At 41.6% G+C, this 144179-nt stretch overlaps 2 protein-coding genes, 1 long non-coding RNA gene and 1 pseudogene across 9 annotated transcripts; 2 read left to right on the top strand and 2 right to left on the bottom strand.

Annotated features, from left to right (window-relative positions):
- Nucleotides 1-19614: 19614 nt before the first annotated feature.
- RPP21 (ribonuclease P subunit p21) lies at nt 19615-48500 on the bottom strand. Of its 3 annotated transcripts, none has more exons than XM_037046884.1 (5): nt 48104-48500; nt 47931-48031; nt 47758-47840; nt 46878-47003; nt 19615-19697 (listed from the first exon to the last, which is right to left on the bottom strand). In XM_037046884.1, the coding sequence occupies exons 1-5, from the start codon at nt 48158-48160 to the stop codon at nt 19684-19686; spliced, it is 381 nt and encodes a 126-aa protein (XP_036902779.1). In that variant the 5' UTR covers nt 48161-48500; the 3' UTR covers nt 19615-19683. The 3 variants fall into 3 exon arrangements, with proteins under 3 accessions (XP_036902779.1, XP_036902778.1, XP_036902777.1); XM_037046883.1 differs by lacking the exon at nt 19615-19697 and adding an exon at nt 46599-46732 and having other exon boundaries at nt 47931-48007; nt 48104-48499; XM_037046882.1 differs by lacking the exon at nt 19615-19697 and adding an exon at nt 46599-46732 and having other exon boundaries at nt 48104-48496.
- LOC118987627 (NADH-ubiquinone oxidoreductase 75 kDa subunit, mitochondrial-like) lies at nt 37073-39465 on the top strand (annotated as a pseudogene).
- Nucleotides 48501-49313: 813 nt separating the features above from the next.
- Nucleotides 49314-63563, bottom strand: TRIM39 (tripartite motif containing 39). Of its 5 annotated transcripts, XM_037046879.1 has the most exons (8): nt 62924-63084; nt 62486-62569; nt 60280-60739; nt 58655-58750; nt 53882-54112; nt 52665-52687; nt 52018-52133; nt 49314-51302 (listed from the first exon to the last, which is right to left on the bottom strand). In XM_037046879.1, the coding sequence occupies exons 3-8, from the start codon at nt 60730-60732 to the stop codon at nt 50755-50757; spliced, it is 1467 nt and encodes a 488-aa protein (XP_036902774.1). In that variant the 5' UTR covers nt 60733-60739; nt 62486-62569; nt 62924-63084; the 3' UTR covers nt 49314-50754. The 5 variants fall into 5 exon arrangements, with proteins under 5 accessions (XP_036902774.1, XP_036902775.1, XP_036902771.1 ...); XM_037046880.1 differs by lacking the exons at nt 62486-62569; nt 62924-63084 and adding an exon at nt 63112-63563; XM_037046876.1 differs by lacking the exon at nt 62486-62569.
- On the top strand, nt 63047-64178 carry LOC118987630 (uncharacterized). The gene is made up of 2 exons (XR_005066613.1): nt 63047-63129; nt 63559-64178. It is a non-coding gene; the product is annotated as an uncharacterized LOC118987630 (long non-coding RNA).
- The last annotated feature ends 80001 nt before the right edge of the window (nt 64179-144179 follow it).

Below are 144179 nucleotides of genomic sequence, written 5' to 3' on the forward strand. Positions count from 1 at the left end.
AGTAAGCTGAGAATCTTATGGGACTCTCCTGTAGGTAACTAACTGCTTTTCCTTTACTGCTTTTATGATTCTTTCTTTATCTTTCATCTTGGTATTTTAATTATGATTTGCCTCAGAGTGGTCCTTTTTTGCATCCATCTTGTTTGGGACTCTTGTGATTCCTGCACTTGCATGTCTATTTCCTTCACCAAATTAGGAATGTTTTCTTTCATTATTTTCTCAAACAGATTTCCGATTCTTTCTCTCTCTCTTCTCCTTCTGGTACCCCTATGATGCACATGTTGGATCTATTCAAGTTGTCCCAGAGGCTGTTTACACTATCCTTGTTTTTTTTTTCCCCTTGTTCTCATTGCTTGTATTTTGGTTCTTTATGTTTCAAATCATTGTTTTTGTTGCAGCTTCATTCACTGTACTACTGTTTCCCTGTAAATTGTTCCTTATTTCAATTATGTATGCTTTTTTTCTGACTGGATCTTTCTCATGTTGTTGAGGTCCACACTAAGTTCATCATTCTTATAACCAGTGTTTTGAACTCTGCATCTGATTAATTACTTATCTCCCTTTTGTTTAGTTCTTTTTTCTGGAGATTTGATCTACTCTCCTCATTTTGGTAGCCTCTCTGTGTTTATTTCTATGTATTAGGTTGAGCTACTATGACTCCCTGTTTTGGTAGGGTGGCCTGATATAATAGGTGTCCTAGGGTTTATTGGCAGAAGGCTCCCCTATCATCCCAGCTGGGTACTTGATTTGTGCTCTTCATTGGGCTGAGTACACCCTCTTCTTGTAGTTCAGACTTGGTTCCTGTTGGCAGATCAGTGGGAGGGATTCCAATAGGCCAGTCAGCTCCAAAGACTGGCTGTGACCACTGACCACTGACCACCAACCTCCACTCTCTGTGGAGGATCAACTGTGTAGGGGCAGGGTGATGGTGTTCCAATGTTGTCTGATGAAACACCACTGGGTGTGCTGGCCTGGGATTTCCCAGGTTGTTCAGGCCAAGGTCATCCCCCACCTGTGTTTTGCCTGGAGTATAGACCCTGCCTGAGGTAAAAAGCAATCTGAGATGGCTGCTACTTGTGCTGATATTGAAGATATCCAGGTGATGCCAAGCTGTGAACCTAGGTTGACTGCTGCTAATCTGTGCTGGGGTCACTTACCAAGAGTTATAGGGACTAGGGGCTCTCTTAGGCCAGCTGTTTTTAAAAAATATTTTATTTATTTATTTTTAGAGAGAGGGGAAGAGAGGGAGAAAGAGAGGGAGAGAAACATCAATGTCCAGTTGCCTTTCACATACCCCCACTGGGGACCAGGCATGTGTCCTTACTGGGAATGAAACCATTCCATTCATACAGGGTGAATTCCAGTAAGTACAGGGTGGTTTATTAAGCACTATCTACAAAAAACATGGTGACTTCTTTTGGGATTTTTTAAAAATTTAATTCTTGTTCAAGTACAGTTTTCTGTCTTATATGGAGTTCCTTCTTTCTTTTTGCTGCATAGTATTTCATTGTGTAAATGTACCATAGGTTTTTTTAATCCACTCATTTAGATGTAGAATTAGGTTGTTAATTTGAGACTTTTCTATCTTCTTTAGGTAGATATGTATTGCTATGAACTTCCTTTTCAGGAATGCCTTCACTGTGTCCTATAATTTTGGGGTTGTTGTGTGTTCATTTTAATTTATTTCCAGATACTGTTAGATTTCTTCCTTGATCTCATTGTTAACCCATTCATCATTTAACAACATGTTAATCAGTCTCCATGCATTTGAATGTTTTTGAGTCTTTTCCTTGAGGTTGGTTTCTAATTACAGGGCATTGTGATCCAAGAAGATGCTTGATATGAATCCAATTTTTTTTCAATTTGCTGAGGCTTGTTTTGTTTCCTAAAATATGGCCTATCTTTGAAAATAATCCATGCGTGGTTGAAAAGAATATATATATTGCTTCTTTGCAGTGAAATGCTCTGTAAATATCAATTAAGTCCAATTGATCTAGAGTGTCATTCAATGCCATAATATACTTTCTTTTCTTGTCTGAACAACTTATCCATTGTTGACAGTGGCATGTAACAATCCCATATGATGAATGTATTGCTGTTGATCTCTTTATTAGAGTTCTCCAAGCCCTGGCTGGTGTAGCTCAGTGGATTGAGCTCGGGCCTGCGAACCAAACAACTGTGGTTCGATTCCCAGTCAGGGCACATGCCTGGGTTGCAGGCCGGTTCTCAGCAGGGGATGTGCAAGACACAACCACACATTGATGTTTCTCTTCCTCTCTCTCCTCCTCCCCCTCTCTAAAAATGAATAAATAAAATCTTAAAAAAATAAAGTTCTCCAAGATTTTATTTACATATTTAGGTGCTTTATGTTGGGTTTATATACGTAAACGAGTTGTATATCCTGTTGTTGGACTATTCCCTTAAGTATTATGCAATGATCTTTTTTGTCTCTTGTTATGGCCTTTGTTTTGTAGTCTATTTTGCCTGATGTAAGTATTGCTACTCCAGTGTTTTTTTCTTCATGTCCATTTGCTTGGAATATTATTTTCCATTCCTTCACTTTAAGCTTATGTAGATCTTTTGTTCTGAGGTGGGTCTGTCATAGACAGAGTATATACAGGTCATGTTTTCTTATCCATTCAGCTACTCTGTCTTTTGATTGGAGCATTTAATTCATTTTCATTTACGGTTATTATTGATAGTTATTTATTTATTACCCCTTTCCTTTGTTCCTGTGCAGTCCATTTAGTATCTCTTCCCATGCTGGTTTGGTGATATAGTTTTAGGCTTTTTTTTTTTTAACGTGGCTCCTTATTTAGTATTTCATTTTAACTGAGAGACTTGATGGATAGAACAGTTTTGGTTGCAGGCCTTTTCTCTACATTGCTTGAAATATTTCATGCCCTTTTCTTCTGGCTTATAGTGTTTAGTTGAGTAATCAACTGATAGACTTATTGGAGCTCCCTTGTATATTATTAGCTACTTTTCTCTTGCTGCTTTTCTTATTCTCTTTTTGTCTTTAAATTTTTCCATTTTAACTTTCATGTGTTTTGGAGTGGACCTCTTTGGTTTGTTGGTTTGTTTGTTTGTTTATAGAGAGAAGGGAAGGGAAGGAGAAAGAGAGGGAGAGAAACATCACTGTGTGGTTACCTCTCATGCACCCACTACTGGGGACCTGTCCTGCAACCCAGGCATGTGCCCTGAATGGGAATCGAAGTGGTGACCCTTTGGATTGCAGACCCATGCTCAATCCACTGAGCTACACCAGCCAGGGCTGGTCTGTGCTTCCATGACTTGCATGACTTTTCTTCTCACCAAGTTAGGGAAGTTTTGTTATTCCTTTTTCAAACAGGTACTCTGTTACTTCTTTTTTTCCTCTTCAGGTATCCCTATGATGTAACAAATATTGTTACATTTTATGTTGTTCTGCAGCTCTCTTAAATTCTTTTCATAATTCTTGAGTCTTTTTGTTTGTTAGTTTTCTTGCTCTGACTGTGTGTTTTTTTCTACCATGCCTTGTAGCTCACTGACTTGATCTTCTGCTTTATCTAGTCTCATTTTAATTCCTTCTTGTGTATTCTTCACTTCAGATATTGTATTTTAATTTCCTGCTGGGTCTTATTCACAGTTTCTATGTTGTTTTTCATGCTGATGTAGTTCCCACTAAGTACCTTGTAGCTCCCATTAAGTTCCTTGTAGTTCTCAGTGACTTCCTTGAGCATCCTTATAACCATTATTTTGACCTCTATGTCTGATACATTGTTTGCCTCAATTTCATTTATCACTCTTTCTTGGGTATCCTTTTGGATTGGGCTTTGTTTCTTTGTCTCCCCTTTTTAGGTTACTGTTTGTTTTTTCATAGTAGATTGATGTGATTTGACTCCTTGTCTTTGTGGGGTGGCCTTCTGTGGTAGGAGACCTGTGGGACTCAGTGGGCAGTCTACCTGATCTCCTAAGCTGGATGCCCTAGGGATGTCCTTTATGACATTTTTTTGGTGAGCTGTCTTGTTTTAATTGGACTTTGGTTGTTGTTGGCTTGTTGATTGGTGGGTTCTCCCCTCCATCTGGCTAAGTGAGAGTCACACTACCCACCATGTCTTGTATGCTGCTGTACAGGTGCCATAAGAACAAAATAAATCAACCCAGGAAACAAAACCCACACCAGAAAAATACACTCCAACCACAACCAAAATATCAACAACAAATGAGCAAATATTAATAAAGTTGGAAAGAGAATAATAATCTTACAGTAAAGAAAAAACAAATATGAGATGACTAATGGAAATAAAAGTGATTTTGAGAGGGTAGCAGGAGGAGAAATAATAACAGTAGGAAATAGAAACAAGGTGAAGAAATATAGAAAATAATATGTATAATGTAAATGAAAAGGGAAGACAAGAAGACAAAATAGATTAAGAAATAGGAAGAATATAATATGAAGTTTAAAAATAAAAAATAGTGAAAAAATAAGGACACAATTGAAGAAAAACAACCACCACAGTGATATCAACAACACATGAGCAAAAATTAATAAAGGTGGAAAGAGCATACGAATATTATAAGAAGAAAAGTAGAAATAAACAAGATTATGAGATGTCTAAAGGAAAGAAAAATGATTTTGAGAGGATAAAGGAAGAATAATTAGTAAGCATAATGAATAAAAATCAGGCTAAGAGAGAAATATAAAATGAAAATAATATAGGGCAGGAAGAAGGCAACATGGAGTAGTAAAGGGTATTTGAAATACAAAAATAGTTTAACATCTAAGAATAAAATTGAAGAAAAGCAGGAACAACCCCAATATCAGAGACAAACAAACAAAGATTAATAAAGGTTGAGAGAGAATAGGGATATTACATGAAAGGGAAAAAGAATGTGAGATGAATAATGGAAAGGAAAAAAGTTTTGAGAGACTGGAGGGAGGAGAAAAAGTAATAGTGAGGAACAGAAACAAGTCATAGAAAGGGAGAAAATACCTACTCATCTATTGATGGAGACTTGCGTTGCTTCCATATTTTGAAAATTTTTATTTATTTTTAATTTTTAATTTAATTTATTTCTAATTTTCAATATATTTTATTGATTATGCTGTTATAATTTTCCCAATTTTTTTACTCTTTGTTCCCCTCTGCTCAGTAGTTCCCTTCAATACATTACTCCCCCTCCCCTTAGTTAATGTCCATAGGTCATCCATGTAAGTTCTTTGGCTTTTCCATTTCCCATACTATTCTTAACCTACCGCTGTCTATTTTGTTCCTACTAGTTATGCTTCTTTTTATTTATTTATTTATCTATTTATTTAATATATTTTATTGATTATACCATTACAGTTGTTCTATTCCCCCCGTTCATTCCCCTCCACCCTGTACACTCCTCCCCCACCCTTCCCCCCTTTAGTTTATGACCATGTGTCTCAAGTTCTTTAGATTCTATATTTCCCCTACTATTCTTGCCCTCCCCCTTATCTATTTTTTACCTACCATCTACGCTACTTATTTTCTGTATCTTCTACCCCTTCTCCTCCTCCCACTCCCTTGTTGCTAACCCTCCATGTGTTCTTTATTTCTATGGTTCCGCTCCTGATCTAGCTGTCCTCTTGGTTTGCTTTTGTTTTAGGTGTGGTTGTTAGTAACTGTGAGTTTGCTGTCCTTTCACTGTTCATATTTTTCATCTTCTTTTTCTTAGATAAGTCCCTTTAACATTTCATACAATAAGGGCTTGGTGATGATGAACTCCTTGAATTTGATCTTATCTCACAAGCACTTTATCTGCCCTTCCATTCTAAATGAAAGCTTTGCTGGATAGAGCAGTCTTGGATGTAGGTCTTTGGATTTCATGAGTTGGAATACTTCCTTCTAGCTCCTTCTTGCCTGTAAGGTCTCTTTTGAGAAATCCGCTGAAAGTCTGATGGGAACGCCTTTGTAAGTAACTGTCCCCTTATCTCTTGCTGCTTCTAGGATTCTCTCCTTCATTTTAATCTTGGCTAATGTGATTATGATGTGCCTTGGTGTGTTCCTTCTTGGGTCCAACTTCCTTGGGACTCTCTGAGCTTCCTGGATTTCCTGGAAGTCTATTTCCTTTGCCAGACTGGGGAAGTTCTCCTTTATTATTTGTTCCAATAAGTTTTCCACTCGTGGCTGTTTCTTTTCCCCTTCTGGTACCCCTATAATTTGGATGTTGGAATGTTTAAAGATGTCCTGGAGGTTCCTAAGCCTCTCCTCATTTTTTTGAATTCTTGTAACTTCACTTTTTCCTGTTTGGTCATTTCTTCCTTCTGGTCCACCCCCTTGATTTGAGTCCCTGTTTCCTTTCCATCACTATTGGTTTCCTGTGCATTTCCCTTCATTTCAATTAGTTTAGCCTTCATATGTTCCTCTAATTTGTGGCTAAAATCAACCATTTCTGTGAGCATCCTGATCACCAGTGTCTTGACTTGTGCATCTGAGAGGTTCGCTATTTCCTGGTCACTCAGAGTTATTGGCTCTGGGGCTTTGAGTTCTGCTTGAGCCATATTTTTGACTGTTCATGCCTATTATGTATGAGGAGCAGAGCCCTATGTGTTCACCAGGGCCAGGCCACTCAGACGCTGGGTTGTGATGCTGTATGTGGGGGCAGGGCCAAAGGAAAGTAATGGCAGGCTCCCTGTGCTACCTCCCACTGCCACTGAGGGCGGAGCAGTCTGTCCCACTGCGTGCGAATGTGTGACTGCTGCTGGGCTCACCTCCTGGGGCCTGCATGGTCCGTCTCACTGTTCACTCCTTTGTTGGTCTATCTGCGCGGGAATGTGGGACCACAGCCAGCCTGCCGCCCTGAGCCCTCACTGGGTCAGCCCAAAGCGGAGCTGCCTGGGTGCCTGGGATCGGGGGATCTTTCATGCCATCCCCGCTCTCCTGCTGGCTCTGCCCCTCTTACCAGTCCGGTTGAACGATTCGTTGTTGTCAGACTTCCGTATAGTTAAATTTTCTGTTCTTTGGCTGCATCTTTGTTCTCCAAACCTTTGTTGTATTCAAACTTGGTTGTGGGAGAAGGCACAGTGTTTCCACCTATGCCTCCATCTTGGCGGAAGTCTCAGCCCTACCAGTTATGCTTCTTGATCCCAGCACCATTTTCCCCTTTCTCCTCCTTCCTCTTGTAGCTGTTAATCCCCCAAATGATCCCCATGCATATGATTCTGTTCTTGTTCTGGTTGTTTGCTTTGTTTTTATTCACATTTTTTAGATTCAGTTGTTGATAGTTGTGTTTGTTGTCATTTTAATACCCATAGTTTAGATCTTCTTCCTTTTCTTGAATGTATTTTTTAAAAAAATTAATTGTTGTTCAAGTACAGTTTTCTGTCTTTTACCCCCCATCCCAGCCCACCCCCCCTTAATGTCTTTTTAACATTTCCTGTAATAATGTCTTTTAAAATATATTTTATTTTTTAAATATATTTTATTAATTATGCTATTACAGTTGTCTCATTCCCCTCCTTCATTCGCCTCCACCGTGCACACCTCTCCCCCCATTCCTTCCTTTAGTTCATGTCCATGTATCACAAGTTCTTTAGCTTCTATATTTCCCATACTATTCTTACCCTCCCCACTGTCTATTTTCTACCTACCATCTATGCTACTTACTATACAACTATCAACTATCCAACTATACTTATTCTCTGTATCTTCTCCCACTTTCTCCTCCTCCCACTCCCCTGTTGCTAACCCTCCATGTGATCTCCATTTCTATGGTTCTGCCCCTGATCTAGTTGTCCTCTTGGTTTGATTTTGTTTTAGGTGTGGTTGTTAATAATTGTGAGTTTGCTGTCCTTTCACTATTTCTATTTTTATCTTCTTTTTCTTAGATAAGTCTCTTTAACATTTCATATAATAAGGGCTTCCTGAGAATGAACTCCTTGAACTTGACCTTACCTGAGAAGTGCTTTATCTGCCCTTCCATTCTAAATGAAAGCTTTGCTGGATAGAGCAATCCTGGATGTAGGTCTTTGGATTTCATGACTTGGAATACTTCTTTCCAGCCTCTTCTTGCTTGTGAGGTCTCTTTTGAGAAATCAGCTGACAGTCTGATGGGAAGTCCTTTGTAGGTGACTGTCCCCTTATCTCTTGCTGCTTCTAGGATTCTCTCCTTCATTTTAATCTTGGCTAATGTCATGATGATGTGCCTTGGTGTGTTCCTTCTTGGGTCCAACTTCTTTGGGACTCTGAGCTTCCTGGATTTCCTGGAAGTCTGTTTCCTTTGCCAGACTGGGGAAGCTCTCCTTTATTATTTGTTCAAATAAGTTTTCCACTCGTGGCTGTTTCTTTCCCCCTTCTGGTATCCCTATAATTGAGATGTTGTAATGTTTAAAGATGTCTTAGAGGTTCCTAATCCTCTCCTCATTTTTTTGAATTCTTGTTTCTTCATTCTTTTCTGGTTGGATGTTTCTTTCTTCCTTCTGGTCCACAGCGTTGATTTGAGCCTCAGTTTTTTCTGTACATGTTCCTTTATTTCACTTAGCATAGCCTTTATTTTTTCAAATTTGTGACCAAATTCAACCAATTCTATGAGCATCTTGATTACCAGTGCTTTGAACAGTGTATCTGATAGGTTGGCCTTCTCTTTGACACTTAGTTGTATTTTTTCTGAAGCTTTGATTTGTTCCTTCAGTTGGGCCATATTTTTTTTTGTCTCAACGCACCTGTTACGTAGTAAGGGACAGAGCCCTAGGTGTTCACCAAGGTGGGGTAACCCATGTCACTGTGCTGTGATGCTGTATGTGGAGAAGGGGTCAGAAAGGGAACATTGGCACTTACTCTGCTCTCTGCTGGATTTCAATCACTTTGCTCGCTACCCACAAGCAAAATGGGCCCTTCTGGTGCTGGTTCCTGTGTGGGTGGGCTTGTGTACATTCTAGGACCCTGTGGGTCTTTCCAATGAATTCTCCTGTGAGGCTGGGAGTTTCTCCTGCTGCCTCCACCCCGACAGGTATTTTTAATCTGTGGTTTGAGGCTTTATTTCCCCACACTGGAGCCATGGGTTGCACAGTATATTTAGCTCCCCAATTGTTCCTTCTGGTTTATCCTCATGCAAATGTGGGGCTCCCTGCTCTACCAGCTACCACATCTCTGGGTCCCCCAACCACCACCTTGCCCACTCCAGTCCTCTAGCCACCGCCTTGCTGTGAGTCCTTTCCACCAAGCTGCCTGTCTCCACCCCTCCTACTGGTCTGGATGAATGTCTTCTTTAACTCAGTAATGTTGGACTTCTCTACAGTTTGATTTCTGTTAGTTCTGGTTGTTTTTTGTTTTTATTTATTTTTTAAATTTTATTTATTTATTTTTTAGATTTTATTTATCTTTAGAAGGGAAGGGAAAGAGAGAGGTAGAGAAATATCAATGTATGGTTGCTTCTCGTGTGTCCCCTGCTGGGAACTGGTCTGCAACCCAGGCATGTGCCCTGACTGGGAATCGAACCTCAGTCCTTTGGTTCGCAGGCCTGTGCTCAATCCACTGAGCTAAACCAGCCAGAGCCGTTTTTTGTTTTTAAATTGTTGTCCTTCTTTTGGTTGTGTGAGGAGGCACAGTGTGTCTACCTATGCCACCATCTTGGCTGGAAGTCTGATTGATTGCTTATTTTTTGCTTCCTTATGTTCTAAATCATTGATTTGATTCTGAGCTTCATGCACTCTACTGCTGTGTTGTTTCCCTGTAAATGGTTCTTTATTTCAATTAGTGAGTACTTTATTTCTGACCAGATTTCTTTTTTGCTGCTGAGATCCTTGCTAAGTTCCTTGAGTATTATAACGAAGTGTTTTGAACTCTGCATCTTTTAAATTGCTTATCTCTGTTTTGTTAAGCTCCTTTTCTGGAGTTTTGACCTGTTCTTTCATTTGGGCCATGTTTCTTTGTCTCCTCATTTTGACAGTCTCCCTGTGTTTGTTTCTATATATTAGGTAGAGTTGCTTTGACTCATGGTAGTGTGGCCAATTGTAGTATATATCCTGTAGGATCCAGTGGCACAACCTTCCCTATAACCCAAGCTGGGTATTTGAGGTGTGCCCTTTGTATGGGCTGAGTACACCCTCTTCTTGTAGTTGAGGCTTGGTTGCTGTTGGCAAATCAATGGGAAGAATTTACCTAGGCCAATTAGCTGCATGGATTGGCTGTGACCACTTACCACCAACCTTTGCCCTCTATGGAGGATCAGCTGTGGAGGGGCAGAGTAGTGGTGCTCTGAAGTAAACCAGCTATCTACTGGCTGTGCTGGTTCTGGAGTTCCCTGGGTGATGCAGGCCAAGGTCAGCCCCCATTTCTGTGTTCTGTCTGGGGTCACCCTCAGTGAGCTATAAAGCAATCTGAGATGGCTGCTACTTGTGCTGGGCTTGGAGATTCCCAGGTAAAACTAAGGTGTGTAATTAATCTTGCTGTTGCTAGTGCCCAGCCTGGAGCTCACTGAGCTCCCTAGACCAACCATTTATATGGAAGAGCAGCGTGGGTCAGCCTGTAAGTTGGATGGGGTAAAGTTTTTGGGAATCTCCCAGGTGGGCCAAACAGTGTTATTAGCCAGGTTGATGGAATCTCAAATACATTACTAACCTGCCAGCCCAATGGTTCTGCAAGTGGAGGGCTCAGAAAAAGGTCTCTGCTTATCTTGATGCCAGATAATTCAGCCTCTCCCAGTATGTCATTGGTGGGTGCTCTTCAACCTGCCACCCCAACACTAGAGCTCAGAGGAAGTGAGTCTGTGTAGCTGAGTTTATGTTTGGGTTAAGAGGAACTGCCTGGGGTTCCAGAAGTTTCTTCCACTGACTCAATCCCTGCTGATTTTTGTAGCCAGAAGTTGTGAGGATTTTATGTTTCTGGAACAAGAACCCTGGGCTGGGGTGGGGTGGGGGCATGGCAATGATGTGGGGCTGGAACTCCTCGTTCCTGAGCTATATCTGTTGAATTTTTATCCTCCACATGTGGGTGAGAGACCAGCACATTCTGCATTGCATCCCTCCTACCAGTTTGATGGATGCATTTTTTATTCCATAGTTGTTATACTTCCATTACCTTGATTTCTGATGTTCTGAGTGATAGTTGTTCTGTATTTTAGTTGTAATTTTGATGTAGTTGTGTGAAGAGATAAGCCATGTCTGCCTACTCTGCCATCTGAACTGGAATCCTGCTTCCATATCTTAGTGATTGTAAATAACACTGCAATGAACATAGGGGTGCTTATGTTCTTTCACATTAGTGTCCTTTAGATATATTCCCAGAAGTGGGGTTGCTGAGTCAAAAGGCAGATTTATTTTTAATTTTCTGAGATAGCGTCATACTGCTTTCCACAGTGGCTGCACCAGTTTGCATTCCCACAAACAATGCAATAGGGTTCCCCTTTCTTTACATCTTTGCCAGCAGTTGTTTTTGATTTATTGTTAGTCATTCTGACAGGTGTGAGATGGCATCTCATTGTGGTTTTAATTTGCATTTCTCTGATGATTAGTGATATTGAGCATCTTTTCATATGTCTATTGGTAATCTGTATGTCCTCTTTGAAGAACCTTCAGGTCTTTTGCCCTTTTTTAAATTGGGTTATTTGTTTTCTCAGTGTTGAGTTTTGTAAGTACATTATAAATTTGGGATATTAACCCCTTATCAGATGTATTGGTGAATATGTTCTCCCATTCTGTGGGTTGTCTTTTTATTTTGTTGCTGATTTCCTTTGCTGTGCAAAAAATTTTTAGTTGACTGCAACTATGGCATATTTACACAATAAAATTCTACTCATCTACAAAAAAGAAGAAAATTTTACCCTTTGTATAGGTGTGGATGGACCTGGATAATATTATGTTAAGTGAAATAAGCCAGTCAGGGAAAGACAATTACTATATGATTTCACTAATTTGTAGACTCTAATGAACAAACTGAACTAACAAGCAAAACAAACACAGACTCATAGATGGAGAGCAGATGACAGCTAGATGGGAGGGAGGTTAGGAGTAGAGGGTTTGAGCAAAAATGAAAAAGGACTCATGGACATGAACAACAATGTGGTGATAGTATAAGGGGAGTAAATTGTAATGGAAAAATACAATAAAGATTAAGTCACAAAAAATAAACAGAAAAAATAAAATTTAAAACAAAAATAAGAATGGTAGTGGGAAGATGGTGGCAAGGTAGATGGGAGCTGAACCCACTTGCTTGTGAATACATCTGGGACACCTAACTGATCTTCTGAGGAACAGAGTAAATAGTAATAAAACCAAAGGCCAACAGAATTCCTGCTGATATGAAGTTTGGATGCCAAAGGTTGCAGAGGACATTTAAAACTGGAAGGTAAAGAGATTTTGTAGGCTGAGGGGAGGGTCCCTGAGCCCTGCACCAGAGAGCACAACTGCTGCAGCAACAAAGGAGTGCTGGATCAGTGATTGTGACTTTGCAGCTCCCTCTCCTTCCAGAGCAATGAGTTCCAGACTCCTGCAGGAGGAACCTGGACTCTTAATGTTGCTGCGGGGATAGAGATACAGTAAGAGATACACATCCAGAAGTGTACCCTGGCTGGGACTGTGGTCCCTGGCATGATTTCTCTTTCTCCAGAGAAACTGGAGAGCCCGATGAAACCTGGACATGAAAGAAGCAATGGGCTGTGACCCAGATAGTCTCTTGACTGGTCAAAGAGTTACTCTGTGTGGAAAGCCAGGTGCTTGTTTGGAATGGCCTGCTGCAAACAAGGGTAAGTTGCTCAACAAAGGATCTCAGCCACTGTGCAAGGCTTCTCACCTACAACTGCTTGGCCAGTGAAGAGGGAGGAGTGGAGGCATGATTTGTTCTCACTCAAGGAACCTTATGGATTGATCAAAAGAGGGCACCATGGAGACAGAGAGGTAGCAGTGCCCAGAGAGACCTAATTCAATAGGGGAACTAAAATGCCCAGAAGGGACTTTGTTCAGGTCCAGGCCAACAAGGAGGGAAGAGGAGGGATGTGATTTGCTCCCACTGTGCATCTCATGAACTAATCAGAGTGTTGCATAAGGAGGTGTATTATAGGCACTGGCTTGGCACATGTGCACAGATTGGATAGTGTGGACCACACAGCACTCTGAGGGTATGGGCTGGAAACTGGGCACCAGTGAATGTTGTAGCCCAGACTGAGCCCACATGCTGAACAACAGGAAAGGAAAAAAACAGAACCCAGACCCCTGCTGCCTGCAGCATCTAGAAAAACCAGCAAAACCTGCTTGACATGATTAAAGTCAGCAGGAGGATTTTTTTTTTTCAAGTGTAAGACAAAAAGACCTGGAGCTCAGACAAGATCAAAAACAGATCCAGAAAAAGTCAAAAGGATAACACCAGCAACTGAGACAGATTTCACTTTGCAATCCTTTAGAACTTGTATTTTATTTTAATAATTTATTTATTTAGATACTGTTATTTCCATTTAGTTTTTTTGTTTTGTTTGTTTGATTTCATTGTTTGATTGGTTTTCTTTATTCTCCCTCTCATATTGCATTTTAATTTTTCTCCTTTCACTTTACTTATATTCCAATAACACACTATTCTTATTCTTTTACTTTTTATTCTTATTATATATTTCTAATTATATTATTGTTATTCCAAATAACACATAGCACCCTTCCCTTCTCTTAATCCATTTCACCATCTCCCTGAGCTTTATTACTGTTGTGGTTAACTTTATTCTCTCAAAGAGTACACCAAGTTTCTAACCTTTACTCTCACTATATCTCACCATCTAACCTCACATAAGTGCCCTGCTTTCTAAAGTCAGCTCACATTCTTTTTCTCTTCTAATAAGAGTCTTATCTCTTTTTCACTTTATATAAAAAATGGATAGTTGGGTGAAATATCACAGTTGTACTTCTCCAAAGGACCTGTTATGTGTTTTCTACTTGATAGTACCTTAAATCCTCTCCCACTGTCTTACTCCATTTCACCTTTGCCCTGACCCTGATCACATAGAAGACAATGTAGGAATTTTGAATACCAGGAAACCAACTGTGTGTGTGTGGGAGGACCCACCAACAAAGGAGTCACCAACAGATAAAGCCCAAGTACAACAAGACAGCCCACAGAAATGGAAGAAAGGGCAACCCTAGAGCATCCAGACTAGGACATCAGAGAGACTGCACCACTGAGTCTTATAGAACTCCTACCAGAGATGTTCACACTCTGGTGAACAGCAAAAGACAGCAAAGTGGAGCATCAGGAATTGCAGAAAGAAACAAAAAGAGTCAACTAAAATGGGGACACAAAGAAAGAACCCACAATCAAAAGGAATGGAAGCCTCCCCAGTAAAAGAGCTAAACAAAATGGAAGCAAACAAATTATCAGATATAGAATTGAAAAGAATGGTGATAAAAATGTTCAAGAAACTCACAGACTACTACAAGGAACTGAGTGAGAACAACAACAGTATGAAAAAGGAAATAGAAATGATAAACAAGAACTAGGAAGAAATGAAGAATACAATACCTGAAATAAAAACTACACTAGAAGAAATCACAAGCAGGATAGATAAAGCAAAGGACTGAGATAGTGAGCTGGAAAACAAGGTAGAAAAAAATACCCAGGTAGGTCAGCTGCACAAAAATAGACTAAAAAAATATGAAGATAGCTCAAGGGAACTGCAAGACAACATGACACACAGCAACGTTTGAACCATAGGAATACCAGAAGAAGAAAAGGAGTAAGGGATAGAAACCCTGTTTGAAAAAATAATAACAGAAAACTTCCAAAATGTGGAGAGGGGAAACGCCACTCAAGGTCAGGAAGCACAGAGGGTCCCAATCAAGATGAATCCAAAGAGGCCCACTCCAAGACACATCATAATTAAAATGGCAAAACTCCAAGACAAAGACAGAATCTTAAAGGCAGCAAGGGTGAAACAGAAAGTAACATACAAGGGAACTCCAATAAAGCTAGCAGCTGACTTCTCAATGGAAACAGTACAAGACAGAATGGAATGAAAAGAAATATTTCAATTAATGAAAGCAAAGGCCTGCAACCAAGACTACTCACCCCAAAAAGCTCTAATTAAAATGGAAGGTGAAATAGGAGTTTCCTAGACAAAAGAAGGATGAAAGAATATACCTCTTCCAAACCATCACTGTAAGATATGCTAAAGAAATTGTTTTTCTTTTTTCATTTTCAGTTGTCCCAATTTCCACCTCTCTGTCCCCCCTCTGCCCTGTACCCCCCAAATGTCCAGCATCCCCCACCTTAGTTCATGTCCATATAAATATATATGAGTGTTATGGGTTGTACATATGTTATTTGTGTTCCCTGTTTTCCATACCATTTTTATCTCTCCCCATCTATTTTACACTTACCAACTATGCTTCTTCATTCCTGTACCTTTTCTCCCCATTCCTCCCTTCCCACTTCCCACTGAATTCCCTCCATGTGATGTCCATTTCTCTGATTCTGTTCCTGTTCTAGTTGTTTGCTTAGTTTTTGTTTTGATTGTTTCCCTTTTAAGTTCATTTGTTGATAGTTGTGAGTTTGTTGTCATTTTACTGTTCACATCTGTGGGTAGTGCTGCCTACAAGAGACCCACCTCAGAACAAAAGACCTACACAGACTGAAAGTAAAGGGTTGGAAAAAAATATTCCAAGCAAGTGAACAGGAAAAAAAGCTGGGGTAGCAATACTCATATTAGATAAAATAGACTTTAAAAGAAGGGTAAAAAAGGGATTGAGCATGGGCCTGTGAACCAGACAATCATGGTTTGATTCCCAGTCAGGGCACATTGCTGGGTTGCAGGCCAGTTCCCAGCAGGGGCCAGTTCCCAGCAGGCGGATGCACAAGAAGCAACCATACATTGATGTTTCTCTTCCTCTCTCCTTCCCTTCCCCTCTAAAGATAAATAAATAAAATATTAAAAAAAGAAGGGTAAAAAAAAAAGAGACCCAGAAAGACACTTCATAATACTCAAGGGAAGAATCCATCAAGAAGACATAGATATTATTAATATATATGCACCCAATATAGGAGCACCCAAATAGATAAGGAAAATCTTGGAGGACTCCAAGAAATATACTGACAGCAGCACAATTATAGAAGATTTTAGCATGCTACTGACAAAAATGAATAGATCTTCCAAACACAATATCAATAATGATATTGTAGCATTGAACAATGTCCTAGATCAAATAACTTAACTGATTATGTGTGTGTGTGTGTGTGTATACTTTTATCCCAAAGAAGCAAAATACACATTCATTTCAAGTGCACATAAAACATTTTGAAAGATAGGCCACACGATAGGACAAAAACAAGCCTTGACAAATTAAGAAAATTGAAATCATATCTAGCATTTTCCTCTGATCACAAGGGACTGAAATGAGAAAACAACCTCAGTGGAAAAACTAAAAAACACTCAAATCCATGGAGATTGAATAGCATGCTATTAAACAATGAATGGGTTAAGAATGAGTTCAAGAAAGAAATAAAAAAATTCTGGAAATAAATGAAAATGAACTCACAACAATCCAAAACTTATAAGACACAGTGAAGGCAGTTCTGAGAAGGAAATTCATAGTGATACAGGCCTACATAAAAAAGATAGAAACACTGAAAATAAATGACCTAACCCTATACCTACAAGAACTGGAGGGACTACAACAAACAAAGCCTAGAGCAAGTAGGAGGAAGAAAATAACCAAGATCAGAGCAAAATTAAATGACATAGAGATTAAAAGCACACTTCTAAGGATCAATAAATCCAGGAGCTGGTGCTTTGAAAAGATAAACAAAATTGACAAGCCTTTAAGCAGGCTCATGAAGAAAAGAAGAGAGGGGATCCAAATAAATAACATCAGAAATGGAAGAGGAGAGACTACAACTGATACCACAGAGATACAAAAGATGGTGAGAAATTACTATGAAAAACTATATGCCAAGAAATTTGAAAACCTGGATGAAATGGAAAAATTTCTAGGAAAATATAGTCTTCCAAAACTGAACGAAGAAACAGAAAGCCTGAACAGACCAATAACAGCTAGTGAAATTGAAGCAGTAGTCAAAAAAAACTCCCAGCATACAAAAGCCCGGGACTGGATGGCTTCAGAGGAGAATTTTACAAAGCATTTAAGGAATAGCTAGCCCCTATATTTCCCAGACCATTCCAAGATAGTACAAGAAGATGGAAGACTCCCAGACTTTTTTTTTTATGAAGCCAGCCTCATCCTAATCCCCAAACCAAGTAAAGACACATCAAAGAAAGAAAACTATAGGTCAATATCGCTAATGAACATAGACGTTAATATCCTCATCAAAATATTTGCAAACCACATCCAGCAATACATTAAAAAGATCATGCACCAATATCAAGTGGGATTCATCCCAGGGATGCAAGGATGGCATATTTGCAAATCAATAACTATAATATATCACATAAACAAAAGAAAAGACAAAAATCACATGATCATATCAAGATGCAGAAAAAGCATTTGATAAGGTATGGCACCTATTTATAACATAAACACTCATCAAAGTGGGAATAAAAGGAGTGTTTCTCAACATAATAAAGACCATATATGAGAGACCTACAGCCAACATCATACTCAATGAGCAAAAACTAAAAGCTTTCTCACTGGATCAGGAACAAGACAAGGATGTATGTTTTTACCATTTCTATTCAACATAGTATTGGAAGTCCTAGCCACAGCAATCAGACAAGAAAAAATAAATAAAAGGCATCCAAATTGGAAATGAGGGTGCAAAACTGTCATGGTTTGCAGATGATATGACAGTGTACATAAAAAATCCTATAGACCCCACCAAAAATCTACTTGACCTAGTAAGTGAATTTGGCAAAACAGGGACATACAAAGTCAATATTCAGAAATTGAAGGCATTTTTTTACACTAATAATGAGATATCAGAAAGAGAAAGTAGGCAAAAAGTCCCACTTACTATAGCAACAAAAAGAAAGAAAATACTTAGGAATGAACTTAACCAAGAAGTTAAAAGACCTGTACTCAGAAAATTACACAACACTTAAGAAAGAAATTAAGGAAGATACACATAAATGGAAGCATATACTGCATTCTTGGATTGGAAGAACTAACATCATCAAAATGTCCATACTACCCAAAAAAACTTACAGATACAATACAATTCTTATTAAAATACCAATGATATATTTCAGAGACATAGGACAAACATTTCAAAAATTTATATGGTCCCTGGCTGGTGTAGCTCAGTGGATTGAGCATGGGCCTGGGAACCAGAAGATTGCGGTTCGATTCCCAGTCAGGGCACATGTCTGGGTTGCAGGCCTTGTCCAGCAGGGGATGCACGAGAGGCAATCATACATTGATATTTCTCTCCCTCTCTCATTCCCTTCCCCTCTAAAGATAAATAAATAAAATCTTTAAAAAAATTTTATATGGAACCATAAATGAGCCCAAATAGCTGCAGAAAGTTTGAGAAAGAAGAAGAAAGTAGGAGGGATCACAACACCAGATATCAAACTATATTACAAGGCCAGTGTAATCAAAATAGTCTGGTACTGGCATAAGAACAAACAGATAAATCAATGAAATAGAAAAGAGAGGCCCTGGCTGGTGTAGCTCAGTGGATTGAGCACGGGCCTGCGACTCAGACGATCGCGGTTCGATTCTCAGTCAGGGCACATGCCTGGGTTGCAGGCCAGTTCCCTGCAGGCCAACTCCCAGCAGGGGACGCACGAAAGGCAACCATACATTGATGTTTCTCTCCCTCTCTCCTTCCCTTCCCCTCTAAAGATAAATAAATAAAATCTTAAAAAAAAAAGAGAGCCCAGAAATAAATCCAAGTCTCTTTATTCAATTAATATTTGACAAAGGTGGCAGAAGTATAAAATGGAGTAAAAATAGACTCTTCAACAAATGATGTTGAGAGATCTGGATAGCTACATATAGAAAATGAAACTGGGCCACCAACTTACATCATACACATCGTACCAAGAGAATCAATGAAGCCTTTCCAGGCAGGGGTTGGGACCCTTTTTCTCTCTCTCTCTCTCAGAGAGTGGCCATGCTGTACCTTTTCTCCACAGAACTTCTGTTGTCCATGTGTATTTGTTCATAACAACCACAACACACAGATCCTGCAGGCCAGGATCCGCTTCATCTGGTGCTCAGGAACAGGGACCCTGTTCCTGAGGCTCTAAGCCATAGTTGTGGTCAACACACCAACTTGGTTGGAGTGTGCGCATCAGCTCAGGTAAGGGCAGATGATACAGTGCTTTTGGGGAAGGTCGTAGGGTGTGTTGGATTTCAGAGGAAAAGGGATTTCTTCCAAGATTGCCCTCTCTTGTGAGCACTTTACATCTGTACCTTCTTTAGTAAGCAGGAGCCTTGCTCTCTCTTACAAGCATCTGCTACAATCTCATGGGCATAGGTTGAGCAGTTTAAAAGTCACAGGGGCACTTGACACTAGAAGTCATCTGTGGGAGGATTAGCTTATATGTGAACTGGGTCAGAATACTATGTTTCTCGCTGGCCACAAGCAAAAGTCCATGCAATGTGAGGGACACTGTAAAAACACTCACAAGCCCATCCCCGTGGCACAACCCCCAGTAAGTCTAGGCTTGGGAGAAAGAGCAAATATTTTCCCTTTAATCAGCTTCAAAAATAGCATCTAGTTACAGGGATATTTTTTAAGCATTTCAGAAAATTCTTTCTTTCAAGCCACCTCTTGCAGTCCTTTTCAATTTTGCCTTTTACCTCTGTCCACCTACATTAGGAAAAGCAGATAGTGAATGAATGTTTCGGTTTCTACTGGACTCCAAAGATTGCTTTCTGGAAGAATTTAGTTTTAGTCACAGGTTTTGTATGAGAACATTTGGCATTCGCCAAGCTCCAAAAACAAAAGGCACTTCCTCCCCTTGGTCCCAGAAATCAGGTGTTCCCACGTGAGCTGGAGCATTGAGAGGGTGTCTGGGATCAATTCCCGAGGTGCGCAGGGGCCTTATAGGGGCCTCCAACACCACTTAATCTAACTTCTGGCTCATCCAGGGAAACGCGATATAAAGGTTGGTCACCTAGCACTTTGAGCTCCCCTCTCGAAGTCATAAATGCTTGGAGAGGACCCAAACCCATAAGTGGGGTTAGGGTACTTGGAAAATCTGGTACTGCTCTCCCTGACTATCTGTCACCAACAGCATATTCTGACCTCACTATATTCACCTCGCCAGCAAGAAGTAGGATTTAAAGGTGCAGAGGGAGAAAAAGCAAAATGAACTGGTTTTATAATTGCCATGCTTGTGGTGGGAGGAATTTCAGAAAAGGTTCTTTTATTTGTTAAAAAATTTCTTTAAAGGTTTCTACGAATCCTGTACCATGGGGAACAGGCTCTCTAAGGAAAAGGAGCAATATTTTTAGCTAATTCAGCAGCCTTTTTAGGGCTGTTGGATGTCAGCCAGATCAGGGATCTTTATATTTAGAAGTATGGAAGAGAAGGGACTGATGCACACCAGCCAGGCCCTTCTTGCAGTTCGCACCAGCTGTGGTGAGCCTCTTGGCTCTGCCAGGTGAGCTCAGCCACTGCACAGGTGTGCGTGCCCTTGCAGCAAGGTTGGGGCACTGGTGCATGCATACTTGCAGCGAGTCAGGGTGGGTCTCTTTGCTGGGACAAGCAGTGGTGGAGGGGGGATTGGTCTCCCTTGCCTTCCCTCTTTCCTGGTGTGCGCTGAGCAACCTTTCCCCATGATCAGCCAGGTCCGCCTGGGGGCCACGGTTCTGTGAAGCATTTCACCTCTGTGGGCGCCCAGCAGCAGATTTAGAATTGGTGCAGGCAGCAGGAAAAGGAATTCCAGCCAGAGCTCCCTGAACTTTTCTTCTCATAATATACTTCTTAAGTTAAATGTTTGGCCATCTAGTCAGCCTTAAGTTTTAAACGACTTGTTATGTTTATTTTGGAATGTCATGTGGATTATGTTTGTTGTAGAAAGTTCAAGTAAGTTGTAGATAGTCTGTAAGGAAGGAATTAAGAAAGTGAAAATGGAAAGGATATAAGAGGAATAGTAAGCAACTAAGTCTTTGAAACATTGCAAATCTTAGATCTAGAAACTACCAGGTCTTGAGAACAATAGGGTAATTAACTTGCTCAAACTCATTGCAGCTTGCCTGTCTTTCCAAGCAGACACTAAGTCAGGTGCTCTATAGGCCCCTCCCCTCACTGGGGAATCAATAAAGAATGTTAGAGCTTGAGGCCTTCAGCCACTAAGGCCATCCCTCACTGACTCTTCCTGACCTGTCCTGGGCTCCTTCCAACACCTCCTACCGGTAGACCACAGCAGGTGGCCTGCCTCCTACATCACAGAGGAAAATAGCTTCTTGGCTTCCTGTCCCAAGTTCCACTGGGCAGAGAAGTGGGCCTGGCCTCCCACTGCTTGTGCTCTGGCTCCCCTACTCTCCCCACTTCAGTGCTTTGCATTGGCCTCCGATCTGCTTTCCCCTGTTTACTTCTCTTTACCTCCCTCTCTGTTGATTCTTCCTTTCACCAAGTAAGAATGCTCAGGTTTTGTCACACCTAGCCCCTTCCTCACCCCTATAAACTGCTTTGGGATCTGTGTCCATGTCATCATCTTCTTCCTCACTCTGCTCCAGCAGTGCAGCTTCTCCTCCACCTGCCCCCAACACACCGTCACCGAACTCACCTTTCCTCCTAATGTGGCTGTGCCCAGTGGGTGTGCGCAGGTCTGGTCTTGCAATTCCTTAGTCATTTGACTTTATTGACCACTTTCTTCTAAAAAGTCTGTCCTCTGGCTGTTTTTTTTAATTAAAAATTTTTAGGTACAGTTGACATCCAATATTATATTAATTTCAGGTGAACCGCATAATGTTAGACATTTATGTAATGTATGAAGTGATTATCCTCCAGTAAGTCTTGCACCCACCTGGCAGGACACAGTTATCACAATATTATAGACTGTGTTCCCTATGCTGTCCTTTACATCCTTGGGACTTTCTATAGCTGCCAGTTTGTGCGTCTTAATCCCTTCACTTTTTTTACCCAGGCTCTCAACTCTACTCACCCCAGCAAAATATGGCAAACCTCAGTTTGTTCTCTGTATCTATGTTTCTCTCTTATTTGTTCATTTGTTTTTTGTTTAGATTCTACATATAAGTAAAATAATATAGTATTTCTTTTTGTCTGACTTGCTGTTGTAGATGGTAAGATTTCATTCTTTTTTATCACTGAGTAATATTCCATTGCATTTTTATGTACACTTTTTCTTTGTCCATTTGCAACTTGGTTGGAGTATTCAATTCATTTACATTTAATAGGTATATAGTTATTGCCATTTTCTTGAATGTTTATTTTAGATTACTTATTTATTTATTTTTAGAGAGAGAGGAAGGGAGGGAGAAAGAAGGAGAGAAAGATCAATGTGTGGTTGCCTCTTGCCTGCTCCCAGGGGACCTCGCCTGCAACCCAGACATGTGCCCTGACTGGGAATCGAACCTGTGACCCTTTGGTTCACAGGCCAGCGCTCAAACCACTGAGCCACATCAGCCAGGGCTTGAGTGTTTTCTGATTGTAGTTCTCTTCAGTTTCTTTCTATTCTCTTGCTTTCTTCTCTTGCCTGTTAGTGAGTTTCTGTAGCGTTGTGTTTGGATTCCTTTCCCTTTATTTCTTGTATATCTCTTGCAGATTTTTGGTTTGTGATTACCATGTGTTTCATACATACCAAGCTATGTTTATAAAAGTCTATTTTAAGCTGATGGTTGCTTAAGTTCAAACACATTCTCAAATCACTACCATTTTCACTCACCCCCTTAACATTTATGTTTTTGTCATTATTTTTTATTTTCTGTGTGTTTGTATATCCGTTAACTGTTGTAATTACACACGATCTTTCTACTTGTGCCTTTCAGTCTTTGCCAGAGTTTTAGTGTTGGTTGATCTACTGCTTTTATTATGTGTTTGTCAGAATTTTTTTTACAATGTTTTCATAGTCTTTAAAATTTTTTCCTTATTCTCAAAGAAGTCCTTTTAACATTTCCTGTAACACTGGTTTGGTGATGATAAACTACTTTAGCTTTTTCTTGTCTAGGAAGCTCTTTACCTGTCCTTCCATTCTAAATGATAGCTATGCTGAGTAGAGTAATCTTGGTTGTAGGTCTTTGATTTTCATTACTTTGAATATTTCTTGCCAGCACCTTCAGGTCAGCAAAGTTTTTGTTGAGAAATCAGCTGACAATTTCATGGGAACTCCCTTGTAGGTAACTAACTGCTTTTCTCTTCCTGCTTTTAAGATTCTCTCTTTGTCTTTAAACTTTGCCATTTTAATTATGATGTGCCTTGGAGTGGGCCTCTTTGGGTTTACCTTGTCTGGGACTCTGTGCTTCCTGAATTTGTATGTTTATTTCATTTGCCAGGTTAGGGAAATTTTTTTTGGTCACTGTTTCTTCATAGAGGTTTTCCATCTTTTGCTGTCTCACTTCTCCTTCTGGTCCCCCTACAATGTGAATGTTGTTACACTTAATGTTATCCCAGAAGCCCCTTAAACTACCCTAATTTTTAAAAAAATTTCATTTATTTAACTTTAGAGGGGAGGGAAGGAGAGAGGGAGAGAAGTATCAATGTATGTGCCTCTCGTGGGTCCCCTGCTGGGACCTGGCCTGCAACCCAGGCATGTGCCCTGACTGGGAATTGAACCATGATCCTCTGGCAAACAGGCCTGCACTCAGTCCATTGAGCTATACCAGCCAGGTGTATATGTTTACTGAATAGCAAATATTGTACCATCCTTGCCTCCCCAGGGTAAATTCCACTTGATCATTGTGTATGATCTTTTGAATATATTGCTGGACCCAGATTGCCAATATTTTGTTGAGGATCTTAACATCTACATTCATCAGACATATTGGCCCATAATTTTCTTTCTTTGTTGTGCCTTTAACTGGTCTTGGCAATAAAATAATACTGGCCTAATAAAAAGAGTTCGGGAATTTTTTGCTATAGTTTGAGAAGAATAGGAATTAGTTCTTTTTTTGGATGTTCTGTAAGAGTATATGATTTGTAATGTGTTTGAAAGAGTAATGACAGAAAACTTTCCTAAGTTGATGAGAGAAAAAGTCACATAAGGTCAATAAGCACAGAGGGTCCCGATCAAGATGAACGCAAGGAGGCCCACTACAAGACACATCATAATTAAAATGGAAAAATTCACTGACAAAGAGAGAATCTTAAAGGCATCAAGGGAGAAAAGAAAGTAACATACAAGGGAACTCTGATAAGGCTATCAGTGATTACTCAACAGAAACACTACAAACCAGAAGAGAATGGCAATAAATATTCTAAGTAATGAAAAGCAAAGGCCTGCAACCAAGACTACTCTACCCAGCAAGGCTGTCATTTAAAATGGAAGGTGAAGTAAGGAGTTTCCCAGACAAAAGAAGCCTCAAAGTATACATCTCCACCAAAACAGCACTGCAAAATATGCCAAAGAGATTGCTTTAAGAAGATGATGAGAGCATTATGTTGAGCGAAATACGCTAGGCAGTGAAAGACAAATACCATATGCTCTCACCTTTAACAGGAATCTAAACAACAAAACAAACAAGCAAGCAAAATATGACCAATGACACTCAAATACAGAACAGGCTGACAGGGTCCAGAGAGGAGAGGGGAGAGAATCATACAGGAAAAGGGGAGGGACTCACATGAATAAGTATAAAGGACACATGGACAATAATTAAGGTGGGGGGCGGAAATGGGAGGGATGTGGGGAGCACTGGGTGGGCAGGGCAGGGAATATAAAACAGAAAACTGTACTTGAATAAGAATTAAATAAAAAAAAGAACAGGTGGAACTTGCCATGATGGCCTTGAGTCACCCAGATCACATTTTGTTCTGTACACTTTGTGTAAGATATAGGGAAGGATGGGATATATTTCAGAAGGTGTTTTAGCCAAAGGATTCAATTAAAAAAAAAAACTTGGTGCTTAAAGGAATCTATAAATCTTGGAAACATTGGCTATTCAGAAAAAAAAGATGATGAAAAAGAGAGGGGGAGAAGAGAGATAGATGGTAAAAAGGAAATGGAAAAACATGTTCACTATTGTTTTTATTCGGGAAATGCAAATGAAAAATGCATAGCGATGCTACATACTTACTAAAATGACTTAAAAAAAATCAAACGTGACAAAAACCCAGTGCTGGTGAGGATGTAGAACAATTGGGCCTTTCGTACACTGCTTGTGGGAATGCAAAGTGGTACCATCACTTTGGAAAATGGTTTATCACTTATATAGTTACAAACATACTATATGGCCCAGCTCCAAAATACATATCTGAAAAAAATTAGAACTTAACATTTAGCTGCAAACTTTTATGTAATGTTTATAGCAGTGTTATTAATATTTGACAAAATCTGGAAAAATTCCATATCTTTAAACTGATCCATGGATAAATAAACTGTGGTGCACCCATACAATGGAAGACTACTGAGTGTGGTGCACCACATACAATGGAGAAATACACATGAATGAACTCTGATACATGTAGGTCTGAATGTAAACACATACAAATGAACCTGACAAGCAATAAGCTAAATGAAATAAGCCAGACTCAAAAGGCTGGAAACTCTGTGATTATGTTTAGACTACATTCTGGAAAAGCAAGACTATGGGGACAGAAAACAGATGAGTTGTTGTCATTGCCTGGGGGTGGGGAAGGTAGGGAAAAGGGGCACAAGGAAATTTTGGGGGCATGGTAGAACTGTACTCCATTTTGCTTGTTATGAGAGTTATACAACTGTATATGCTTTTGAAACTCACAGAACCTTGCACTAAAAAGATCTAATTTACAATGTGTAAATTATAGCTCAATAAACAAAGCATATCAGATAATTTGTTGAATCAACAGTAGTGTTAATCATCATGATAATAAAGGCTTGAATGTAAAAAAAAAAGAGAGGGGGGGAACACAGGTACAAGAGGGAAAACAAAATGAATAAGTACCTATCAAAAAAAAACTTAAATGGAAAGAAATTAGTTTTGGAAGATGGGGGCCATAGGTAGATACACTCTGCTTCCTTGCACAACCAAAAAAGGACAATAACAAATTTAAAAACAAAAAATAACCAGAACTGCCAGAATATCAAACTGTATGCAAGTTGAACAGCCAAGGAATTAAAGAAGAAACATTCATCTGGAACCAGTACGAGGGGCAGAGATGGGCAGCCAGGCAGAGAGGACTTGCAGCAAGGCAGCAGCTGGTGGCTGGAAGACTGGATGGTCCTACATTTGGGTGCGGATAAGTTAGGAGGAACAACTGGGCAGTGAAACAGACCATGCAACTCAGGGTTCTAGTGCAGCTCAATAAAGCCTCAAAAACTCGAACTGAAAAAACCTGTGTGGGTTGCAGCAGTGGGAGAAACTCCCAGGCTCAAAGGAGAGTTCATTGGAGAGACCCACAGTGTCCTAGAATGTACACAAAACCACCCACCTGGGAATGAGGACCAGAAGGGCCCAATTTGCTTGTGGGTAGCAGGGTTAGTAACTGAAAGCTGGCTGAGAGCCAAGCAAGGGGCATTCTTCCCTCTCTGAATTCTCCCTCACATATTGCACCACAATGCAGCAATGTGGATGGCCCCACCCTGGACAATATCTCTGCTCTTACTACATAACAGGTGGGCTGAGACAAAAAATATGGAACAAATGAAAAATAGATCAAAGCTCCAGGAAAAAATACAACTAAGCAATGAAGAGATAGCCAAACTAGCAAATGCACAGTTCAAAACACTGGTAATCAGGATGCTCACAGAAATGGTTATGTTCACAAAATAGAGGAAGAAGTGAAGGCTATGAAAAGTGAAATAAAGAAAAATATACAGGGAACCAACAGTAAAGGGAAGGAAATCAGTACTCAAATCAATGGTTTGGAGCAGAAGGAAGAAATAAACATTCAACCACAACAGAATGAAGCAAAAAGAATTCAAAAAAATGAAGAGAGGTTAGGAACCTGTGGGACAACTTTAAATGTTTCAACATGAGAATCATGTTAAAACATGATTAAAACTAGACATGTTAAGTCCAGCATACTCAGAGAGCCAAAGAATTTGGATCCAAGAAGAAACACTCCAAGATACAACATAATTAAATTAAACAAGATTAAAGATAAGGAGAGAATCTTAGAAGCAGCAGGAGGAAAGGAGAAAGTTACCTACGAAGGAGTTCCCATAAGACTTTCAGCTGATTTCTCAAAAGAAACCTTACAGGCAAGAAGGGGCTGGAAAGAAGTATTCAAAGTCATGAAAGGCAAGGACCTACATCCAAGATTGCTCTATCCAGCAAAGCTTTCATTTAGAATGAAAGGGCAAGTAAAGTTCTTCTCAGATACGGTAAAGTTAAGGAGTTCATCATCACGAAGCAATTATTACATGAAATGTTAAAGGGACTTATCTAAGAAAAAGAAGATAAAAAATATGAACAGTAAAAGGACAACAAACTCACGACTATCAGCTGAACCTAAAAAACAAGAACAAACTAAGCAAACAACTAGAACGGGAACAGAATCACAGAAATAGAGATCACATGGAGAGTTATCAGGGGGAAGGGGAAGTGGGGAGAATGGTGGTAAAGGCACAGGGAATAAGAATCATTATTTGTAGGTACAAAATATACAAGGGGAGGTTAAGAATAGTATGGAAAATGGAGAAGCCAAAGAAATTACATGAACAACCCATGGACATAAACTAAGGGCAGGGGGGACGTTGGAGGGGGATACTAGGCAGAGGGGGACACTGGGTGAAGAGGAATAAAGGGAGAAAATGAGACAACCGTAATAGCATAACCAATAAAATATACTAAAAAATAAAACATTTAAAATGCAAAAAAGAAAGAAATACAGGGAATTAGAACTTTTTGAAATTATTATTTTCCTGTAAAAGCTTCTGTTTTTAAAAATATATTTTATTGATTATGCCATTACAGTTATTCTATTCCCCCCTTCATTCCCCTCCACCCTGCACACCCCTCCTCCACCATTCCCCCCCTTTAGTTTATGACCACGTGTCTCAAGTTCTTTAGATTCTATACTTCCCATACTATTCTTGCCCTCCCCCTATCTATTTTCTACCTACTGTCTATGCTACTTATTCTCTGTAACTTCCCCCCCTTCTCCTCCTCCCACTCCCCTGTTGTTAACCCACCATGTGATCTCCATTTCTATGTTTTCACTCCCGATCTAGCTGTCCTCTTAGTTTGCTTTTGTTTTAGGTGTGGTGTTTTAACTGTCAGTTTGCTGTCCTTTCACTGTTCATATTTTTCATCTTCTTTTTCTTGTATAAGTCCCTTTAACATTTCATATAATAAGGGCTTGGTGATGATGAACTCCTTGAATTTGATCTTATCTGAGAAGCACTTTATCTGTCCTTCCATTCTGAATGAAAGCTTTGCTGGATAGAGCAATCTTGGTTGTAGGTCTTTGGATTTCATGACTTGGAATACTTCTTTCCAGCCCCTTCATGCCTGTAAGGTCTCTTTTGAGAAATCTGCTGACAGTCTGATGGGAACTCCTTTGTAGGTGACTGTCCCCTTATCTCTTGCTGCTTCTAGGATTCTCTCCTTCATTTTAATCTTGGCTAATGTAATTATGATGTGCCTTGGTGTGTTCCTTCTTGGGTCAAGCTTCTTTGGGACTCTCTGGATTCTCTCTTCTTTGGGACTCTATAGATTCCTAAATTTCCTGGAAGTCTATTTCCTTTGCCAGACTGGGGAAGTTCTCCTTTATTATTTGTTCAAGTAAGTGTTCCACTCGTGGCTGTTCCTCTTCCCCTTCTGGTACCCCTATAATTTGGATGTTAGAACATTTAAAGATGTCCTGGAGGTTCCTAATCCTCTCATTTTTTTGAATTCTTGTTTCTTCATTCTTTTCTGGTTGGATGTTTTGTTCTTCTTTCTGGTCCACTCCATTGATGTGAGTCCCAGTTTCCTTTCCATCACTATTGGTTTCCTGTGCATTTCCCTTCATTTCAATTAGTTTAGCCTTTATTTGTTCCTCTAATTTGTGACTAAAATCAACCAGTTTTGTGAGCATCCTGATTACTAGTGCTTTGAACTTTGCATCTGAGAGGTTCACCATTTCTTTTTCGCTTAAAGTTATTGGCTCTGGGGCTTTGAGTTCTTCTTGAGCCATGTTTTGGTCTGTTCATGCCTGTTACGTATGAGGAGCAGAGCCCTAGGTATTCACCTGGGCGGGGCAACTCAGTTGCTGGGTTATGATGCTGTATGTGGCGGGGGCGGGGGGGATCAGAGAGGAGCAATGGTGGTCCCCTCTGCTGCTTCTCACCGCTGGAGCCTGCGCAGTCTGTCTCACTGCTCGCTCCTTCACTGGTTTATCTGCGTGAGAATGTGTAACTATGGTCAGCCTGCTGCCTTCTGCCCTCACTGAGTCTGCCTGTTGCTACCCCACACCTGGGATTCACCCACGGCTGCCTGTGTGCCCGGGTTGGGGCATCTTTCCTGCCTGACCCTGCTCCACTGCTGGCATTGCCCCTCTTACCAGTCTGGCTTGAACGGTTCATTGTTGTTGGATGTCCGTATAGTTCAATTTTCTGTGTTGTGGCTGCATTTTTGTTACTAAAACTTTGTTGTCTTGGTTGTGGGACAACAAAGTGTTTCCACCTATGCCTCCATCTTGGTGGAAGTCCAAAGGTTCTATTTTTATTTATGACAAGTACTGTAGGTTATTTTCCCTGGAGACAAGCTCAGTTCATCCATTTTTAAAAGTAAATGTCTGTCAAAAAATCAAGCCAGAATAACCATAGTTTATGCTTGTTTTGCTCATTCTTTGAAGTATGAAGAGTTTTCATAAACAAAACCACTAGTTTAGCTTGCAGCTCTGACAGTTGTACAGTGCCTTCCATGTAGATGACTCAGGCTTGCTGCACAGGTGCTTTATGCATACTTCTGCATGTGCCACACAGAATGTGAAAATGTACAAGGGTAAAGGCTTAATTCAATTAAGAATTTTAGCTGCTTTATGGAGGACATGCTTAAGTGGATCTTGCTCCCTCACCCTGGCCCTACCCTGTGTGTTGCAGTGAGGAATACAGATTGGTGCCACTGTCTCGATTCATCTTAAGGCACCAGTTTACCCACCAATGTGCAGGTCAGTACAGAGAAAATGTCAAAAAATAACTTAGTGTAAGTGTGAAAATAAGATTTGGCAGAACCTAGTAGTTCACCATTAACACTTCAAGAACTGCTGGTATAGCATATATGAAGTGATCTGTAGCTGATCAGTATCTACATTAGCCTTCTTATTTGTGGGGATTCTCCATATTAAGAGTCCTATCCCAATTTCTCCAAGAGAAGCCAGAACTTGCTTTTATAACCTTCCTGACACTAGAGTTCTAAATTATCTGAGGTCTGCCCAGGTCACATCCATGCTGGGCCTTGATTCCACAACTGTACTTAGGAAGATCTACCAGAATCTGCATTTGCTTCCCTTTTAAAAAAATTTAAATTGTATTATATTATTTATGCTATTACATTTGCCTCAATTTCTCCCCTTTCCACTCTAGCCAGACACCCCTCACTCCCTCAGGCAATCTCCACACTGCTGTCCATGTCCATGGGTCATGCATATATATTTTTTGGCTACTATATTCCCTATGCTGTAATATACATTTCCATTACTATTCTGTAACAACCAATTTGTATTCTTGATCCCTTCACCATTTCCACCAATCCCCAAACCCCCCTCCCATCTAGCAACCATCAAAATGTTCTCTGTATCTATAACTCTGTTTCTGTTCTGCTAATTCATTTATTTATTTTTTTAGGTTCAATTGTTTTTTAAAAGAGTTTATTTATTCATTTTTAGATAGAGGGGAAGGGAGGAAGAAAGAGAGGGAGAGAAACATTGGTGTGTGGTTGCCTCTCACACACCGCCTACTGGAGACCTGGCCAGTAACCCAGGCATGTGCCCTGACCAGGAATTGAACTGGAGACCCCTTGGTTAGCAGGCCAGCACTCAGTCACTGAGCTACACCAGCTAGGGGTCAATTGTTGATTGATATGTATTTACTGCCATTTTATTATTTATATTTTTGATAGACTTCTTAAGTCTATCTTCTTTAACATTTCATATAATGGTTTGGTATTGATGAACTCCTTTGGCTTTCTTGTTGTCTGGGAAGTTCTTTATTTGACCTTTGATCATAAATGATAACCACTGGTTAGAGTAATCTTTGTTTTAGGTCCATGCCTTTCATTACTTTGAATATTTCTTGCCAATCCATTCTAGCCTGCAAAACTTCTTTTGAGAAATCAGCTTACAGTCTTATGGGAGCTCCCTTGTAGGTAACTCTTTTTCTCTTGCTTCTTTTAAGATTTTTTCTTTCTCTCTAACCTTTGGCATTTTAATTATGATGTGTCTTGGAGTGGGCCTCTTTGCATCCATCTTGTTGGGGCTCTGGATTTCCTGGACTTGTCTATGTCTTTTACCAAGTTAGGGATGTTTTCTTTCATTATTTTTTCAAATAGGTTTTCAACTTCTTGCTCTCTCTCTTCTCCTTCTGGCACACCTATGACATGAATGTATACTTGTAGTCCTGGGGGCTCCTTATACTATCCTCAATTTTGGGGGGTTCTTTTTTCTTGTTGTTCTGATTGGGTGCTTTTGCCTCCTTGTATTCTAAATAGCTGATCTGATTTTCAGCTTCATATACTCTACTGTTGACTTCCTGTAAATTGTTCTTAATTTCAGTTAGTGTATCTGATGGGGGACTCAAGAGTTGGAAAATTTTAGTTTAATGTAATAGTTAATAAGCCTAGTAGTTAATGCATGTAAAAAACTATTGTTTCAGGAACTGGAGGTATGACACTCCCTGAGTCCAGGAGACCACAAGTGCTCCAGAAGAGACCATAAGCAATCAAGGTGGTATCCAAGCCATTGTTTCAGGAACGGACAGATTACCACCCAGGACACAGATAAAGAAAGTCACCAGTTAGTGGATGAAGGGATGTCAGGGAAATTGCCAGACTGCAGATTTTATCTGATTAACCTTTTTCCTTGAATCCCAAATCCCTTACCTATATTTTTTACCCTTAAAAAAAAAAGCTAACTTGAAAGGAAACGTAAGACAGTTTGTTAGGATATACACCCTCCACCTTTTCAGAAATCTGGCCATCTGAATAAAGCACCCATCAAGATTAAATTCTTGTCCCTGCTTATTGGGTCTGGTAGGTGACAGGCAGCATGAACACTGGCTTTTTTGGTTTCACATCTTTCATTTCTGACTCATTCTTTTTTATGGGTCCCATGTCTTTTTTCAAATGCTGTTGAAGTTGTAAGTTCACTGAGCTTAGAACTTCATCCTTATAACCAGTCACCCTTATTTGCTACCAGTATAAATACTGATCATCCTTATAACCAGTATTTTGAACTCTGCATCTGGTAGATTGCTTGTCTCCATTTCATTTATTTCTTTTTCTGGAGTTTTGTTTTTCTTTTTCATTTGGATCATGCTTCTTTGTCTTTGTGTTTGTTTCTTTGTATTAGGTAGAGCTGCTACTACTCCCTGGCTTGGAAAAGTGGCCTAATGTAGTAGTGTCCTATAGGGTCCAGTGGCACAGCCTCCCCTAACATCCAAGCTGGGCATTCAAGGTGAACCCATGCTGTAGGATGTGAAACCTTCCTTTTGTAGTTGAGCCTTGATTGCTGTTGGCAGGTCAATGGGAGGGAATTACTCAAGCTGATCAGCTGCAAGGACTGGCTGTGATCACTGACCACCAACCTCTGAACACTGTGGAGGATCAGTAGTGCACGGATCCACTCCACAGAACAGGGCTTACTTCAACAGGGCTCTAGTGCCCCTTGAGTGTGTCTCTTGTGAAGGCAGTTGAGTGGTGGTGCTCCTATGTGGTCTGTAACTGTTCACTGGATGTGCAAGCTCTGGGGCCTCCTGGAAGGTGCAGGCCAAAGTCAGCCACTACCTGTGTTCATTCTGGGGCCACCAAGCATAAGCTACAAATGCAGTTGGCTGCTTAGATGTGCCCAAGCAAGTCCAAGCTGTGAACCAAGGCCAGCTGCTTCTTGTGCCAGGCCTCAGTCACTTAGAAATAGGCACCGGGCATGCTCAGGCAAGATGCTGCTTGTATGAGAGAATTTAGAAAAATCTGAAGCATGAATCATGACAAGCCATTCATACGGAAAAGCCACTGGGAACACTTGGGTGGGCCTAAAGTTTGGGTGGGCAACAGGCTCAGGGAATCACTAGGGTGGGGTAAAATGTGTGAGCCAGGTTGATGGAGTCTTAGATACGCTGTCAGACTGCCTGCTTTGTTGGGGGAGGCTGAAGAAAGGAACACTGGCCTCTGCCAGTACTTCTGCTTGGGAGAAAGCTGTCCCCCAAGCTCTTGCCTTAATGCCAGACACTTCAGTTCCTTCCTGTATGCCTCTGGTGCCTTTCAATCTGTTGCTCCCACACTGGAGCTCATAGGCAGTGAATCTGAGTAAGCCTGTGCATAAGCCCTTTAAAAGGAACTGCCTGGGACCATAGCAGTTTGTCTTCCACAGCCTCAATCTCCACTGGTTTTTACAGCCAGAAGTTATGGGGACTTATATTCTTGGTACTGGGACCCTTGGTCCTGGAACCCAAGATATCCCTCCTGATTTTTATCTCCACATGTGGGTGTGGGACCAGCCCATTCTGGGTCTCCACACCTCCAACTAGTCTTGATGTGTTTTTTTTTCTTTAATTCTATCATAGGCCTTCCAATTCAGCTCTATTTCGGCACTGATGAATAACGGTTGTTCTGTAGTTCAGTTGTAATTTTGATGTGGTCATGTGAGATTGTGAGCTGTATTTACATACACTGCCATCTTGAATAAAAATTCACAACTTGCATTTGACAAAGGATTCAGCACTCATGTCCAGCATAGCAGCAGCCTGCTGTGTCTAGCCCCACAGAGATGGCAGGGAAGGTGTCTCAGAGCTTCTCTGAGGTGCCTATCATTGTGTACATTATTTCTGTTTCAAGTCTCTATCACACGCCTTGCTATTTTCAGTGAGGAGTCTGGGGTATCTAGGTGACTATGGACCATGATGGGCAGGGGACTCTGATGCTCTGATTGCATGGGCCTGGATCACTTGTCCACTTCCAGAATCAAACTTGGAGTAAATCCAAGTAAAACACATTTCCCCTAAGTGAGGGATAAGAAAAATAAAGATCATATATATTACCCATAGGTGGGGTATGATGCTGGGGACAAGAAGACAATAAATGTTACTGTGGGTAATTACTCTGAAGATAGATCAGAAAAGAGTATTTAACACTGGATTATGTTGTCTTGCTTTAAAAAAACATTTTCTGGGACTTCCACCAAGATGGAGGCATAGGTGGAAACACTGTGCCTTCTCCCACAACCAAGTTTGAATACAACAAATGTTTAGTAAACAAAGATGTAGCCAAAGAACAGAAAATTGAACGATACGGAAGTCTGAAAAATGACCAACCATTTGGGTGGAGCCAGCAGTGGAGCAGGGTCGGGCAGGAAAGATCCCCTGACCCAGGTGCGCAGGCAGCCGGGGTAGCAGCGAGGACCCAGTGAGGGTGCGGGGCAGGCTGACTGTGGTCACACATTCGCGTGCAGATAAACCAGCAGAGGAGTGAGCAGTGAGACGGACCACATAGGCCCCAGCGGCGAACCCAGTGAGTGCGCAAGGTAGCGGGCTGACTGAGGTCGCACATTCACGCGCAGTGGGAAGGACCACGTGGGAGGTGGCAGAGGGGACCACCATTGCTTTCCTTTGACCCTGCCCCCGCATACAGCATCACAACCCAGCAACTGAGTGGCCCCACCCTGGTGAACACCTAGGGCTATGCTCCTCACACATAACAGGCACGAACAGTCCAAAATATGGCTCAAGAAGAACTCGAAGCCCCAGAGCCAATAACTCTGAGTGACCAAGAAATAGCGAACCTCTCAGACGCACAAGTCAAAACACTGGTGATCAGGATGCTCACAAAACTGGTTGATTATAGTCACAAATTAGAGGAACATATGAAGGCTAAACTAATTGAAATGAAGGGACATGCACAGGAAATCAATAGTGATGGAAAGGAAATTGGGAATCAAATCATGGAGTGGACCAGAAGGAAGAACGAAACATCCAACCAGGAAGAATGAAGAAACAAGAATTCAAAAAAATGAGGAGAGGCTTAGGAACCTCCAGGACATCTTTAAACGTTATAGGGGTACCAGAAGGGGAAAAGAAACAGCCATGAGTGGAACACTTATTGGAACAAATAATAAAGGAGACCTTCCCCAATCTGGCAAAGGAAATAGACTTCCAGGAAATCCAGGAAGCTCAGAGAGTGCCAAAGAAGTTGGACCCAAGAAGGAACACACCAAGACACATCATAATCACATTAGCCAAGATTAAAATGAAGGAGAGAATCCTAGAAGCAGCAAGAGATAAGGGGACAGTCACCTACCAAGGACTTCCCATCAGACTTTCAGCGGATGTCTCAAAAGAGACCTTCCAGGCATGAAGGGGCTGGAAAGAAGAATTCCGAGTCATGAAATCCAAAGACCTACAGCCAAGATTGCTCTATCCAGCAAAGTTTTCATTTAGAATGGAAGGACAGATAAAGTGCTTGTGAGATAAGATCAAATTCAAGGAGTTCATCATCACCAAGCCCTTATTATATGAAATGCTAAAGGGACTTATCTAAGAAAAAGAAGACAAAAAATACGAACAGTGAAAGGAAAGCAAACTCACAGTTATTAACAACAACACCTAAAACAAAAGCAAACTAAGAGGACAGCTAGATCAGGAGTGGAACCACAGAAATGGAGATCACATGGAGGGTTAGAAACAGGGAAGTGGGAGGAGGATAGAGGGAGAGAAGCTACAGAGAATAAGTAGCATAGACGGTGGGGAGAAAATAGACAGGGGGAGGGCAAGAGTAGTGTGGGAAATGTAAAAGCTAAAGAACTTAAGACACATGGACATGAACTAAAGGGGGGGAATGTAGGTGGGAGGGGGTGTGCAGGGTGGAGGGGAATGAAGGGGAGGAATGGGACAACTGTAATGGCATAATCAATAAAATATATTTAAAAAAACCAAAAAGAATCATATGATTTTACCAATAGATGCAAAAAAATTTGAGAAGATAAAACATCCACCCATTTATGATTTAAAAACTCAAGAAGATAGGTATAGAAGGAAAGTATCTCAGCATAATAAGGGCCATAGATGACAAAACTTCAGCCAATATCATACTCAATGGTGAAAAATGAAAAGCTTTTCCTCTAAATTTAGGAGCAAAACAAGGATGCTCAGTCTCACCACTATTATCCAATATAGTTCAGAAAGTCCCAGCAGAGTAATCAGGCAAGAGAAATAAATAAAAGAGAGCTAAATTGGGAAGGAAGAAGTAAAAGTGTCACCTTTTGCAGAGGACATGGTTCTGAATAAGAAAACAATTTCTTTTACAACTGCAACTGAAAGAATAAAATACCTAGGAATAAACATAACAAAAGATGTGAAAGACCTATACAATACAAAGAATAAGGCATTATTAAAAAAGATTGAAAAAAACCACAATAAATGCAAATATATTCCATATTCATGGATTGGAAGAACCACATAGTTAAAATGGCCATGTTATTTTTTAAAAGCAATGTAGAGATTTAATGTAATCCCCATCAAAATCCCAATGTCATTTTTTAAAGACATAGAACAAAATTTTATCAGATTTGTATGGAAACACAAAAGACCCCAAAGAGCAAAAGCAATCCTGAGAAAAATCCTGTGATACCAGAGGTATTGCACTACCTGACTTCAAATTATATACTACAGAGATACAATAATCAAAACACTATGGTATTGGCAGAAAAAAAGACAGATCAGTGAAACAAAACTGAGAGCCCAGAAATAAAACTACATGTATACAGGCAGATAATTTTCAACACAGGAGCCAAATCACACAACAGTCTCTTCAATAAATAGTGCTGGGGAAATTGGAAAGCCACATGCAAAAAATGAAAGTAGATAAGTTTGTCCCCATGTATGAAAATGAATTCAAAATAGATCAAAGACCTAAATGTAAGATCTGATACAATAAATTACATAGAAGAAAACAGAAATACTAAAATTATGGACCTTGGTCAAAGAGATTATTTTATGAATTTGACTCCAGAGGCAAGGGAAGTAAAGGCAAAAATAAATGAATGGGATATTGAATAAGCAATTGGGCTCCTAAGGGGGTCAGTATATTGCAAACAGTTCTGCAGAGCACCCTCAGTGGCTCTAGGGAGAAGCAATATGTTAAGAATACCTGTCAGAAGGGCCTTAGTAGGCCTTGCTAAGTCTCCTAAAGAATATGTTCAAACAATTGCCACAGCAGCAAGCAATTTGATTGAAGTATTTGTTGATGGTCAATCTGTCATGGTGGAACTGGGAACTACTGTCCTTCAAGCTTGTGAAAAGGCTAGCATGCAGATCCTTCAATTCTGTTATCATGAAAGGTTGTCAACTGCTGGAAACTGCAGGATGTGCCTTGTTGAAATTGAGAAAACTCCTAAGGTTGTAACTGCTTGTGCCATACTAGTAATGAAAGGTTGGAATATCCTGACAAACTAAAAGAAAAAAAAAAACTAAGAAAGCCAGAGAAGGTGTGATGGAGTTCTTATTAGCAAATCACCCACTGGAATGTCCTATTTGCAGTGAGGAAGGTGAATGTGATCTGCAGGACCAGTCCATGATGTTTGGAAGTGATAGGAGCCCATTTTTAGAGGGGAAATGTGCTGTAGAGGACAAGAATATTGGGCCAACATTGGTAAAGATCGTTATGACTAGATGTATATACAGTGTACTCACTGCATCAGGTTTGCAAGTGAGATTGCAGGAGTAGCTGTTTTGGGAACAACAGGCAGAGGAAATGATATGCAAGTTGGTACATACATGAAAAGATGTTTATGTCTGAACTGTCTGGGAATGTCATTGATAACTGTTCTGTAGGTGCCGTGAACTCTAAGCCCTATGCCTTTACTGCTCAGCCTTGGGAAACAAGAAAGAATCCATTGATACAATGAATGTGGTTGGAAGTAATATTGTGGTAAGCACAAGAACTGGGGAGGTGATGAGGATTTTGCCAAGAATGCATGAGGACATCAATGAAGAGCAGATCTCCGATAAGACCAGATTTGCCTATTGGGCTAAAACATCAAAGACTGAGCCGATGGTCAGAAACAAAAAGGGGCTTTTAACCTACACCACCTGAAAGGATGCACTCTCTTGTGTAGCTGGAATATTGCAGAGTTTTCAAGGAAAGGATGTGGCAGAAATTGCAGGTGGCTTGGTGGATGCTGAAGCCCTAGTAGTTCTCAAAGATTTGCTTAAGAGAGTGGACTCTGTCACCCTGCGCACTGAAGAGATCTTCCCCACTGCAGGAGCTAGTACAGATTTGTGTTCCAATTATCTTCCTAATACTACAATTGCTGGTGTGGAAGAGGCAAATGTTCTGGTCAGTACAAATCCACGTCTTGAGGCATCACTGTTTAATGCTAGAATTCAAACGAGCTGGCTTCACAATGACTTAAAAGTGGCCCTTATAGCCAGTCAAGTGGATCTCACTTACAGATATGACCATCTGGGAGATTCCCCCCAAATTCTTCACGATATTGCTTCCCGTAGCCATCTATTCGGCCAGGTCCTGAAGGAAGCTAAAAAAACCTATGGTGGTTTTAGGCAGTTCTGCACTCCAAAGAAACGATGGGGCAGCAATTCTTGCAGCTTTCTCCAGCATTGCTCAGAAGGTTCGGATGAACAATGGTGTTGCTGGTGATTGGAAAGTTATGAATATTCTTCACAGGACTGCAAGCCAAACAGGACTGCAAGCCAAAGAGTTGCTTTAGATCTTGGCTCTGAACCTGAGGCGGAAGAAATTCGAAAGAACCCTCCCAAAGTGCTATTTCTCCTAGGAGCAGATGGAGGTTGTATCACTTGACAGGATTTGCCAAAGAATTGTTTCATTATTTATCAAGGACATCATGGTGACGCTGGAGCTCCTATAGCTGATGTTATTCTCCCAGGCGCTGCTTACATGGAAAAATCTGCTACTTATGTCAATACTGAGGGCCAAGCTCAGTGGACTAAGTAGCAGTGACATCTCCCAGCAGCTTGGGAAGAGAAGACTGGAAAATTATAAGAGCCCTCTCGGAGACTGCAGGTATAACTCTTGCATTCAATACTCTGGATCAAGTAAGGAACAAATTGGAAGAAGTCTCTCCTAATCTTGTTTTGATGATGTTGAAGAGCTAATCATTTCAGCAACTTTTTGCTAATCCCTTTGTGTCCTCAGCTAACAATAAAAGACTTCTACATGACAGGTTCAATCAGCAGAGCCTCACAGACAATGGCCAAATGTGTTAAAGCTGTCACAGAGGGCACTTAGGTAGTAGAGGAACAATCCATATGCTGAAACAGCTAGGAACCCAGTTTTGTTAGATACCTAATGGACAATTATGTTGGAGTGATCTCTTAGAAGTTTAGCTCTTTAAAAAATAATTGGAATGATGTAATAGTTAAGGTTCTACCATGCTAATTTGGAAACAATATTGAAATCATCGAAGAACTCTGAAGTTTCAAAAAATTTATTATTGCATGTAGACATTAAATAGTTTAATAAAACATGTATACAGGTGCTCTTTCATGTAAAAATATAAATGGACGGGACTATATTAAACTAAAAAGCAAAAGGAAACAGCAACAAAACAAAAAGACAACACACTGAATGGGAGATGATATTTGCAAACAACAGCTCTAACATTAAGGTTAATATAAAGAATTCACAAAACTCAGCACCAAAAACCTAATTAAAAAATAGGCGGAGGACCTGACAGACATCTCCCCCAAGAAGACATACAAACAGCCAACAAATACATGAAAAGATGTTCAACTTCACTAGCTATTAGGGAAATGCAAAACATAATTACAATGATATTTGTAACCTTACACTTAGTTGAATTGCTATTATCAACAAGATAGGTAATAACAAGTGTTGGAATGGTAAAGAAAAGGAAACCCTCATTCACTGCTGGAATGTAGACTGTTAGAGCCAGTATGTAGAACAGTCTGGCAGTTCCTTAAAAAATTAAGAATAGCATTACTATATAGCCCAGCTATTCCTCTCTTGGTATCTACCCCCCAAACTTGAAGGCATCTATTTGCAAAGAGAGATGTATCCCCCGTGCACTGCAGTGTTATTCACAGTGGCTAAGACCAGAATGTCCTGCAATAGAGGATCGGATAAAGATGATGTGGTACATATATGCACTGCAATACTACTCAGCCATTAGGAAAGATGAAATGCTGCCATTTGCAACAACATGGATGGACCTAAGTATATTATTCTAAGTGAAATAAGTCAGTGAGAAAAAGCTAAGAACCATATGATTTCACTCATATGTGGAATATAAAACTGAAACTCATGGACACAGACAGCTGTGTGAAGGCTACTTGAAGGAAGGGAGATAGTGGAGGCTTAATACATGATGACAAAAGATGGTTTGATTTTGGGTGGTGGGTATACAGTGCAGTGTACAGATCTTGTTTCACTGATGTATACACTTGAAACATGTACAAAATGACCCTATTAATCAGTGTCACTCCAATATTGTAATAATTTGTTCTTTTTTTGAAAAAATATTTTATTTCCTTATTATTTTTTTTAGAGAGAGGGGGAGGGAAGGAGAAAGAGAGGGAGAGAAACATCAATGTGTGGTTGCCTCTCACATGGCTCCCACTGGGGACCTGGCCTGCAACCCAGGCATGTGCCCTGACTAGGAATTGAACCGCGATCCTTTGGTTCACAGCCCGCACTCAATCCACTGAGCTACACCAGCCAGGGCATAATTTGTTCTTTTTTAAAGGACCAGTCACCCTTGCTGGTATAGCTCAGTGGATTGAGTGTGAGCTATGAACCAAATGGTGGCTGGTTTGATTCCCAGTCAGGGCACATACCTGGGTTGCAGGTAAGGTCCCTGATTGGGGGCATGAGAGAGGCAACCACACATTGATGTTTTTCTCCCTCTCTTTCTCCTTCCCTTCCCCTCTCTCTAAAAATAAATAAATAAAATCTTAAAGAAATAAAAAAGGACCAGCCATAAAGGAAGAATACATTAATTAAAATGAAGAATATCTGCCCTGGCTGGTGTAGCTCAGAGGATTGAGCACGGACCTGCGAACCACACAATTGCAGTTTGATTCCCAGTCAGGGCACATGCCTGGGTTGCAGGGCAGTTCCCAGCAGGGGACTCACGAGAGACAACCATACACTGATATTTCTCTCCTTTTCTCCTTCCTTTCCCCTCTAAAGATAAATAAATAAAATCTTAAAAAAATAAAATAAAGAATATCTCACAGGAATCAACAGTAGAGTAGATGAAGCAGAGAATGAAAGCAGAGATTTGGAAGATGAGGAAGCAGAAAATCCCCAATGAGAACAATAAAAAGAAAAAAGTATTCAGGACTTCCGGCCAAGATGGAGGAATAGGTGGAAACACTGTGGCTCCTCGCAAAACCAAGTTTAAAGACAACACAATTTTAGTAACAAAAACACAGCCAAAACACAGAAAATTGAACTGTACAGAAGTCTGACAACAACGAACCATTCAGCCAGACTGGTAAGAGGGGCAGAGTCAGCAGTGGAGCAGGTCACTCAGGAAAGATTGGTGGACTGACCCAGAAGTGCAAGTGGCGGTTGATGGATACCAGGTGCAGGGTGGCAATGGGCAGACCCAGTGAGGGCTCAGGGCGGCTGGCTGACCACGGTCATGCATTCAAGTGCAGATAAACCAAGCAAAGGAGTGAACTGTGAGACAGACCGCTCAGGCTAGGGCCCCAGTGATGGGAATTAGAGCCTGCAAGAACCAATTGGAAAGATTTTTTGGGTCGAGGTGCTGGCCGAGTTCGTTGGAGAGACCCACAGGGTCCTGGAGGGTACATAAGCCCACACACCCAGCAACCAGCACCAGAAGGGCCCAATCTGCTTGTGGGAAGTGGCAGAGGGGACCGAAATCTGAGAGAGAGCTGAACAAACACCATTGCCCCTCTCTGACTCCGCCCCCACGTACATCATCACAACCCAGAGACCTGGGTGGCCCCGCCCAGGTGAACACCTAAGGCTCTGCCCCTCATGTATAACAGGTGGGAACAGACTAAAACATTATGGCTCAAGAACAGCTCAAAGCCCCAGAACCAATTATTCTAAGTGACCAAGAGATAGTCAAACTTTCAGATGCACAGTTCAAAGCACTGGTGATCAGGATGCTCACAGAACTGGTTGATTTGAGTCACAAATTAGAGGAACAAATGAAGGCTAAACTAATTGAAATGAAGGGAAATGCACAGGAAACCAATAGTGATGGAAAGGAAACTGGGACTCAAATCAAAGGAGTGGACCAGAAGGAAGAAAAAAAAATGACCGAACAGAAAAGAATGAAGAAACAAGAATTCCAAAAAATGAGGAGAGGCTTAGGAACCTCCAGGACATCTTTAAACGTTCCAACATCCGAATTATAGGGGTACCAGAAGAGGAAGAGAACAGCCACAAGTGGAACACTTATTTGAACAAATAATACAGAAGAACTTCCCCAATCTGGCAAAGGAAATAGACTTCCAGGAAATGCAGGAAGCTCAGAGAGTCCCAAAGAAGTTGGACCCAAGAAGGAACACACCAAGGCACATCATAATTACATTAGCCAAGATTCAAATGAAGCAGAGAAGCCTAGAAGCAGCAAGAGATAAAAAGACAGTCACCTACAAAGGAGTTCCCATCACACTGTCAGCTGATTTCTCAAAAGAGACCTTCCAGGCAAGAAGGGGCTGTAAAGAAGAATTCCAAGTCATGAAATCCAAAGACCTACAACCAAGATTGCTCTATCCAGCAAAGCTTTCATTTAGAATGGGAAGACAGATAAAGTGCTTCCTAGATAAGGTAAAATTCAAGGAGTTCATCATCACTAAGCCCTTATTATATGAAATGTTAAAGGGACTTACCTAAGGAAAAGAAGATAAAAAATATGAACAGTGAAAGAACAGCAAACTCACAGTTATTAACAACCACACCTAAAACAAAAGCAAAGTAAGAGGACAGCTAGATCAGGAGTGGAACCATAGAAATGGAGATCACATGGAGGGTTAGTAACAGGGGAGTGGGAGGAGAAGTGGGGAGAAGGTACAGAGAATAAGTAGCATAGACAGTAGGTAGAAAACAGATGGGCGGAGGGCAAGAATAGTATGGGAAATATAGAATCTAAAGAACTTGAGGCACGTGGACATAAACGAAAGGGAGGGAATGGTGCGGGAGGGGTGTGCAGGATGGAGGGAAATGAAGGGGGGAGAATAGGACAAATGTAATGGCATAATTAATAAAATATATATATTTAAAAATATTCAAAAAGTGAGGGTAGTATAAGGGGCTTCTGGGAAAACCACACATATTTGCATCATGGAGATGTTGGAATGAGAAAAGAAAGGGCAAGGAATTGAAAACCAGCGTGAAAAAGTGAGAGAAAACTTCCCTAACCTGGTGAAGGAAATAAAGACATACAAGCCTAGGAAGCACAGAGAGTCTGAAACAAGATGGACCCAAGAGGCTCACAATAAAACACAACACAATTAAAATGTCAAAGTTCAAAGACAAAGAGAGAATATTAAAAGCAGCAAGGGAAAAGCAGCTAGTTACTCACAAGGGAGCTCCCTCTTATGGGAGCTGATTTCTCTACAGAAACCTTGCAGGTCAGAATGGACTGGCAAGAAATATTTAAAATGATGGAAAGCAAGGAACTAAAATGAAGATTACACTACACAACAAGCTATCATTTAGAATTGAAGGACATCTAAAGAGCTTCTCAGATATGAAGCTAAAGGAGTTCATCACCACCAAACCAATATTATAATAAATGTTAAAAGGTTTTCTTGAAGAAGAGGAGGGAGAAAAATAACACATATGAATAATAAAATGGCAATAAATACATATATATCAACAGTTGAATCTAACAAACAAAATTAATGAACAAACATAAAGAAACAGATTCATAGATACAGAGAACATTTTCATGGTTGCCAGATGCGTGATGCATCAAGGCAAGCAGAGGCCATTGTCCCTTTCCTAAACCCTCCACCACAGAGCAGGCAAGCTGGTGCCATATCAGAGACTCCATCAAATTAGCTAACACTGTTTGACCTGTCTTAGAAATCACCAGAGACTTTGCCCCACCCAACTTACAGGCCCACCCAAGCTGCTTTACCATATGAATGGCAGGTCTTGGCTCATGATTCACAACTTCCTAAATCCTCTCAAACAAGCAACAGCTGGCCTCAGTGAGCCCCAGATCCAGCACTAGCAGCAGCCAGCCTAGATTCGCAGCTTGGTTTCACCTAGGAATCTCCAAGCCCAGCACAAAAAACAGTCATCTCAGATTGCTTTATGGCTTATTCAGGGTGGCCCCATGTGGGGGAACTTTGCCCATAAAGCCCCCTGTTTGTCACAGATGCAAATAAGTCTCCCAAGACATGATCTGCTTGGGCAGGAAAGGTAGCTGATCTCTCAAAGGAGAAGGACCTAGAGCCTTCTTCTCAATGGCGTTTTATTAGGTTCATTTTGCACAGGAATACAGATAAAGCTCATTAATCACTGTCAGGCAGTAAGGATCAAACAATAGATAAGATATAAAGAACTTCTAAGGCTTATTCTGAGCCAGGATCTGTTAGCTAAAATGCTACAAAACTTTGTGAAACAAAGTCATTTTCTGCTTAGAACCTTATCATTTAATTGAGAGCATTCTAAACAAAGCAGGTTTCACAGGATTTTATATATTCTTTCTTAGGCCTGATCACCCAGGGAACTGGCCCTTTCCAGCACAGGGCTGCACCACCCTATGTCATTGTTTCAGGCTTAAGTCAAGCAGGGGAAGTAAGGCAGCCAAGAGATTAGGGGACTTCTTGCAGACAGAATGAGGACTCAGGCTATGTCAAAGCCGAGGGGTAAGGGTCTGGCGCTCCCTTTTGCTATAGCCCCTCAAGTCCTTCTCTGGGGTCTCCTGTGATCATGCCTGTCTTGGGTCATTCCTCCCTTGAGTAATCTTACCCATCACTGGCTAACCAATCAAGCACTGGGGGTCAGGCAGGGTGAAGAAAAAGGAGCAGAAGCAGCACCCCTGCCAGGGAAATAAGCTTTGTCTCCTTAGTGGCTTATGGTCCGAAGCTCGCTTACTCAGCCTTAGCCATGGGGGGTTACAGCTTCTGAAATCAGGTAGGGTGGTTCCCAACAGCCTCAGACAAAACATAGGTGGAGGATGACCTTGGCATGAGAAACTCAGGTCAGTGCACACAGTGGACAGCTACAGGCAGCATTGGAGCACCACCACCCTGCCCCCATGTAACAGGGTGCAGCCAAGAGGGAGGCCCCAAATAGGAATTTGGAATGAGGTCCAGACCTCCAGATGTCCTGGAAATATTAGAAAAATATATAGGATGTCTTCATCTGCCCTCCCACCCCACCCCACAGGTGTGAGTTGGGAGAAGGGACACATGAAGCAGGAACATGTAGGGCTGTTTTGTACAGCAATAGCTTTGCAGCTAACCTCTGGCATGGTCACTTAACATATCTATAACCTTTAACTGGTTGCATAGATATGTTAAATAGCTGTAGCCATGCTTTGAGCCAGGAGGATGGAAGGGACTTCCACCCAAGACTTGACAGGGAGGCAACTCCCCCTGGTTACAGCACCTGCGTGAGAGCTTGAAGATGTTCCATGACATGGGGCCACACCTGCTTGGACTCCGCATGCAGTGGAGTTATACCAGGTGGTGCTGTTTGGAACAGAAGAACCACCCAGCCAAGCCCTTAGACAGCCTAATAAATCACTGTTGATTTAAGCCACAACATTATAGAGTTTTGATGAAGTTGTTGATTTTAATGCAGCAGTAAGTGAAACACAGGATTTATAAGAGAATGGGAAGAATACTGCATTCTGGAAATAATAAATTTTGTTTGTATATTTTTGTGGTAAACTGATCAGTTGGCACCTAGCAACTCCAGGAATGCTGAAAAATATGATTTTTGTTGTTTACTAATTCTCAAGAAAACCTTGAGGGTATACTTATGGAGCCTACTTGAATAATGTTTGCCAGTGTCCTTTTGATACCATCTTTGACCTTGTTAGTTGGGTTTATATAGTTTCCCTTATTAGAATTTTAAAGAAAACCCACAGATTGGAAAAGACAATCTTGAGGGGACTGAGAGGATCTTAAGTCCTCCCCACACAAAATTTCCCCCTCATTTAAAAACAGCAGTCTGTCCAGCTCTTTAGTCAGGAATGTCCTAAATATGGAACGCCCTAAGCAGGCTCAGCTCCTTCACAGACAATCCTAGGCCCGGTTCCGTTCATGGTCCTGCACTGAGAAGCAGGTGTGAAGGGGCACAAGGATCCTGGATATGTGAGTTGCTCAGTGGGGCCAAGTTGTCTATGGAGATTGGATCTCTCTGAATGGTGGGAGTAGGAGGATGATAAAGACAGAGGAGAAATTAGCTGGTGACAGAGAATACAGACAGAAACAGAAGAAAATGAAATTAAGAGTTGAAATACTTACAGACTCTCCAAAGTGGAACAGAATTAAACTTTATTTATTTGGAAGATAAGGTGAATCCATCACTGGTTATTGGAACTCTGAGGCTGCACTTTCTCCTCAGTAAGGTGGCCTGTGTTTGGCAGGGACTGTGGTGGTTTGGAATCTGGACAGATGAGCAGAGTTAAAGTTTTCTAAGGTTGTGACACCTCTCATGTCAACCCAGAACTCATCTATGTGTCCTCTTCAGCCCTCTGTCCCCCATCATCCCTATCTGCCTGGCATATCCCACATTTTTGTCCACTTCTTACCTGCCTGGCTCCCTACATGGGCCTCAGGCTGGTCTCCCCAGAGCACATGCCCAGGATCATTGAGGAACCGTTGGCTGCGCTGGCATGTTAGGCAGGTCTGTACTGTCCAGCGCTGTCCCCTGCAGCCTGGTATGAAAGAGGGAAAATGGAACAGAGTGCCTTGGTTTAGGAGAAGTAAAGGTGTCCTACACCCAGTTTTGTCTCCACTGTTTGCTGGTAGGAATCCCACCTCTCCCCTACTTTGAATGCAAATTTGATAGTGTGAGATCCCTGCATAAACTATCAGTTTCTTGGTACTCTTTTAAGAAGTCCAAACTCCTTTACAAGATTCTACAAGACCTGCCATTTCCTTTTCCAGCTTCATGTTGTATGCACTTCACACTCCAGCCTCCTAAACTCTCATTTTCTTCACAGCACCACAACCTCTCATCTTAAGGTCAACACACAAGGCTAGAATTTCCATCTGCTACTATCTCTTCTTATCATGAATTTCACCACCACTGGCATAAGTAACAGCATTTTACTCCCCAAATTAAAGCATTTTTCTACACTATTTTGTTGTTATCTTAGCCTGTCCCATCACACTACACCTTCAATGAGAAAAATGAATCAATTACAATGCTTGGCACACCTTGGAAAAAAATATTTGTTGCATGAATGGCAATGAATTGTCCTCCACGATGCCAAATAACATCTATTCTTACACACGGGCGAGGTTGCCTCACCTGGCAACATCGGGGGAGTTAACAACTTAATTCAAGAGTGGGACAAAGTCGACTCCTGCTCCTGCGAACCCCACAGCAAACATCCATCCAAAGCGAGGAAGAGTCACTTGCCCTCCAGCGCTCCCTACTTAACCCACCCCGATATGCGCACTCACGTCTCTGGCGCTGTGTGCAGGTCACGCCTGGGAGGAGGAGGGAAAAGCAGCCTCGACAGACTGTCCTCTTCACCGAGGGGTCCCTGCGGGAGGAGGGGAAGGTGGTCTGCACATCGGCCCTTGCGTTCTCTCCCCCCCCCCACCCCAGCCGGGCCGTGCTCTGTGCGTCTCACCGCCTCAAGACGAGCCTCCTGGCGATGGTCCTCTCTGTGCGGCAATAGAACCTCGCCAGTGCCTGGTTCTCGGGGTCCTGTGAGAGTACGCAGTGGGCGGCCTAGGGGAGGGGTGATCACTCAGCAACTGGCGGCACCAGGGCCCTCCCTAAGCTCCCCCTTCGCGGACTCACCTGGTACAGGAAGCTGAGCCTCTGGAAAGCCTCACGGTCCTTCACTGGCCCCGCCATTCAGGCAAGCAACGAGAGAGCCCTAGACCGAAGGCCTGCAGGCCCCACCCCTGAGACGGACAGACACCAGCAACAGCGCAATGCCTCCTGGGAAGGCGCTCCGCTCTGGTCCTTACTCTGGCGCCACCTTGCGGCCTTACAGATCCATCTGTTTCTAAGCCAGGGTCCATGTATGAGTTCTAGCTCCCTTTCTAGTCTTATTCAAGCCCACGATCCGTTATATTAGGTAGACTGGAGCCCATGATCAATTATACTAGGTAAAGACTGGAGAGGCTAGTAGAATAGGAGAGGATCTCAAACTACTATACATCTTCAGGACAGAAGACAGGTCCTTTGGCAGCTAGGGTGGGGAGATGGTTCTGTGCAATTTATACCCAGACAGACCTTCTGCCCTACTCTCTGCAGCCAAAGGTGAATATCTGGCAGATCTACAGGTAGAAGGAACAGCAGTTACACATTTAAAAAAATCACTGGTGTCAGAGGGAGTGAAATTCAAAAAGGTCATGAGTGGGGTGGAGTGAAGGAAGAGGGCTCCAGGCCCTCAGAGAACACAGCTCTTTTCCACTAACCAAACAAACACATTTCCTGTTATGCAGTCCTAAACACAGAGCAGGTGATCCTCACTAACTCATAGTCATAGGTACTGGGACACAGAAACCTGACAACAGTATCTCCTGCCCCTGAAACTATACCCCACCCCCAACACAGACAGACATGGATCACAATCCCTCCCTCTGACCTTTCTGTGTCCCATTTGTTCTTTTTGACATCCCATTTGCCTCTGCTTCATAGTTAAGGGCCACCAATTCCTGAGATCAGAGTAGAGATATATGAGCTGGAGGAGCAGAACATGAATGAACCCTGAGACAGGAAGAGGGCAGTTTACATCAGGGGAGGGTGAGGTCCTTCTCCCCTCTCAAACCCCATCAAGCTGGGTAGGGGACCAGGACTCCAGCTCAGAAGAAATGTCTGAAACCTTTTCAGGGGTGAGTTTCACAAGTATCCCCAGAATCAAATGAAAGAAGTATGCTTAAAATGTAGGTAGACCACAGACCTTGAGCAACACTAAGGGTGAGCCCAGGAACATGCATTTTTAACAGTGATTCTTATACATCAAGAGAAACAGTCGTCAAATTACCACACAACACAGAGATCACTTCAGTGGATCCTTTGTTCCATATTGTTTTACCAACCAAAGCATCTTGCCACAAAGAACCACAGTCAAGGCACAAAGGTAAGAGGAGAGTCTGAACAGAGTCCTGTTGAGGTGGTGGGAGGAACTGAAATGTCCTAAGCTGCAGTTTCTTATCCCAACCTTCTGTGAACCCCATTACCCAAGCAGCAGATAGTCCAAGTCATTTTAGTTTGGTTTGGCATGTATTACTTTACCTTTTTTGACGACATATGTACCCTAGAGATTGTTTATTTTGGCCTAACATTAAATGATTTACATTCTCCGATAGAGGAAATGGCGAATGGTGAAGGATGGCAGCAAACAAGCAAAAGACTGGCTCCTGTGAACACCAGTTCCAGGCCAGATGCACACAGGCACAAGGAAGTCGTCCGTCTCGCCCTTCCTTATGCACGCCACCCTCTTCTACTCTGTCCTCAGAGTTAGGACCACTCCATTTCCTTTCTCCGTTTCTGGCTTGGACACCTTAGCCAGGTAATAAGGCTAACAACTTGGGACTAACTAGTAACATTCTTTAAGGCCAGAGCTTTGGATAGAAATCTGTTTCTCTTTCTCTAATACCTGACTCTCTCCTTTCCAAGTTCCCCTGGGAAAGCAGTTAAAGGATAGACTGTCTTACAGGATCTCTGGCACCTCACCCCTGAAGAGGAAGGTGTCTGACTTCTTGGAGACAATCAACTATAAGGAGGCAGGCAATAAGCCATTTCTGAAGACTGAGATAGGGACCTAGGTCCTCCTCTTCTTCATTCTCACCTTCTCCTCTGGCCAATCTACTGATAATGGCAACCTCACGCTGGGCATAGAAGACCAAAGAAATCCTCTCCACTTCATTAGTCTCTAGGAATTTGCTCCTTTAGCCGCCTTCCCTAACCTTTTTTCTAAATTTTTGATGCCCAATCTCTGCTCTTGGAAAAACTCAACTTCTAGACCCGTGAAAGCAACTGTCATTCATTTTCACTTCAATCTAGAGGTATACACACCTCTGTACTCTTCCTCAAGAAACACAACTATTCTGGATTAAAGAACCCCCGACATATAGGGGGTCCTGTTTCCTCCTCTGGTTTGAGCATGTCAGACTCTCCCAGAGATTTTTTTGTTTATGGAAAAGCCTCTCCTTCCTTCCCAACCTGTCCTGTGTAACAGAAAACCTGATGAACTTCAGGGAAGATGATCCCCTGGGAACTAGCTCCTCACTCAGTTAGGGAGGAGACGTAGCTGTGCTCTCATCCTAGACCAGTCCTACCTACTCCTCCACATAAACCATTCTAGAAACCAAGGTGTCTCTCCCAGATGGTCCAGGACTGGAACCAGGCAGACATGAAGACATTCCAGCAGGTCACAGGAAAGAAGGCCCATTGCTCTTGGTCCTGCCTCATTCCAGTTATTCCCATGTCCCTACCTGTCACTCCCAGTCTGTTGGGGGCCTTATGGTAAGTGGTGCAGCATTCTTCCTTCCAGCCCGGATGCCCGGGTAGAAGAGGGGCCACAGTTTCTCAGTAAAAGTATCAGTGAAGGTGTAGATATGAGAGCGGTCTGTGACATTGTAAAAAGACAGTGTGCCGGCCTCATAGTCTAGGAATATGCCCACCCGCTTGGGTTTCACCTTGATGTGCAAAGGAGTAAAAGGCGTGGTGGTGGCTGCATATTTGTCCCCATTCCACAGTCGCACCCGCCAGTAGCCAGTCTCAGGTAGTGGGGTCAGCTCGCCCTTCCGGCTCACAGAATCCCGGCACACACCCACTGCCCAGTGGGTCTTGTCTCCCACCTCTACTTCCCAGTAGTGTCGACCTGAGGTGAAACCCTCAGTAGCCAGGACACAAGGATAGAAGGTGAAACGTCGTGGTGTGTCAGGTAGATCCCGGAGTCTTGTCTCCACAAACTTGACGCTCTTACGATCTTCCGACAGAACTAGGTTAGGATGAGCAGTCTCAGGGTCCAGGGTCACATCCGCTGGCGGGAGAAGCCAGAGTGGGGAGCTAGATGAGGATGGGAATAGCTCAACACCCCTGCCTCACTCTTCCAGCCTGCCTTTTAGAGCCTGCTCTTTTAGGGGTCCCCAAAATGCAGTGGTTTGGTTAGCTTTCTCAATCCATGGTGTCACTTGAGGGAGGGGAAGAAACACCGGCTTCACATTTCACCCCAGCCCTAAAATAAGCAAATAATGTGCTCTCGATTTTGCAAGGGTTAGTGATTTAGGCTCCTTATGCCTGGTCTTCCCTCCATGGTCCCTGACATCATCATCTCACTGCAGAGAAGCACTAGGCACGGTACAAGGGCAAGAATGGAAAATATACAGAGAAAAGGATACAGAGAAGACACCATCAGAGTTTAGGGATAGTCCTAAATGACTGTTTAGGTTTATGACTATTTTCTGTGAATAAATTATTGACATTCTCTTTCACTTTCAAGAGCAAACAAGTTTTAGGTGAATTATTTAATTTTTCTCATCCCTATTAAGAAAATGTGGGCCTAAAAGTAGAGGACACCTGAGGCTTTTCAGTTGGATTCTGTGACTCTGAGTGATGTAAAGCCAGGTGAAGGGGTGGGTGTGGGGATGGGCATGGGAAACAACAGATAGGATAACTGAAGCCCATATGAGGTAGGACCTCAACACTTTCTTCTCTCTGTGAATTTCCTCTGTTCCTTTCTTTTGGGAACAACTCACCAATTAGCTGTTTAAGGATTTTCCTTAGGGCAAAGTACTGTCGGGGGAAATTGCTGAAGTTCTTTTCAAGTTGTATGGATACTGAAGTCACCTCCATGGTCTTCACCTTTTCACATCTAGGAGGGACAGGGAGATAGGGGAAGAAAGGGCAGGGTCAGGGGAAGCTCCATCCTCCCACTTTCTCCCTCCTACCTGAGGACAAACACTTGCGTATTGCTTTCTTTGGCCAATCTATGGAGAGCCACATGGTCCCTTGGACAAATCCTTATCTTAAGAACGAGTCTCAGAACTTTCTGGGGATATTGTTATATTTCATGCAAATGGGTAATTACCCTCCCTTCTCCCAACCCCTTTCTCCTTCCATCTAGTTTGGACACAATTCCACACACAGGCACAGGGAGAATCTGGTTCTACGTTACCTTGATATCTTCCTTAACAAGAAAGTCCTGATGCTCAATGGGAAAAAGGTAAGGGGCTATTATTCCCTATGATCACTCTCTAACTGGCTTCATTGACGTAATAAACCTTTCCCATATCCTACCCAGAAGCTGCCTGGCTTTTCCATCCTTATTCCCCCAACTCCTCACTGTATTCCAAGTCTCTAAGCCAAGACCTAACTCACTCAGAGAGATGCAGGAATCACTTACTTTTCCAGGGTACTTTTGACATCCTAGAGGGAAGGAGAAAAGAAAGCAATATTGGTGCTGGTAGTCAAGGAGGGGGATCCTTTTGCCTGTTCCTACAGGAAAAAGGATCCCCCTCCTCCCAAAAGTTCTAGATCTCTAAAATAGGAATAGGGTAAACTGAGGGTCACAATGAAAGGAGAAGAGTGTCAGAGGGATCTGAGTAGTACATCTCTCCCAACCTCATTCCCACTTACAACTTCTGGTCATCATGAAGCTTGGAAATTTACATCACTTCCAAATGGTTTCTTGTGTTTGTCTTTGTTCCTCAAGGACCCTGGGAGCTCAATGCAAGTGCAGGGATGTGTCTGCTCTTCCCTCTGTCCCCCAAGTGCCAACCACACACCTGTCTCCTTGAGGATCATTACAGATAGTTCCAGACTAGCGGTATAGGAATGGATCATACTTCCCACTGTTGTTTGGCATCCCCTGTCTGGTACTGGTTAATAAACATTAAGAACTATGTGCCAATCCTGATTTGCAAATACTTGGGGTCCAGAAGACAAAGAAGACAAATCTCTGCCCCCCAGGATTTCCCAGTTTAATGTGGAAGGCAGAACACACATACATGAAAGGACATAAGAATAAACACCAAGGAGTACATTAGCATGCAGATCAATGTACAACAGCACCTCACTGATTCAAATGCTGGTAGTGTGATCTCTAAGGTAAGAAACATATTTCCTACAGCCTTGCTAACACCATGCATCTGCTTAAGAGAACAAATGATTTCAAACATTTTAGAGGCATTTACATATCAAAAACAATATATTTTTATACATAATTTCAAGTGTCTTTCAAACTAGTTTCTATTCTTTTTTAGCAGTAAGTAAATCAAGTTCTAGGACTTAAAATAATGGTAACTGCATTTACACAATTTTTAATGCATAGCTTTTTTCATGAATTCAGACTAGACTGCCCTCCTTTCAAAAGAGTGGATTTTTTTCTTTGGCATAAGCACATAATTATTGACAAGACATAAGAACACAGAAATGATTAGAAGGGGTTGGGAGAAGTCAGAGAAGCCTCTCTGTAGAAATAGATGCTTTGAGTGTGTCTAGAAGAAAGAACTGGGTTTAAAGAAGCAAAGCAGAGAAGTGAGCATCCCGGGCTGACAGAACAGCCTGTGCAAAGCTACACTGCGCTCGACCTGAGGGACTACGCAGGGGCAAAGGTCGAACCTTAAGCATCTCGAAGCCTGACTGTAAGCACTTGCCCTCCACCTCGGCAGCCAAGTGGGCCAGGTCCCGGCGTTTGTCTCCAAGGTGAGCAGCATTTTCTCTGAGGCGCTGTAGAATGTCCTGTTCCTCCTCCTCTAGCCGTGAAAGCAACACCTGCTGCTCTTCATCCAGCCGCCTATGAAGCTCTTCAAATTCCTTTAAGATCTGCTGTCTGCGACTCTCCACTAGTCTCTGAGAAAAGAGGGAGGGTGCTATGTTTAGCAGAACCAGTGGGGGACAGAGTCCCTTTCCCCACCTGCCATGTGTATGAATTAACACAGATTCCAGTGTTATTAAAAACAGTTTAACAGGACACTCATGTTTCTCTCCATTGCAATTTCTTTCTGTAAAGAATAGCTCTATCTCTATTGTCACCCCCACAGATGTCCTGGGAGTGAAGACCACTGCGGAGATAAAAACCAATGTTTAAAAAAGTTTTAATTTTCTTTTACTAACTTCTAAAAAGCTGTATTTTTATGTTTTAGTAAAAATAATTCAAGACATAAGAACTCAATAATATAATGACAGACCATTTCAATTATCAGAAATATCTGCTGTGTCTGATGATAAAGTTCTAGCCATTATAATTTGTTAAGAAAAAGAAAGTACAAATACCAGAAAGTGATGAGCTAGGACTGTCATCATTTGTATGTTGAAAATACCACATATAACCAACTGCAAAAGTATCAGAATCAGTAAAATTTTAATAGTGGACTGTTCTACAGGACCATTCTGCGTGGTGTGGGTAATGTAGCCCAGCCCCTGATTCGGAAAACCAACCAGGAGGTCGGCACACAGGACACACACCCATGGATAGGTTCTCTGGTGGGGAATCAGGCCTGCATTGTATCTAGGCTGCTTTGAGTCTTGCTTTTGCTAAAACTCCCTCACCCTGAATTGAGGCAGAAAATGTTTACTGCATATCTTTAAAGTAACGTCCTAAAATCTATGCTAAACCTTCCAAAGACAAGTGTAACCAGTTTAACCACTTTTCCCTTTGCATTTGCAAATCTACTTCTTCTGTGATGTAATTAGCAATACACTCTCCTTTGTTTTCTGTAAAAGGTAACCACCTAAAGCAAACCTGTGCACAGTAAATGAGGACCATCCTCCATGTAATGTGCCCAGAAAGCAATAAAAGCCGGTCCAGGCAGGGGTCGGGGCCTTCTCTCACTCAGAGTGGCCATGCCGTCCCATTTCCTCCACAGGACTTTTGCAGTCTGTGTGAATTTTTTCATTGCATCCACAACACACTGAGGCTGCGGGCTGGGTCTGTTACAAATATAAATGTAAATTTCAGGGCTGAACCTGTTAAACAGTTTCAAGTCACTTCAGAGAATTGACAGTTGCCATCCTAGGTACAGGTTCTAAAGTTTCTTTTCTTTTCTTTTTTTCCCCAGTGTGTGGTTGCCTCTTGCACTCCCCCTACTGGAGATCTGGGCTGCAACCCAGGCTTGTACCCTGACTGGGAATTGAACCAGTGACCCTTTGGTTGGCAGGCCTGTGCTCAATCCACAAGGCCACATCAACCAGGGCCCAAAGTTTCTTAGTAAATGAGTTGCTTGAAATTTGAAACATGCTTTCTCTCAGCCAGAACATATACTTGAACCTCTAACACTCCTGAAATTTGATAATATAGGACTCAAACACCAGCCAGAACTATTTCTGAGTGTTATCAGCAAACATATCTTCCTTCTGTACTCCTACTGTAACAAGAAATGATCTCCCCAAAGGAGGATTCTCCAAGTGTGATGTCACTGCTGGGTAGGAAGCAACCCAAGAGGGGAGCAAAGTGAGACACAGAGACTGGGACTGTGGAAGGAGAAAGTAGACAGGCACTGAAAGGCAGGGCTGAGCGTGAATAAGGAGTGGCCCCGAAAGCAAGGATGGGTGGTATAAGCCTGCTATTTCTGGATTTCAAGCTAGTTTCCAAGAGAGGCTGACTAGCTCCAGCTCCAGTGCTAGAGCAGCCACTGCTCCCATTTCACTGTTGTCTTCTCAGGCTCACATTCAAACCAAATACATTTCCACTACATCTACCCTTACATAAAGCACAGCAGCCTGTGTGTGTGTTTAGGGGTGATGAATGGGTGGAATTTAGGATCCATAAATGTGGTAAAAAGGAAGCAAGATGGCTTTCCCTCGTGTAACCCTATAATTCCTTCTCTTTTTTCACTCTGTATTTGTAGGGCAGTGGTTCTTAAGGAGGGTATTTTACCTCCCTCTAGGTGTATTTTGGAAACAGGGTGTGGTGCATTTTTTATTTGCCATGATTGGGGGCACTCCTGGAAAAAAATGCTAGTTACTCCACCAGTATGTGCAACAATCCTGCCTCACACATTGTTCGACCCTGATGAACTGTCCTTCACCATTTTCTAATGTTCTGCTGCCCATTCAAAAACACAGGCCTCCTGGCTGGTGTAGCTCAGTGGATTGAGCACAGGCCTGCGAACCAGAGGATCGAAGTTCAATTCCCAGTCAGGGTACATGCCTGGGTTGCAGGCTGGTTCCCTGCAGGCGAGCCTCCAGCAGGGGATGCATGAAAGGCAACCATACATTGATGTTTCTCTCCCTCTCTCCTTACCCTCTAAAGATAAATAAATAAAATATTAAAAAAAAAAAAAACAAAAACAAACAAAAAAAAAAACACAGGCCTGAACTTCGGTGCTGTTTTATATATAAACACAGAGTATTTCTTATACATTTTTAATGTATCTGAATTTTTCAGGAATGGCTGAATAAGATTGTATTTTGGTTTTTTTAAAACTTTACCAGAAGTTATTTATCATTTTGAAAATTATGTTACCATGAGCTAAGATGCTTGTGGTATTTGAGTCAACATTACTTCATAGTAACTTCAGTTGGAATTTGTATTTGCTACATTGTTGATGATGTCATGTGTAGGTACAAGGATAAAGCTCTATTTGTAAGTGTCTTCCAGAGAAGTCATGTTCAAATATTACACAGCATATTTTGCCACAAATTACTTTTCTTTTCATTATATTATACTATATTTGGACATGAAAGCCCAAATATAAATTTGGAGTCAGACCCAGTCCATGTAAAATTATACAGAGTATTTTTATCTACATAAAAATAATTACAAATTATTTTTAAAAAAGGGCATTGGGTCTGGTTGGAGGTGGAGATGAGTGACAAGGAGGGAGAATTCAAATGGTCACAAAAGGAAGGTTGGTGGTAACTGACATTTTTAAAAACACCACATCTCTGTTTAAATATTTTGAGGGTTTTACACATTTTTATTCCCCTTTCTAGTCCTTACCTTTAAGAAGGTGATAAACAGGAAGAGTAAAGTTAATGACTGGGAAGAAACACATTTTCCTATTTTTAAGTTTCTTGGGAGCCCTCCAAAAGATCAAAGAACTTTTTTTAAAGTTCACCTTTGCAATAAAAATTAGTTGAATTAAAAAAATTCAAATGTTTGCTTTGTTAAAATGTATAAAGAACTAAGGTAATAACACTTGCTTTCTGCTGAAATGTCATTGGTAAATAATTAGTGTTTCTACTATTTGCAAATGTGTTTAATTTCTGGTGAGCCCGAAATCTCAATATCAAAACCTCATATTTCTTCTGGAATCCTTCAATGAAGTCCAATTTCTATGTTGTCTTCTTATGAACTTGCAACTATACTTTTTATGCTGCATTATTATTTATTTTGTCTACTTGACTGTAAGCTCAAGGAGGGCAGGGGCTGAACTAGTATCCCTGGTTTTGCCATGAACTGGTTGTATGATTTTGAACTAGACTTGGACTATTCAGGTTCTGTTTCCACCTGTGTAAATTGGAGGTAATAACACCTACCTTATAAGGTATCTAAGTTGCCAAAGACAGGGACCACAACACTTGCCAAAGATGACCTTACGACTGCCTTCCCTTTGTTATCTGGCCTCTCGTTATCTAGCCCGAACTTGTAAGTCCAGTCAGAGCAGAACCCTAAGACCTAATACAATGCTGTAAGTTTTGAATGTCATGAACAGTCAATGAACTGATGCCCAGAATTCAATAAATATTGGTTATTATTACTATTATTATTAATATTTTTCACTGTTCAATAGAAGAAATAAGACAGATACCAGAACATCATGCTACAAATATGGTAATGCTATGAAAATGATGCAAAACTATATGAAAATTAAGAGAGTTAATTTGTGAAGGGTCAGGAAAAGCTGCATAGGAAGTGGCTTTCAAGCTGCCTAAAGGACAGATAGGATCCTATAGGTAGAGGATGGGGAGGGAAAGAACATTCTAGGAATATCACCTGGCATTGTTGAGCTTACTTAAGATAATGTGGTCCTAATGTCATTGGGCAGTTCTGGAAACTCTTGGTCAGTTCCTTCTTCCTTCCTCCCCAGTGAACCTTCCAAATTCTCCTCCCCTCAGTTCCTCTAAGAAACTCCTATGTCTGCACTCTTAGCAGAGCCTCCTTCCCTGCCATACAAAGAAAAGGAGACCAAGAGGCATGAACTTTCTCAACTCGCCAGATGTAAGACATTCTGTCTGTCCTTCACTTCTTTGATCCTTCTCCTCAACACTTAATTCATGACAAGTAATTTTAAGTACAATGTTTAATGACAATCAAACCTAAGAAAATACTATCATTTTTGAGAAAACAGTGTTTTTTTTAATTAATCAGAACTGGTGGATTAAATAATATGTAGTTAATGTTTGGTTCATTTCCTGTCGTGAAGCCCAAATGGGATCTCCTGCCTTTACCTTGAGCTCTGCAGGCTTCTTCTCTTCAGAGGACTTACAGTGGGTTATCTCCTGCAGCTTCTGCTCCAGGGGCTCCAGGCACTTCTGCAGTTTTTCCTGAGGGGTTGGAAGTGGAAAAGGTGGCATTTGGGGTTGACTGGCACAGCCTACATTCAGATGTTAACCCATTTGTTTTAAACTGTTTGCATTCTATCCATCTCACCATCAACTTCGTATAGGTTCCTTTTCCTGCCACCAGCCTGTCCCTATCGCCTTCTTTGCTCACCAAAAGTTTCCTCTCACTGAATCTCAGTGGTCCAGCTGTCACCAACCTTATCCATCTCCTAACTCAACTGCCTATAACTGTCAGTGACCTTCTGTACCCTATGTCCCTCTTAAGACTTGTATCTCCACCCAAATCTAACCATCTGCAAATAAAATCTTAATTACTTATACTGTAAACCTTAAATCTTATATCCAAAATTTTAATATAATTAAGCAAAGTACATGATGAAGTGTTAAGACATTAAACTCTCTAGTTTCTGTTACTTAAACATTTACACTGTGTCCCAATAATAATTTAAACCAGATGCCATGTAATTCATTATCTGGGGAAGATGCAAACAAGACTGGTTCACCTTCCTCTGGTGGTGATCAGTCAAGTGAAATGATGTTACTCCCAATACCAATGGGAACAGAAGGGGCACTAAGCGCAGAGGGACAGAGTAAAGAAACTAGACCACCTTTCAGTTCTTCCTCACTTAGATCTTCTCCATGTGGTCTCATTTATTGATGCAAAATACGATATGGTCCAAGACCACTCATACTCAAACGTGTTAGAAAAGTCAGAGAAATTTTGGGGTACTCCTCGCCATTGCTCTTCTTCATGCCTGAGTACAATTAATCAGATGTACTATGTATCCCCTGCACATGCAGCTCTGAGGGGACTACAGAATGAGGAACAGATACAATCTTGTCCTCAGGAGCTTACAAGGGGGGACCCAAAAAGACCCGGAATTTATTTATAAAATATTGTGTATTTATTCTTACATGTTTAAACTTCAGTCACCTTCAAAGTACTCTCCATTTGATGCAATACACCTATTGAGACATTTTTTCCACTGCTCAAAACAGTCTTTGAACTCGTCGATTTTGATGTCTTTTAGTGCTTCTGCGGTTTCTTGTTTCACCTCTTCCACATTGGCAAAACGTTTCTGTTTGAGGACTTTTTTCATTCGGGGAAACAAAAAAAAAAGTTGCTTGAGGCAAGATCAGTGAATAGGAAGGGTAGGGCATGGGGATCATGGTGTTTTTGGTCAAAAACTGCTGAACAACTCAATAAGGTGTGGGCAGGTGCGCTCGTAAATCACCCATCATGAAATACGCAAATGCGTTGACAGTCTTAAAAAAAATTCACTGAAGCCAAACACAGCCTCTCACAACAATGCCAGTTGGTACACTGACAAAGATGGGTGCCTAGAACACTCACCTAGTGGGGGAAGCCTGTACTACAAGGGGCCCACCCTGGAGAAAATAATTCCGGGTTTTTTGGGTCCCCCCTCATATGATGCTCTCCCCAGGGAACCCCCCACCTCTGTGCTCCTCCCTTATGCCCCACATTGACATCACGTACTCTAGTTCCCCACCTTATACTCCTGTGTGGCATCATCCAGTGGCGCGACATTGTGGGCCCGGTGGGTGTGGGAAATTGCACATATCAAACATACAGCTTCTTGGTCCTCATAGCAGAAGAGGCTGAGGGCCTCATGGTGCTGGGGGCAGAGGCTCTCATCCCGGATCTTCCGCTTCACAGCCTGGAGCTGCTTGGCAATTTCCACCATACTGCCTAGTTGACGATTAGGGCGAAGACTGCGGTAGCGGGAGGTCTTGCGACAGACAGGACAAGGAAAGTCCCTTTCTAGGTCCTCCCACCAGCGGGTGATGCAAGCTTTGCAAAAGTTATGCCCGCACTCAATGATAACAGGCTCCTTCAGATACTCCAGGCACACAGAGCAACTCGCTTCCACCTGTAAGTTCTCCAGAGCTGCAGCTGTGGAGGATGCAGAGGCTCCAGCCTCTAACAGACTTGTCTCTGCCATTATTTAACTTAGGGATAGGAAGAGGGCAGACAAAAATGTTAGATGGAGGTTTAATTGTTTTTTGCATCCCTGTCCTGACATTTACCCACATGTAAAATTCTAACTCCAGATTCAGTTCCATGCTGGTATTTTACATTTTCTCTGTCACTAGATTCAACCTTTTGTTTCTCCATTTCCAAAACTTGTGATTCCTGGCCATACATTTTTTTTCCTCATCAGCAAACTGACATATGACCACCAATATCTTTTGTCTTTCATCTCTGCTTTTCCTTGTTAGAAACAGAGGTTTCCTTCAACTCTAGCTCTGCCTGTTTCTCCTGATCCAGGCTCATTCCACTTGTATCCTAAAACCAATAGTTCTAGATCAATGTATCCCTAGTTTTGCATGTTTTTTATAATGCATCTTTTAAATTTAATTGTTGTTCAAGTACAGTTTTCTGTCTTTTACTCCCATCCCAGCCCCACCCCCCCAGTGCTCCCCACCTCCCTCCCATTTCCACCCCAGGTTTGCATATTTTTCTAATAGATGAAAAAGGAGTTTGGGACAGTGCAGAGTGCCATAAAAGTCAAAGTATTAAGATTTAGTAAATTAGTTATATAAAGTTTAGTGTTACAGAATAATTTTATCACAACAGTCCATTGGAACCTGGGCCTGATTCTCTGCCACTGTTCTCTCACTTTTTCCAATGGAATTAGTTATGCAAGTGTAACAACCTCCTCTTTTCAGGAAAATTTTGGTATTATTCTTCCTTTTATCAGACTAGCCTAGAGGAAGTGTGTCCTCTTCTTGGAATGAAATGATTCACACATCCCATTTCCACTTGTGCATTTGGACCTTTGAAACTGCTGAAATGATAAATTCATGGCAACAATACTAAAGAGTGTATTACTGAGCCCAGGCCAATAACTTCTTTAAAAGAGGGCTGAAAAGTCTATTTGAAATATTCAGCAGTCTCATGAAGTCTCATGAAACAGCTATCAATAACTAACTCATTAGATGTACAGTGCCTCCAGCTAATAGGTTTTGGAGTGGTTGGGAGAGAAAAGTAAAGATGCAATCAAAATCTCTCTGAAGTGAAGCCTCAAAAGAATTGGGAATGCATAAAAAAGACTTAGAAAGCAGAAGTTGGTCCCCTACTCTATCCTTAAAACCTAATTTTTACCCATGAGATGGTTGATTTGTATATCCCCGTGATCCCTTCTGTCCATCCTGACCCTCCCCTCCAAGGAACCCAATAGAAGGAAAGAACTTCAGTAGGTCTACATGCTGAGTGAGAAGCGACCATATGATGAGCTGGGTTAACAATGATTGTTATTCTTGTATGCCTATTGACGGCACATGTGAAGCATTTAATTTGGAGTGGTAACTTATTTGGATCTCAATTTGTTTCCTCAACCAGAAGAGAATGTTTAATTAGATGATGTTTCCCCTCCCATGGAACCCCAATTTTGAGTAGTGAGTGACCTGGCCCTTTTCCCAGTCTTCTAGAAATTAGATGGCCTCCTCACCTGGGGCAAGTTGGATTGTATGCAGAGTTAGGGAGCTGGCGTTAGGGATCTAGACTTGCAAAGTGTGGTGTGAAAACAATGGGGAAAATCTTGGGAAGCATGGAAAGGATTGGGGCTACAGCCACAGCGAGGCCTCGGGCGCATCTGGGTTGGTCATTTGTTTCCCTCCATTCCTCGTATCTCTGTAGAAGGGCAAACTTCAGGCATGTTCTCGTTTTGTTTCTACCACTGTCCGGGGTCCCACCTTGCGACCCTCTCCTGAGCGTGGTCCACACGACTCGATCCCACCCCCGTCTCCATCTTCTACAGTCAGATCAGGTGCAGGGTACTGGAGAGAGGGAGAGGTTGGCAGAGAGGAAGGGATGCGTGTCCAGGTGAGGAGTGTGACGTGAAGGTGGAGTGCCTGCTGCTACAAAGCAGCCCAGACCCGCGATGACGGCGTCAGAGTTCCACCCGGGGAGGCGAGCAGCAGCGGGACAGGGGAACTCGGGGTAGCCAAGCAACGCCGGACGCGCTGACGTCGCGGGGTGGCAAAACGTCCGCCCGGGCCCGAGGCGGGCGGAGGCAGCTGTGGTTACGTGCGGGCCGGTGGCGCAGTGGCGGGGCGCTGGGACGCGGCGTTCGGAGCCGGGCGGTGGGGGCAGGCCCCGGGGCCCGGGCTCGGCGGCGAGACAGCACCTACCTTCCCGGCCTCGGGTCCGGCAGTGCGGGGCGCGGAGCCGCCGGAGCGCTGCCTCCCTCCTTCCTCCTCCCCCCTCCCTCGCCCGCCGCGCGACACACAATACTCGCCGGAAACGGAAGCCGCGCCGAGAGGCTCGAGTCAGTAGGAGCCGGGTATCATCGGGCGGCCGTGGGAGCGCTTAGCCGTACCTGCAGAAGAGGCCAGAGGTGAGAACGAGCTGCAGGAGTGAAGGGCGGGAAAGGACCCAGAGGTGCAGGTGGCTGAAGCGTGGTCGTCCAGGTGATCCGTGGACTCCACTTGGGTGAGGGCCGCGCATGCGCGTGGCTGAGCTCTGAAGCCCATTGCCCGCACGGCGCCGCCGGGCGCGTGCTGCGAGGCTGTCCCGTCTGGTTTGGGCTCGGGCTCGGCTTGCTTCTGCTTCCCAGCAGCACGCTGGGAGCCGTAGAGGCGGGGCGGGTGGCGGACTTTGAGCTACAGTTATCCTCCGCCGGCCAGTCCCGGGAGAAAGTGGCTAGTTGAGGTGGCAGCCACTTACGTGGCTGACCTGCTGGTCTCACCGGGTACGTCACTTCCGACTGCTTTAGCGTTATCTATTTACTTTAATGGGAGTAAGTTCTCGCATCCTTGGGTTTCAGGTGCTCCTCGCAGTATCCCTGCTAGGCAGGCGTTGAGGAAATGATCTTCGTCTCTGCTGGAGGGGGATCCGCGAGAGAGCTGGTACTGCGATTCTGCTGCTCACTTTTGTATACTCAGATCGTCACTCCTCGTAACAGCAAGTGTCTTGAACGCCCTAAAGCTGCGTGCAAACCCAGGCCCCTTCTTTTCACGGCTAGGGATGTGACTTGAGCTTCTCCACACGAGTAGATAGTGCTTGTGTTGTCTCCAATGCATTGCAGCGACCTTGCTGCTGGAAGCTTCTCAGGCCTGTGACTTGGAGAAAGAGGGTGCGATGGGCGTCCGGAAGAGCTGGGGCTAGGAGTGTAGGGCCCTGCTGGTTCAGAAGGCAGCTTGCCCAGCTTTCTCTACCCCAACACTTGGCATGCAAAATACTGACTGAAAGAGATTAGCAAATTTCGGTGTACCCTTCCAGGGCAATGGTCAGTGGCCCAAAGTGTTCCTGTGTGACTTGTGAGACTGTTTACAAACAATGCGGTATTTAGCCTCTCATCCTGGGAGCTACAAACTGTTTACTTGCAGAAAATACTCAAATTACAAAGATGTCTGGTCACACATGCTAAATACAGTTGGTCTACTTTTTCTTTACTGTTCTTTTACTTTCTGTTCACTTTTTTCGGTAGCCAATGTTTGGAAAGGATTAAAATTAATTAAATTACATTTGTTAACTACCCCCACCCCCATTGCTATTGAGTCATTAGGGGTTGTCGCAGCAGTACTTGTTCTAGTTCACAAAACGCATCAGTGCTAAGGTGGAGTGACTGGGTAGTCAGCCTCTTTATCCTGGCTTTGGAGGGAGAGTGAGAGGTATTGTAATATTGATTTACACCAAGGATAAACAACACAGTAATATGCAAAAGTGAATTATAATAATGAGATGAAAATTTATAAACATACTTCTTTTTTCAAGTATATTTTATTGATTATGCTATTACAGTTGTCTCATTTTTTTTCTCCCCCTTTCCCCCCTCTGCCCTGAACTCCCTCCAGCATTCACCCTCCTTAGTTCATGTCCATGGGTTGTACATGTAAGTTGTTTGGCTTCTCCATTTCCTATACTACTCTTAACTTTCCCCTGTCTATTTTGTACCTACCATTTATGCTGCTTATTCCCTGTACTGTTTTCCCCATTCTCCCCCCTTTCTCCTTACTGCTGATAACCTTCCATGTGATCTCCATTTCTGTGGTTCTGATCCTGTTCTAGTTGTTTGCTTAGTTTGTTTTTGTTTGTATAGGTTCAGTTGGTGATAGTTGTGAGTTTGTTATAATTTTACTGTTAACAGTTTTGTTCTTTTTCTTAGATAAGTCCCTTTAACATTTCATATAATAAGGGCTTGGTGATGATGAACTCCCTTAACTTTACGTGGGAAGTACTTAATCTGCCCTTCCATTCTAATGATATTTTTACTGGATAGAGTAATCTTGGATGTAGGTCCTTCCCTTTCATGACTTTGCATACTTTTTTCCAGCCCCTTCTTGCCTGCAAGGTTTCTTCTGAGAAATCAGCTGGAAATCTTATGGGAACTCCTTTGTAGGTAACTCTTTACTTTTCTCTTGCTGCTTTTAACATTCTCTCCTTATTTTTTTTATTTTTTATTTTTTATTTTTAATCTTGGGTAATTCAATTATGCTGTATCTTGGAGTGTTTCTTCTTGGATCCAAATTCTTTGGCTGTCTGAGTGTCCTGGACTTGCGTGTCTAGTCCCTTTGTCACACTGGGGAAGTTTTCCTTCATTATTTTTTCAAATAAGTTTTCAATTTCTTGCTGTTCCTTTTCTCCTTCTGGCACCCCTATGATTTGAATGTTGGAACGTTTGAAGATGTCCTGGAGATTCCTAAGCTTCTCCTCATTTTTTAGCATTCTTGTTTCTTTATTCTGTTCCAGTTGAATGTTTATTTCTTCCTTCTACTCCAACTCTTTGATTTGAATCCCAGTTTCCTTCTCTTCATATTGGTTCCCTATACATATTCCTTTGTTTCACTTTGTATAGGCTTTACTTCTTCCTTTATTTTGCAGCCATACTCAGTTATTTCTGTGAGCATCCTGATTCCCAGTGTTTTGAACTCTGCATCTGATAGGTTGGCCTATCTCCTCGTCACTTATTCTTTTTTTGGAGTTTGGATCTGTTTTTTCTTTTTTTCAAACATTGCTTTTCCTTTTCTTAAAGATTTTATTTATTTATTTTTAGGGAGGAGAAGAGAGGGGAAAAGAGAGGGAGAGAAACATCATTGTGTAGTTGTCTCTTGAGTACCCTCTACTGGGTGGTGCACCACCTAGGCATGTGCCGTGACTGGCAACCCTTTGGTTTGCAGACTGACACTCAATCCACTGAGCCATAGCAGCCAGGGTGATCTGTTCTTTCATTTGGGCCATTTTTCTTTTTCTCAGTGCACCTGTTGTGTTGTAAGGCAGGGGTGTCAAACTCATTTTGGTCAGGGGCCACATCAGCCTTGTGGTTGCCTTCAAAGGGTCAGAATTTTAGGACTGTATAAATGGAACTACTCCTCAACTGTTAAGGAGTTGAACTTATATTCGGCCCTTTGGAGGCAACTGTGAGGCTGATGTGGCCCCCGGTGAAAATGAGTTTGACACTCCTGTTATTAGGGTTGGAACCTTAGGTATTGCCAGGGCACGGCAACATGCTTCCCTGCATTGTGGCATTGTATGTGGGGGCGGGGTCAGAGAGGGAATAGTGCTGCTTGCTTGGCTCTGAGTTACTTCCCATGCTACCCACAAGTGAAGTGGGCTTTTCTAGTGCTGATTCCTGGGTGGGTAGGTTTGTATATGTTCTAGAACTGCACAGGTCCCTCTAACTGACTCTCCTGTGAGATTGGGAGTTTCTCCTGCTGCCACAATCCCCACACGTTTTTACAGCCAGAGGTTTTGAGGCATTATTTCCCTGTGCTGGAACCCTGGGTTGTGTAGTCTGTCTCTTTCCCTAGATGTTCCTCCTGGTTTATCTGCAAATGAATGTGGAACCACCTGGTCCACCAGCTGCCCCCTTGCTGTGGTCCTTTCTCTCCTGGCTGCTGGTCTCTGCCCCTCCTACCAGTCTAGATGAATGTTTCTTCTTTAACTCCTTGGTTGTTGGACTTCCACACAGTTTGATTTTCTGGCAATTCTGGGTGTTTTTTTTTAAATTGATTGTTGTCCTTCTTTTGGTTGTGTGAGGAAGCAAAGCATATCTACTTATGCCTCCATCTTGGCCCGAAGTCCTATAAACATACATTTTTTTTAAAATAAGAGAGGTGAAAGCAGATATTCCTTTCTTTTTTTTAAAAGATTTTATTTATTCATCTTTAGAGGGGAAGGGAAGGAGAGAAGGAGAGAAGTATCAATGTATGGTTGCCTCTCGTGAGTCCCCTGCTGGGAACTGGCCTGCAACCCAGGCATGTGCCCTGACTGGGAATCGAACTGCGATTGTGTTGTTTGTAGGCCCATGCTCATTCCACTGAGCTACACCAGCCAGGGTGCTAAACATACATTTTTTAATATTGTTTTTATATCAGGAAAGGAGAATAGAAGATGCCTTATAATTAATGACTTATATAGAGAAAATGGGTATATTAGCAATGCAGGTAGAAAACTGATAGAGGTCATGTATGGTGGATTGGGGTAGAAAGGGTTCAACTGTCCATGTTACTGAGATTCTTATTCATAAAAAGACAAGGCATCTATTCCCTCCATCCCCTTTATTTTATTTTTTAATTATGAAAAATTTCAAAGAAAGACAGTCTTCACTTGGGCTTTTTATACTTTATACCTTTTCTATCCTTTAGGTTTTGTAACATAGTGCTACCTCATTTTTTTCAAGTCTTTTATTGTTTCATAGTGTATACATAATTTATTCAGCCATTTTATTAAGAATACACATTTAGGTTCTAAATAAAATCTATAGTGAACATCCTTCTACATATATCTTTCCCCTTCCAGTTTTATTGAGATATGATTGACATTCAACATTGTGTTAGTTTCAGGTATGCTACATAATGATTTAATATACTTGCGTATGTATATTTATACTTTCATACCATATATTAGGACAGATTTCTGGAAGTTGGACTGCTGAGTCAAAAGGCATGGAAATTTAAATATCTAATAGAGTCTTCTAGCTTCTTTTCTTATAAGGTTGTGGCTATTTATGTCCATACCAGCATAGTATGAGGTAATCTGTTTCCCGATCATGGAGCCAGTACTGACATTATGAAATAGAAGTATTTTGGTGATATTTTTCATTTAACAATTTTAGTGATTGCATAACTGGTTTTGTTCTGTAGGTACCATACTTTTTTCAACCTTTTGTCAGCATATGGACATTTATACTATGTTTCCTATTGAATGTTACTTAGTTTCCTTTTTGTGCTGTTCCATAAACAGTGTTACCATGCAGATTCTTTGAATATATGTCAATATGTATAGTAGATTTATTACTGTGAGAAAGGTTTCCATGTTGAAGGATAGTATGTAATTCTAATTTTAATGGTTATTGCCATATTGATTTTTCAGAAGTCTGTTATTTACATTTCCCTTGGCAGCGGTACATGAGCTTATCCCTTTCCCACATTCCTAGCAGAGGTATTATCTATGTTTTTATTTTTTTAGACAGTAGAGATGTCTTAGTTACTTGAATTGGATTTTCTCTTCCTTAGTCACTTAGAGCAGTGGTCTCCAACCTTTTTGGCACCAGGGACCAATTTTATAAAAGACAGTTTTTCCACAGACAGGGATGGGGGTGATTGTTTTAGGATCATTCAAGTGCATTACATTTATTGTGCTCTTTATTTTTATTACATTGTAATATATAGAGAAATAATTGTATAACTCACCATAATATAGGACAGGAAGCAGAGCCTAGGCAGTAATGCAAGTGTTGGGGAGTAGCTGTAAATACAGATGAAGCTTCGCTTGCCCACACACCATTCAACACCTGCTGTGCAGCCTAGATCTTAATGGACTATGGACCATTACTGTGGTTTGGGGACGCCTGATTTAGAGTACCTTTTTGTTATTATTATTTCTCTTTCTGTGCATTTCTAGTCCTGCCCTTTGACCCTTTCTCCTGTTGGGTTGTTTGTCTTTTTATCAATTTCTACATACTCATATATGTTTGACATGTTATTTTCTTTAAGAAATCCATCCTGATCCTCAGATTCTAATTTATATTCCTAGGTTCTCTTATAGTACTTTTTAAAAATCCTCACCTGAGGACATTTTTTCTTTTTCTTTTTTTTTTTTAGAGAGGGAGGGAGGGATGGAGAGAGAGAGAAGGGAAAACATTTATGTGAGAGGGAAACATCGATTGGTTGCCTCTCATATACAATCATATATGCCTGGACTGGGGATTAAACCTGCAACCTAGGTGTGTGCCCTGACCAGAAATTGAACCTGCAGCCTTTTGGTGTATGGGACGACACTCCAACTAACTGAACCACACCAGCCAGGGCTCTCTTATAGTATTTTTAACTTAAGTATCTCTATTTTTAAAAATATGTTGTAAAGGGGATATCATTATTTTTCTCTAGAGCAGTGCTGCCCATCAGAAATACAATGTAAACCACTTATGTTAAGTCCTCTATTTGTGACTGCATTGAAAAAAAAAAGTAAAAAGAGGGGACATGTAGGCAGATAAGCTTTGCTTCCTTGCACAGCCAAAAAAAGGACAACAGCCAATTTAAAAACAAAAATAACCACAATGGCCAGAAAATCAAACTGTATGTAAGTCTGACAACCAAGGAGTTAAATGAGAAACATTCATCCAAACTAGTAGAAGAAACAGAGAGGACATGTGACAAGATGAGAGACCTGGTCGGGTGAGGCAGTAGCTGGCAGACCAAGTGGTCCCACATTCGTGTGTGGATAAGCCAAAAGAACAACTGGGGAGCGAGATACACAACACAACCCAGGGTTCCAGTTTGGGAAACTAAAGCCTCAAAACCTCTGACTGTAAAAATCTGTGGGGGTTGCAGTAGTGGGAGAAACTCTGAGAGTTCTTTGGAGAGACCCACAGGGTCCTAGAACATACACAGGGCCACCCACCTGAAAATCAGAAGGGCCACTTTGCCTGTGGATGTGAGAGAAGGGCTAAAAGCAGGGCAAGAGCCAAGGAATTGGCATGGTTGCCTCTCTGACCTCTTCTCCACATACAGCACCACAACTCAGCAAAGTGGTTTGCCCCACCCTGGCGGATACCTGAGGCTCCACACCTTACAATGTAAGGAGCACATGGAGACAAAGAAATATGGCCTAAATGAAAGAACAGATCAAAATTCTAGAAAAAGAACTAAGTGACGAGGAGATAGCCAACCTATCAGACGCAGAGTTCAGAACACTGGGAATCAGGATGCTCACTAAAATGTTTTGAGTATCGACACAAAATAGAGGAAAAAGTGAAGGTTATGCAATGTGAAATAAAGGAAAATTTATTTCACAGTGAAGGGAAGGAAACTGGGAATCACATCATCAATTTAGAGCAGAAGGAAGAAATAAACATTCAACTGGAACGGAATGAAGAAATAAGAATTCAGAAAAAACGAGCAGAGGCTTAGGAACCTATGAGACAACTTGAAACATCCCAACACATGAATTATAGGAGTGCCAGAAGAAGAAGAGGAAGAGCAAGAAATTGAAAATGTATTTGAGCCCTGGCTGGTGTGGCTCAGTGGACTGAGTGCTGGCCTGAGAACCACAGAGTGGCTGATTTGATTCTGGTTCAGTTGTCAGTCACGGCACATGCCTGGGTTGCAGGTCAGGGCTGAAATAGGGGGTGCATGAGAGGCAACCACACATTGATGTTTCACCCTGTCTCTCTTTTCCCCCTCTGTCTAAAAAATATATACCTTTAAAAAATTCATTTGAATTAATAATGAAGGACAACTTCCCCAATCTGGCTGGGAAATAGGCTTTCCTCAGAGAGTCCCAAAGAAATTGGGCCCAAAGTTTAGAAACACACCAAGACACATCATCAGTTAAGTTACCCAAGATCAAAGATAAGGAGAGTTTTTAAAGCAGCAATAGAAAAGGAGAGAGTTAACTGCAAAGGAGTTCCCATCAGACTATCAGCTGATTTCTCAAGAAGGGGTTGGAAATAAGTGTTTAGAGTCAAGAAAGGCAAGGACCTACACCCAAGATTACTCTATCCAGCACAGGTATCATTCAGAATTGAAGGGCAGATAAAGTGTTTCCCAGATAAGGTCAAGTTAAAGGAGTTCATCATCACCAAGCCATTATTCTATGAAATATTGAGGGGACTTACCTAAGAAAAAGAAGATGATCAAAAGTATGAACAGTAAGATGATAACAAACTTACTACTGTCAATAACTGAACCTAAAAAACAAAAACAGAAAACACACTAAGCAAACAACTAGAACAGGAACAGAATCACAGAAATGGAGATCACATGGAGGGTTATCAGTGGGGAGTGGAAGGAGGGAGGGTGGGGGAAAAGGTACAGGGAATAAGAAGCATAATTCGTGGGTACAAAATAGATGGGGGAGTTAAGAATAGTTTGGGAAATGGAGAATCCAAAGACCTTTTATGTATGACCCATGGAAATGAATGCTGGTGGGAGGGGTGGTGCAGGGTGGAGGGGGATAAAGGGGAGAAAAAAATGGGGCAACTGTAATAGCATAATCAATAAAATATACTTAAAATAGCAAAATATAACCAGAGACACTGAAATTAAGAACAAACTGACAGTAACCAGAAGGGAGGTAGGAGGGGATAATGGGGAGGAAAAGGGTGAAGGGTTTTCAGGAACAACTATAAAGGACACATGGATAAAACCAAGGGTGGGTGGAATCCAGGGGAGGGAGGTGGGGATGGGTGGGGTGCTGGGGAGAGGAGGGGGAAAAAACAGATAACTGTACTTGGACAACAATAAAATAAAAAAATTAAAAGTAAAAAACATGAGATTAAATTTTACCAACTTAATGATTATATTATTTTTACATGTAATTAATTTTAAATACTTGTTTTTTAAAAATATATTTTACTGATTATGTTATTACAGTTGTCCCATTTCCCCCCTTCATTCCTCTCCACCCTGCACACCCTTTCTCACCCACATTCCCCCCTTTAGTTCATGTCCATGTGTCTTAAGTTCTTTAGCTTTTACATTTCCCATACTATTCTTGCCCTTCCTCTATCTATTTTCTGCCTGCCATCTATGCTCCTTATTCTCTGTACTTCCCCGCTCCCACTCCTCGGTTGCTAAACCTGCATGTGAACTCCATTTTTGTGGTTCTGTTCCTGTTCTAGTTGTTTCCTTAGTTTGTTTTTATTTTAGGTTTGGTTGTTAGTAATTGTGAGTTTGCTGTCATTTTAGTATTCATATTTTTTATCTTCTTTTTCGTAGATAAGTCCCTTTAACATTTCATAACATAAGGGCTTGGTGATGATGAACTCCTTCAACTTGACCTTATCTGAGAAGCACTTTATCTGTCCTTCCATTCTAAATGAAAGCTTTGCTGGATAGAACAATCTTGGATGTAGGTCTTTGGTTTCATGAGTTGGAATACTTCTTTCCAGCCCCTTCTTGCCTGTAAGGTCTCTTTTGAGAAATCAGCTGACAGTCTGATGGGAACTCCTTTGTAGGTGACTGTCTCCTTATATCTTGCTGCTTCTAGGATTCTTGCCTTCATTTTAATCTTGGCTAATGTAATTAGCCATGATGTGCCTTGGTGTATTCCTCTTTGGGTCCAACTTGTTTGGGATTCTCTGAGCTTCCTGGACTTCCTGGAAGTCTATCTATTTCTTTTGCCAGATTGGGGAAGTTCTCCTTTATTACTTGTTCAAATAACTTTTCCACTTGTTGCTCTTCCTCTTCCCCTTCTGGTACCCCTATAATTCAGATGTTGGAACATTTAGAGATGTCCTGGAGGTTCCTAAGCCTCTCCTCATTTTTTGAATTCTTATTTCTTCCTTCTTTTCTGTTTGGTTGTTTCTTTCTTCCTTCTGGTCCACTCCATTGATTTGAGACCCAGTTTCCTTCCCATCACTATTGGTTTCCTGTGCATTTCCCTTCATTTCAATTAGTTTAGCCTTCATTTGTTCCTCTAATTTGTGACTCAAATCAACCAGTTCTGTGAGCATCCTGATCACCAGTGCTTTGAACTGTGCACTGATAGGTTGGCTATCTCTTTGTTACTTAGAAGTATTGGCTCTGGGGCTTGAGCTGTTTTTCTGCTTAAGCCATAGTGTTTTAGTCTGTTCCAATCAGTTGCGAATGAGGGGCGGAGCCTTAGGTGTTTACCAGGGCAGGGCAACCCAGTCACTGGTTTGTGATACTGTATGTGGGGGCGGGGTCAGAGAGGGAAAAAAGTGGCGCTTTTCTCCTCTCTGTTGCACCTCAGTCTGTTCCACTGCTTCCCCCAAGCAAATTGAGCCTTTCTGATGCTGATACCATGTGGGTGGGCTTGTGTTCGTTCTAGGTCCCTGTGGGTTTCTCCAGCGAACTTTCCTGTGAGAGTGGGAGTCTCTCCCTGCGCCTCAACTCCCACAAGTGTTTTCGGTCGGTGTTTTGAGGCTTTATTTCCTGGGTTAGGACCCTGGGTTGTGTGATCTGTCTCACTCCCCAGTAATCTGCGCATGAATGTGAGACCACTGCACAGTTAGCCAGCCACCCTGTGCACGGTGCCCCGCTTCTCATTTGCCACCTTGCTGGGTCTGTCTGTTGCCACCCCACTCCCGGGGTCTGCCAGCAGCAGCTTGGGTGCTCAGGGTCTGCCTGGTGCCTCCTTGTGAGCCTGGTGCCACCTTGCGTGCCTAGGGTGCCTTGCATACCTGGTGTCACTGCTTCCCGTGCTGCGACCCCTCTCTGCTCTGCCGTCTGACTGCGCCCCGCCTACCAGTCTGGATGAATGTGTCTGTTTTAACTCCTTCCTTGTTGGGTTTCATACAGTTTAATTTTCTTTCAGTTTTGGTTGTTACTTTGTTTCTGAATTGTCCTTATTTTGGTTGTTTGAAGAGGCACAGTGTTCTACCTATGCATCTATCTTGGCTGGAAGTCCTAAATAATTGTTAATGAGATATTTTATGTTCTTTTTCATACTATTTGAAATCAGGTGTATATTTTGCTTATATTACATCTCAGTTCAGACTAGGCATATTTTAGGTGCTCATATTTTAGGCCACATGTGACACATGGTTACTCTATTGAACAGGACTCATTAGATGGATCAGATAGATGGAGAGTTGTGCCAACTCTATTTATTTTTTAAAAATCACCCTTTTTTAAAAAACTGAATTGAAGTACCACACTTGCCATATGTGAAATTCTTTTATACTGAGATATATTTCTGGATTTTGATTCTATATTTTAGTCCTCTCAACTATATATATGTTCTTATAGCAATACCACAATTTTTTCATTGACTTTTTAATATTTTCTGAAATCTAGAGAGGCAAGTCTTCTCTTACTGTTATTTTTATACTTTTTGTTATATGTTCTTGGGCATGTATTGCATATACGCTGTGAAATAATTTTCACCATTTTCTCTCCTCAAAAACAAAAAACTTGTGGTTCCTCCTCCCCCCAAAGCATTAAATATATAACCTAATTTGGGTAGAGTTCACATTTTTTAAACATTGTCTTCCCATCCAGGAATGTGGTTTGCTGTCAGTTTGTTCAGGTCTTGTTTTATTTCTTCAAGAAAATCTTACAGTTTTCTTCATATAGATTCTTTTATCTTTTGGTATTATAATTGGAGATTTCCCCCAATTTCTGATAAGCAAATCAGGTCCTCATTGCTTGAGTAAACAAGAAATCATTAATTCTTGACTCTCGTAATCTCTTATCCATAATAGTAAACTTTTTCAAATTGTATAGCATGTTGAAGTGTGACTAACACTCTGTGGTTCCAAGTTTTCCCAGGTAATTCTTACGCATTTGGCCAGAGAAACACATTTGAGATCTGCTAATCTGTATGCTAAAGATTCTGAAAATTCACTTCCAGTTTATATCTCCTTCCTGAAACTCAGGCACTTGGAGCTCAGCATGTGCAATATTGAACACAATATCTGCTCTCAAGAACAAAAGAGATTACTTTTGTTTTTACATTCTGGCTAAGAGTTCTGGTCCACTCTCTTAGAGAACAAAACCTGGGATTTTTCCCTCTCACCCTTCACAACTAATTTGTTACTGAGTTCTAAGAATTCTTTCAGCCACTTCACTTTATCTTCCTCCCTCTTTTGTCCCTTTCCAGTTCCAGCACAAGTTGATTTTCACCCTCCACTGCTCAGTAGCTCTTTAGTGCCTTTATGATCATGTTACACTCCTAAGCATAGCACATGTAGCACAGTACATGTAACGTGGCCTCCACCTCACTTCTTTGTACGACATGTACCTGCCATTCTGAGCTTTCCATAGTTCCCCAAACACCGGTTCAGTTCTTACCGTGTAAAACCTTACCCAGGCTTCATTTCTCCAATTCCTCACTGGTTATTTGGACTTCTCTGGCTCTCATAGCACCTAATACATGCATCTCCACCCTTAACCTTGTTTTTGTTTATGTGTCTGTAAGAATAAAAATGGGCTTTAATTTTTTTTTAAATTCTAGAGAGAGAGGAAGGGAGAAAGTAAGAGGTGTTGGGGGCGGGAGGAGGTGGTAAGACATCAATCAGTTGCTTCTTTTATGTGCATCCACTGGGGACTGATCCTGCAATCCAGACATGTGCTCTGACTAGGAATGGAACCTGCAACCCTTTGATTTATGGGACAATGCTCCAACTAACTGAGCCACACTGGCCAGGGCTGGGTTTTTATCTTTATCTTTAGTAACCTAATATATTTTGTGACACATGTGCTCAATAAATGTAGAATGAATTCTCCAAGTTATCAATCCCTCTTCCCCATAGTAATTAGCAATAAAGTGTTTAAAATAAGAAGGAGCAGAGTCCTTTTTTTTTTTCCAGGAGAAGTAAGAGATTGGAGAAGGAATTTTCTTTTTACCCTAGAGTTTCTTGGCTAGGAAACAGAGGACTAGAGTGAGTATCACAGCTTTATCAAGGAAGGCAGACTGTCTTGGCCAGCAAAGCCTGTGGCTTTTCTGCCCAGCATGACATTGCTCTTCTTTGTGTGGATTTTTGGCCTCTTTCATTCCAGAACTTCTGCTATTATGTTTGAGCATGGGGCTGTAGCACCCTATAATATTCCAAATTGTTCTTTTGCCCTCCCCAACACTGTAATTCTTTTAGCTCATTAGATTATAAGTCATTAACTTAAAAAATTTAATAGTATCATTTATAATTCTAAATATAGATAGTATAGATCCTTGTTGTACATTGTGTTGTCTCAAAATAAATGTTGAATTCTAGTATATATAGGAGGTCACTCATTGTTTGTCAGTGGCAAAGAAAGGAATATAAAAAAATCATTCGGGGAAAAAAATCATTCGCTCTTTTTATTTTAGGGCTAAAGTAAATAACATCCCCTTTTCTTCCTACCAGTTTCAAATGAAAGATACAGAAATCAGACACTGACTTCCAGCCAAGATGGAGGCGTAGTTGGAAACACTGTACCTCCTCCACAACCAAATTTAAAAACAATATAGATTTAGAAACAAAAACACAACCAAAACAGACAGAAAATTGAAATGTACGGAAGTCTGACAACCATGAACCATCATTCAGATTGGTAAGAGGGGCAGAGTTGGTGGCCAGTGGAGAAGGGTTGTGACAGGAAAAAGTGGTGGCTGCTGGACTGACACAGGCATGCAGGTGGCTGTTGGCAGATCCCAGTTGTGTAGTGGCAATGGGCAGACCCAGTAAGAGTGCCAGGGGGCTGTCTGATCTAGGTCACACACTCATGCGCAGGTAAACCAGGCAAAAAAATGGGCAGTGAGACAAACCGCCCAACCCGGGGCCCCAGCGATGGGAATTAAAGCCTAAAAGCACCAATTGGAAGAACTTTCCGGGGTTGAGGTGCCGGGATAGGCTCTCAGCCTCACAGGAGAGTTAGTTGGAGAGACCCACAGGGTCCTAGAATGTACACAAGCCCACCAACCTGGGAACCAGCACCAGAAGAGCCCAATTTGCTTGTGGGAAGCGGCAGAGGGGACCGAAATCCAAGAGAGAGCTGAAAAAACACCATTTCTTCCTCTCTGACCGCACCCTCAGTCACAACCCAGCAACTGGGTTGACCTGCCCTGGTGAACACCTAAGCCTCCGCCCCTCATACATAACAGGGCAGCCAGACCAAAACGTTATGGCTCAAGAACAGCTCAAAGCCCCAGAGCCAATAATTCTAAGTGCCCAAGAGATAGCCAGCCTATCAGATGCACAGTTCAGAACACTGGTCATCAGGATGCTCACAGAACTGGTTGATTTGAGTCACAAATTAGAGGAACAAATGAAGGCTAAACTAATTGAAATGAAGGGAAATGCACAGGAAACCAATAGTGATGGGAAGGAAACTGGGTCTCAAATCAATGGAGTGGACCAGAAGGAAGAAAGAAACAACCAAACAAAAGAATGAAGAAATAAGAACTCAAAAAATGAGGAGAGGCTTAGGAACCTCCAGGACATCTTTAAACATTCCAACATTTGAATCATAGGGGTACCAGAAGGGGAAGAGGAAAGAGCAACAAGTGGGAAAGTTATTTGAACAAGTAATAAAGGAGAACTTCCCCAATCTGGCAAAAGAAATAGATAGACTTCCAGGAAGTCCAGGAAGCTCAGAGAGTCCCAAAGAAGTTGGACCCAAAGAGGAGCACATCATAATTACATTAGCCAAGATTAAAATGAAAGAATCCTAGAAGCAGCAGAAATAAGGGGACAGTCACCTACAAAGGAGTTCCCATCAGACTGTCAGCTGATTTCTCAAAAGAGACCTTACAGGCAAGAAGGGGCTGAAAAGAAGTATTCCAAGTCATGAAATTCAAAGACCTACATCCAGGATTGCTTTATCCAGCAAAGCTTACATTTAGAATGGAAGGGCAGATGAAGTGCTTCTCAGATAAGATCAAATTCAAGGAGTTCATCATCACCAAGCCCTTATGTTATGAAATGTTAAAGGGACTTACCTAAGAAAAAGAAGATAAAAAATAGGAACAGTGAAAGGACAGCAAACTCACAGTTACTAACAACCACACCTAAAATAAAAGCAAACCAAGAGGACAGCTAGATCAAGAGTGGAACCATAGAAATGGAGATCACATGGAGGGTTAGTAACAGGGGAGTGGGAGGAGGAGAAGGGGGGAAAAGATACAGAGAATAAGTAGCATAGATGTTAGGTGAAAAATAGATAGGGGGTAGGGCAAGAGCAGTGTGGGAAGTAGAGGAGCTAAAGAACTTGTGACACATGGACATGAACTAAAGAACTTGTGCCACATGGCTGGGGCTGTGGGTGTGCAGGTGGAGGGGAATGAAGGGGGGAAATGGGACAACTGTAATGGCATAATCAATAAAATATATTTTTAGAAAACCCCAGAAATCAGACACTAAAATACCAGCTTTATTAGTTTTATGAAACTCCAGTTGGAGGGTATAGTCCAGAAATACCTAGTGGATTTACTTACCTTCTCTTTAATTGAATTTGCCACCTATCTCTTGAGGTCTGCCCCACCCCCCAGCCCCCACTTCCATCAGAATTTGCAGCTAAGCTTCTATGTACAGGTTGGGAGCAAATGAGACATCATCCCCTCTACACCCAGGTCTGCGGAGGAAAAAGGCAAGAATCTGGGCCAGGCATGCTCAGCTTCTACTCTAAACTCCACTGGTTAGTTCAGGCTTTCCAAAGCCAGGGGGATGGGGATGGAGGGCAGTTTGTGGGAAATCTCTTCTCAAGGAAACCATGAGAATGAAGAGTAATTGTTTCCCCTAATTACTTTACAGCCAGATACAAGTAGGTGGGTAGGTAGGTATAGATATAGATGAACTTTTAAAAAAGATTTTATTTATTTTTAGAGAGAGGAAGGGAGGGAGAAAGAAAGGGAGAGAAACATTGATGAGTTGCTTCTTGTGTGTACCCCAACTGGGACTGAACCCACAACCCAGACACATACCCTGACTGGGAATTAAACCAGTGAACTTTCACTTCGTAGGATGACTCCCAGCCAACTGAGCTATACTGGTCAGGGCTATGAACTTTTTTAAATTATGAAATTAACACATTCCAAAAAAGACATAAAACTGAAAAGTGTGGCACAAAGATATTTCTATTTAAAACTCACTGTGTAACTTCTACCTAGCTCAAGAAATAAGACATTGCCAGCCCTTCAGAATCCCCCTCCCCTGAGCTTCCTCTTCATCGCTGCCCTCCCTCTGATAATAGGGCTGCCCTGACCTCTGGTTATTTATGTCCATGCTTTTTAAAATGGATTTACCACCATCTAAGTATGTGTCCCTAAACACTGTACACTAGTTTAGTTTTGCCTGATTTATCATTATGTAAAAAAGCATCACATGTTGAATTCCTATGTATGCACACTTCTTTTGCTAGCATTACATTTTTTATTCACCTGTTGTTGCTCGTAGCTATAGTTCATTTGTTTTTATTGCTGTGCAGTATCCACTTTATGAATGTGCCAAGTTTATTCCCATTGTTGCTGATAGTCTCTGGGGTTCTTTGTTGAATTTTGGCTGGTATGAGTAGTTATGTATGTATTTTGCATTGCTTTCTTACAGTTTGAGGAATTCTAGAAGTGGGATTGCTAGATCACTGGTAAAGCATAGGTTCATCTTTAGTAGATAATTCCACACCATTTCCCAGAAAGGGTTTTCAGTTCACAGCAGCCCTAGCATCGTTGCTTCACATTCTCATCAACCCTTGATATTTTCAGACTTGAATGTTACTCATTTTTATTGAGTATTGTTATGGTGTCAATTTTTAATTTTTATTTTCCATAATTATACATGAGGTTAAATACCTTGTTCTATGCTTATAGACCATGTGATATTCTCCAGTTTTAAAATGTCTATTCTACCCTTTTTTTTCTGTTGAATTATTGGCCTTTTTCTTATGGAATCTTTCCTTTTCTCTGGTTTTATTAATATACATTGGCATACATAACTGTATAAATTCAAGGTGTACAGTATAATGAGTTGGCATATATATATATATATATATATATATATTGTGAAAAAATTGTTATAGTAAGTTTAGTTAACATCTATTATATAGGTCGAAAAAAAAGATTTTTTTCTTTATGATGAGAACTCTTAGGATTTACTCTCTTATCAACTTTAAAATATACCATAGTGTTAGCTGTACTCGTACATTATATCCCCAGTACTTATTTATCTAATAATTTGAAGTTTTTTCCTGTGACCACCTTTATCCAATGCCCCCACCCCTGACCCCTGCTTCTGGTAACAGCAAATCTGATCTATTTTCTATGAGTTTGTGTTTTTTTCCTTGTTTCTACATATAAGTGAGGTGATATAGTAGTTCTCTTTCTGACTTATTTCCCTTATAATGCCCTCATGTTTCATCCATGTTGCTGCAAATGACAGGATTTCCTTTATGGCTGAATAATATTTCATTGTGTGTTATATACTACAGCTTCTTTTTTATTTTTAAAAAGATATATTTTATTGATTATACCATTACAGTTGTTCTATTCCCCCCCTTCATTCCCCTCCACCCTNTTCATTTCTATGGTTCCACTCCTGATCTAGCTGTCCTCTTGGTTTGCTTTTGTTTTAGGTGTGGTTGTTAATAATTGTGAGTTTGCTGTCCTTTCACTGTTCATATTTTTTATCTTCTTTTTCTTAGGTAAGTCCCTTTAACATTTCATATAATAAGGGCTTGATGATGATGAACTCCTTGAATTTGACCTTATCTGAGAAGCACTTTATCTGCCCTTCTATTCTAAGTGAAAGCTTTGCTGGATAGAGCCATCTTGGATGTAGGTCTTTGGATTTCACGACTTGGAATACTTCCTTCCAGCCCCTTCTTGCCTGTAAGGTCTCTTTTGAGAAATCAGCTGACAGTCTGATGGGAACTCCTTTGTAGGTGACTGTCCCCTTATCTCTTGCTGCTTCTAGAATCCTCTCTTTCATTTTAATCTTGGCTAATATAATTATGATGTGCCTTGGTGTGTTCCTCCTTGGGTCCTCCTTCTTTGGGACTCTCTGAGCTTCCTGGATTTCCTGGAAGTCTATTTCCTTTGCCAGACTGGGGAAGTTCTCCTTCATTATTTGTTCCACTCTTGGCTGTTTCTTTTCCCCTTCTGGTACCCCTGTAATTCAGATGTTGGAACATTTAAAGATGTCCTGGAGGTTCCTAAGCCTCTCCTCATTTTTTTGAATTCTCATTTCTTCATTCTTTTCTGGTTGGATGTTTCGTTCTTCCTTCTGATCCATTCCATTGATTTGGGTCCCAGTTTCCTTTCCATCACTATTGGTTTCCCGTGCATCTCCCTTCATTTCAATTAGTTTAGCCTTCATTTGTTCCTCTAATTTGTGACTCAAATCAACCAGTTCTGTGAGCATCCTGATCACCAGTGTTTTGAACTGTGCATCTGATAAGTTGTCTGTCTCTTTGTTACTTAGAAGTATTGGCTCTGGGGCTTTGAGTTGTTCTTCTACTTGAGCCATAATGTTTTGGTCTGTTCATGTCTGTTACGTATGGAGGGCAGAGCCTTAGGCGTTCACTGGGGTGGGTCAATCAAGGGGATGAATTTTGACTTGGGGGAAGAAATGGTGTTTGTTACGCTCTGTCTCTCAGATTTCCGTCCCCTCTGCACCTTCCCACACGCAAATTGGGCCCTTCTGGTGCTGGTTTCCTGGGGCAGGTGGGCGTGTGTACATTCTAGGACCCTGTGGGTCTCTACAGCGAACTCACCTGTGTGGCTGGGAGCCTCTCGTGGCACCTCAACTCATGTAAGTTTTCTCAGTGGGTGCTTTAAGGCTTTATTTTTTGGCTCTGGGGCCCTGGATTGCGTGGTCTGTCTCACTGTTCATTTTTTCACCTGGTTTATTTGCACGTGAATGTGTGACTGCAGTCAGCCAGCCTCCTTGTGGTCTTACTGGGTCTGCTCGTTGCCACCCCACGCCTGGGATCTGCCAACAGCTGCCTGCGTACCTGGATCTGTCCAGCAGCCACCGCTTTTCCCTGCCAAAACCCCTCTCCACCAGCTGCCGAGTCCACCCCTCTTACCGGTCTGGATGAATGGTTTGTTGTTGTCAGAGTTCAGTACAGTTCAATTTTCTTTCTGTTTTGGTTGTGTTTTTGTTTCTAAATCTTTGTTGTCCTTAATTTTGGTTGTGGGAGGAGGTACAGTATTTCCATCTATGCTTCCATCATGGCCGGAAGTCAGAATGCTTATGTTTAAGAAAGAAAAAGGGAGGTGGTGGTGAGAGAGATTGATGGTTATATCCAATATTTGTCCTCTTCTTCTTGTCTAATAAAAGTATTTTTAACCCTGGCTGGTGTGGCTCAGTGGATTGAGTGCCAGTCTGCAAACCAAGGGTTGCTAGTTTGATTCCCAGTCAGGGCATATGCCTGGATTGTGGGTTGGGTCCCCGGTGGAGGGCATGCAAGAGGCAACAACACATTGATGTTTCTCTCCCTCTCTTTCTCCCTCCTCTCCCCTCTCTCAAAAAATAAAAAATAAAATAAATAAATAAAATCTTTTTGTTGATCTTTTAAAAAATATTTTATTGATTATGCTATTACAGTTCTCTCATTTTTTCTTTATTCCCCTCTACCCTGCTCACCCCCTCCCTCCCACATTCCCCCCTGTAGTTCATGTGCATGAGTCATATTTATAAGTTCTTTGGCTTCTACATTTCCTACTATTCTTAACCTCCCCCTGTCTATCTTCTATTTACCATTTATGCTACTTATTCTCTGCACTTTTTCTCTCTCTCTCCCCATCCACTCCCCTGCTAACCCTCCAAATGATCTTCATTTCTGTGATTCTGTTCCTGTTCCAGTTGTTTGCCTAGTTTGTTTTTGTTTTAGGTTCAGTTGTTAATAACTGTGTTTGTTGTCATTGTACTGTTAATATTTTTTATCTTCTTTTTTTAGATAAGTCCCTTTAACATTTCATATAATAACATTTCATATAATAGGGACTTGGTGATGATGAATTCCTTTAACTTGACCCTATCTGGGAAGCATTTTATCTGCCCTTCCATTCTAAATGATAGCTTTGGTGGATAGAGTAATCTTGGATGTAAGTCTTTGCCTTTCTTGACTTTGAATACTTTCCAGCCCCTTCTTGCCTGCAAGGTTTCTTTTGAGAAATAAGCTGACAGTCTTGGCAGAACTCCTTTGTGGGTAACTGTGTCCTTTTCTCTTGCTGCTTTAAGATTCTCTCCTTATCTTTAATCTTGGCTAATGTAATTATGTGCTTGGTTGATGTGCTTGGTATGTGCTTCCTTGGGTCCAACTTCTTTGGGCCTCTCTGAGTTTCCTGGACTTCCTGGAAGTCTATTTCCTTTGCCAGATTGAGGAAGATTTCCTTCATAATTTTTTCAAATATGTTTTCAATTTCTTGCTTTTCCTCTTCTCCTTCTGGCACCCCTAAGATTTGGATGTTGGAATGTCTAAAGTTGTCCCAGATTTTCCTAGGCCTCTCATTTTTTTGAATTCTTGTTTCTTCATTCTGTTCTGGTTGAATGTTTGTTTTTTCCTTCTCCAAACTGTTGATTTGAGTCCCAGTTTCCTTCCCTTCACTGTTGGTTCCCTGTACATTTTCCTTCATTTCACTTTTCATAGGCTTTACTTCTTCCTATGTTTTGCAACCATCCTGAACCATTTCTGTGAGTATCCTGATTCCCAGTGTTTTGAACTCTGCATTTGATAGGTTGGCTATGTCTTCATTACTTAGTTGTGTTTTTTCTAGAGCTTTGATCTTTTCTTTCATTTGGGCCATATTTTTTTGTCTCAGCATGCCTGTTACATAGTAAAGGGCCCAGGCTTAGGTATTCACCAGGGTGGGGCAACCTACAGACCTGTGTTGTGACACTGTATGTGGGGGAGGGGTCCAAAAGGGAACAATGTAGCTTGCTCCGCTCTCTGCCAGTTTTCAGTCACTACCCCCTCTACCCAGAATCAAATTGGGCCCTTCTGGTGCTGATTCCTGCGTGGGTGGGCTTGTGTACGTTCTAGGACCCTGTTGGTTTCTCCAGTGAACTCTCCTGTGATGCTGCGAGTTTCTCCCACTGCTGCCTCAACCCCCACAGGTGTTTTCAGTCAGAGCTTTGAAGCTTTATTTCCCCGTACTGGAATCCTGGGTTGCACAGTCTGTCTCACTCTCCAGTTATTGTTCCTGGTTTATCTGCACACAAATGTTGGCCCACCGGTTTGCAAGCTGCTGCCTCTCTGTTCGCTAGCTGCCGCCTTACCCACCAGCCTCGCCATGCCTGCCCTGGTCCTCTAGCTGCTGCCTTGGTGTGAGTCCTCCCTATCTGGCTGCCTGTCTCCGCCCCTCCTACAGATCTGGATGAAGGTTTCTTTAACTCTTTGGTTGTTGGACTTCCATATAGTTTGATTTTATCTCAGTTCTGATTGTTTTTGTTTTTAAATTTGTTATTGTCCTTCTTTTGGTTGTGTGAGGAGGCACAACCTATGCCTCCATCTTGGCTGGAAGTCTAAAATCTTTTTTTAAAAATATTTTATTTATTTATCTTTAGAGGGGAAGGGAAGGAGAGAGGAAGAGGAACATCAATGTATGGTTGGTTCTTGTGCATCCCCTGCTGGGAACTGGCCCCTGCTGGGAACTGGCCTGCAACCCAGAAATGTGCCGTGACTGGGAATTGAACCTCGATTGTCTGGTTCACAGGCCTGTGCTCAATCCACTGAGCTACACCAGCCAGGGCTTTAAAATCTTTTTTTAAGAAGGCATTTTTAGCTGAGCAATTGGTTGACTGAGATAAATTTACTTCTTAAGCATCTCATGGAAGCAGGTATGGCCATGTGATTGGCCAGTGAGATATGAATAAAAATGATGTGTGCAGCTTCTCATCCATGTCCCATATTCTTATCCACTGTTTGGAATGCAGATGAGGTAAGACATCTTGGACCATGGGGATGTGAACATTTCCTTAGGGCAAGTAATTCCCAAACTTTTCTGCATATCAGAATTACTTAGGAAGCTTTTAAAAATTCCAATACTCAGGTTATACCATGGGTCAATCAAATAAGAGGGTCTGGAGGTGGGAGCCAGATAGTACTGTGTTTAAAAATCCCCAAGTGATTCATATGTGCAGCAGAGTTGGGGAACTGCTATCTTAGGGATCCCAGAGGAGAATATTGAAGGAGCCTATGTTGCTGACAACACACCTACAACAGGGTCATTATATGTCAGAGAACTAGACTTCTAGCTTGAATAAGCCTGTTATTAGGGGTCATAGTTATAGCCACAGAACTTACCTACTAATAAAGGTAGGTCATTCTCATTAAAACTGATTGACTGTAATTTGCAGAATCATTTTGTTTACATGTTCTGCTTTTCTTTTGTTTGGTTTTTATTTTTTAATTACAGTGACAGTATTTTATATTAGTTTCAGGTGTACAGCATAGTATTTACACATTTATATAACTTTTGAAGTAATCCCCTTTATAAGTGTAGTATCCACCTGGTAGTATATATACATATTACAGTAGTAATGATTATGTGCCCTATGCTGCGCTTTATGTCCCTGTGACTGTTTTGTAGTTACCAATTTGTGCTACACTTCACCTTTTTAGCCTTCACCTAATCCCTTCACCTTTTTAGCCCAGTCCCTCAACCCTCCTTCCCTCTAGCAACCTTCAGGTTTCTGTATCTATGAATCTGTTTTTATTTTGTTTGTTTCTTTATTTTGCTCTTTAGATTCCACATGTAAGTGAAATTGTATGGTATTTGTCTTTCTCTGACTGACATATTTCACTTAGCATGATACCCTCTAGGGCTCTCTATGTTGTCAGAAATGACCAAGTAATATCGTGCTGTATATATGTAATACTTCTTTTTAAAAAAATTATTTACTCTATTACAGTTGGCCAGTTTTTCCCCCTTTGCCCTCCTCTGCCTAGTCCAACCCAGATCCCACATGTCCATGGGTCATTCATACATATTTTTTGACTAATGCCTTCCCTTTATTTACTCCATTCCCTGCTGCCTCCTTCCCCTCTGGCAGGTGTCACTGTTCCATGTTTCTGTGTTTCTGATTCTGTTTTGCTCATTAGTTTATTGTGTTCTTTTGAGTTGGTGTTTTGAGATTCTCAGAGTATAATGCCAGCAGTGGAAACACTGAGTCAAACTTTGAAAAAAATTTTAATGTTTAATTTTCAATTTTTTGTGGAAATTTCATACTGTTTTCCACAGTGGCTACACCAATCACATTCTCAACAGTGCACTAGGGTTCCCTTTTCTCCACATCCTCGCCAGCACTTGATGTTTGTTGATTTGTTAATGATGGCCATTCTGACAAGTGTAAAGTGGTATCTCATTGTGGTTTTTTAAAAAATATATTTTATTGATTATACCATTACAGTTCTATTCCTCCCTTCATTCCTGTCCACCCTACACACCCCCTCCCCCACCCTTCCCTCCTTTAGTTTATGCCCACGTGTCTCAAGTTCTTTGGATTCTATATTTCCCCTACTATCCTTGCCCTCCCCCCATCTATTTTTTACCTACCATCTATGCTACTTATTTTCTGTGCCTTCTCCCCCCTTCTCCTCCTCCCACTCCCCTGTTGCTAACCCTCCATGTGTTCTTCATTTCTATGGTTCCACTCCTGATCTAGCTGTCCTCTTGGTTTGCTTTTGTTTTAGGTGTGGTTGTTAGTAACTGTGAGTTTGCTGTCCTTTCACTGTTCCTATTTTTTATCTTGTTTTTCTTAGGTAAGTCCCTTTAACATTTCATAACATAAGGGCTTGGTGATGATGAACTCCTTGAATTTGATCTTATCTGACAAGCACTTCATCTGCCCTTCCATTCTAAATGAAAGCTTTGCTGGGTAGAGCAGTCTTGGCTGTAGGTCTTTGGATTTCATGACTTGGAATACTTCCTTCCAGCTCCTTCTTGCCTGTAAGGTCTCTTTTGAGAAATCAGCTGACAGTCTGATGGGAACTCCTTTGTAGGTGACTGTCCCTTTATCTCTTGCTGCTTCTAGAATTCTCTCCTTCATTTTAATCTTGGCTAATATAATTATGATGTGCCTTGGTGTGTTCCTTCTTGGGTCCAACTTCCTTGGGACTCTCTGAGCTTCCTAGATTTCCTGGAAGTCTATTTCCTTTGCCAGACTGGGGAAGTTCTCCTTTATTATTTGTTCAAATAAGTTTTCTACTCGTGGCTGTTTCTTTTCCCCTTCTGGTACCCCTATGATTCAAATGTTGGAATGTTTAAACATGTCCTGGAGGTTCCTAATCCTCTCCTCATTTTTTTGAATTCTTGTAACTTTACTTTTTCCTGTTTGGTCATTTCTTTCTTCCTTCTGGTCCACCCCCTTGATTTGAGTCCCAGTTTCCTTTCCATCACTCTTGGTTTCCTGTGCATCTCCCTTCATTTCAATTAGTTTAGCCTTCATATGTTCCTCTAATTTGTGACTATAATCAACCAGTTCTGTGAGCATCCTGATAAACAGTTTCTTGAATTGTGCATCTGAGAGTTTTGCTATTTCCTGGTCACTTAGAGTTATCGGCTCTGGGGCTTTGAGTTCTTCTTGAGCCATATTTTGGATTGTTTGTGCCTGTTACATATGAGGAGCAGAGCCCTATGTGTTCACCAGGGCTGGGCGACCCAGTCCGCTGGGTTGTGACGCTGTATGTGGGGGCAGGGCCAAAGGAAGGCAATGGCAAGCACCCTCCCCTTCCTCCCACCACCACCGCAGCTCCGAAATTCGCTCCACTGCACGTGAATGGGCCTTGCGACCCGTCCCACTGCTTTTGAATGTGCGACCATGGTCAGCCGCTGCTGGGTTTGTTGCTGGGGGCCTGCTCGGTCTGTCTCACTTCTCACTCCCACCGCCTCAAGTCTTCACTGGGTCTGCCGGGCTACCCTGGATGCCTGGGCGCCAGGGATCGGGTGATCCTTCCTGCCCGACCCTGCTCCGCTGCTGGCTCCGCCCCTCATACCCATCCGGTAGAACGGTTCGTCGTTTTTGGACTTCCTTATAGTTCAATTTTCTGTTCTTTGGCTGCGTCTTTGTTCTCCAAACCTTTGTTGTATTCAAACTTGGTTGTGGGAGAAGGCACAGTGTTTCCACCTATGCCTCCATCTTGGTGGAAGTCTCATTGTGGTTTTAATTTTCATCTCTCTGATGGCAGGTATGTTGAACATTTTTTCATGTATTGATGGGCCATCTGTGTGTCCTCCTTTGCCTATTTTTTAATTGGATTGTCTGTCTTCCTGGTGTTGAGTCATGTGAGTTCTTTATATATTTTGAAGATTAAATCCCTGTACAATGTATCATTGGTAAATATGTCCTCCTATACAATTAGTTCCCTTTTCATTTTGATGAGAGTTTCTTCCATCCAAGTACTAACCAGGCCCGACCCTGCTTAGCTTCCGAGATCAGACGAGATCGGGCGCATTCAGGGTGGTATGGCTGTAGACTGGTGATGGTTTCTTTAGCTGTGCAGAAGCCTTTTAATTTGATGTAGTTCCATTTGTTTTTTGTTTCCTCTATTCCTTGACCTAGGAGATATATTGGCAAAAATATAGTACATGGGATATCTGAAATTTCACTGCCTATGTTTTCTGCTAGGAGTTTCATGGTATGAATACTTATATTTAAATCTTTTATTCATTTTGAGTTTATTCTGGTTTATGGTGTAAGTTGGTAGTCTACTTTCATTGTTTTGCATGTACCTATACAGTTTTCCCAACACCATTTGTTGAAGAGACTGTTTTTTACTCCATTGTATGCTTGTGCCCTATTTGTCAAGTAATAATTGACCATAGTGACATGAGTTTATTTCTGGGCTCTCTATTCTGTTCCATTGATAAATGTGGCTTTGTTCTTATGCCGGTACCAGACAATTTTGGTTACATTGGCCTTGTAGTATAGTTTGATATCAGGTATTGTGATCTCTACAACTTTGTTCTTCTTTCTCAAGATTCCTGAGATTTTTCTGGAGTCTTTTTTAGTTCTATATAAATTTTTGAAGTATTTCTTCTAGATATCTGAAATATGCAACTGGTATTTTAATATGCAACTGGTATTTGCGTTGAATCTATAGATTGCTCTGGTCTGTAGTATGGCCATTTTAGTGATGTTAATTCTTCCAATCCATGAACACAGTTTATGAATTCATTTATTTGTATTTTATCCAATGTACTCTTCTATGGTTTTCTGAGTACAAGTCTTTATCTCTTTGGTTAAGTTTATTCTTAGGTACTTTATTTTTCTTTTTGCTATATAGTAAATGGGATTTTTTTCTAAGTTTCTTTTTAGGACAGTTCACTGTTGGTGTACAAGAATGCAATTGATTTCTGAATATTGACTATTTTGCCAAATACACTTATTGGTCAAGTAGTTTTGTTGGTGAAAACTGCAGGGTTTTGTGTACACTGTCATACTTTCTACAAATAATGACAGTTTTACTTTGTCCTTTCCAATTTGGATGCCTTTTATTTATTTTTCTTGTCTGATCACTGTGGGTAGGACTTCCAATACTGTGTTGAATAGAAGTGGTGAGAGCAGACACTACTTGTTCCTGATCTGAAGGGAAAAACAAGTTTTGCCTATTGAGTATGATGTTGGCAGTAGGTTTCTCATATATGCCCTTTGTTATGTTAAGGTGTGCTCCCTCTTTTCCCACTTTCCTAGTGTTTTTATCATAAGTGGGTGCTGGAATTTATCAAATGCTTTTTCAGCATCTATTGATATGATCATATGATTTTTATCCTTTTTTGTCTATGTGGTGTATTATGTTTTTTTTTTATTTGTGTATATTGTAGTGTCCTTTGTTCCCTGGACAAATCCTACTTCATCATAGTGCATGATCTTTTTAATGTATTGCTGGATCTGAATTGACAATATTTTGTTGAGGATTTTAGCATCTATGTTCATCAGAGATATTGGCCTGTAATTTCCTTTCTTTGTTTTGTCTTTATCTGGTTTTGGAATTAGGAAAATACTGGCTCATAAAAAGAGTTTGGAAGTCTTCCCTCTTCTTGAATTTTTTGGGATGGTTTGAGAACCATGGGAGTTACTTCTTCTTGTTTGGTAAAATTTGCCTGTGAAGCCATCTGGTCCATGGATTTTGTGTGCTGGGAATTGTTTGGTTACTGCTTTAGTTTTGCTGGTTGTTATTGGTCTATTCAGGCTTTCTGCTTCTTGATTCCGTTTGGGAAAACATGTGTTTCTAGAAATTTATACATTTTGCTCAGTTTCTCCAATTTGTTGGCATATAATTGTTCATAGTAATTTTTTTTCACAATACTTTGTATTTCTGTGGTATTAGTTGTTACTTCTCTTTCATTTCTGATTTTATTTATTTGGGTCCTTTCTCTTTTTTTCTTGATGAGTCTTGTTAAAAATTTGTCAATTTTACATTTTTGAAGAACTAGCTCCTGGATTCATTGATCTTTTGAATTGTTTTTTTAGACTCTATGTCATTTAATTATATCCTTGATTATATCCTTCCTTATACTCACTCTGGGTTTTGATTGTTTTTGTTCCTCTAGTTCTTTTAGATGTGGGGGTTGGGTTGTTTATTTGAGATTTTTCTATCTTCTTTAGATGGGCCTGTATTGCTGTGTACTTCCCTCTCAGGACTCCTTTTGCTGTGTCCCCCAGGTTTTTGGTGGTTGTGCATTCATTTTCATTTGTTTTCAGATACTTTTTGATTTTATCCTTGATCTCATTGTTAACCCATTCATTATTTAGTAACATGTTTTTTTTTTAACGATTTTATTTATTTATCTTTAGAGAGGAAGGGAAGGAGAGAAGGAGAGAAATATCAATGTATGGTTGCCTCTCGTGAGTCCCCTGCTGGGAACTGGCCTGCAACCCAGGCATGTGCCCTGACTGGGAATCGAACCGTGATCGTGTGGTTTGCAAGCCCGAGCTCAATCCACTGAGCTGTATTAGCCAGGGCCATTATTTAATAACATGTTATTCAGACTCCATGAATTTGAATATTTATGAGTTTTCCCTTGAGGTTGGTTTCTAGTTCAGGGCATTATCATCTGAGAAGATGCTTGATATGATTTCAGTTTTCTTGAATTTGTTGAGGCTTGTTTTGTGTCATATCATATGGTCTATCTTTGAAAATAATCCATGTGTGTTTGAAAAGAATGTATATTTTGCTTCTTTGGGGTGAAATGTTCTGTAAATATCAACTAAATCCATTTGATTTAGAGGGTCATTAAAAGCCATAGTATCCTTTTTTTTCCTTTTTTTGACAATATAGCCATTGTTGACAGGGGAGTGGGGGTGGGGCCGTGTTACAATCCCCTACAATGATTGTAATGCTGTTGATCTCTTTCTTAAGGTCCTCCAAGATTTTCTTTATATATTTAAGTGCTCCTATGTTGGGTGCATATATGTTTACAAGGGTTGTAACTTCTTGTTAGACTACTTCCTTAATTAAGTATTATGTAGTGACCTTCTTAGTCTCTTGTGATGGCCTTTATTTTGAAGTCTATTTTGTCTAATATAAGTATGCTACCTCTTCTTTTTTCTCACGTCAATTTGCTTGGAATTTTTTTCCATCCTTCACCTTCAGCCTGTGTAGATCTTTTATTCTGAGGTGGGTCTCTTATAGACACCATATCTGAGGGTTTTGTTTTCTTATCCATTCTCCTACAGTATCTTTTGATAGGAGCATTTACTCCATTTACATTTAAGGTTATTATTGATATGTATTTATTCGTTGCCATTTTTCCCCCTTGTACCTGTGTTCCTCTCTCTTTCTCTTCTTAAAGTAGTCCCTTTAGTGTCTCTTGCGATGTTGGTTTGGTTTTGATGTGCTCTTTCAGCCTCTTTTGTCTGGGAAGTTTCTGATTTCACCTTTCATTTTAAATGAGAGCCTTTGTGGATGGGATAGTTTGGTTGCATGTCTTTTCTTTTCATACTTGGAATATTTGGTGCCACTCTCTTCTGGCTTGTGGTGTTTCCGTTCAGAAATCAGCTAGTGGCTTTATCAGACCTCCCTTCCTTGTCACTAGTTGTTTCTTTCTTGTTACCATTAAGATTTTCTCTTTGTCCTAAAATTTTGCCATTTTAATTATGATGTGTCTTGGAGAGTGGGCCTTGTTGGGTTCATTTTATTTTACTTTTTAATATACTTTATTGATTATGCTATTATAGTTGCCCCATTTCCCTTGCTTCATTCCCCTCCACCCTGAACACCCCCTCCCACCCACATTCCCCACCTTTAGTTTATGTCCATGTGTCATAAGTTCTTTAGCTTCTACATTTCCCATACTATTCTTGCCCTCCCCCTATCTATCTTCTACCTACCATCTATGCTACTTATTCTCTGTACCTTCTCCCCCCTTCTCCCCCTCCCACTCCCCTGTTGCTAACCCTCCATGTGATCTCCAGTTCTATGGTTGCACTCCTGATCTAACTGTCCACTTAGTTTGCTTTTGTTTTAGGTGTGGTTGTTCATAAGTGTGAGTTATTTTCCTGTCTTTTCACTGTTCATATTTTTTATCTTCTTTTTCTTAGGTAAGTCCCTTTAACATTTCATATAATAAGGGCTTGATAATGATGAACTCCTTGAATTTGATCTTACCTGAGAAGCACTTTATCTGCCCTTCCATTCTAAATGAAAGCTTTGCTGGATAGAGCCATCTTGGATGTAGGTCTTTGGATTTCATGACTTGGAATACTTCTTTCCAGCCCCTTCTTGCCTGTAAGGTCTCTTTGGAGAAATCAGCTGACAGTCTGATGGGAACTCCTTTGTAGGTGACTGTCCCCTTATCTCTTGCTGCTTCTAGAATCCTCTCTTTCATTTTAATCTTGGCTAATGTAATTATGATGTGCCTTGGTGTTTTTCTCCTTGGGTCCTCCTTCTTTGGGACTTTCTGAGCTTCCTGGACTTCCTGGAAATCCATTTCCTTTGCCAGATTGGGGAAGTTCTCCTTTATTATTTATTCAAATAAGTTTTCCACTTGTTGTTCTTCCTCTTCCCCTTCTGGTACCCTGTAATTCGGATGTTGGAATGTTTAAAGATGTCCTAGAGGTTCCTAAGCCTCTCCTCATGCTTTTGAATTCTTGTTTCTTCCTTCTTTTCTGTTTGGTCATTTTTTTCTTCCTTCTGGTCCACTCCCTTGATTTGAGGTCCAATTTCCTTTCCATCACTATTGGTTTCCTGTGCATTTCCCTTCATTTCACTTAGTTTAGCCTTCATTTGTTCCTCTAATTTGTGACTAAAATCAACCAATTCTGTGAGCATCCTGATCACCAGTATTTTGAACTGTGCATCTGATATGTTGGCTATTTCTTGGTCACTTAGAGTTATTGGCTCTGAGGCTTTCATGTATCTGTTCTTCTGTTTAAGCCTTTTTTTTTTTTGGTCTGGTTGCTCCTATTATGTAGTAAGGGGCGGAGTGTTAGGGGTTCACCAGGGCGGGGCAACCCAAGTCGCTGGGTTGTGATGCTGTATGTGGGAGCAGGGTCAGAGAGGGAACAATGGTGCTTGCTCTGCTCTCTCTCAGATTTCAGTCCTCTCTGCTGCTTTCCAGCAAATTGGGCCCTTCTGGTGCTGGTTCCCAGGTGGGTGGGCTTGTGTACATTCTAGGACTCTGTGGGTTTCTCCAACAAACTCTTCTGTGAGGCTGGGAGTCTCTCTCGGCACCTCGACCCCAGCAAGTTTTTTCAGTTGGTGCTTTTAGGCTTTATTTTCTTGCACTGGGGCCCTGCGTTGTGTGGTCTGTCTCAGTGTCCATTTTTTCACCTGGTTTATCTGTGGGTGAATGTGTGTTCGTGGTTAGCCAGTGGCCTTGCGCACCTTACTGGGTCTGCTCATTGCCACCTCGCACCCTGGGTCTGCCAGCCGCTGCCTATGCACCTGGAGTTTGCCAACCACCACTTGCGTGCTTGGGTCTGCCAACTACCACTTTTTCCTGCTATGACCCTTTTCCACTGACTGTTGACTCTGCCCCTCTTACCAGTCTGGATGAATGGTTGTCAGACTTCCATACAATTCAGTTTTCTGTCAGATGTGGTTGTTTTTTTTTTGTTTGTAAATTTTTGTTGTTTTTAATTTTGGTTGTGCGAGGAGGCACAGTGTGTCTACCTATGCCTCCATCTTGGCCGGGAGTCTCTCTTTGGGTTCATTTTAATTCGGACCCTCTGTGCTTCCTAAACTTGCATGAATTTTGCCCTAACCAAGGTAGGAAAGTTTTCTGTCATTATTATTTCAAACAGGTTTTCTATTTCTTGCTTTTGTTCTCCTTTTTCTAGTATACCTATGATGCAAATATTGTTACATTTCTTTAAACTCTCTCTCTTTTTTTTTGTTTTAGTTTTTTTTTGTGTGTGTGTGGTTGTTCTGACTAGGTGTTTTTTCCTACCTTGTCTTCCAACTCACTGATTTGATCCCCTGTTTCATGTATGCTCCTTTTAATTCCTTCTAATATATTCTTCATTTCTTCCTGGTTTCTATTCATAGTTTCTATGTCCTTTTTCAGCTGATGTAGTTCCCACTAAGTTCCTTGTAGCTCCCATAAAGTTCCTTGTTCTCACTGCATTCCTTGATTATCCTTATAACAATTAATTTGGACTCTGTCTGATAAATTGCTTACATCATATTCTTAAGCACTTTTGGGGGGATTCCTCCCCTCCTTTAGATTGGGGGTTGTTTCTTTGTTTCTGCATTTTAGATGACTGTTTTTATTTCTGCCCATTAAATTGATATGCTTTGACTCCCTGTCTTCATGGGTTGGCCTTATATGGAAAGAGACCTGTAGGATTCAGTGGTACAGCCTCCTTGATTTCTTGAGCTGGATGCTCAGTGGATTCCATTTTTTTCATTTTATTTGGGCTCTCTTGTTGTAATTGGGTTTTGGTTGTTGTTGGCTTGTTTGTTGTGTTCTCTCCTCCACTGGCTAAGAGTCACAATGCTGAGCATATCTTGTATGCTGTTGTATAGGTGCTGCTTGAACAAAACAAAACAATCTAGCAAACAAACCCCACAGCAGCAAAAATAACCTCCAACAACAACCGCTATATCAACAACAAATGAGCAAAGATTAATAAAGGTGGAAAGAGAGTAAGAATATTATAAGAAAGAAGATAAGAATATGAGATGACCACATGGAAAGAAAAATGATTTTCAGAGTGCAGAGGGAGGAGAAATAATTGGAGTCAGGAATAGAAATGAGGTAACAAAAGAGAAAATAAAATTTAGAGTGAAAAAAGGAGAGAATAAAGCAAAATAGAATAATAAAAAGGGATTAGTATAATATGAGGTTTGAAACAAAAATTTTTAAAAATCATGAACGAATAGGAGCAACACTGAAGAAAAACAACAACTACACCAATATTCATGACAAATGAGCAAAGACTAATACCAGTGTAAGACAGAATAAGAATATTATAAGAAATGAAAGAACAAGGATTTTGAGAGTTTAGAGGGAGGAGAATTAATAAGAGTAAGGATTAGAAACTAGGCAAAGAATGGGAAAAATATTTAAAACAAAAATAAGAAAGGGCAGGTGGAAGGCTAAATGGAGTAGCAGAGGGGATATAGTGAACATCTAGGAATAAAATTGAAGAAATACAACAACCACAATAATAACAAATGAACAAAGATTAATGAAAGTGGAAAGAGAATGAGGATATTTTAAGAAAGGAATAAATGTGAGATGACTAACTGAAAGAAAAATGGTTTTTAAGAGGCTTAGGGGAGCAGAAATAGAGCGAGGAATAGAAACTGGGTGTAGAAATAAGTGAGTTCCGGCCAAGATGGAGGCATAGGTAGAAATCCTTCACTTCCTCCCACAACCAGAAGGAGGGTAACAACCAATCTAAAATCAGTAAACAACCAAAAGTACCAGAAAAATCAAACTGCATGGAGCTCTGACAAGCAAGGAATCAAAGAAACAGTCGAATAGAACAACCAGATTGGTAAGAATCTGCTGGCAGGTGGTGGGCTGTGTGGGTGGGGCTAGCTGCAGCCAGGCATGGGCAGGGCTGCTGAACAGGAAATTGAGACTCAGAGCTGACTGTGGACTATAGCAGTTCCCTCTGTGGGAGAAACTCCCAGCCTCAAGTGAGAGTTCTTTGAAAAGTGGGCTAGAGATGAGCAGGCGAGCTGCTTTGTTTTCTCTCTGACCCCTCCCCCACAGGCAGCACCAAAGCACAGTAAAGAGGGTTGTCCTGCCCTGGTAAAAACCTAAGGCCACACCCCCTTACAACTTAACAGGTGTGCCAAGACAAAGAAATATGGCCCAATTGAAAAACAGAGCCAAGCTTCAGAAAGAGAGATAAGTGATGAGGTAGCCAACCTGTCTGATGGAGAATTTAAAGCCCTAGTGATAAAAATGCGCACAGAACTGATTGAGTTCCGTTGCAAAGTGAAAAAACAAATGAAAGATACCCGAAATGAAATAAAGCGAAATATTCGGGGAACCAAGAGTGACAGGAAGGAAACCAGGACTCAAAGCAACAATCTGGAACAAAAGGAAGAATTAGGCCCTGGCTGGTGTAGCTCAGTGGATTGAGCATGGGCCTGTGAAGCAAAGGGTGGCCGCTTTGATTCCCAGTCAGGGCACATGCCTGGGTTGCAGGCCAGGTCCCCAGCAGGGGACACATGAGAGGCAACCACACATTGATGTTTCTTTCCCACTCTTTCTCCTTCCCGTCCCCTCTCTCTAAAAATAAAAAATAAAAAATAAAAAAGGGAAGAATTAAACATCTAATCAGAACGGAATGAAGTATTTGAAGTCATAAAAGACAAGTTAAGTTTTTTTATTTTATCCAGCAAAGTTTTCATTTAGAATGGAAGGGTAGATAAAGTGCTTCCCAGATAAGGTCAAGTTAAAGGGGTTCATCATCACCAAGCCCTTATCATATGAAATGTTAAAGAGACTTATCTAAGAAAAAGAAGGTAAAAAATGTGAACAGTAAGATGACAACAAACTCACAACTATCAACAAAGGAACCTAAAAGAAAAGAAAAACAATGAAAACAAAAACTAAGCAAACAGCTAGAACAGGAACAGAATCAGAGAAATGGACATCACATGGAGGGATTTCAGTGAGGGGGGGAGGGAGGAATAGGCAGTAGAAGGTACAGGGAAGAAGATGTGTAATTGGTAGGCATTAAATAGATGGGAAGAGGTCAAAAATGGTATAGGAAACAGGGAACTCAAAAAACTTACATATACAACCAATGGACATGAAATAAGAGGGGGAATGCTGGAAGTTTGGGGGGTGCAGGGCAGAGGGAGATAAAGGGGGAAAAATTAGGAAAAGTGTAATAGCATAATGAAACATACTTATAAAAATAAAATCTTTAAAAAAACTGGGTGTAGAAAGGGGAAAATTTATAAGGAAAATAAAGGGTTGGAAAATGGCAAAATGGAGTAAAGATAGAGTAAAATATGAGATTTGAGATAAAACTAAAAAACAGTGAAATGCTAGGAAAAAATTGAAGAAAAAAATGTTGAAAATTTCTGCAGGAGAAAAATTTAACACAAATAATGAGAAAGAACAAGGTGGAATTATCAGTAGAGTTGAATCTTTTCCTTCTGATCTGCCTCAAGATAGGGCTTCTGGTGTGATCAGGAGGGTAGGATACCTGGATCTCCCCTGAGAGGTGCTGTTCAGTGTTCAGGGAAAATGATGTGTGTGTTCCCCTGCCCCTGCACCACACATCTCAGTCTGTCTCAGGTTATTTCCATAATGTATAGTTTCTGATGAATTAGCTGTCCTTTTCACGTGAAGAGCCAATCTGTGTAAAAGGGTCAGCTCTTTTCTGCTTGGTGCTGATAGCAACGTTATATAAGAGGTGAGGCTGGTTGGGGCACTGAACACCCCTTGCTGTGCCGGTTTCTAATCTTTCTGCTCTGCTTGTTTCATTGGAATAGGGCCAGATGAACCAGCGTAGCATGTGTCTGATAAAAGTCCAGAAAGGGCTCTTTTGGAGATTATCTTTCCCCTGCAGATATGCTATGCACCTGGCAGGGGGTTGTTGAACCTGGCCTCTATTGTGCAGAGTTTGCAGTCCTGAAATGGGAGTTGGTCATGCCTTCCTCTTCCCATTGGTTTATACTCTGTGGTGTGAGGAGACCTGCCTGGCTGTAAAGAATCTCAGGTGCTCAGCTCTTGCCCCTCTAGCTTCCAACCCACTGCTCTCACAGGAGACTGAGACCCAAACTCTCCGTTTTGCACAGTCCTCCACTCACCAGCCATATTGGGTGGAGTCTTGCAATCACTTTGCTCTGCAGCTTTCTGATCTTCTTGTCCAGCTGGTTCAGTGGGAACAGACTTTGCTTTCAACCTGATTTCTTTGCTGGCAGGGCAGCTGTGTGTGCATGTGGGTTCCCTGCCCAGCCATTCTTCAGCTCTCCTATTAATAGGTCTCTATGTGGCATCCACACCGAAGCACCAAGTCACTGGTTCTCCTGACACTACATGTCCCCCCAAAGCAAAAACTCTCTTGGTTAGGGCTGGACACTGACAGTGCCTCTGACAGTTTTAGGTGACAGGATTTCTCTCTGAAATTCACTTGGATGGCATTGAAGCTATGGACACGGCGCTTGCTGTGTGTGTGTGTGTGTGTGTGTGTGTGTGTGCAGCCCGAGTCTGCCAGACCCTGTATATATTTCTAAGTCTCCACCAATTAGAGTTGGGGGTTCCCTGTGCAGGACCTGGGGCCCCTGCTCTGGGAGCAGAGGGAACTACTAAGCTACATTTTCTGTCTTGTCTTTCCTCTGCTGCAGGCGACTTGTACAGGGTATTTCCTTTCAACTTATAAAATCTCTTACTGGATGATGCAAAGCATCCTCTGTACTTCTTGGCTTCAGAAATTCTTACCAGCTGAGATTCTGTTGATTGTTCAGGTCACTAGTTGGAGGATCAGCCAAAAATCTGCTGGGGCACAAGTAAGTGGGATCACCTTCCACCTACGTGGCTGCCATCTTCCAGTGTCTCCAAAGTACTTCCAGTGCTTGGCCTGGTCATACTGGGAGACAGTGCTTAGGCACTGGTCTTTGTCCAGGAAATTGTCCTTGGAGTCTGTGCATCCTGCAAATGCTTCCACATGCTAGCTCCTGACCTGGAGGATGTACTATGCATGGTTGCTGCTGCAAGCCCTGCAATCACTGACATATTGGTGCCAGCCTGGTTTCCCGAATTCAACTTGCTCAAGCTTCTTTTGTGCACTCCTGTACTATTTCTACTTTATCCAGTCATCTGTTGATGGGCACTTAGGTTGCTTAAATATTTTAGCTATTGTAAATAATGCTACAATGAACTTAGGGGTGTGTGTATCTTTTCAAATTAGTGTTTTAGATTTCTTCATATAAATGCCCAGAAATGGATATTTTTAATTTTTTTTAGGAACTTTGTACTGTTTTCCACAGTGGCTGTGCCAGTCTGCGTTACTGCCAACAGTGCATGAGGGTTCTCTTTTCTTCACTACCTCACCAACACTTGCTGTTCGTTGATTTATTCATGATAGCCATTCTGACAGGTGTGATATCTTGTGATTTTAATTTGTATTCTCTAATGATTAGTGATGTTGAGCATCTTTTCCTTTGTCTGTTGTCCATCTGTTATGTCATCTTTGAAGAAGTGTCTGTTGAGGTCCTCTATTTTTTAATTGGATTTTTTGGTGTTCTTTGAGTCTTTATAAATTTGTATGAGTCTTTATAAATTTGACATAGTGACCCCTTGTCAGATGTCTCATTGGTGATTATCTTCTCCCAATCTGTGTGTTGTCTTTCTGTTTGTTGGTGATTTCCTTTGATGTGCAAAATTTGTTTAGTTTGATGTAGTCCCATTTGTATTTTTTGTTTTGCCTCCTTTGATTGAGGAGATATATTAAAAAAATATGACTAAGTGCAATGTCAGTTTACTGCCTAATTTTTCTTCTAGGGGTTTTATGGTTTTAGGTCTTATATTTAAATCTTCAATCCATTATGAGTTTATTCTTGTATATAGTATAATGAAGTGCGGTTTCATTTTTTTTTGCACATTATCTTACAGTTTTTTCAACATTGTTTATTGAAAAGAATGTCTTTACCCCATTGCTTAGTCAGGGTTAATTGACCATAAAGGTGTGGATTTATTTCTGGGCTTCCTGTTCTGTTCAATTGATATATGTGTCTGTTTTTTTATGCCAGCACCACAGTTTTGATTAGTACAGCATTGTAATATAGTTTGATACCAGGTAGCACAATAGCTCAAACTTTGCTCTTTCTCAAGACTGCTGATGATTTTCAGGGTCTTTTGTGGCTCTATATTAATTTTAGGATTCTTTGTTCTAGTTCTGTTAAATACACAAGTGGTGTCTGTTGCATTCACCAACCGCGAGAACAAATGTCGGAGACTTTCGGGGTTCCAAAGATGTTACTTTATTGGCCAAGTTTAACCTGCACAGGGGCGAACTCTCCAAAGTGTCCGGAGACAACGGTGCCCACAAGGGCTGCAAATGAGAGTTGCACCAAACGCTTACAGGCTTAGGGTTTTATGGAGGCGCACAAGCAAGCTGGATACAGAAGCAGATGTGGCGGTTAGCGGTTGGCTCAGGGGCACAATAGGGTTACTGATTATTGGTGAGTTAACTCGTGCACTGGCTCGTGCTCCTATACTTGATTGGTCAGTTGAGCTTGTGCTCAGGGGTAAAATTTTTTCCCCCTAGTGACTGTCTAGATGGCTATCTGCCTGACTGACCGTTGCTCTGGCACGCCCTGTTCTTCGGGTGTGTCCCGGAGCCTCTTTGCATTAGTTAGCAAAACAACTTTTGCTTCCTTACAGCTATGTTCTGGCTAGTTCCCCTTTGCCCTCAACAGTGTCTTGATAGCAGTTGCACTGAATTGGTAGATTGCCTTGTATAGTATGAACATTTTAACTGTACTAGTTTCTTCCTATCTGTGAGTATGGTATATGCTTCCATTTATTTGTATCTTGTTAAATTTACTTAAGTGTCTTATAATTTCTAAGTACAAGTCTTTCACCTCCTGGTTAAATTTATTCTTAGATATTTCATTGTTTTTGATACAATTGTAAATTAGATTGTTTTCTTAATTTCTATTTCTAATAGTTATTTTTATGTAAAATGGGATTTATTTTAAAATATTAATTTTACATCCTGCTACTTTACTGGATTAATTTATCACTTATACTTTTTGTGGAATCTCTTAGAGTTTTGTATTGGAGACTGTTCTACATGGCATGGGCCCTGCTCCTTCTTGGAGATGTGCAGGACCCATGCCTATGGATTGGTTCTCCTGTGGAGAATCAGGCCTGTGTTGTACCTAGGCTGCTTTGAGACTTGTTTTTTGCTAAAACTCCCTCACTCTGAATTGAGGCAGAAAACATTTACTGCATATCTTTAAAGTAACTTCCTAAAATCTATGCTAACCTTCCAAGGATGAGTGTAACTAGTTCAACAACTTTTCCCTTTGCATTTGCAAATATCCTTCTTCTGTGATGTAATTAGCAACATCCTCTCCTTTGTTTTCTGTAAAAAGTAACCACCTAAAGCAAACCTGTGCATAGTAAATGAGGACCATCATGTAATGTGCCTGGAAAAGCAATAAAAGCTTTACAAGGCAAGGGTCAAGGCACTCTGAGATGCTTCTTCCCTTGAGAGAGTGGCCGAGGCACTCCGAGGCTTTTCTCCTCTTGGGAGAGAAGCTGCACCATCCCTTTTCCTCCACAGGATTTGGTAGTCTGTGTGAATTTGTCTCATATATCATCCATAATGCCGCAGACCCCATGAGCCGGGGTCCATCATTTTTGTATATATACTATAACATTGGAAAATATAAGAGTTTTACTTTTTCCATGTCAATTTGGATAACTTTCATTTCTTTTTCTTGTTTGATTGCTGTGGCTAGGACCTCCAGTACTATGTTGATTAAAAAGGGTGATGGTGGAAATTTCTGTCTTCTGTTAGTGGGAGTTCCTGATCTTTTTTAAAAATTATTTTATTGTTGTTTAATTACAGTTGTCTACATCTACCCCCCTCCACTCCAGCCGAACCCACCTCCCTCCCTTGTGTTCACTCCCCCTTAGTTTTGTCCATGTATCCTTTATACTTGTTCCTGAACCCCACCCCAACCCCGCTATCCCCTCCCACCTCCCTTCTGGTTACTGTCACATTATTCTTAATTTCAATGTCTCTGGTTATATTTTGCTTGCTTTTTTCTTTTCTTTTATAAATTAATTAATTTTAATTGTTGTTGAGGTAGTTTTCTGTCTTTTACTCCCATCCCAACTCACCCCCGCCAGTGCTCCCCCCTCCCTCCCATTTCCACCCCCCTTAGTTTTTGTCCATGTGTCCTTTATACTTGTTCCTATAAACCCTTCTTCCCCCTTTCCCCTGAAATTCCCTCCCCCTTCCCCTCCGGTCCCTGTTAGCCTGTTCTCTATTTCAGTGTCTTTGGTTATATTTTGCTTGCTTGTTTGTTTTGTTGTTTAAGTTCCTGTTAAAGCTGAGATCATATGGTATTTGTCTTTCACTGCCTGGCTTATTTCACTTAGCATAACGCTCTCCAGTTCCATTCATGATGTTGCAAAGGGTAGGAACTCCTTCTTTCTCTCTGCTGGTAGTATTCCATTGTGTAAATATGCCATAGTTTTTTTTATCCATTCATTTACTGATGGGCACTTAGGTTGCTTCCAGAACTTGGCTATTGTAGATTGTGCTGCTATGAACATTGAGGTGCATAGGTTCTTTTGGATTGATGTTTCAGGGTTCTTAGGATATAATCCCAGCAGTGGAATTGCTGGGTCAAAGGCAGTTCCATTTTTAGTTTTCAGAGGAAATTCCATACTGTTTTCCACATGGCTGCACCAGTTTGCATTCCCACCAACAGTGCACTAGGGTTCCCTTTTCTCACATCCTCTCCAAAACTTGTTTGTTGATGTGTTTATGATGGCCATTCTGACTGGTGTGAAGTGGTATCTCATTGTGGTTTGAATTGGCATCTTTCTGATGGCTAGTGATGGCTAGTGAGCATCTTTTCATGTGTCGTTGGACCCTCTGTATGTCCTCCTTGGAGAAGTGTCTGTTCAAGTCTTTTGCCCATTTTTTAACCGATTGTTTGTCCCATGTCTGAGGCATCATTGGCAAATATGTTTTCCCATGTAGTTGGTTCTCTTTTTATTTTAGTGCTGTTTTCTTTAGCCATGCAGAAGCTTTTTAATTTGCTGAGGTCCCATTGGTTTATTCTTTCCTTTATGTCCCTTGCTTAGGGGACATATCAGTGAAGATATTGCTGCATGGAATGTCTGAGATTTTCCTGCTGATGTTCTCCTCTAGGATTTTATGGTGTCATGACTTATAATTAAGTCTTTTATCCACCTGGAATTTATTTTTGTGTATGGTGTAAGTTGGTGATCGAGTTTCATTTTTTTGCATGTAGCTGTCTAGATCTCCTAACACCATTTGTTGAAGAGGCTGTTTTTACTCCATTTTATGCTTCTTACCCCTATGTCAAATATTAATTGACCATAGAGACTTAGGTCTATTGCTGGGTTCTCTGTTTTGTTCCATTGGTTTATGTGTCTGTTCTTATGCCAGTACCAGGCTGTTTTGATTATAGTGTGTGGAGGACAGTGAAAGCTGTTGTCATACAGCCAGAACCTGGACATTGTTCATTGTCACAATATCTTTGTTGGTATTGTGTTTGGCAGATCTACACACCTTTTTTTTGAGATTTTATTTACTTATTTTTTAGAGAGAAGTGCAGGGAGAAAGAGAAGGACAGAAACATCACCATGTGGTTGCCTCTCATGTGCCCCTCCACAGGGGGCCTGGCCTACAGCCCAGATATGTGTCCTGACCCCCTGGTTCACAGGTCAGTACTCAGTCCACTGAGCCACACCAGCCTGGGCAGATCTATCCATTTTTGACAGTGGGATGTTAAGATACCCTAGTATAAGTTTGTTGCTGTCTATGTCTTTTTTTAACTCCTCCAAAATTTTCCTTATATATTTTGGTGCTCCTATGTTGGTTGTATATATGTTTATAATGTTTATGTCTTCTTGATGGATTCTTCCCTTGAGTATTATGAAGTGACCTTCTGGGTATCTTTTTATTGCCTTTGTTTTGAAGTCTATTTTGTCTGAATGAGTATTGCTACCCTGGCTTTTTAAAAAATCTTCTTTTTCTTAGATAAATCCCTTTAGCATTTCATATAATAAGGGCTTGATGATGATGAACTCCTTTAACGTGACCTTATCTGAGAAGCACTTTATCTGCCCTTCCATTCTAAATGAAAACTTTGCTGGATAGAGCCATCTTGGATGTAGCTTCTTGCTTTTCATGACTTGGAATACTTCTTTCCAGCCCCTTTTTGCCTGTAAGGTCTCTTTTGAGAAATCAGCTGAGTGTCTTATGGGAACTCCTTTGTACGTAACTGTCTCCTTTTTTCTTGCTGCTTCTAGGATTAGCTCCTTAATTTTAATATTGGGTAATGTAATTATGATGTGCCTTGATGTGTTTCTCCTTGGATCCAACTTCTTTGGGACCCCCTGAGCTTCCTGGACTTCCTTGAGGTCTATTTTGTTTGCCAGATTGGGGAAGTTCTCCTTTATTATTTGTTCAGATAACTTTTCCACTTGTTGCTCTTCCTCTTCTCCTTCTGACACCCGTATACTTGGGATGTTGGAATAATTAAAGATGTCCTGTGGGTTCCTATCCCTCTGCTCACTTTTTTTTTGAATTCTTGTTTCTTTACTCTGTTCTGGTTAGATGTTTCCATCTTCCTTCTGGTCCACTCCCTTGATTTGGGTCCCTGTTTCCTTCCCATCACTATTGGTTCCCTGTACATTTTTCTTTATTTCACTTCGCATAGCCTTCATTTTTTCATCTAATTTGTGACCAAATTCAACCAATTCTTTGAGCATCCTTATCACCAGTGGGTTTTTTAAAAATTTATTTATCTTTAGAGGGAAGGGGAATGAGAGAGGGAGAGAAATATCAATGTATGGTTGGCTCTTGTGCGTCCTCTGCTGGGAACTGGCCTGCAGCCCAGGCATGTGCCCTGACTGGAAATCGAACCATGATCCTCTGGCTCAAAGGCCCACATTCAATACTGAGCTACACTAGCCAGGGCTGATCACAGGTGTTTTGAACTGTGTACCTGATAGGTTGGCTATCTCTTTGGCACTTAGTTGTATTTTTTTCTGGAGCTTTGATCTGTTCTTTCGTTTGGGCCATTTTTTTTCATGTACCTGTTCTGTAGTGAGGGGCGGAGTCTTAGGTATGCACCTGGGTAGGGGAACCACGTTGCTGTGTTGTGATGCTGTATATGGGGAAGGGGTCTGAGAGGGAACAGGAGTACTTGTTGTGCTCTCTGCTGGCTTTCAGTCACTTCCCCCACTTCCTACGAACAAATTGGGCCTTTCTGGTGCTGATTCCCTGGGTGGGTTTGTGTACGTTCTAGGACCTTGTGGGTCTCTCCAACAAACTCTCCTGTGAGGCTTGGAATTTCTCCTGCTGCCACCTCAACCCCCACAAGTTTTTTAATCAGTGGTTTGAGGTTTATTCCCCAGTTATTCCTCCCAGTGTATCTGCACACAAATGTGGGACCGACCGCTCCACCATCAGCACTGCAGTCTTGCCAGTCAGCTGCAGCCTTCTGTGCCCCACTCCACAATCTGGTGCTGGGTCTGCCAGCTGATGCCTTGTCCACCGCTTTTCTCCAGCCACCACCTTGCCATGAGTCCTCTCAGCACTCCCATTTCTACCCCTCCTACCAATCTGGATGAGTGTATCGTCTTTAACTCCTTGGTTGTCAGACTTCTATACAGTTCAATTTTCTGTCAGTTCTGGTTGTTTTTGGTTTTTAAATTGTTGTTCTTCTTTTGGTTGTGTGAGGAGGCACATTGTGTCTACCTACGCCTCCATCTTGGCCAGAGATCCTATCCTGGCTTTTTTTTCCTGTCCATTTGCTTACAGTATTTTTTCCAACTTTTCGTTTTCAGTCTGTGTAGTTATTTTCTTCTGAGGTGGTCTCTTTTGGGCAGCATATGTGTGGGTCATGATTTCTTATCCATTCAGCTACTCTATGTCTTTGGATTGGAGCATTTAATGCATTTATGTGTAAGGTTATTATTGATAGGCACTTATTCATTGTTATTTTACTTCCTTCATACCTGTGTTCTTCTGTCTCTTACTCTTTTCCTTTTCTTACAGCAGTCCTGTTAGTATTTTTTGCAGAGCTGGTTTGGAGGGGGTGTATTCTTTCAGCCTTCTTTGGTTTGGGAAACTCCTTATTTCATCTTCCATCATAATTGAGAGCATTGCTGGATAGAGTAATCTTGGTTGCAGGCCTTTGTTTTTCATTACTTGGAATATTCCTTGACATTCACTTCTGGCCTGGAGCGTTTCAATTGAGAGGTCACCTGCTAGCCTTATCGGGGCTCCCTTGTATGTTACTTCCTGTTTCTCCCTTGCTGCATTTAAGATTCTCTGTCTTGGAGTTTTGCCATTTTAATGATGATGTGTCTTGGAGAGAGCCTCTTTGGGTTCCTCTTGATTGGGACTCTCTGTGTTTCCTGGATTTCTGTGATTTTTTCTCTCATCAAATTAGGGAAGTTTTCCATTATTCCTTTTTCAAACAGGTTTTCTGTCCCTTGCTCCTTTTCTTCTCCTTCTGGTATCCCTATTATGTGGATATTATGTTTTCATGTTGTTCTGCAGTTCCTTTAACACTTGTTTGTTCTTTCTGAGTCTCTTTTCCTTTCTTGCTCTTTCTGGGAGTTTTTTCTACCTTGTCCTACAGCTTGCTTATTTGATCCTCTGCTTTATCTAGCCTCCTTTTGATTCCTTCAACTGTGTTCTTCAGTTCAGAAATTGTATTCTTCATTTCCTCTTGGCCCTTGATAGTTTCTATTTCCTTTTTCATGTTTATGTAGTTTGCAGTGAGTTCATTGTAGTTTCCCTGTAGTTTTTGGTAATTCTCTATGAGTTCATTGAGCTTCCTGATAACCATTGCTTTGAATTCAATATCTGATAGTTGACTTGCCTCTATTTCATTTTGTGTTCTTTCTGAGTCTTTCTTTTGTCCTTTCATTTGGGGTTTGTTTCTTTGTCTTCCCATGATTTGTGAGACTCTTCTGGTTAACCTTTGCATTTCAAATTTTCTGTTCTGGCTCCCTGGGTTTATGGTGTGAACTTCAATGGTAGAAGACCTGTGAGATTCAGTGATGTGGTCCCCTTGATCTCCTGAACTTTCTGCTCTTGGCATTTTGTTTATGTTGGCTCTGTGTATGTCTTTGGGTTTGATTGTTGTTGGGTCTTTCTTTGGTGGGTCCTTCTCTGCTGCTGGTTGACTGAAGGTCACTCTGCCCATAACATCTTATATGCTGTTGTACAGATGCGGACAGTTTGTGTCGAAGCTGGTTCTTCTCTCTGTCTGATGTTTATGAGACTTCTGTCTTGCTATTGTTCAGTTGTTTGTTCTAGATAATTTCTGCACGGTTTAGTTGTAATTCCAGATTGGTCCTGTGTGAAGGCTAGTGTGGCTTTCACTCACTCCTCTGCCATCTTCTTTTATTATCTGTTGTGGTTCCTTTGTTGGTGGGTTCTCTCTTCCAGCAGGTATATTGGTGTTCACAGTTCCCACCTACTCTTTTATGTGATCAGTTGGAGGGAGAAAGCAAAATGGATTAAGACAGTGGGTGTGTATCCTATGGGATTTAAAGTACCAACCCATACAGAAGAGATAGGAGATTCTTTAGATAAGTATAGTGCTAAGTGTTATATTTCACCCAACTAGCCACTTTTAAGAAAGGGTTGAAAAGAGATAAGACTCTTGTTAGAAGGGAGACGGATAGTGAGGTGAATCCAGAAAACAGAGAGCTTGTGGGAGGTCAGATTATGAGATATAGTAAGAGTGAAGGATAGAAAATAGGCATAGTGTGTGAGAATAGAGCTAACCACAACAGTAACAAAGTTCTGGAAGACAGTGAAATGGGCTAAGATCTGGGAGGGGTGTTGTGTAGTATTTACAATTGTATGGAATAGCAGTTATTTGCACTAGTACTGGAACAACAATCTTACGACAGAAACTATAATGTAAAGAAGAAGAATAGGAAGTACACGACCTAGAGCAGTGTGCCATTGGAACACAAATGAAGTGCAAGAAGGAAAATTAAATTATAACATGAAAGAGAGAACAAGGAAAACCATTCAAATAATGCTAGTAAACAACACAAAGAAAACAAAACAGAAAGAAGAGAAATTAAAAATACTAATAAAATAAAGGAAGAAAAAATTATGGAAAAATAATAATATTAATACAAATAGATAATAACATACAAATTCTGTGGAATAGCAAAGTTATAATTTTCTCAGCTTTTCAGATGTTGAAATTAGGCTTGTGATCCCTCTTTGGGTCTTTCTCTGGACCTTTCTCAGCTCCACGTCTTATTGTCTCACTTCGGGGGAAAAGAGAAAAATAAAGAGAAAAAAAAAAAAGACTCCTGGTGACTTTAAACTGGCCAAGCGAGTTCTGCTAGTCTTCCTCTATACTGCAGGCTGAGGGGGCTTGGGCTTTGATTTTCTCCCTCCCTATGCTTTTGGGAGATTAAGGGCCAGATCTGGGATGCACTCTTCACAGTTGCCCATCCTCCAGCTCAGTTCCTCCTGCTGGGCCCCTACTGCCTGTACCAGGCCGGTGCCCTCAGTCCACCAGTTGTGCCATTTTTGAGGTGCACTAATTGGGGGCAACTCACACACCACCGTCTCACTCCCCACTTTCCTAAATGCTAGGCACTCTCGAAGTCTCTTTGGCGTAGTTCACCTCCCCCACTGAGTTAGTCTTTCTGTGCACTGCTAACTCCCTGAGACCTGCTGTTCTCTTCAGAGGGGGGGCACCTCCTCCTTCCTCTTAGCAAGCGAGCTGGCCCTTGCAGGAGCAGGTGGCACTGTGCTGTCAGGGCTGTGTCAGGGTGGGTGCATGGTCTGACCGCCAGTGGGCTTGGGGTGGAGCTGCAGCTGAGGTTGTGGTTGTGGTGGCAGGGTGGGACTAGGGTGGCAGGGGGTGGGTGGGTGGGTGGCTGTGGGAGAGTTCCCTAAAGAACAATGGAGAGCCTTTTCTTCAATAAAATCCTCCTGTTCAAGCCTACCAGTCCTAACGAGTGCCTGGCTTCTCCCACAGCCCAACTTTCCAGCCAGACTAGAGACTTTTAGCATCAGGGTCCATCACGGCCCAACTCTTTTCCCTTTACCAGGTGTCACGCAGCTCCCCATTTCTCTGGTGATGACTCAGCTGGCGTCCACGGTCTCAGAGGGTGAACACTGCCCCTGTGCATCTCCCACTTCATTTTTATTACCCCCAGCCACTCAAGCATCCAGGTCCATCTTGGTGCCTCTCTGTCCTTCCTGTTTGGCCAGGGAGGGAGCTGTTGATTTGGTCCTGGTCCAAGGATCCTGCAGCAGGCGTCAGCAGGTTCCCGGCCAGGGACTGAAGTAGCCCTGGTTTCTGTGCTAGTCCCAAGGATCTTACCGTCCAAAAGTAATCCCCTTATCATCTGTTTTCAACATCCTCTATAATTTTGGCTTCCAACCTTCATATATGCTGGGATTCCATTGGCTGTTCCCTCTGTTCCTCAGAAGTTTGGCTAGGTGTTCCATCTGTGCACAGGGGAAAGTGGGCTCTGCTCCCACCTACCTCACCACCATCTTCTATTTTAAAATTATATTTTATTGATTATACTATCAGAGTTGTCCCAATTTTTCTCCCTTTCCCTTCTCCACTTAGCTAACCCAACTATGTCAGGCAGTCCTGACACTATTTATTGTTCATGTCCATGAGTCATCCGTATAGGTTCTTTGGTTACTCTATTTTCTGTACTGTGCTTTTTATCTCCATGGCTATTCTGTAACTACCAGTTTGTACTTCTTACTCCCCATACCTCTTCATCCATTTCCTCATACTTCCCTCCCATCTGGCAACCTTCAAAACACTCTCCATGTCCATGATTCTCTATTCTTCTAATTTGCTTAGTTTGTTTTTTAGATTGAATTGTTGATATGTATTTGTTATTACTTTATTGGTCATAGTAGTAATCTTTTCTTGAATAAGTCCCTTATAATATCATATAATAATGGTTTGGTGATGAACTCCTTTAGTATTATCTTATCCGGCAAGCTTTTTATCTGCTCTTTGGTTCTAAATGATAGCTTTGGTAGGTAGAATATCTTGGCTGTAGGTTCCTGCTTTTCATGACTTTGAATATTTCTTGCCAATCCCTTGTAGCCTGCAAAGTTTCTTTTGAGGAATCAGCTGACAGTCTTATGGAAAACCTGAAGGTTACTAACTGTTTTTCTCTTGATGCTTTTAAGAGTCTCTTTTTACATTTAATCTTTGGCATTTTAATTATGTGCCCTGGAGTGGCCCTGTTTGCATCTATCTTGTTTGGGACTCTCTGTGCTTCCTGGACTTGCATGTCTATTTATTTCACCAAATTAGAAAAGTTTTCTTTCATTATTTTTTCAAATACATTTCTCATTTCTTTTTCTCTTCACCTTCTGGCACCCCTATGATGTTAATGTTGGAACATTTGAAGTTGTCCTAGAGGCTGCTTACACTGTCCTCATTTTTTAAAACGCTTATTATTCTGATTGGTTGTTTTTCACTTCTTTATAATTGTTTTTTTTTTTTTTCGCTTCCAAATAATTCCTCCTCTATCACCCAAGCTGGGTACTTGAGGTGCACCTTCATGTGGGCTGAGTACACCCTCCTCTTGTAGTTGAGCCTTGATTGCTCTTGGCAGATCAATGGGAGGAATTTACCCTGGCCAATCAGCTGGAAGGACTGGCTGTGACCACTGACCACCAACCTCCATGGAGTATCACCCTCTATGGAGGATCAACTGTATGAGGTCAGGTGTTGGTGTTCCATTGTGGCCTATAGTTGTCCACTGGGTGTGTAGGCTCTGGGGTTTCCTGAGTGGTGTAAGCCTAAGTCAGCCTCGGTCTGTGTTCTGCCTCAGGCCTCCCTGTATGAGCTATAAAGCAATCTGGGATGGCTGCTACTTGTGCTGGACTTAGGGATTCCCTGGAGAAGCCAAGCTGTGAACCTAGGCTGGCTGCTGCTAGTGCTGGTCCTGGGGCTACTTAGCAAGAGGTATGAGGGCTGAGGGCTTACTGAGGCTAGCTGTTGCTTGTTTGATAGGATTTAAGAAGTTGTGATGAAGGAGTCAACACCAGCCATTCGTATAGAAAAGTCACTGTTAACAGTTTGGGAAGGCCAGTAAGCTAGGTAGAACAGAGTCTCAGGGGACTTGCAGGGCAGGGAAAACAGTGTTTGCCAGGTTCATGGTAGTGTCAGATATGGCAATTGACTGCTGGCTCTGTGGCTGTGTGGGGAAAGGGTACAGAAAAGGGACAAGGCCTCTGTCTAGATGAAAGGTGTTCTACAGCTCTTGCCTTGATGCCAGACACTTCAGTTTTTCCCTGTTTGCCACTGGCGCCTTTCAAGCTGCTATGCTGGTGCTGGAGCTCAGAGAGAATGAGTCTGAGTAAATCCGTGTTTGGGTTCTTTAAGAGGAACTGTTTGGGACTACAGACGCTTCTTCTACTGGATGAGTCCCCACTGGTTTTTGCAGCCGAAAGTTATGGGGACTTATCTTCCTGACACTGGAACCCTGGGCTGGGGGGCCTGTGAACCCTTGCTCCCAAGATATCCCTCCCAAATTTTTATCCACCACACTTGAATGTGGGACCAGCCCATTCTACATATCCGCCTCTTCTACCAGTCTGGATGGGTGTGGTTTCTTTAATTCCATCATTGTAAGACTTCCATTCAAATTGATTTAACAGTTCTGAGTCATGGTGGTTCTATATTTTAGTTGTAATTTTGATGTGGTTGTGTGAGGAAGTGAGTTATCTACCTATGGCACCATCTTTTTTTTAAAAAAAGATTTTATTGATGGGAAGGGAAGGAGAGGAGGAGAGAAATATCAATGTATGGTTGCCTCTCACGCGTCCCCTGCTGGGAACTGGCCTGCAACCCAGGCATGTACCCTGACTGGGAATCGAACTGTGATCCTTTGGTTCTCAGGCCTGCACTCAGTCCACTGAGCTACACCAGCCAGGTCCTATGTCACCATCTTGACCATAAGTTCCCTGCCTCTTGTGTATTCTTTTAGTTATTATATTCTTCATTTCTGACTGGATGTCTTTATTTTTTTTAAAATATTTTATTTATTTATCTTTAGAGGGGAAGGGAATGAGAGAGGAAGAGAAACATCAATATATGGTTGCTTCTTGTGCATCCCCTGCTGGGAACTGGCCCCTGCTAGGAACTGGCCTGCAACCCAGGCATGTGCCCTGACTGGGAATCGAACTGAGATTGTCTGGTTCGCAGGCCCGTGCTCAATCCACTGAGCTAAACCAGCCAGGGCTCTGATTGGGTCTCTTTAATGTTTTCTATGTCCCTTTTCATGCTGTTGAAGTTTGGAATTACATTTCTTGTGCATCCTTATAATCATTGATGTGAATTCTCTATCTAGTAGATTGTTTTCTGAAGTGTTCTCCTGTTTTTCCATTTGGGATGTGTTTCTTCTTCTCCCCACTTTGGCTCCCCTTCTGTGTTTGGTTTTGTATATTTGCTACATTTTCCAGTCTTGATAGAATGGTGTTCTGAGGGGCTCAGTAGTGTGGTTTATTTGATTACCCAAGTCAGATGCTCTAGGAAATTGCTTTGGGTGGATTATGTGTGCCCTCCTGCTGTAGTTGAGCCTTGATTTCTGTTGGCACATTAATAGGTGTTGACTCTCAGGCTGGCTGACAATGAGGATCACCCTCAACCGTAGTGTGAGAGTTGCTGTGGTGAGGGGACATTGACCTCAGCACAGGTACCTGTTGATATCTCCTTTTGGGTTGCATAGCTTGTAGAGCTAATTGGCTGGTGCTTGGAAGTCTGAAGACAGCCATTGAATTTGTTGGTTCTGTGCTTTTGGGAGGGAATCTGGTGCATGTCGATGTCAGACACTGCCTGTGACTGGCGTTGGGCTACCTATTAGAAATTGCAAATTGATCCATCATTGGTATCTGCTTTTACTTGGCATCAGTACATGTGAGAGAGGCCAAACTCTGAACTGTGGCCAGCTGCCACCAGTACTGAATCTGGAGCAGGTCAGCAAAAGGCCCAAGGTATTCCATGATCTGCTGCTGCCAGAACAGACCCTATTCCTTCCTTAGGTTAAACCACAGCTGTTCTGGAAACATACCTACTGTCACCCATATACACAGTTGTGCAGGTATTTCGTTAGCAAAGATGATTTTGGGGAGGGATGGTGATACAGACTCCGGCTCTCTGGAGTCTCTGTTGTGGATGCAATATACAAATTCACATTGATAACTGAGTCCTGTGGAAAAAAAGGATGGCACGGTCACTCTCTCAAGAGGAGAGCACCCTGACCCTTGTCTGGACAGGCTTTCACAGGTAACAAAAAAGGATAAAAAGTGACGAATGCAAGCGAATGATAAAAATGATTGATTTGGTTATATTTCATCCTTGGGATGTCTTAGCACAGTCTTTAGAGAGTTGCCTCAGAGATATACATTAAACACCTGCAGTCTTAACTCAGGGTGAGGGAGTTTTAGGAAAAGCAAGTCTCATAGCAGTCTAGGTACAATGCAGTCCTGATTCCCCATGGGAAAGCCGATCTGCACACCTGGCTCCTGTGTGCTGCCTTGCCTTGATTGGTTTTCCAGATCAATACAGGGCTCCATTTGCCCAGATCAGTCCCCTATAATCCCCCCACCCCCCATCCCTTGTTTTTAGTTAGGGCTGCTACAGAAGCAAGGCCTACAAAGCTTGCTACTTGCTGGTACTCATATGACTCTGGGAAAATAATTTGTAAATGCAGTGAAATATACAGAGCATTATTAGAATCAATAAGCAACTGGAGCAATCAATAAGCTCCAAGGGCCCACACTCTTAGGTTAAGTCCATTGAACCAATTTTGGGGGTTTAATCATCGAGATTATCACAGAGGGTTTGAAAAACTTCCTGCTTGGTCAAGTGTTGAATGTCCTGTGACTGCTGATGCAATTTTAGTTGCAATTTATCAATTTGTCCTTTTAAATTGGTAGAAGAAGCCTCCTTTAGGTGATGTTGAATATCACTCCAGGAGTACTGGCTGGAATTCCACTTCAGCTTGGAGAATCCAGGATCACAGGTCAACTGCTGGAAGGTCAGTAGTTCACCCTGGTGCTCGCCAATCCAGTCAAGTGCTGATTCAACCATAGAGACGCAAGTCAGGATCTCTTGATCAATCTGGGCCTGTTGAAGTATTTCTGTAGTAGTATTGGTTAAGAGAACATCAGCAGTATGAGAAGTTTGAACTGAGTCAACAAAGGCAGCAGTTGCCATGGCCACGATAGCTATGACAACTATAGCAGAGACAATGCAATTAGGGTGCTGATGAACTGTTGGACTCGTAAGGAGGACAGTGCGTTGTTAAGCTCTATTATACTATTGGGGTCCTCCCATTCTCTGGTTACATTAACTGGCACCCATACTTGAGTTTGTCTTCTAACTATGTAAACCATAGTGAGGTTTAACTGAGTAACATTGAGATGGGTAAAGCAGCTGGCATATATGGAGCCTGCAAGGACAGGCAGAGAATAAACTTTTGCAGATTCATTGTAAAAGACCTGAGTTGTCCCTGGAGTTGCTAAAACAAGTAGGGGTGAAAGGTACAAACTATGATCCAATTCTGTTCTGGAGGGTCAATTTGATAAAAACACCCTTGAACACCTTTAGGGTCACATACAATTCCTATATACAGATGCATTCTATTAATAAAAGGCAAACCCATTTTCTAAGAATTACAATGCCATGAGCTAGTGTGGTTAGGAGATACAATTCTGATAATAGTGCTGGGCCCTCCCACCACATATTAGTGTGTATGAATAGAGGCAGAGCCCGAACCATTGTTTCATCAGGCTTAGCTTATATTCTCCAGTTAGCTCCCCAGTTCTTCATTACAAAAGGACTTTTGGGGAGATAAGCAATAGTGGCATTCAGCCCTCAGGATACAGATCAGAAGACTGAGTCCTTATGACTAGTGTCTAAGGTACAAGGAGGTACCAGAGAGGGATTGAAAGTATGGTAAATCCCCTCTTGGGTACATTGTAGGATGACCGTAGTTACCATGGAAAGCTGATAGTAATCACTGTACTGTTCTTTGCTTGCAGTGTAAAGTTGCTCCTTTAAAGGAAAACACAAAGTTTCAGGAAGAACAGAAAAACAGGACTTCGGCCAAGATGCAGGCATAGGTGGAAACACTTTGCCTCTTTGCACAACTAAGTTTAAAGGCAACAAAGTTTTAGTAACAAAAATGCAGCCAAAACACAGAAAATTGAACTGTACAGAAGTCCGACAACAACAAACCATTCAGCCAGACTGGTAAGAGGGGTGGAGTCAGCAGTGGAGCGGGTTGCTCAGGAAAGATCGGTGGATTGACCCAGGAGCACAAGCGGCGGTTGGCAGATACCAGGCACGGGGTGGCAACGGACAAACCCAGTGAGGGCGCAGGACGGCGGGCTGACCACAGCCACGCATTCAAGCGCAGATAAACCAAGTGAAGGAGCAAACAGTGAGACAGACTGCTCAGGCCAGGGGCCCAGCGACAGAACTTAGAGCCTGAAAATACCAATCGGAAAGACTTTCAGGGTCAAGGTGCTGGGAGAGGTTCCCAAACTCACAGAGAATTCATAGAGAGACCCACAGGGTCATAGAGGGTACACAAGCCCACAACCTGGGAGCCGACACAAGAAGGCCCCCATTTGCTTGTGGGAAGCCGTAGAGGGGACAGAAATCTGAGAGAGAGAGGAGCAGTGCACCATTTTTTCCCTCTCTGATGCCGACCCCACGTACAGCATCACAACCCAGGGACTGGGTCGCCCCACCCTGGTGAACACCTAAGGCTCCGCCCCTCATACGTAACAGGTGGGAACAGACTGAAACATTATGGCTCAAGAACTCAAAGCCCTAGAGCCTATAATTCTGAGCGACCAAGAAATAGCCAGCCTTTCAGATGCACAGTTCAAAATACTAGTGATCGGGATGCTCACAGAATTGGTTGATTTTAGTCACAAATTAGAGGAACAAGTGAAGGTTAAACTAATTGAAATGAAGGGAAATGCACAGGAAACCAATAGTGATGGAAAGGAAACTGGGACTCAAATCAATGGAGTGGACCAGAAGGAAGGAAAAAATGACCAAACAGAAAAGAATGAAAAAACAAGAATTCAAAAAAATGAGAGGCTTAAGAACCTCCAGGACATCTTTAAACATTCCAACATATGAATTATAGGGGTACCAGAAGGGGAAGAGCAAGTGGAAAACTTATTTGAACAAATAATAAAGGAGAACTTTCCCAGTCTGGCAAAAGAAATAGACTTCCAGGAAATCCAGGAAGCTCAGAGAGTCCCAAAGAAGTTAGACCCAAGAAGGAACACACCAAGGCACATCATCATGACATTAGCCAAGATGAAAATGAAGGAGAGAATCCTAGAAGCAGCAAGAGATAAGGGGACAGTCACCTACAAAGGAGTTCCCATCAGACTGTCAGCTGATTTCTCAAAAGAGACCTTACAGGCAAGAAGGGGCTGGAAAGAATTATTTCAACTCATGAAATCCAAAGACCTACATCCAAGATTGCTCTATCCAGCAAAGCTTTCATTTAGAATGGAAGGGCAAGTAAAGTTCTTCTCAGATAAGGTCAAATTCAAGGAGTTCATCATCACCAAGCCCTTATTATATGAAATGTTAAAGGGACTCATCTAAGAAAAAGATAAAAAAAATATGAACAGTGAAAGGACAGCAAACTCACAGTTATTAACAACCACACCTAAAACAAAAGCAAACTAAGAGGACAGCTAGATCAAGAGCGGAACCATAGAAATGGAGATCACATTGAGGGTAGCAACAGGGACATGGGAAGAGGAGAAGAGGGGAGACGGTACAGAGAATAAGTAGCATAGACAGTGGGTAGAAAATAGTGTGGAGGTCAAGAATACTATGGGAAATACAGAATCTAAAGAACTTGTGACACATGGACATAAACTAAAGGAGGGATGGTGGGGGAGGGATGTGCAAGGTGGAGGGGAATGAAGGGGGGAATAGGACAACTGTAACGGCATAATCAATAAAGTATATTTTAAAAGAGGACAGAAAAACAAACTGGCAAATACTCAGCAACCTAAACCATATTTTTTGGCACTGACATTCATTGCTTGTTTTCTTCTAGTGGGCCAGTGTCTGCTGGGCCACCTGGTCTGCTAGTTGATTGGTTTTCATCTCTGGGTAGCAGAGCTCAATGTTTATTTTGTTCATGATAAGGCTTTACCCTTTTAGCTGGTAACCAGACAGGACCTGTAGGAATGGAAACACAAGCACACCCTCTTCTCCATGTTAAGAGATCTATAGGGCCCTGCCAAGAGCCATTTATGTCATCCATATAGTGATATATAATAGAATTAGGGAATTGATCTCTTACTGGCTGAATGACAGTGTGAATGAAATGCCAGCAGATAGTTGGGCTGTTAAGCATTCCCTGAGGCAAAACTTTCCACTGAAACCCCTGTAAAGGCTAAGAGTTATTAACGCCTAGGAGGGAAAATGCAAAACACTCCCGATCCTTTTCTGCTAAAGACATGGTAAAGAAACAGTCTTTTAGGTCAATAATGAAAAGTGGCCAATCTTTGGGAATACAAGCTGAATTAGGGACTCCTGGCTGTAGGGGGCTCATGGGCTGGAGGGATTCATTGATTTTTCTGAGATCGTGAATTAGCCTCCATTTGCCAGATTNAGGGTTAGGGGCTTTGATTCTTTTGCCTGAAAACACTTCTCAAATGGAGTACAGAGTGATGCATCACAATTTAAAAAATTATAGGTGAACATGGTTAACATAATCAGATTTTGGGGGGTGAACTCATGACTCCCCATTTTTTGTTTTTAAGTAGATTTTTAAAGGTATGATGAGCTTGTTTTACAATTGCCTGACTGGTTGGATTGTAAGGTATTCCTGTTTTATGCTGGATTTTTTTCTGGAGCAATTACTGATCCAGCAGATGCCACAGAGTTTTTAAGAAAGGAGGTAGTTTTTGCTAGAATATCTTGTAGGGAGCTGCAATCAGAATGTCATCCATATAGTGATATATAATAGAATTAGGGAATTGATCTGTTACTGGCTGAGTGACAGTGTGAATGAAATGCCAGCAGATAGTTGGGCTGTTAAGCATTCCCTGAGGCAAAACTTCCCACTGAAACCCCTGTAAAGGCTAAGAGTTATTAACGCCTAGGAGGGAAAATGCAAAACACTCCCGATCCTTTTCTGCTAAAGACATGGTAAAGAAACAGTCTTTTAGGTCAATAATGAAAAGTGGCCAATCTTTGGGAATACAAGCTGAATTAGGGACTCCTGGCTGTAGGGGGCTCATGGGCTGGAGGGATTCATTGATTTTTCTGAGATCGTGAATTAGCCTCCATTTGCCAGATTTCTTTGGTACAACAAAAATAGGAGTATTCCAGGGGCTATTAGAGGGTTAAATATGACCTGCTTCTAATTGTTGTTTAACTAAGAAGTAGGTCTGTTCAAGTCTCTCTCCTTCAAGTGGCCATTGATCAGCCCATACCAGTGTATTGGATAGCCAGGTAAGCAGCAGAGGGGTTATATGAGCAGTAGTCATTAGGGAAAAGGTGGCAGGGAGATTTGCATTCCCCACTGACTGAGGAGATCACGGCCCCAAATGTTAATGGGCGTAGGCAAGATATATGGTTGAATTCTCCTTACCTGACTTTCTGGCCTGTAACATCTAAGAGACCATACATTGACTTGTGGTTGAAAGACTCCCCCAATGCCCGTGACAGGTGTTCCGCGGTCCGTTAAAGGCCACTCGAGAGGCCAGAATTGTTCAGAGATGATGGAGATGTCAATTCCCATATCTACGAGGCCATGAAAAGTTTTATTATTACTCGTAAAATTGGTTTATTTAACTTTATTGATTCTGTCCAAAAAACTGATTGTCTGCGCTGCCAAAGCTTCCTTCCCCCCTCATTGTATTTTGAATCTTTGAGACCACGTAGGGGAGTAGGAGTAGCTGGGCAATGCACCTTTGGGCAGGAATAATATGATAGCCAGATGCTTTAAGCATAATTTTAATTTCCCCTTGATAGTCTGAGTCATGACTCCTGTCTGAACAAAAATGACTTTCATAGTAATGTTGGATCTCCCGAAAATTAAACCAACTGTTCCCAGGGGTAGAGGTCTCCAGACACCAGTGGGAACTACAATTAGTTGATCCTGTTCCTTTAAGATGGGCTCATTGGTGGTGACCAAGTCCAGCCCTGCGCTTCCATGGGTGGCTTCAGGAAGGTTGGAAACTGCATTTCTCTGCGTTCTCATATATTGATTGCTCTTCTGAAAGCTCTGATTGAGGCTGAGGGCGCTGGAGCAGGCACCCCCAGGAAGTTTCCCTGAATGGGCTGGCTGTTTTTTTCCAATTTATAGTGGCATTCCTTTGCCCCGTGTTTGCCTTTGCCACAGTGTGGACAATCCTTTAGGGGAAGCTTGTAATGACCTTTTCCCCCTCCCGGTGAGGACAAACAGTCTTTGCGCAGGTGACCAGGCTTTCCACAATTGTAACATTTGGGATCCCCTTTAATTGGCAGCAGCTAAGAGAGGCCTTATGCTGCTCTGTGCCAACATCTTGGCAAGCCTTGATAAACTGATGTCTTCAGTGGTAGCTTGCAGGGGTCCTATAATGGCCCTGCAGTCCTTGTTAGCATTTTCATAAGCTAGCTGGCACAGAAGAGTTTTGGCTGCTCTGTTGTTATCTATTTGCCTTTCAATAGCTTCTTGGAGGTGATCAATAAAGTCAGTGTATGCCTCTGTAGCACCCTGATGGATATTGGTGAAGGAATAAGTTTCCCTGGTCTGAGCATCAGGCACAGCTATCATGGCTCTATAAGCACGAGGGTCAAGCCTGGCTTGGTCCCCAGTGGTAGCAAAATCACCAGATCCAAGCAGTGTAGGGAGGGTTATTTATTTGTGCTGCTGTTTATTTATTGCAGCTGTTTGGCTGCTGGCCCTTTGAGAGTGTTCTGAATGCCAGACAGTAAATTGAGCAGGAGTCAGAAAGGTCCTGGCGAGGGCAATCCAGTTGCAAGGGGCCATTTTATAACTGTCAGTAATGGCTTGAAATAACCCGTTAGTAAAAGGAGACTGAAGCCTATTTTCTTTAATGCTTTTCTTTAAATCCCTATAAAGAGAAAAGGGAAGGGGCTCATGGACATTTCTTTGACCCTTCATTATAGTGGGGGAGGACAAAAGGGCATCTAAATCCCCAGCTCTCACTGTCTGCCGAAGGCACTGCTGCATAGGTCTGATAGGGTATCTGTCTGTGTTTTCTTGCTTTCTTGGTGGTAACGCACCCTGTGAGGAGGAACACTCCCAGAGTTGGGACAAAGAGTGATGACTATATGGCAGGTCCTCCTGCAGGACAGTAGGCAGGACTTCTGTGGCCTGTTCTCCTGTTACATTATATATGACTTCTTCCTTTGAACTAGACTCCTTATCCTTTTCTATGACTAACTTTGGTGTTTTAGCCCATATAGGCATGAGAGTAGTTCTGACTAGTCCCCAAGTTAGTAAGTTTTGAGCTCCGATTGAAATACCATTGTCCTGTAAAGAGTTTAGCTTGCTGCCTGCCTTTTCCCAAACCTCAGTATCTAAGGTTCCCTTATCAGGGAACCTTATCCCTCAGTATCTAAGGCTCCTTTATTGTTTGTAAAAGCTGAATGAGATGCTGTTTCTTCACTGTACATCCTGCTCCCCAGAGGAGCTGCTGTAACACATGCAGGTAAACTTCCTGCTCTTTAGATAAACCAGAGTCCTAGCTAGCTAGCTAGCTGTTGGAGGATATAATGCAGTGGGTCAAAAATGTGCTGTTGGTGAAAGACCTTCATGGAGGGCTTCCAAATATTTCAGGTACCCTAACTCTGCTTGTGGGTCTCAGGTTCTACCCCAAGTGTAAAACACTGCAAGGGGGGCTGGAGTGGTAGGTGACCAACTTTTATATTATACTGCCCTGGATGAGCCAAGAGTTACATTACTATAATTGGAATTCCCTGGGAGGCCCCTGTACATCTCAGGGATTGACCCCAGACACCTCTGCAAAGCCCCTACTCATGTAGGAACTCCTGAGATCTCAAGCCAGAGGGAGAAATGCCTCTTATCTTCGGTGCTTCAGTAAGAAGCGAAGACACTCATAAATAACCTTGTAACTAACACTGAGTCCTAAAAGTGATCTTCGGAGTCGGGTTGAAACTGAAACACTCATTTACTATCTGCTTTTCCGTTTACAGGCAGGTGGAAAAAAAAGGCAAAATCAAAAGGGCAGCAAGAAGCAGCTTTTAAAGAAAGAATGCTCAGAGGTGCTTGTAAGGAAAAAAAGCTAATTGAAAGGAAAATTCATTGCTCCCCTCTCCCGAGCCTAACACCTGATTGGGGGTTGTGCCACGGGAATGGGCTTGTGAGTGTTTTTACAGTGAGCCTCTCATTGTGTGGACTTTTGCTTGCAGTTGGCAGGAAACCTAGAGTTCTTTCCTGGTTCATGTTCAAGTCATCCTCTAATGGGTGCCTTTGTTGTGGCGAGTGCCCTAGTGGCTCTTATATGCTTGACCAGTGCTGGTGGGGTGTGGCGATTGCCAGAGAGAGAGAGAGCAAGGCTTCTGCTTACTAAGGAGAGTGCAGTCACAAGAGAGAGTGACCTTGGAAAAATACCCTTTTTCTCTGAAATTCAACACACCCTACAGCCTTACTGAAAAGTACTCAGTGTCATTGGCCCTTATGTGGGCTGATGCATGTTCCAACCATGTTGATGTGCTGTCCACAACGACTGCTCATAGCCTCTGGGTCCCTGTTCCTGGAGCCAGATGATGTAGACTTTGGCCCTTCAGAGTCTGCATGTTGTGGACGAGGTGCACAAACTCACACAGACTACCAAGTTCTGTGGAGAAAAAGGGACGGCACGGCCACTCTCTCAAGGGGAGAGCATGTCAACCCTTGCTTGGACAGGCTTTTATTGCTTTCCAATTGCATTACATCAAAGAAGGTTCTCATTATTTCTAGATTTGGTTGTGACTACTTCTTACAGATAACAAAAAAGGAGAAAAATTTACAAATGCAAGGGAATGATACAAATGATTGGTTTGGTTACATTTCTTCCTTGGGATGTCTTAGCACAGACTTTAGAGATTTGCTTCAGAGATATACATTAAACATCTGCAGTGTTAGCTCAGGGTGAGGGAGTTTTAGCAAAAGCAATTCTCATAGCAGCCTAGGTACAATGCAGGCCTGATCCCCCATGGAAAAGCCGATTTGCACACCTGGCTCCTGTGTGCCACCTCATATTGATTGGTTTTCTGGGTCAATACTGGACTACATTCACAATTGCCATGCTGACTGGTTCCCTATAGCAGCCAGAGATGCACCTTGTAAAGCTGAAATTATGGATAGGTGGCACTGGAGAACCAGGCATGGACACCTTGGCTGGTCTTCTAGGAAGGATGTGGGAATGGGAAGAAGTGGAAAAGACAGCAGGCAAGACAAGAACAGCATCCAGCCTTCCTCACCCACAGGACAGCTCACTACATTTCTCAAGTTGGAGACTTTGGAGAAAACAGTGTAGAAAAATTGAGTTCAAAGTCTGGAACTCAGGCTTACCCATGCCCAAACACATTTGCCCTCCGTGGAGTGCCTCCATGCAGAGCCCATGGCAGTCCCCACCTCTGGAACTTGACTCAGCAACAAAGGCTGCTTTGCTGACAAGCACCCAGGACCACACATACATGGGCCAGGTAGACAGCAGGCTGAACCCCCATTGGCAGAGGGTGGCCTTTCCCTTCACATCTTCAGGTCAGGACTTGAAAATATTTCAGAGGTGCTGCCAAGGAAGGGAAGGACCCCAGGAGGAAAGGCAGCCAGGTGTGTGCAACCCTGTCCTTCTACCCCACATACCTGGAGTCATTAGGCATCCCTAGAACAGACTCCATTCATCAACATCTGCTGTTGCCAGGCAGCATCACCATTTGGACTTTGGGTCACAGTGGAGGAAGAGGCAGCATGAGTGAGTGCAGGGCAACCTTTCCAGGTGTTACAGAAAAATGAAGCGACCAGACACCGAGGGTTCAGGAGCATGATCTTTATTTATGTGCACGGGCCTAGAGGAGAGTGATCTCCAAATTCTGAGCCCTGAACAAAGGGTTCTTGGGGTTTATATAGTCTGCAGGGCCTTCCTGTCTACGTAGTAAGTGAGTCAAAGAAGCGGAATGCGGAACTTAGTTCTATTTCCTTATTTGGGGATATCTGAGGTGCTGTGGCTCTCTTTGGCTGCGTGGCAGAAGCAGGTTACAGAAGCGGAATGTGGAAGTTAGACTCTCCTATGGGGCGTTCTTAGGCTAGCAGAAAAGGGGCTTTTCTCTATCACAGGTGTCCTTAGAGATGTGGGAAGACACTCTCTCAATAGTCCTGCAGGTTCAATTTCCAGAACACAGGCTGAGCACTATGCCCCGCACTTGCCTGCATGGTTGCCCCACTGCCACTGGCACACTGAAGTCATCCTCTTCTACCACCAGTGCCAAATCACCTCCTTCGTGGTTCTGGAGGAAAGAAACGTACAAGCACTGACACGTGATACCCAACAAGAGGCTTGAATGTCAGTGGGACTGAACCAGATCACAGGAAGAATCTGTTTCTGCAGCCATCCCTGGAATGATACAGAAAGGATCCTTTAAAAGATTAAGGAGAAAGCTGGAAAAGAGAAGGGGCTCTCAGCAAAGGACTCCCTCCCACTAGTGTCTTCACAATGAACTCTATGGGTCTGAACTTCACAAAGCCAAGTTATATGTTCTCTGTAGGCACCGATGAAAATAGTACAGTTTATAGTGAATGTGCATAAGCAATACACCATTGATTAAAGGAAATAAAACAAAGTGGCAACAGTTTCAGAAAGTCTATTCAATAAGTGATCTTCAAAAATCAGAAAATAATACATACTAAAAATAAATCTGGGCAACTCTATAACAGCATTAACAAGAGAAATATTAAACTAATATCAAGCCTGCCTCCTCTCCCAAAATTTCAACAGATATTGTAGCAGGAGACCTGCTTAGACAAGCCCAGAGAAGTCAGAAGGACACCGTCCATTTGTTGAGCCACTAAGATCAGGAGAGGTGAGTAACTAAGTAACTAAGAAGTAAGAACAAAAGAACATTGTATGACCCTATCAGCAGCCCTGCTGTCTTGCTTCTGTAAACCTGCTTCTGCCACATAGGCTTAGTAAAATCGCTTCTGCACGCCACACTATATAAACAAGCCCCTGCCCGAGCTCTGGAGCCAGAATTTGGAGACTGCCTCCTCTGGGTCCATATGTGTAAATAAAGTTCCACTCCATACACCCAAAAGCGGCTGAATTGTTTTCTGTAACATTTTGGTTCCCACATGGGGACTGACTCACTCAAGCAGGCCTTTTTTTATTCCTGTGAAAGTGGTGGGGGAGTGACCGAGAGGGAGCCTGGCGGCTGAAGGGAAGTGCACGCCCTGGTGATTCTGATAGGGAAAAAACCCCCTCCTGCTAGCCTAAGAATGCCACTGGGTAATCTAACTTCCGCATCTGCTTCTGTAACTTGCTTCTGCCACGTAGCCACAGAAAAGATACAGCACCTCAGATATCCCCAAATAAGGAAATAGACATAACTTCCACATTTGCTTCTGTAACCTGCTTTTGCCATGTAGCCTACAAAGAAAGACAGGAGTATAAAAGTAAGACCCCTACCACTGCTCGGGGCTCAGAATTTGGACGTCACTCTCCTCTGAGCCCGTGCATGTAATAAAGATCGTGCTCCTGAACCCCTCAGTGTCTGGTCGCTTCATTTTTCTGTAATATTTGATTCCCTGACCGGGAAGCGACCTTACATAAATTCCTGCCGATTTGCCGCCGGCTGGACAGGGCGGGCCAGGCGGCCGGTGGCCCGACTGGAGACCTGGGGAGCATGTGCCCTGAGATTTCTTAGGCCCCGACCAGTAGGGGCACTGGACGCCAACCCAGGACTCCAGACAGGAAGTGAGGGTATCGGACCACAATCTATCAGAAGGCGCCAGATCAGTAAGTGCCCCGGGGACCGGACCCGAGATTAGGAAGGGAGGTTTGAGTTTTCCCAGATCTGCCTGAGGACTGAGACTAGGTAGTCCAATCACCGGACCCTCACTGGGAGAAGGAATGTTTAATTTATGAGTGTCTGAGAGTGAAAGTGAGAATGTATGTGTGGTTCCACGGGTGAAAAATCTACGGAGCAAGATTGGGTCCCAACCTGCGGTTCCTGTGTCAGGTCATATGGCATAACGGTTGGCAGTTAACCCCAAATTCTGCTGGGGCAACCTTAGCCAAGACCGATTTTGTTGTGCGAGGGAGTAGGCCCGGTGGACGAGTGAGTGAACCTCACCCTTTGTGTGTCCGTGCTGAGTGGGAGGAAGCAATAATAAAATTAAAAATATATATAATTACTGAAAAAAATTAAAAACGTTAAAAAAACCAAACAACCCCCCCCCAAAAAAAAACAAAATAGAAAACACACCCTCCCGTGTTGGTTTCAAACGGTCCAATCCGGTTTTTCTGGTTTCAGGAGGACCCCTCTATGGGCTGGGTTGTATGTGCAGGTGCACACCCACGTGCCAGCCAGGCTACCAGACTGGGGTGCGGGAGCCTGCCCACCCAACAGGCTGCCTGGGTCCCCCGAGATCTGGTATGGTCCTTCCCAGTCCTGTGGCTAGGTGAGAAGCAAGGCAAGCTGCCTTCGCAGGAGAACACCTCAGTCCACTTTCCAATAAAAACTTTTCCAGAAAGCCTGTCTCTCAGCCCAGTCCAATTCCCAACCCTACCGGTTAAGACAATGTTCCTCTCAAATCTCCCAGGCCGGCCGGCTGGCGGGCTGGTGGGCTGGCGATCACAGAGCTGGCGGCCGTTAGGTGGCAGCCAAGGGCCGCCAGCCCTGCCATCTCTATCCTTACTCATGTAAGGATACCTGAGACCCCACCGACCTGTAGCTGTATGGTTCATCATTATCTCTGGTCTCTTATTTTCATAAATGCTGGGGAATTGTTAGTTGGGGAATTGATTGAGCTGTTCCTCAGTATATCTGCCAGGATTTTCTCCCAGGGGTACAAGAGCTGGAGTTGTTCCATCCTACTCTGCCGCCATTTTCTCCCCTCCATACTTTTAGAAATCTTCTTAAAAAACAGAAAAAGGGGAAATCATGAGTCCTTCCACCCAAAATTTGATTATGTTAGCTATATTTACATATAATTTTCTAAATTGTAATGAATCACTCCATGTTCCAATAGAGAAACATTTTCAGAAGAAAGAACCAAAGTCATCTTATCCTCATGTTTTATATAGAGATCCACTGGGAGGTGTCTCTTGGCAAGTACCTGATCTCTTAACATGAGGAACAAGGTATGCATTTGTTTCCATCCCTGCAGATCCTGTCTAGCTACTAGCCAAAAGAGTAAAGCCTTATCATGAGTGGGACAGACACCAACCTCTGCTACCTGGAGCCAAGAACCAGTTGATGGACAGACCAGATGGCCCAGCTGACCCCGAACAACCACAAGGAAAACTGACACCCACACTGTCACTCATGGGCCTGGGTCCACCGACGGAGGAGGATGGGGCCTGCCCCAATGACAGGGGCAGAGGCTTAAGCACCCCCTGCAGAGGACAACAACCCCCAAGTGCCCCATAATGTTCTCTTTAGGTGTGCTTCCAACACAGGAAGGGGACATCAAGCTCTTAATGCTTGAGCAAAGGCCTTACCAAACAAAAAGTGTTCCAGACCCTCCACAATAATCTACAGTGTTTGGACCCTAAACACTGGTTTAACTGGTTTAATGGACTGAATTTATGAGTTTGGGTCTTAACAGCCCTTGGGTGCCCCCTTGTCTTAATCCTTATTTGTGCTTTATGATGTTTATGGAGGTTGTTTTCTTGAGATCGCATTTGGGAATAGCAAATGGTAGGTTTCACAGGCTTAACAGCTACAATTGTATTCACAAATCAAAAAGAGGGAGATTAGACGTTGGGAACCACTTTGCCTGGTTTCAGAAGCTGTAACTCCTCATGGCTAAGGCTGAGTGAGAGCCCTTGGGACCAGGAGCCACTGAGGAGACAAAGCTTATCTCCCTGGCAGAGGCACTGCCTCTGCTCCTTTTACTTCACCCTGCATGGCCCCCAGTGCATGATTGGTTAGTCAATGATGGGTAAGACTCCTCAAGAGAGGAATGACCTAAGACAGGCATGGTCATAAGGAGGTCTTCAGGGAAGGACTTGGGGGGGGCTATAAAAAGGGGGGTGATGGACCCTTGCCCCTTGACTTTGACATAGCCTGAGTCCTCATTCTGTCTGTGAGAAGTCTCCTAATCTCTTGGCTGCCTTACTCTCCCTGCTCCACTTAAGCCTGAAACAGTGCTGAAGGTGGGTGTGGCCCTGTGCTGGAAAGGAGGGGCAATCAGGCAAAAGAAAGAATGCATAGAATCCTGTGAAATCTCATGAGCCGGGGAGTATTATGCAATTACAATTGTGGAGGAACTTTTTAGATGTATTAGTAGGTTGTCATAAAAGCATTGCACCAAAAGCCCACAACAAAACCAGAGTTTTCTAAGCTGTTCTTGTTTCCTTGCTTTTTCTACAGTCCTGGAAATTGCCTAGCAACACAATCATTGTGAACAGCATGAGAATTCATGTTTCTTATGACAAATCTATTTGTTTTGTTATTCAGAATTTAGAGAGGGCATCTATAGTTTGGGGCATATAGTGCTATTGGAAAACTTGTGTGGCTTGGGGCTTGACAACAACTAATGGGGAAATAAAGGGAAATATATTACATGGAGGTGAAAAAGTGTTGCTTTAAAATTTTCATGTAATAGCTACACCTATTGGCTTTGGTCATCCTTTAACACAAGATGAGCATTCCAGTATTCTAAAGCCTTACAGTCATTGTGGACTTGCACCCCCTCCCCCTTTACACAAACTCAGCTGCATGTAGGTGGAAATGAAGATGCATTTCTCATTTAAATCTCAGGTTTTGGTAACTTTACTGCATGTCCACTGGAGCCTCAAAAATCTTATTGATGGATAATATTTTTATTGTTAAAGTGTCATTTTCCTTTGTGTATTTTTTATTTTTTAGAAATCCTTTACTCTGGTCCAGTAGAAAGGTGAATGAGAATAATTCTAGGATCATCAGAGTTTCTGCATAATGTCCCAGTTTGGGAAGGTGACAGGATTGTTTGGTACCCAGTCTACACATTGACAACTTGTAGGCTCTTGGAACACCATTGCATGCAGAGTGTAGAACCTTGCAAAACCAGAGAAGTAGTGATAAAGTGCTGCTTCTGTGCGAGGATATGCTTTCCACCACCCCACCCCACCCAGTGTCAGAAGAAACTGCAACTAATAAACTTCTTCAAACGCTGCTCCAATTGACAAGTGTTTCAAATGTTTTATCATCTCACTGCATAGCCTGTGTGCCCTGGACATGTCATTTCCTAGAGAACTCCCCAAACAAGAACCATAAAGAAGAAAAAAGGGAATGCTTTTGCTAAAAAAGATTGTATCCTATAGAAAAAATAAAAGGAAGAAAAATCACGAAAGCTGCTGAGAACCATCATTTCTCTCATTTCTTTTGTTTAAGAGAAGTTACAAAAAGATCCACAGCTTGTGCCAAAAGCATCTAGATTGCCCCTTGTGCTCTGCTCTGCACCTTGGGTGCTGTATTTCTGCAGTCATATGTGAAATAAAGACTGAAAGACACAAATATCAGAAGAAATTAGAATCTAGCTCTATATCCTTTACCACATGCTGCCAGACAGAGGGAAATATATCAGAAACCTTATTTAGAGATTGTTCTATATACAGCTTTTACACAGTTTTTTGCAACTGGTATCAAGCTAGAGCAATTGTGATCAACTAGCTACAAGTTTATTCAACATTGTTTAATTAGAATGGTAGCCCCTCATACTCCCCATTATCTCTCACAAACATGTCTCCTTTCATAATTGTAGTTTTATTAATATCTCCACTACTTATTCTATGGCACATAACTTAAAATACTTTTCCCTTTCTATCTTGAATATTTTACTTCAATATGCATGCAATTATCCAAACATTTTTTTCTTTCTGGTGATGGCTGATACCTAAATACAAAAACAACCACTGTGGCACAGATTCTCTTTCTAATTCACAAATTTCATAGAGCTAAGTTTCCTTTCTGAGGTTTACTTTATTTCCCACAAGCATATCACACATAGTGAAAGTTATATTCACATTCAGTTAAGGAATATAGATAAAAAACATATAGATTAAAAAATTTCCCTGTATATTTGAGGCTGAAAGAGAACAGGTCCTGATCCTGTTGGTGTTGCCCTTACTTCTTAAATATTGAGACACAAATAACAATGACAGTAGTCCACCTTCCAAATAGAGCACTGTTTATGTTTCTCATCCAAATGAGAGTCCTCTGAGATACTGCCACAATATAAGCATAAACCAGCTTCATAGTAATTAAACATAAATCACTATGTATATATTATAATTAAAAATTAACTGTTTGCAACCTGGGGGTACTTTCCCACCACAAGCACAAAATATAGCCAAAAAGTGAGGTAATTAGTGAACTGAATGGAAAATATGGAGTGGTGGCTTCAGGGCAATGTCTATACTGGACTGAGGAAGAGTCTTAGTTGGTTGATAAGCACATGCCCAAACATTGCAATAGTGCACCACTGTAATACAGACTTCTATGTCCAAGTGGAAGATAAGTGAACATTGTCAACACACACTTGAGGAGTAGAAATGCATGTTTCTATTTCCCAAAGGAGGAAATGAACTCCCATGGGACTGCAAGACCTCCATGAGTCCATAATACCTGGGTTTCTGAGAGAATGGGTGCTGCTCTCACTTAGGGATGGCTGTGGCTGATTAGAAGTGATTAGTCTGAGAAGCCCAGTGTGGGATACAAGAAAAATTCCTCCTCTTCTCCAAGGTGGTAGAATTGTAGGAATTGACTTTGGAGATTTCTGACTTCAATTCACTGATGGCGACACTTACTCTCAAGAGCTCCAGGCTTAGTTTTTGTTTTAAAAGACAATGTATTTTTGAGTATTGATATTTTACTTCAGGTTTTGGTATTTGAATTGCAGAACAAGAACAAGAGAAACATGTGGTGGAGTTTTTATTTATTGTGTGTTCAATTTACAGAGGTGATATGGCATAATTAATCAACAAAGGCATCAAGTGTACAGTTTTGTAGCACATTTGTCTACTTTATTGTGTTTACAATATCCAAAGTGAAGTGCTTTCTATCAATAGTTATCTTTTTATATTCTACCCCATCTCTTCTTTGATCATCATACATTTCTTCTTGTCTATGAGGATTTTTCTTTTTATTGTTTTACTATTTCTGAACATCTTTCAACCTCATCTCTCCTGACATCTGTCAGTCTCTACCTCTATGACTCTGTTTGTATTTTGTTTCATTGTTTATTTTGTTCATTATATTATACTTCTAATAGAATCCATGTTGTCTATTTCTTTCTCTGTCTTATTTCAGTTAGCATTATACACTCTTTGCCCATTGATTCCACTACAAAATAAATCATTTTTAAAATGGCTGATGAATATTGAATTGGGTAAATGTATTCATGCACTGCTTTTAAAAAAATTTTGTTACATATTTTTAGAGAGGGACTAGAGAAATAAAAAGAGAAAGAGAGAAAGATCAATGTGTAGCTGCCTCTCAAGACTCTACCACCAGGGTCATGGATGGTGACCCAGACATGTGCCCTGACTGGGAATCAAACTGGCAACATTTTGGGTCTCAGGCTGATGTCCAGTCCACTGAGCCTCACCAGCCAGGGCCTCATGCACTATTTTGAGAGGGTAAGTCACTGCATCAACCATAGAGAACTCTAGGTAGTTCCTTCAAACTATTAAAAATTAAATTGCCTGATGACCCAGAATTTCCACTTGTAGAATTGTATCTGAAGAAATGCAAAACACCAATTAGAAAAAATATATGCACCCTTTATATGAATAGATCTGATTAATAACTCAGATCATTGATGAAGTAAAGAGGGGTTCTAGGAGGAATTTGCCTAGACAATGAAGGACAGTCTAGAATTGGATATTCCAAGAAGCTGAAAGCTCCTAGGGCCAGTGAGAAAAAGAAGAGAACTGGCTGTCTCTAACTAGAATGCTTGGGGTCATGTTGTAACTTACTAGCTACTGAGGTGGGGCTCTCTGTCTTGTGCTTTCAGGCTGTTCTTCCAGAAGGAGGCCTAGATGATTGTGCTGCAACTCCCTGAATTTCCCAAAGGACATATTTTCTATGGGTAGGAACTCTAGGCAAAGCCTAGCAGCAGGCTGTCCTGGCAGAGGGTGGCAGAGTTTTATATTTCAGTGCTATGCACACAACAGGCCCCAAGGCAGAAACCTGCCATACTTCCAGAATTGTGTAGTTTTTGTACATTATGTTGTTTTTACTTTGTAAGCTAACCCTATGGAAAGAAGACAACTATTGAAACTAACAGGGAAGAATTGAGAAGATGATAGCAAGTTAGGTGTGAGCAAAGCCAGGTTCTCTCTGAGCTCAGCTTGAAGGAACTGAGTGAACAGCCAATGTATTCCCAAATTACATGAAGTTTGGAGTCCAAAAATTGCACAGCACATTGAAAAACTGATGGTGAGGAGATTTCTCTGGGACAGTATGGTCCCTGGTATGTGCATGGGGATGAAAACTGATGTGGCCATTGGCCTAGCACCTGCCAAAGGATACAGGAATGAGAGTGAGATCACCAGCTCTCTCCCCTACCAAAGCATGGAGGGCAGCCCAGCACCAGGATGGGCCTAGTTGTTGGAACGTGCTGGGGAAAATATACAAAAAGTTGGGAGACACACAGAGGCAGTACACATCTGCTGGGACTCTAGACACCAGCACTAGAGAAAGTAAGGAGCCAGGAGACACCTGGAGAAGGGAGGAGTTGGGTCCTGTTGGACCCTGACTCTGGTAGTTTCAAGACTGGATGGAACGTTGGGCTATGTGACAAGGTGTGCACTTGTTAAGAATGGTGAGCAAATGCTTTGTAAGGAACTCTTGAGGAGCAGCTGGTTTCCCCAAGAGTGATCTGAGTTGTGTGTGCTCAGAGACTGAGTGGCTAAGTGGAACTGCATGCCCAAGCTTGTCTCACCCTGTGTGCCCAGAGGCTGACTGGGGCTGGGTGCCCAGGACTGTGTGGTTGAGTGAAACAGTATGCCTGAGATTAACTCACACTCTCTTCCCAGAGAGACTGAGTGGCTGATCTGAGTCTGGAAGCTCATGGAAGTTCAGGGTTGGAGGCTGGGAAACTGCATATTGTGGCCCAGATCTGGTCCCCATTCTCTGAAATCCATAGGAAGGGAGATAGGCAAATCCCAGCATCCCTCTTCCTGAGTCATCTAGTGCTGGGAACTGCCCTGCCTGGTTTCAGGAGCTGTAACCCCCAACCCCAACCCTGCATGGCTAAAGTTGAGTGAGCGACCTTTGGACCATAAGCCACTAAGGAGACAAAGCTTATCTCCCTGGCAGGAGTGCCACTTCTGCTCCTTGTTTCATAACTGGCCCCCAATGCTTGACTAGTTAGCCAATGATGGGTAAGATTCCCCAAGGGGGCAATGACCTAAGACAGGCATGATCACGTGGAGGCCCCAAGGAAGAACTTGGGGGGCTATGGAGAAAGGGGGTGATGGACCCTCACCCCTTGGCTTCAATGAAGCCTGACTCCCCTGAGTCTGAGAGAAGTCTCCAAAAATTCCTTGGCTATCTGCCTCCTCTGCCTGACTTAAGCCTAAAACAATGACAGAGGGCAGTGCAGCCCTGTGCTGGAAAGGGTGGCCCCCTCGAGTGATCAGGCCTGAAAAAGGATATGTAAAATTCTGTGAAGTCTGCTTTGCTAAGAATGCTTTTAGTTAAATGATAAAGGCCTGAGCAGGAAATGAGTTTGTTTCCCAAAGTTTTGTAGCCTTTTTAGATACAAAACTATAGACCCTGACAAAGCTATTGACCCTGACTCAGAAGAAGCCCTAATAGTTCTTTGTATGCTATCTACTGTTTGATCCTTACTGCCTGACAATGATTAATGAGTTGTACCTGTATTCCTGCACGAATTAAACCCAATAAAAGCCTGTCTAGGTAAGTGTCAGCGTGCTCTCCACTTGAGAGAGTAGCCATGCTGTCCCTTCTCCTCCACAGGACTCGGCAGTCTATATGAACTTGACTCATATCTCATCCATGATGCCATGGGCGCTGCAGGCCAGTGTCTGCATAAATCGAGGAAGACCAGCAGAACACACTGAACAGGATTAAAGTCAGGAGAAGGCTTATTATTATTTTTTCTTTCTTTTTTCTTTCTCTCTCTCTTTTTTCTTTCCCCAAGTGAGACAATAGGACCTAAAGTTATGAAGGGTCCACAAACAGATGGAAAGGTAGAGCGCAAGGCTAAAACCCAAAACTGAGAAACTGAGGCAAATATCACTATGCTAGATCATAAACCTGGCACTTTATTGTTTATGTATATTATTATATTTTCCACTTTTATTCTATTAGTGTTTTTTATTTCTCTTCCTGATGTTCAGTTTTTCTCATTTTATTTCTCTGTTTAATTTCATTGTTTTAATTTCATCTGTTTAATTTCAGGAGATCAAAGAGACTACACCACTGAACCCCATAGCATTGACCAGTTTGACCAGTTTTTCTTATTCTCTCTTTACTGTATTTTAATTTTCTTTCTTTCACTTCACCCTTCTGCCTGGAATGCACAACTCTTGATCAGGTACTTTCTATTCTGGTTATCCAAATAATATATTTCTTGTCATATTATTGTTGTTCCAGGACTATTGTAGATAACTGTTGTTGTATAAAATTGTACATACTACACAGCAACCTTCCTTGATCTTAGCCCACTTCATGTCAATCATGAGCATTATTGTTGTTCTGGTTAACTTTATTTTCTATCACACTATGCCTACTTTCTATCTTTTACTCTCACTATGTTTCATCATCTAACCTTGCACAAGTGCTCTGTTTTCTGGATTCGGCTCACAATCCTCCTCCCCTCTAACAAAAGTCTTATTTCTCTCTTACCTTTAATGAAAAGTTGGGTGAAATATCAGTTAATTCTATACATATCTAAAGAATCACCTATATTTTCTCTCCTTGCTGGTACTTTAAATCTCATAAAATATTCACCTACTATCTTAATCCATTTTGTCTATTCCCTGCCACTGATCACATACAGGAATAGGGGGAAGTTGTGAACATTACTATACCTGCTGGAGGAGAGAAACCACCAAAAAAGGAACCACCAGAAGGTAAAGACCCAAGTACAACAAGAAAGCCCACATAAGCAGAAGAAACAGCAAACCAAGAGCATCCAGATGAGGAGATCAAAGAGACTACACCACTGAACCCCATAGCATTCCTTCCATAAAAGTTCACCCTACAATGACAGCTAGCAAAGCGAAACATCAGGAAGTACATAAACAAACAAAAAAGTCACCTAAAAGGGGGAGACAAAAAAAAACATTCAATTTAAAGAATGGAAGACTCCCCACTGAAAGAGTTATTGAAATGGAGGTAACCAAGCTATCAGATATAGAATTAAAAATAATGTCTCTAAGGAACTCAGACAACTACAAGCAACTGAGTGAGCACTACATCAGCATGAAAAAGGAAATATATATATATATAAACATAAACCAGGAAGAAATGAACAGTAAAATCTTGGAATAAAAAAAAAACCCCAGAAACAATTAAAAGAAGGCTGTATGAGGCAGAGGACTGAACAGCAAGCTTGAGGATAAGGTAGAAAAAAACATCCAGATAAAGCAAAAAGAGAAAAAGAGATGAAGAAAGAAGGAAGAAGTGATATGGGAGCTGCTAAACAACGATATTATTACAATGAAATGTAATAATATCTGCATAATAGGAAAACCAGAAAAAGAAGAAGAGCAAGCAATAGAAAACCTGTTTGAAAAAGTAATGATGGAAAACTTCCTCAATTTGATGAGATAAAAAGTCACATAAATCCAGGAAACACAGAGAGTCCCAACCAAGAGGCCCAGTTCAAGACACATCATATTTAAAATGGCAAATTCCAAGACAAAGAGAGAATCTCAAAGGCAGCAAGGAAGAAAGTGGATTTAACATACAAATAATCCACAAGACTAGCAGCTGGCTTCTTGATGGAAATGCTCCAAGCCAGGAAGGAGAAAATGGCAATAAATTTTCCAAGTAATGAAAACCTGAGGTGGCTTTCAATTAAAATGGAAGGCCAAATAAGGAGCTTCTGGGACAAAAGTCTAAAAGAATACAACTATTTGAAGCCATGTTTGCAAGTGATGCTAAAGGCACTGATTTAAGAACAGGAAGAAAAAGAGTGAGAGAGAGGAACACAGGTATGAAAAAATGGCATTGTATAAGTATCTATCAATAATAACCTTAAACATAAATGAATTAAATGCTCCTGTCAAAAGATGTGTAATAGCTGAATAGATGAGAAATCATGACCTACACATATGCTGATGACAGGAGACCCACCTCAGAATAAAAGACCTATACAGACTGGAAGTGAAGAGCTGGAAAGAGATATTCCAAGCAAATTGACAGAAAAAAAAGCTGAGGTAGCAATACTCATATCAGACAAAATAAAATTAAATAAAAAGAAGAATCATAAGAAGAGACCCAGAAGTTCACTTCATAATACTGAAGAGAAGAATCCACCAAGAAGACACAAACTTTGTGAATATGTATGCACCCAATATAGAATCACAAAAGGCATAAAGAAAATCTTGGAGGTCTTCAAGAAAGATATTGACAGCAACACAGTCACAGTAGCAGATTTCAATACTCCACTGTCAAAGATGGATAGATACTACAAATAAAACATCAACAAAGATATTATGGCATTGAATGATGCCCTAGATCAATGGACTTACCTGGCATATGTAGAGCCTTTCATCCCAAAGAAGCTAAATACACATTCTTTTCCAATACACATGGAACAATTTCAAAGGTAGACCACATAATAGGACACAAAACAAGCCTCAACAAATTCAAGAAAATTGAAATCATATAATACCTTTTCTTTGAGCACAAGGGACTGAAACTAGAAACCAACTTCAAGGACAAACCTCAAAAACACTCAAATTCATGGAGATTGAATAGCATGCTATTAAAGCAGTGAATGGGTCAAGAATGAGATCAAGGAAAAAATAAAAATGTCTGTGGCAACCAATGAATACAAACTCACAACAATCCAGAATTTTCAGGACACAGAGAAGGCTATTTTGAGAGGGAAGATCATAGAAAAATAGGCCTGCTGTACAAAGATAGAAACATTTCAAATAAACAATGTAACATGACATCTACAAGAACTTAAAAACAAGCAACAAAAAGAGCCCAGAGCAATGAGAAGGAATAAAGTAACCAACATCAGAGCAGAGTTAAATGACATAGAGACTAAAAGCAAAATTCTAAGAATCAATAAATCCAGGAGCTTGTTCTCTGAGAAGATACACAAAATCGACAAGCCTTTAAGCAGGCTCATCAAGAAAAAAAGAGAGAGGACCCAAATAAACACAATCAGAAATGAAAAAGGAGAGATTACAACTGATACCACAAAAATACAAAGGATTGTAAGAAATTACTAGGAAGAACTATATGCCAAGAAATTTGAAAAACTAGGTGAAACAAACGACTTTCTAGAAAAATATAACCTTCCAAACCTCAATGAAGAAGAAACAGAAAGCCTGAACAAACCAATAATGGCTGATGAAATTGAAGCAGTAATAAAAAAAACTCCCAGCACACAAAAGCCCTGGACTGGATGATATCACAGGAGAAATATACAAAGCATTTAAGGAAGAGCTAACCCCCATCCTTCACAGACTATTTCAAAAAATTAATAAAGATGGAAGAGTCCCAAACTCTTTTTATGGAGATAGCATCACCCTCATCCCAAAACCAGATAAAGACACAACAGAGAAAGAAAACTTCAGTACAATATCGCTTAGAAATATAGATGCTGAAATCCTCAACGAAATATTGGTAAATTCTATCCAGCAGCACATTAAGATGATCATACACCATGACCAAGTGGGATTCACTCCAGGGATTCAAGGATGGTACAATATTGGCAAATCAATAAACATAAAATATCAAACAAAAGCAAAGAAATAAATAGCATGATTATATCAATAGATGCAGAAAAAGCATTTGATAAAGTACAGCATACATTTATGATAAAAACACTCAGCAAAATACAGGGGGGCATTCCTCAACATAATAAAGGCCATATATGAGAGACCTATAGCCAACACCATACCCAATGGGCAAAAACTAAAATTCCCCCCCCCCTAAGATCAGGAACAACACAAGGATGTTCACTTTCACAACTTCTATTCAAAATAATATTGGTAGTCCTAGCTACAACAATCAGGCAAGAAAAAGATATAAAATGCACGCAAATTGGAAAAGAGCAAACAAAATTGCATTGCTTGGGGATGACATGATAGTATACATAGAAAATCCTAGAGACTTCACCCAATAACTGCTCAACCTAATAAATGGATATAGGAAAACAGTGGAATGCAAAGTCAATATTCAGAAATCAAAGGCACTTTTGTATACCAACAATGAAATAAGAGAAAAAAAACAGGAAAAATTTTATTTGATATAGCAACAAGAAAAATAAAATACCTAGAAAAAAAACTTATCCGAGGAGGTAAAAGACCTGTGCTCAGAAAACTGCAGAACACTCATGAAAGAAATTAAGGAAGACACAAACAAATGGAAACTACAACATGTTCATGGATCAGAAAAATTAACACCACCAAAATGTGCATACTACCTAAAGCGATTTGTGGATTCAATGCAATACTCATTAAAGTACCAATGGCATATTTCAAAGACATAAAATGAACATTTCAAAAATTCATATGGAACCAAAAACAACTCTGAGTAGCTGCAGCAATTTTGAGGAAGAAGAGCAAAGTATAAGGGAACATACTCATGTTCAGGTACTGATGATATCAGTACCTGATATCAAACAGAATTACATGGTTGCTGTAATCAAAACATCCTGGTAGTGGCATAAGAATGGACACATGGACCAATGGAACAGAATAGAGAGCCCAGAAATAAACTGAAGAATTTATGGTTAGTGAGTAATTGACAAAGGGGTCAGCAGTATAAAATCAAGTATTGATAACCTCTTCAACAAATGGTATTTTGAGATCTGGACAGCTACGTGAAAAAAAAAAGAAACTTGATCACCAATTTAAACAATAGACAAAAACAAATTCAAAGTGGATAAAAGATTTAAATATAAGTCATGACACCATAAAACTCCTAGAGGAGAACATAGGCAGGAAAATATCAGATATTTCATGGAGCAATATTTTCATTGATATGTCCCCTATAGCAAGGAACATAAAGGAAAGAATAAACAAAGGAAATCTCATCAAAATAAAAATCTTCTACATGGCTAAAGAAAGCAGCATAAGATGTAAAGAGAACCAATCACATGGGAATACATATTTGCTAATGATATCTCAGACAAGGGTTTAATCTCCAAAATATGTAAAGAACTCACAAGATTCCACTCTAAGTAGACAAGCAACTCAATTAAAAAATGGGCAAAAGACTTCAACAGACACTTCTCCAAAGAGAACATATGGAGGGCCTGGAGACATATGAAAAGATGCTCAGTTTTGCTAGCCATCAGAGAGGTGCAAAATAAAATGACAAGGAGATTCCACTTGACACCTTTGAGAAGGGCCATCATAAACAAAGCAACACACAACAAGTGTTAGAGAGGTTGAGTGGAAAAGGGAACCTTAGTTCAATGTTGGAAATACAGTCTGATTTAGCCACTGTGGAAACATTATGGAATTTCCTCAGAAAACTAAAAATGGAACTGTCTTTTGATCCAGAATTCCACTGCTAGTATTATATTTTAAGAACACTGAAACACCAATCCAAAAGTACCTATGCACCCCAGTGTTTATAGCAGCACAATTGATCATAGCTAAGTGGTGGAAGCAACCCAAGCGCCCATCAGTAAATGAAAAGATAAAGAAACTATGGTACATTTACACAATGGAATTCTATGCAGCAGAAAGAAAGGAGTTCCTACCCTTTGCAAAAGCATGGATGAAACTGGAGAGCATTATACTAAGTGAAATAAGCCAAGCAATGAAATATAACATTATAAAATTTCACTTTTAACAGGAATCTAATCAAGAAAATGAACAAGGAAACAAAATACAACCATAGACACTGAAATTGAGAAGAAGCTCTCAGTGACCAGAGGAGAGAGGGGAGGGAATAATGGGTGAAAAGGGTAAAGGGTTTACAAAAATAATGATAAAAGACCCCTGGACAATAACAAGGGGAGTGGAAAGAGGGGAAAGAGGTGGAGTGAGCTTGGATGTTGGGGAGGGGTGGGGGAAGGGCAGAAAACTGTAGTCGAACAACAATAAAAAAAGAAACTAAGAGGGAGACGATAGATAACTGAGGAGTTGGAGTTCAGCTTTAATTAATGGGCTTAAGTGATTAAAACTGTGACTTCATAGGCTTCAGTATCTGCTTTTGAAAAGAGGTCTTGGCCTCTGAAATTTTTCCTTCTGAATTGTGGCAATGTGCAGCAGAACCCCAAGTACTGTTCAGTAACACCCCTATTTATTTCAATGTGATTTACATTAGCCAAGATTTGTAGGCTGACTTATAGATCATCAGTATATGAATGGGAAAAAATCCTGAGGAATTCTGTTTAAGTTACATTTCTTCAGTTATTTTGCTTATGATTATGGGGTTTCCTAGAAAACAAAGGTTGTGGCAATAGCAATTATGTTTGGATTTTCCTTTTTTTTATATAGCTCATTCTAGTTTTCCATAATTCTGGCCTTATTATCTTAGTAATATTTTTAAAACTCAGTACTTTAAAATAAAAGTATTGTTATTTAACCATTTTATTCTATATTTAACTCCCAAAACAGCCCTCTAAGAAAAGTACATTTTAAAATAACATTATTAGAGAAGAAAGAAAAAATGCAGATTCTATTTTCTGTGGTGGTTTCAAGATTCTAATGTAAAATTTTGGGCCACTTTATCCCTCAAAATCTTTTTTAAACTTTAGCAGAAAAAACTCATAGAATGCAGAAAATGGAAGGAAAATAGGAGCATTCTTCTCAGGGATCTTACAATGTTTTGTACAATAGTCTTTGTGGAGCTGAACTTCTGAGATTCTGGCCTCAAAAACTGGTTGACGCAGGCCAGTAATCAAGAATTTGCATGAGAAGGGCATAAGAACACAACCATCAGCTGCATTGAAAAATATTAAAAACAGTGCACCCCATAAGATAGGCTTAGACAGAATCCAGACGTTGACTAGGACATCCTCACTGACAATGCAAGGCTTTTCTTTCTAACACATGCTCTGTGGTAACATGAGGCCCTTTTTCTAAAGTCAAAGCTTAATCACATTGTTAAATGTCTCTGTGAATCATCATTATAGGCCATGTTGGGAACATGTCTACAGGTGCATAGAAGGCTGCAAGGAAACCATCTGTGCTACATGGAGAAGAAAACCATATGATGCCTCTTTTCTCTACATTCCTACTAAACTGAAGTTCTGGAATTGTGTGCAATTTTTTTCAAGAGTTATGCTATCTCACAGTAAGTGCCTGCAGCTAGCCAGCTAGCCTAAAGAATCATATATATATATATATCATGTATGTATATATATTTATATGTAGTTCAATAAATAAACTCCATGCAACATTGAACAAAATATCTGAGTTTGTCTGGGGCTTCTCTGCAGCCTCTAGAGATTTTAATCTGTCCCCAACAAGGACAAAATGCATGACAAGGAAATTAGCATATATAATTATTTAATACATTGCTTTCCAGGTGCTTTTCCAAAGTCTGAATGGCCACAGTCAAGTGAGGAAAAGGGCAGAGAATTTCTCATGACAAAGTAGAAAGTTATAAATATGAAGAACCACAGTATTTCCATCAGTATATTATGCACAACAAAGCCGCAGGTGTGCATGGGCTGTGGCTGATACAATTAATCCTACTAAAAATTACACAAATTTTGTTTAACTATCCACTTTCAGAGAGGCCAATTGACTCTCAAAGGGATGCTGAATATTCCCATGTAGTAGCTAAAGGTAGACGGGGTCATCTTATGCTGTTGAGAAATTCAGTAATCACTTAGTGAAAGTGATTCACCATAAACTGTGTGGTATTAAATGCCATTTAGTTGAACAGCTACAGTCATAAACATAAATGTTCTACATTGAATGGGAAGTACTATAGATGTATGGCACACCGATTTCTAAAGCATCGTGTGTATCCCTCGAGGTACAAGTTTCATTCACAGATAAGCTGGTGTTATCTTCACACTAAGTAAGAAGGAAAGATACATAATGCAGGCAACATCCCTAGGAACTGCCAAAAGGATCATGGTGGGAACATCACCCAGAAACTCTGAGTTCCTTACAGACATGGGTGAAGGAATGGAGATTTTTAACATAAAAATATTCTGAGCTATAAATGTACAGTTTCTGTTTACTGCATTGAAAAAATACAATTACTTTATTCAGGGCATTTTGTTAATTGAGGAACAACAGATCTTCCTGTAGGAAGTCGGTCTTAAGAGCATTGTCTCAGTGAGTCTGCAAGAAACACCCTGAGTATAGAGACAAGAATACAAAAGCTTATGGACTTGAATGGCTACTCAAGCTCCTTCAGGTTAGAACTGACAATCCTCTAAAATACATCTCTTCACATTTCTGCTAAGCTACTGAGGCTTGATCTGGCCCTGACATGAAACAAAATGATCTGCGAAATGTCATCCTTTTCCAATTTGAAGACACTGTGAGAAAACAAACAAACAAACAAAAAAAGACAATTACAATAACTTTTAAAATTTCAAGAAAGGATGTTGATTGTTCTTTGCAGTAAATGAAGTTTTCATGCCCTCATTATGAACATGTTAGATTTAGCAAATGGGTAATTGGACAATTCAGTTGGTGAGATTGTCCACCACAGGGAAAGAATTTGAGCCAATAATACAGGAATAGAAAAGCCTTTATGTGGCCAATGAACTTCTGATAAATCCTTAAAGTATCAATGAAACAAGGGGCTATGAAGGAGCACTGAAGGATCATGGATAACCTGACACCAGGTAGGTCTAAAACTAAAAAATAATTACGCCTGCCTTGTAGGTCAGGCCCCCACTAGGGGGTGTGGGAGAGGCAACCACACATTGAATTTTCTCTCCCTCTCTTCCCCCCCCCCCCCATTACCGTCTAAAAACAAAGAAATAAAACCTTAAAAAAAAAAAAAAGAACTCAGAACCAGATGCATGTTCCAGCCAAAATGGAGCTATAGGTAGAAAGCACTTGCTTCCTCCAACAACCAAAAGGAGAACAACAACCAAACTAAAATCAATAAACATCCAGAAGTGCCACAAACTCAAATTTCACAGAACCCTGACAACCAAGGGATTAAAGAAAAAGTCAACCAGACCAACCAGACCAGTAAGACAGGCACATGGAGAAGACCCATGGTGACACTTTTTAATGTGTGGGCGGGGCAGTTCTAGACAAAAGGGGTGTGGCAGTGGACCATGGGGGCAGGGCTGGATGAATGAGAAACTGAGACTCAAAGCTGACTGTGGAGTATGTTGGGGATTGCCACGGTGGATGAATCTCCCAGTCTCACAGGAGAGATCCTTGGAAAGTGGGATAGAGCCCAGCTGGTGAACTGCATTGTTCTCTCTCTGGCCCCTCCCACATAGGGAGGAAGTATGGAGATGGGAAGAAGTAGTGGAGAGTACTAGCAGCAAGGCTTTGGCTGCAGTACCAGGGCAGGTTAGGCAGTGACTGATGGGCTGGGTGAGGCAGTGGCTGGAGGAGCTGGTGTTCCCACATTTTCTTCTGGATAAACCAGGCGGAACACCTGAGGAGCGAGACAGACCAGGCAACCCAGGGCTCCAGCATGGCAAAATAAAGCCTCAAAACCCCTGACTGCAAAAACCTGTGGGGATTGTGGTGGTGGGAGAAACTCCCAGACTCACAGGAGGGTTCATTGAAGAGACCCACAGGGACCTAGAATGTACACAAAATTACCCACGCAGGAATCAGCACCAGAACCACGCAATTTGCTTGCAGATAGCAGAGGAAGTGACTGAAAGCACCCCAGGGACAGCCACATTGCTTGTTATCAGGTCTGTCCCTAACATACAGCCCCACCATGCAGTGATGTGGGTTGTCCCCCACCCCCAGCAAATACCTAAGACTCCACCCCTTACTACATAACAGGCATGCTGAGAAAAAAAAAAGTACAACTCAAATGAAAGAACAGATCAGAGCTTCAGAAAAAGGACAACTAAGCAATGAAATGATAGCCAACCTATCAAATGCACAGTTCAAAACACTGGTAAAAAGGATGCTCACACAAATGGTGGAGTATAGTAACAAAATAGAGGAAGAAGTGAAGGCTACGCAAAGTGAAATAAAGGAAAATGAACAGGGAACTAACCATGAAAGGAAGGAAATCGTACTCACACCAATGATTTGGAACAAAAGGGAGAAATAAATATTCAACCAGAACAGAATGAAGAAACAAGAATTCAAATAAATGAGTACAGGCTTGGGAATGTCCTGGGGAATTTTATACATTCCAACATCTGAATCATAGGGATGCCAGAAGGCGAAGAAGAAGAGCAAGAAATTGAACACTTACTTGAAAACATAATGAAGAAGAACTTCCCTAATTTGGCAAAAGAAATAGACTTCCAGGAAGACCAGTAAGCCCAGGGAGGCCCAAGGAAGTTGGACCCAAGGAAGCACACACCAAGGCACATCATAAGTACATTACCCAAGATCAAAGATAAAGAGAGAATCTTTAAAAAAGCGAGAGAAAAAGAGACATTTACCTATGAAGGAGTCCCCATAAAGCTATCATCTGATTCCTCAAAAGAAACCATATGGGCGAGAAAAGGCTGAAAAAAAAAAAACGTATTCAAAACCATGAAAGTCAATGACCTACAAGCTATATGACTCTATCCAGCAAAAGTATAATTTAGAATGGAAGGGCAGATAAAGTGCTTTCCAGATAAGGTCATGTTAAAGCAGGTCATCATCACCCAGCGCTTATTATATGAAATGTTAAAAAAAAAACTTGTCTTGGCCCTGGCTGGTGTAGCTCAGTGGATTGAGCACGGGCCTGCGAACCACACAAAAAAACTTGTCTTCGGCCATACCACCCTGAACGCTCCTGATCTTGTCTGAAATGTTAAAAAAAAAACTTATCTAAGAAGAAGAACATCAGAAATATGCACAGTAAACTGATAAATTCACAACTAGCAACAAGCAAA

The sequence above is a fragment of the Sturnira hondurensis genome, unplaced genomic scaffold, assembly GCF_014824575.4.
Source record: "Sturnira hondurensis isolate 20B ecotype Veracruz unplaced genomic scaffold, ASM1482457v3 Scaffold0005309, whole genome shotgun sequence".
NCBI classification, from domain to species: Eukaryota; Metazoa; Chordata; class Mammalia; order Chiroptera; family Phyllostomidae; genus Sturnira; species Sturnira hondurensis.

What these genes read in the sequence shown, in the direction of transcription:
- RPP21 (XM_037046882.1), bottom strand. Translation starts at nt 48,160, where the DNA reads ATGGCGGGGCCAGTGAAGGACCGTGAGGCTTTCCAGAGGCTCAGCTTC. An exon ending in CTGCACACAGCGCCAGAGAC is followed by an intron (nt 47,004 to 47,757) that starts GTGAGTGCGCAT and finishes CTTTCATACCAG; the next exon opens with GCTGCAGGGGACAGCGCTGG. An exon ending in CCATGTAGGGAGCCAGGCAG is followed by an intron (nt 46,733 to 46,877) that starts GTAAGAAGTGGA and finishes TCATCTGTCCAG; the next exon opens with ATTCCAAACCACCACAGTCC.
- TRIM39 (XM_037046880.1), bottom strand. Translation starts at nt 60,732, where the DNA reads ATGGCAGAGACAAGTCTGTTAGAGGCTGGAGCCTCTGCATCCTCCACA. An exon ending in ATGCCACACAGGAGTATAAG is followed by an intron (nt 58,751 to 60,279) that starts GTGGGGAACTAG and finishes CCAACCCCTCAG; the next exon opens with GAAAAACTGCAGAAGTGCCT. An exon ending in AGAAGCCTGCAGAGCTCAAG is followed by an intron (nt 54,113 to 58,654) that starts GTAAAGGCAGGA and finishes CTCTTTTCTCAG; the next exon opens with AGACTAGTGGAGAGTCGCAG.